Source organism: Macaca nemestrina, chromosome 1 (genome assembly GCF_043159975.1).
Source record: "Macaca nemestrina isolate mMacNem1 chromosome 1, mMacNem.hap1, whole genome shotgun sequence".
In the NCBI taxonomy this organism is placed as follows: domain Eukaryota; kingdom Metazoa; phylum Chordata; class Mammalia; order Primates; family Cercopithecidae; genus Macaca; species Macaca nemestrina.
The window spans coordinates 101345016-101465091 of NC_092125.1; the positions used below are offsets into that span (position 1 = coordinate 101345016).

The 120076-nt window shown below is 39.4% G+C and overlaps 5 protein-coding genes across 9 annotated transcripts; 2 read left to right on the forward strand and 3 right to left on the reverse strand.

Annotated features, from left to right (window-relative positions):
- Positions 1-29005: 29005 nt before the first annotated feature.
- LOC105498111 (T-cell surface glycoprotein CD1e, membrane-associated) lies at positions 29006-32662 on the reverse strand. Its single transcript, XM_011769970.3, has 6 exons — positions 32504-32662; positions 31885-32181; positions 30990-31259; positions 30454-30732; positions 29970-30063; positions 29006-29834 (listed from the first exon to the last, which is right to left on the reverse strand). The coding sequence occupies exons 1-6, from the start codon at positions 32559-32561 to the stop codon at positions 29669-29671; spliced, it is 1164 nt and encodes a 387-aa protein (XP_011768272.2). The 5' UTR covers positions 32562-32662; the 3' UTR covers positions 29006-29668.
- Positions 32663-32812: 150 nt separating this feature from the next.
- Positions 32813-44693, reverse strand: LOC139359622 (zinc finger protein ENSP00000375192-like). 3 transcript variants are annotated; one of them, XM_071083010.1, is made up of 3 exons: positions 43342-44693; positions 34609-34738; positions 32813-33140 (listed from the first exon to the last, which is right to left on the reverse strand). In XM_071083010.1, exons 1-3 carry the CDS (start codon positions 43381-43383, stop codon positions 32944-32946), a joined length of 369 nt encoding a protein of 122 aa, XP_070939111.1. In that variant the 5' UTR covers positions 43384-44693; the 3' UTR covers positions 32813-32943. The 3 variants fall into 3 exon arrangements, 2 of the variants coding, with proteins under 2 accessions (XP_070939111.1, XP_070939108.1); XM_071083007.1 differs by having other exon boundaries at positions 32813-33143; XR_011615784.1 differs by lacking the exon at positions 34609-34738 and having other exon boundaries at positions 33057-33143.
- A 231-nt stretch (positions 44694-44924) lies between these two features.
- On the forward strand, positions 44925-49835 carry LOC105498110 (CD1b molecule). The gene is made up of 6 exons (XM_011769969.3): positions 44925-45435; positions 45732-45998; positions 46545-46823; positions 47024-47302; positions 47662-47755; positions 48424-49835. Exons 1-6 carry the CDS (start codon positions 45375-45377, stop codon positions 48443-48445), a joined length of 1002 nt encoding a protein of 333 aa, XP_011768271.2. The 5' UTR covers positions 44925-45374; the 3' UTR covers positions 48446-49835.
- A 15365-nt stretch (positions 49836-65200) lies between these two features.
- Positions 65201-93881, forward strand: LOC105498109 (T-cell surface glycoprotein CD1a-like). Of its 2 annotated transcripts, XM_071082995.1 has the most exons (6): positions 65201-66150; positions 66492-66758; positions 67434-67712; positions 68227-68505; positions 68860-68950; positions 69120-69701. In XM_071082995.1, the coding sequence occupies exons 1-6, from the start codon at positions 66093-66095 to the stop codon at positions 69127-69129; spliced, it is 984 nt and encodes a 327-aa protein (XP_070939096.1). In that variant the 5' UTR covers positions 65201-66092; the 3' UTR covers positions 69130-69701. The 2 variants fall into 2 exon arrangements, with proteins under 2 accessions (XP_070939096.1, XP_070939097.1); XM_071082996.1 differs by lacking the exons at positions 68860-68950; positions 69120-69701 and adding an exon at positions 93793-93881 and having other exon boundaries at positions 65203-66150.
- Positions 91929-97202, reverse strand: LOC105498108 (CD1c molecule). 2 transcript variants are annotated; one of them, XM_011769961.3, is made up of 6 exons: positions 96555-97202; positions 95285-95551; positions 94340-94621; positions 93835-94113; positions 93407-93497; positions 91929-93254 (listed from the first exon to the last, which is right to left on the reverse strand). In XM_011769961.3, the coding sequence occupies exons 1-6, from the start codon at positions 96610-96612 to the stop codon at positions 93233-93235; spliced, it is 999 nt and encodes a 332-aa protein (XP_011768263.1). In that variant the 5' UTR covers positions 96613-97202; the 3' UTR covers positions 91929-93232. The 2 variants fall into 2 exon arrangements, with proteins under 2 accessions (XP_011768263.1, XP_011768264.1); XM_011769962.3 differs by having other exon boundaries at positions 95285-95548; positions 96555-97197.
- Between the last annotated feature and the right edge of the window lie 22874 nt (positions 97203-120076).

Genomic DNA, 120076 nt, shown 5'->3' on the forward strand with positions numbered 1-120076 from the left:
ATACTAGGTATGTTTTTAACTTTGTAAAATACTACCAAACTGTTTTCAAAACTGTTTCAAAAATGGCTGTACTGTTTTGCAATTTTATTAGTGATGTACAAAAGCTGCTTTTGTTCCACATCCTCTTCTACACTTGGTGCTTCAATAGACTGAATATTTGTCTCTTCCCAAAGTTTGTATTTTGAAATCCTAACCCTCAATGTGATGGTATTAGGAGGTGGGGTCTTTGAGAGGAAATTAGGTCATAAGAGTGGAGCCCTCATTAACAAGATTAGTGCCCTTATAAAAGGGACCACCAGAGCCTCTCTCAGTCTCTTTACACTAGGTGAGGATACTACAAGAAGATGGCAGTCTGTAGCACAAGAGAGGACTCTCACCAGAACCTGACTAGGCTGGTACTCGGACCTGGAAATTCCAGTCTCTAGAGCAGTGGGAAATAAATTTCTATATTTTATAAGCCACCAAGTATATGATTATTTGTTGTAGCAGCCTGAACTAAGACAGTACTTTCAGGGTTTGTTTTATTATTATTATTATTATTTTAAGCATTCTAGTGGTTGTGTAGCAATGTCTCATTGTGGTTTCAATTAGCATTTGACTAATGATGATGAGCATCTTTTCATGAACTTATAAGCCACTCATATATCTTCTTTGATTAAAAATGTATTCAAATATTTTGCTGTGTTTTTGTTATTGAATTGTTTTACCTGTTATCTATTTATAGGAGTTTTTTTTTTTTTAATACTTTAAGTTCTAGGGTACATGTGCATAACGTGCAGGTTTGTTACATATGTATACTTGTGCCATGTTGCTGTGCTGCACCCATCAACTCGTCAGCACCCATCAACTCGTCATTTACATCAGGTATAACTCCCAATGCAATCCCTCCCCCCTCCCCCCCCCCCATGATAGGCCCCAGTGTGTGATGTTCCCCTTCCCGAGTCCAAGTGATCTCATTGTTCAGTTCCCACCTATGAGTGAGAACATGCGGTGTTTGGTTTTCTGTTCTTGTGATAGTTTGCTGAGAATGATGGTTTCCAGCTGCATCCATGTCCCTACAAAGGACACAAACTCATCGTTTTTGATGGCTGCATAGTATTCCATGGTGTATATGTGCCACATTTTCTTAATCCAGTCTGTCACTGATGGACATCTGGGTTGATTCCAAGTCTTTGCTATTGTGAATAGTGCTGCAATAAACATACGTGTGCATGTGTCTTTATAGCAGCATGATTTATAATCCTTTGGGTATATACCCAGTAATGGGATGGCTGGGTCATATGGTACTTCTAGTTCTAGATCCTTGAGGAATTGCCATACTGTTTTCCATAATGGTTGAACTAGTTTACAATCCCACCAACAGTGTAAAAGTGTTCCTATTTCTCCACATCCTCTCCAGCACCTGTCATTTCCTGACTTTTTAATGATCGCCATTCTAACTGGTGTGAGATGATATCTCATTGTGGTTTTGATTTGCATTTCTCTGATGGCCAGTGATGATGACCTTACTCCTTATACGAAAATTAATTCAAGATGGATTAGAGACTTAAATGTTAGACCAAAAACCATAAAAACCCTAGAGGAAAACCTAGGTAGTACCATTCAGGACACAGGCATGGGCAAAGACTTCATGTCTAAAACACCAAAAGCAATGGCAACAAAAGCCAAAATTGACAAATGGGATCTAATTAAACTAAAGAGCTTCTGCACAACAAAAGAAACTACCATCAGAGTGAACAGGCAACCTACAGAATGGGAGAAAATTTTTGCAATCTACTCATCAGACAAAAGGCTAATATCCAGAACCTACAAAGAACTCAAACAAATTTACAAGAAAAAAACAAACAGCCCCATCAAAAAGTGGGCAAAGGATATGAACAGACATTTCTCAAAAGAAGACATTCATACAGCCAACAGACATATAGGAGTTTTTTAAAGAATATTCCTTGGCCACTAATCCTTTATGACACATATGTTTTACAAATATTTTCTCCCCATCCCTGCTTTGTATTTTCTGCTTCTCAATAGTGCTTTTTGATGATCAAATTTTAATGGCTCTTATTTTTTCATGTACTGTCTAAAAAATCTTTGCTTAACTCAAAGTCACTCAAATTTTTCTGTTTTCCTTTAGAAAGTTTATAATTTCATCTATTACCCTATGACTCATCTAAATTTTCTCTACTCTTCTATCATTTTGGAAAACATTGTGATGAATTAGTATTATTTCTTCTTATATATTTAGTAGAATTCAACAATAAAATCATCTGGACATATCGTTTCATTGTATTAGGTATTTCAACTATAAATGCAAGTTTTTCAAAGATATATAAGGTTATGGAGATTATCTATATTTTTGAGTGACTCTAGATTGTTTCTTTTAAGAAATTTCTTTAATCTAACTTGTTGAACTTACGAGCATAAAGTTGTTTTATCATTTTTATCATATTTATGAAATCTGCATGAATAGTACAATCTCCTCCCTTTCATTCCTGATATCAGTAACTTGTGTCTTCTCTTTTTTGCCTGGATAGAGATGTACCTGTATTAATGATTTTTCAAAAGAGCTATCTTTTGATTTAAATAATTTTTTTCTAATTCTTTACATCTTTAACTCATTTATTTCCCACATTGTTATTTTTTTCTTTCCACTTGTTTTGGATTTTACATGTTCTTCTTGTTTCCGGTTACTTAAGATACAAGCTTAGCTTATTAATTTTACACAGTGCTTTTTAAATTTTTAATTATTTAAACCTATAAATCATCCTCTGTGCACTGCATTAACTGCATCATTAACTGCATCTCACAAACTGAATACGTTGTATTTTCAATTTCTTCTAATTCAAAATAGTTTCCAGTTTTATTTTAATTTTCTTTGACTCAGTGGTTGTTTGCATTTCCAAACATATGGAGTTTTCCAGAAAATTTGCTATTTTTATGTTCTTGCTTAATTGCATTGTGGTGACAGAACATTCTTCATATGATTTCAGTCCTTTTAAATTTATTAAGATTTGTTTAATGACTCAGAATATAGACTTTCTTGGTGATGTTCCTTGTGCTATTGAAAAGATTATGCTTGCTGCTGTTGTTAGATCGAAGGTTTATGTCAAGTAGGTCAAGTTGGTTGGTAGTGTGGTTCAGGTCTCTAGATCTCAGAGATCTCCTTTCTGCAACCCCTCTACAATTTCTAACAAAACATTTGGCACCCAATCAGAAGCAACAACTGGATTGTTAGAGATTAGCCCAGTATCTTGACAGTAAAAGCATTGCATGGCTTTTTTACCACAGCATAAATACCACATGTTCATAGGGCCTATATTTCTACTCTTAGAAAAATGAAACATTTTTGTTTTTATTTGTTTGTAAGATAAAGATAATGTGCCAGGGGGCCTTATTTTATGAATAAGTAAGTAAATACCTACAGAGAGTTATACTATTTCCTAAAACAAGACCAAGGTGAGGACCAAATAAACAGTTTTCTTTTACTCCAAATAATCACCTTTTAAATGGAAAGTTGAGAATCCCCACCCCTAATTCCAAATTAAGCAGTCCTCAACAATGTTTTCAAAGAATACAACATATATAAGTCTACGTTTCTGGCATGATTCACTTGAAACATTTAATAATTTCAGGCAAATTTAGATAGATAGAGAAATTAAGAGAGAAAGTTGTTGTGTTTTCAGAATCAAGATGATAGGCAATTTCAATGAACTAAAAATTATTTTGGAATAAAGTTCCATGTAACTAAGAGATTAATCCAGACACAAAAACTTTATTTTCTGGGTGAGGGACACACTGATTGGGTGATGGTTATTTTAGAATTGTAAAGATAGCCACAATATTTTTTGTTTCTACATAAGTATAAGGTACATGTGAAATTTTGTTACATGTGTATAATGCGTAGTTATCAAGTCAGTGTATTTAGGGTGTTGGTCACTTGAATATAACACATTTTTATAGCATTTTTGTGACAAAAATATTAAGTATAAGCACTCTATCCTGCCATTAAACATTGAATTTGTTTCTTCTATCTTACTGTTATGTTTGCACCCTTTAGAACACCTCCCTTTATCCTGCTTCTTCCTCCAACTCACCCTTCTTGATCTATTTTATCAATCTTCCCCTCTCTATCTCAATGTGATGAAATTTTTTAGTTCCAAAATATGTGACAATATGTGATATTTGTCTTTTTGTGCCTGAATTATTTCACTTAAGATGATCTCTAGTTCCGTCTATCTTGCTGCAAATGACATAATATCATTCCTTTTCAGGGCCAAACAGTATTCCATTTTGTGTGTACATATCACATTTTCTTTATCCATTCATCCATTGATGGATGTTTAGGTTGATTCCATATCTTAGTTGTTGTGATTAATACTGCAATAAACATGCAAGTTCAGGTATCCCTTTGATATATTGGTTTCTATTCCTCTGGGTAGATACCCAGTAGTGGGATTTCTAGATCCAACAGTAATTCTATTTTAGTTTTTGAGAAATGTTCATATTGTCTTCATAGTGTACGTGCTAGTTTACATTCCCACCAGCAGTATATGAGAGTTCGTTTTTTTCCACATCTTTCCAGACATCTTTTTGTTTGTTTGTTTTACTTTTTAATAATAGCCATTCTGAATGGGAAAAGATTGTGTCCATTGCAGTTTTGATTTGCATTTATCTGGTGATTAGAGGTGTTGAGCATTTTTTTCAAATCATATTAGGCATTTTTATGTCTTCTTTTGAAAAATGTCTATTCATGTTCTTTGCCCACTTTTTCATGAGATTATTTGCTTTTGCCTGTTGAGTTGTTTGAGTTCCTTGTATATTTTGTTAAGTTGTTTGAGTTGCTTGTATATTCTGGATATTAGTCCCCTGCCAGATGAGTAGATTGCAAATATTTTCTCCTATTTAACAGACTGTCTCTACAATAATTTTGTTAATTATTTTTTTCTCTGCAGAAGCTCCTTAGTTTAACATAGTCCCATGTGTCTATTTTTATTTTTGTCACCTGTGCATTTAAAGTCTTAGTGATAAATTATTTGCCTAAACCAATGTACAGGAGGCTTTTCCGTATGTTTTTCCTAGTATTTTTATAGTTTTGAGGTCTTATGTTTAAAGTCTTTAATCCCCATCTTAAGTTTTTTAAATATGGTGAGAGTTGGTGATCCAGTTTTTTTTTCCCGCATGTGGCTATCCAATTTTCTCAGCACCATTTATTGAATAGGGTGTCTTTTCTCCATTGTAAGTTTTTGTCAGTTTTGTAGAAGATTAGTTGGCTATTAACATGTGCCTTTATTTCTGAGTTCTTTATTCTGCTCCATTGGTCTATGTGTCTATATTTTTACCAATTCCATGCTGTTTTTGACTATGATAGCCTTGTGATACATTTTGAAGTCACATGATGTGATGCCTCCAGTCAGGCTTGCTTCAGCAATTTAGGCTCTTTTTTGGATCCAGATGAATGTTAGGATTGTTTTCTCTGATTCTACAAAGAATGACATTTGTATTTTTAAAAAGATTTCATTGAATCTGTAGATTATTTGGGGTAATACGATTATTTTAAGGACATTAGTTCTGATACGTGAGCATAGGATTTTTTTTTATTATTATACTTTAAGTTCTAGGGTACATGTGCATAACGTGCAGGTTTGTTACATATGTATACATATGCCATGTTGGTGTGCTGCACCCATCAACTCGTCATTTACATCAGGTATAATTCCCAATGCAATCCCTCCCCCCTCTCCCCTCCCCATGATAGGCCCCGGTGTGTGATGTTCCCCTTCCCGAGTCCAAGTGATCTCATTGCTCAGTTCCCACCTATGAGTGAGAACATGCAGTGTTTGGTTTTCTGTTCTTGCGATAGTTTGCTGAGAATGAGGGTTTCCAGCTGCATCCATGTCCCTACAAAGGACACAAACTCATCCTTTTTTATGGCTGCATAGTATTCCATAGTGTATATGTGCCACATTTTGTTAATCCAGTCTGTCACTGATGGACATTTGGGTTGGTTCCAAGTCTTTGCCATTGTGAATAGTGCTGCAATAAACATACATGTGCATGTGTCTTTATAGCAGCATGATTTATAATCCTTTGGGTATATACCCAGTAATGGGATGGCTGGGTCATATGGTACTTCTAGTTCGAGATCCTTGAGGAATCGCCATACTGTTTTCCATAACGGTTGAACTAGTTTACAATTCCACCAACAGTGTAAAAGTGTTCCTATTTCTCCACATCCTCTCCAGCACCTGTTGTTTCCTGACTTTTTAATGATTGCCATTCTAACTGGTGTGAGATGGTATCTCATTGTGGTTTTGATTTGCATTTCTCAGACGGCCAGTGATGATGAGCATTTTTTCATGTGTCTGTTGGCTGTATGAATGTCTTCTTTTGAGAAATGTCTGCTCATATCCTTTGCCCACTTTTTGATGGGGTTGTTTGTTTTTTTCTTGTAAATTTGTTTGAGTTCTTTGTACGTTCTGGATATTAGCCCTTTGTCAGATAAGTAGATTGCAAAAATTTTCTCCTCTTCTGTGAGTTGCCTGTTCACTCTGATGGTAGTTTCTTTTGTTGTGCAGAAGCTCTTTAGTTTAATTAGATCCCATTTGTCAATTTTGGCTTTTGTTGGTGTTGCTTTTGGTGTTTTAGACATGAAGTCCTTGCTCATTCCTATGTCCTGAATGTTGTTACCTAGGTTTTCTTCTAGGGTTTTTATGGTATTAGGTCTAACATTTAAGTTTCTAATCCATCTTGAATTAATTTTTGTGTAAGGAGTAAGGAAAGGATTCAGTTTCAGCTTTCTACTTATGGCTAGCCAATTTTCCCAGCACCATTTATTAAATAGGGAATCCTTTCCCCATTTCTTGTTTTTGTCAGGTTTGTCAAAGATCAGATGGCTGTAGATGTGTGGTATTATTTCTGAGGACTCTGTTCTGTTCCATTGGTCTATATCTCTGTTTTGGTACCCATAGCATGCTGTTTTGGTTACTGTAGCCTTGTAGTATAGTTTGAAGTCAGGTAGTGTGATGCCTCCAGCTTTGTTCTTTTCACTTAGGATTGTCTTGGCAATGCAGGCTCTTTCTTGGTTCCATATGAACTTTAAAGCAGATTTTTCCAATTCTGTGAAGAAACTCATTGGTAGCTTGATGGGGATGGCATTGAATCTATAAATTACCTTGGGCAGTATGGCCATTTTCACAGTATTGATTCTTCCTATCCATGAGCATGGTATGTTCTTCCATTTGTTTGTGTCCTCTTTTATTTCACTGAGCAGTGGTTTGTAGTTCTCCTTGAAGAGGTCCTTTACATCCCTTGTAAGTTGGATTCCTAGACATTTTATTCTCTTTGAAGATATTGTGAATGGAAATTCATTCATGATTTGGCTCTCTGTTTGTCTGTTACTGGTGTGTAAGAATGCTTGTGATTTTTGCACATTGATTGTGTATCCTAAGACTTTGCTGAAGTTGCTTATCAGCTTAAGGAGATCTTGGACTGAGATGATGGGGTTTTCTAAATATACAATCATGTCATCTGCAAACAGGGACAATGTGACTTCTTCTTTTCCTGACTGAATACCCTTGATTTCTTTCTCTTGCCTGATTGCCCTAGCCAGAACTTCCAACACTATGTTGAATAGGAGTGTTTAGAGAGGGAGTCCCTGTCTTGTGCCAGTTTTCAAAGGGAATGCTTCCAGTTTTTGCCCATTCAGTATGATATTGGCTGTGTGTTTGTCATAAATAGCTCTTATTATTTTGAGATACGTTCCATCAATACCGAATTTATTGAACGTTTTTAACATGAAGGGCTGTTGAATTTTGTCAAAGACCTTTTCTGCATCTTTGCAGATAGTCATGTGGTTTTTGTCTTTGGGTTCTGTTCATATGCTGGATTACGTTTATTGATTTGTGTATGTTGAACCAGTCTTGCATCCCAGGGATGAAGCCCACTTGATCATGGTGGATAAGCTTTTTGATGTGCTGCTGAATCCGATTTGCCAGTATTTTATTGAGGATTTTTACGTCGATGTTCATCAGGGATATTGGTCTAAAATTCTCTTTTTTGTGCATGTCTCTGCCAGGCTTTACTATCAGGATGATACTGACCTCATAAAATGAGTTAGGCAGGATTCCCTCTTTTTCTATTGACTGGAATAGTTTCAGAAGGAATGGTACCAGCTCCTCTTTGTACCTCTGGTGGAATTCGACTGTGAATCCATCTGGTCCTGGACTTTTGTTGGCTGTAAGGCTATTAACTATTGCCTTAAGTTCAGAGCCTGTTATTGGCCTATTCAGGGATTCAATTTCTTCCTGGTTTAGTCTTGGGGGGGTGTATGTGTCCAGGAAATTTCCCATTTCTTCTAGATTTTCTAGTTTATTTGCGTAGAGGTGTTTATAGTATTCTCTGATAGTAGTTTGTATTTCTGTGGGGTCGGTGGTGATATCCCCTTTATCATTTTTTATTGCATCTATTTGATTCTTCTCTCTTTTCTTCTTTATTAGTCTTGCTAGTGGTCTATCAATTTTGTTGATCTTTTCAAAAAACCAACTCCTGGATTCATTGATTTTTTGGAGGGTGTTTTGTGTCTCTATCTCCTTCAGTTCTGCTCTGATCTTAGTTATTTCTTGCCTTCTGCTAGCTTTTGAATGTGTTTGCTCTTGCTTCTCTAGTTGTTTTAATTGTGATGTTAGAGTGTCAATTTTCGATCTTTCCAGCTTTCTCTTGTGGGCATTTAGAGCTATAAACTTCCCTCTACACACAGCTTTAAATGTGTCCCAGGGATTCTGGTATGTTGTATCTTTGTTCTCATTGGTTTCAAAGAACATCTTTATTTCTGCCTTCATTTCATTATGTACCCAGTGGTCATTTAGGAGCAGGTTATTCAGTTTCCATGTAGTTGAGCGGTTTTGATTGAGTTTCTTAGTCCTGAGTTCTAGTTTAATTGCACTGTGGTCTGAGAGAGTGTGTTATAATTTCTGTTCTTGTACATTTGCTGAGGAGTGCTTTACTTCTGATTATGTGGTCAATTTTGGAATAAGTGTGATGTGGTGCTGAGAAGAATGTATATTCTGTTGATTTGGGATGGAGACTTCTGTAGATGTCTATTAGGTCTGCTTGCTTCAGAGATGAGTTCAATTCCTGGATATCATTGTTAACTTTCTGTCTCGTTGATCTGTCTAATGTTGACAGTGGAGTGTTGAAGTCTCCCATTATTATTGTATGGGAGTCTAAGTCTCTTTGTAAGTCTCTAAGGACTTGCTTTATGAATCTGGGTGCTCCTGTATTGGGTGCATATATATTTAGAATAGTTAGCTCTTCCTGATGAATTGATCCCTTTACCATTATATAATGGCCTTCTTTGTTTCTTTTGATCTTTGATGGTTTAAAGTCTGTTTTATCAGAGACTAGGATTGCAACCCCTGCTTTTTTTTGTTCTCCATTTGCTCGGTAGATCTTCCTCCATCCCTTTATTTTGAGTCTATGTATGTCTCTGCATGTGAGATGGGTCTCCTGAATACAGCAGACTGATGGCTCTTGACTCTTTATCCAGTTTGCCAGTCTGTGTCTTTTAATTGGAGCATTTAGTCCATTTACATTTAAGGTTAAGATTGTTATGTGTGAACTTGATCCTGCCATTATGATATTAACTGGTTATTTTGCTCGTTAGTTGATGCAGTTTCTTCCTAGCCTCGATGGTCTTTACATTTTGGCATGTTTTTGCAATGGCTGGTACCGGTTGTTCCTTTCCATGTTTAGTGCTTCCTTCAGGGTCTCTTGTAGGGCAGGCCTGGTGGTGACAAAATCTCTAAGCATTTCCTTGTCTGTAAAGGATTTTATTTCTCCTTCACTTATGAAACTTAGTTTGGCTGGATATGAAATTCTGGGTTTAAAATTCTTTTCTTTAAGAATGTTGAATATTGGCCCCCACTCTTCTGGCTTGGAGAGTTTCTGCCAAGAGATCTACTGTTAGTCTGATGGGCTTCCCTTTGTGGGTAACCCGACCTTTCTCTCTGGCTGCCCTTAAGATTTTTTCCTTCATTTCAACTTTGGTGAATCTGGCAATTATGTGTCTTGGAGTTGCTCTTCTCGAGGAGTATCTTTGTGGCGTTCTCTGTATTTCCTGAATTGGAATGTTGGCCTGCCCTACTAGGTTGGGGAAGTTCTCCTGGATGATATCCTGAAGAGTGTTTTCCAACTTGGTTCCATTTTCCCCCTCCCTTTCAGGCACCCCAATCAGACGTAGATTTGGTCTTTTTACATAATCCCATACTTCTTGCAGGCTTTGTTCATTTCTTTTTCTTCTTTTTTCTTTTGGTTTCTCTTCTCGCTTCATTTCATTCATTTGATCCTCAATCGCAGATACTCTTTCTTCCAGTTGATTGAGTCGGTTACTGAAGCTTGTGCATTTGTCACGTACTTCTCGTGTCATGGTTTTCATCTCTTTGATTTCGTTTATGACCTTCTCTGCATTAATTACTCTAGCCATCAATTCTTCCACTTTTTTTTCAAGATTTTTAGTTTCTTTGCGCTGGGTACGTAATTCCTCCTTTAGCTCTGAGAAGTTTGATGGACTGAAGTCTTCTCTCATCTCGTCAAAGTCATTCTCCATCCAGCTTTGATCCGTTACTGGCGATAAGCTGCGTTCCTTTGCAGGGGGAGATGAGCTCTTATTTTTTGAATTTCCAGCTTTTCTGCCCTGCTTTTTCCCCATCTTTGTGGTTTTATCTGCCTCTAGTCTTTGATGATGGTGACGTACTGATGGGGTTTTGGTGTGGGTGTCCTTCCCGTTTGTTAGTTTTCCTTCTAACAGTCAGGACCCTCAGCTGTAGGTCTGTTGGAGATTGCTTGAGGTCCACTCCAGACGCTGTTTGCCTGGGTATCAGCAGCGGAGGCTGCAGAAGATAGAATACTGCTGAACAGTGAGTGTACCTGTCTGATTCTTGCTTTGGAGGTTTCCTCTCAGGGGTGTACTCCACCCTGTGAGGTGTGGGGTGTCAGACTGCCCCTAGTGGGGGATGTCTCCCAGTTAGGCTACTCAGGGGTCAGGGACCCACTTGAGCAGGCAGTCTGTCCGTTCTCAGATCTCAACCTTCGTGTTTGGAGATCCACTGCTCTCTTCAAAGCTGTCAGACAGAGTCGTTTGCGTCTGCAGAGGTTTCTGCTGCTTTGTTGTTGTTGTTGTTGTGTTGTTGTTGTTGTTTAGCCGTGCCCTGTCCCCAGAGGTGGAGCGAGCATAGGATGTTTTTCAATTTGTTTGTGTCATCTACAATTTCTTCCATTAGTGTTTTAGAGTTTTCTTTGCAGAGATCTTTCACCTTCTTGGCTGAATTTATTTGTAAGTATTTTATTGCTTTTCTAGCTATTGAAAATGGGTGGCTTTCTTGATTTCTTTCTTGGTTAAATCATTGTTGGTGCATAGAAATGCTACTAATTTCATATGTTGATTTTGTATCCTGCAATATTACTGAATGTATTTACCAAACCAATGAGTTTCTTGGTGGAGTCTTTAGGTTTTTCTAGATATAAGATCATATTAGCAGCAAAGAGAAACAATTTGACTTCCTGTTTTCCACTTTGAATACCTTTTATTTCTTTTACTTGCCCGATTTCTCTGGCTAGGACCTCTAGTACTATATTGAATAGGAGTTGTGAAAATGGGCATCATTGTCTTGTTCAAGTTCTTGAAATGTTTTCAACTTTTCTTCATTCAATATGATGTTACCTTGAGTTTGTCATATACGGCTTTTATTATTTTGGGGTAGTTCCTTCTATGCTTGGTTTGTGGAGAATTTCTATCATAAAAGAGTGTTGAATTTTATCATAGGATTTCTCTGTATCCCCTGGAATGATTGTATGGTTTTCAGTCTGTTGATATGTTGTATCATGTTTATTCATTTGTGTATGTTGAACTAACTTTGCATCCCTGATATAAATCCCACTTGATTGCAGTGGAATTTATTACCCACTTTTGATTACCTTTTTGATGTGCTACTGAGTTTTGTTTGCTAGTTTTGTTCTTGAGAATTTTTGTGCCTGTGTTTATTAGAGATATTGGTCTATAGTTTTCTTTTTTGTTGTATCCTTTTCTAGTTTTGGTATCAGGGAGATGCTAGCCCCTTTGAATGTCTAGGGAGAATTCCCTCCTCTTCAATTTTTTTGGAGTAATGACGGAAATTGATTTTCATTCTCTTTTTTTTTTTTTTTTTAACATTTGGTGCAATTCAGCTGAAAATCCATGCAATTCTGTTTTTCTTTACTGGAAGATCTTTTTTTTTTTTTTTTTTTTTTTTTTTTGAGACGGAGTCTCGCTCTGTCGCCCAGGCTGTAGTGTAGTGGCGGGATCTCTGCTCACTGCAAGCTCCGCCTCCCAAGTTTACGCCATTCTCCTGCCTCAGCCTCCCCAGTAGCTGGGACTACAGGCGTCCGCCACCTCACCCGGCTAGTTTTTTTGTATTTTTTTAGTAGAGACGAGGTTTCACCATGTTAGCCAGGATGGTCTCCATCTCCTGACCTCGTGATCTGCCCCTCTCAGCCTCCCAAAGTGCTGGGATTACAGGCTTGAGCCACCGCGCCCAGCCTGGAAGATCTTTTATTACTGATTCAATCTACTACTCATTATTGATCTACTCTGGTTTACTATTTCTTCCCGATTCAATCTCAGTAGCTGGTCTATTTCCAGGAATTCTCTATTTCCTCTAGGTTTTCCCATTTGTCAGCATATAGCTGTTCATAACAGTCTCTGATGATCTTTTGTATTTTTGTGATATTCATTTTAATGTCTCCCTTTTCATTTTTGATTTTGTTTCTTTGAATCTTCTCTCTTCTTTTCTTGGTTAGTCTATCTAGTGGTTTATCAATTTTGCTTATTTTTCAAAGAAGCAATTTTTCATTTCATTGGTCTTCTGTATTTTTGGGAGTCTCTATTTGGTTTTATTTTGCTGTAATTGCTATTATTTTTATTCTGTTAATTTAGGGTTTGACTAGATCTTTTTAGTTCTTTGTGTTGTCTTGCTTGATTAATTTCTAATATTTCTACTCTTTTGATTTAGACATTTCTTTTATTAAACTTCTCTCAACGCTACTTTTGCTGTCCCCCACAGGTTTTGGTATGTTCTGTTTCCATTTTCAACTGTTACAAGAAATTTTTTATTTCCATGTTAATTTATTCATTGACTCAGTGGTCATTCAGGAGCATGTTCTTTAATTTTCATGTATTTGTATATATTCCAAAGCTTCTCTTAGTATTGATTTCTGGTTTTATTCTGATATGGCATGAGAAGATGCTTGATATAATTTTGTTGAGACTTGTTTTGTGGCCTGATATATGGTCTACCATGGAGAATATTCCATGTGCTAATGAAAATAACTTGTATTCTGCAGCAGTCAGGTGACCTGTTCTGTAAACATCTCTTAGGTCCATTGGCCTAAAGTCCAATGCAAACCTAATGTTTCTTTGTTTATTTTCTCTCCAGATGATATGTTTAGTGCTGAGAGTCAGGTATTGAAGTTTTCACTATTATTGTATTGCGCTAAATCTCTCCCTTTTGATTTAGAAATATTGGCTTTATGGATCTGGGTGATCCAATGTTGGGTGTATATATTTTCAAAATTGTTATATCCTCTTGCTGGATTGATCCTTTATCATTATATTATTTGTCTTTTTACAGTGTTCTTGACTAAAAGTTTGTTTTATCGGATATAACAATACCTTCTACTAGTATTTGGTTTCCATTTGTGTGGATTATCTTTTTACATTCTTTTAATTTCTATCTTTATGTGTATTTACTGGTAAGGTGAGTTTTTTGTAAGCAACATATAATTGGATTATGAAATTTTGTCCATTTAGCCATTCTATATTTCATAAGTGGAGAATTTAATCTATTTAAATTCAAAGTTACCATTGATATGTGAGGCTTTATTCCTGTCATATTATATATTGTTTTCTGGTGGTTTGTATACTCTTTGTTCCTTTATTTTTTCCTTGTCATTGTGGTTTAGTGGATTTCTATACTAGTACCATTTGAGTCTTTTCCCTTCCTCTTTTGTATGATTGCTTTACCACTGAGTTTTAAACTTTTGTGTGTTTTTGTGATGGTAAATGCGCTCCTTTCACTTCCAGATTTAGTACTTTCTTGACTATTTTTGGGTTTTTCTTTGTCAACTTGTTATGGACTTTAATCCCTGGAGCATTACTTGCAGGACACGTCTAGTGTTAACAAATTTTCCTCAGTATTTGCTTTTGTAGGACAGAGTAGTTCTCCATTTATACAGAATAATTTTGCTTGGTATATTTTCCTGGCTGGTATATTTTCTTTTTCTTTTGCACTTTGAATATATTGTCCCATTCTCTTCTGACCTGTGAGATTTTCTGCTGATAAATCTACTGTTAACCTGACAGAGTTTCCTTTATCAGTGACTAGAGACTTCTGCTGTTTGGGGGATTTGCTCTTTATCATTTTCTTTAGATGGTCTGATTATAATGTGCCATGGAGAAGACCTTTTTTGTATTGCACCTGGCTGGGGATAATTAAACCCTTGTACCTGAATGTCTAAATCTCTTTATATACTTCAGAGATTTTCACCTATTATTTTATAAAAATGATAAATAGATTTTCTAACTTTACACCAGTTATAAATAATAATTTATAGTATTTATAAATAAAAAGTAGGTTTTCTAATTCTTTCTTTTTCTTTTCACCCTCAGTGATATGGTTTGGTAGTGTCCCCACCCAAATCTCATCTTGAATTGTAGCTCCCATAATCCTCATGTGTTGAGGGAGTGACCCAGTGAGAGGTAATTGAATAATGGGGGCAGATTTTTCCTGTGCTGTTTTCATGATAGTGAATAAGTCTCACAAGATCTGATAGTTTTATAAAGAGCAGTTCCCCCGCACATGCCCTCTTGCCTGCCACCATGTAAGACATGCCTTTGTTTCTCCTTTGCCTTCTGCCATATTTGTGAGGCCTCCCCAGCATGTGGAACTGTGAATCCATTAAACCTCTTTTTCTTTATAGATTACCCAGTTTCAGGCAAGTCTTTATTAGCAGAGTGAGAAGTGACTGATACACTTGAGGATAGTGATAAGCCATATATTTGGTCACTTTATGTACTCCAAAATGTAATAAAGGCTTTGCTCGTCTTTTTAACTCTTTTTCTTTATTTTTGTCTGACTGAATTGTTTCAAAGACTTGTCTTAAAGTTCTTAGATATTTTTCTGCTTCATCTAGTTTATTACTGAATATTTCATATGTATTTTGCATTTTCTTCAATGAATTTTTTAGTTCCAAAGTTTTTGTTTGGTACTTTTTAAAAATATCTATGTATTTGGCAAATTTCTCATCTATAAGCTAAATTATTTTTTGACTTCTCAGTATTATTTTTCAGATTTTCTTGTATCTCAGTGAGTCTCTTTAAAATTAATGTTTTAAATTATTTATCTGAGATTTCTGAGATGTTCTTATTAATACCTATTGCTTGAGTATTACTTTGAAGGTGTCGTATTTTCTTGCTTTTTCTTGTTTCTTGTGTCCTCACATTTATATCTGCACATCTGGAATAACAGTCGATTCCTCCTATTTTTTGAATTTACTTTCATAGGGATGACATTTTCCTGAAGACATATCTATCGATTGGTCTGGGCATTTTGGATTTTACTCTGAGTGTATGCAGTAATATAGTCTCTGTATATCTTTAGCTCTAAATAATGCTAGTGGTATCTGTGGTTTCCTATCAGGGTTAGGTTTTAGTTATTCGGGGAGGTTGTGGTGAAGTCATGCTGGGGACTAGGAAGCCAGGAGGGTCAGTCTTCAGGCTACAGTAGTAGCAGCAGTGGTCTGTGTATGTCTATCTTTGTGGTCCAGGGTGGTGTACCCTGGCACTTGTGTCAGCGGTTACCAGTGGGCTGATTCTTGAGCCCCTAAGTGGCTTGCTTGGGTGACTATAGTGGTAGCATTGAGCCAAGTAGGTGAGCAGGTTCTCAGGTTTCTGGGCAGCCAGCATGGTAAGGGCTATGGCAGTAGCAGTAGTGGAATGACTCTTTGGGTCCTAAGTAATGTGGGCTAGTGTTGGTGGTGTCTGTGGTATGGGGTAGTCCCCAACACCCCAAGACACACTGCTTTCAATCTCTCTTGCTCCCTGTAGCAGCAGCACTGCAGCACCATGAAGAGGGGGGAAATCCCAACCGTGGTGCCCACACTGCTAGTGGAGTCATAGCTATGACTCATTCCCCCAGACAAGTAGTCTACTGGCTCATTTGCTCCAGTCTCTGGTAGCAGAAAGAGAGCATGTGTGGAGGGGCAAAAGGGCTTCATTCTCTGTTTGTGAAGCCAAGCACAGAGGTCACTCTGCCAGTGACAGGGGATTTTGCTCTTCCCTTGCAACGCTGAGGACACAGTTTGTGCTGCTACTAAGGTCAGGGTCACTTCTCAAAGCTCCAGTCAGGGAGCTCTCAGGCTCTGAAAAGCATGTGCTATTCCAAGCTCCTGGCCCAACTCAGTGAAGCTGGCTATTCACTTTCTTCTCCTTCTGCACCTCAGATCTTTCCCATCAGTTCTCTGTTGGACTCCAGAATTCTCCTTTAGATGTTCTCTTTAGATTGTCAATTTATAATTTTTCTTCTTCTTTCCGAAGATGTCTCAAGTTAGCCATCTTGAACTAGAATCCTTCAATAGCCTCTTTCTTGGGGAAAAAAACTAAAATTTTCTCATATTCTTGACAAATGTAGAAATTTACAGTAATGCTGATTCCAGTAACCAGTTCTTTTCTGATGTCTGCTATTCCCTTAATTTCTATATGAAAATTTAAAAATATACTTCAGTTCTTTTTCTATTTTCCCATGACATACCTATTTTGAACAGCCCATTTATTAAATATTATCAGCTTTTCTGATGAAACTGTTTGTAGTTCTCTTTAAAATAGGGACCATCATCTTTCTCATAGGCAATACTTCAGCTGAAAAACTGGAAAATTACTTTTAATAATTACCAACCTTCTATTTGCCTCTTTATTTATTTAACCAGAGCAAAATCCCAATAATCTTTAACTTTCTGTTTCTTTTATTAATACTCTCAAACTTCTTATCTTGGGGCCCCATAAGACAAACTTTTTCCATGGTAGTGCTATTCCCATAAAGATGGTTCTGATGCAAAACATACTAAGGGCCCAAGTTCAGGCTCAGAACCTTTCCCTAATTTCATCACAGCGACTGCTGAGACCATTTTGTAACTCTTTATATTATTTGGTCATGTTTCAAGAATGAATTAATGTAGAGTTCATAGAGAATAATTCCTCTTGGTTTTAGTACAGGTTGGCATTTTGTTCCATAATGTATTATTTAACTTCTAGTTTAGGTTAAATTGTATAGCCATTATTATTTTTTACTTCAATCCTTTCTTAATTTGCACCTTGATTACTAATGAAATCCGTTTTCTGTCTGTTTTTCCTTTTTGTGGAGAATAGAATCTCACCATGTTGCCCAGTCAAGTCTGGAATGCCTAGGCTCAAGCTATCTTTCCAGCTCTACCTCACTAAGTGCTAGAATTATGGGCATGAGCCAAAACACCTGGCCCAGAAGTCTCTGTATTGACACCCTTAAAATCAACCTCTACATGGCAGACCCAGTTATGCTTCTAAAATGCAAACATTGTAGCTACTCTTTCAAACACTCTTCCATGTGTCAAAAAAAAAAGTAAAATGGTACCAAAATAGGAAATGAGTGAACTGTGTCATTAGTTTTTTGTTTATAGCTCCGGGGAGAAGAAATCCCTTGGCAATGGCATGTTCGAAATCAGAAATTGTTTTTTTCAGATCTCTGTTTAATACATTTTTACGCTCTCATGCTAGTTTTGAGGAGTGAAAATGTGTCATTTCAATTTTTGATACATTGTATCTCTATCATTTGCATCTTTTATTTTTTTCTTCTGCATTTATGTCTGCACATCTGGCATCTCAGATAATTTTGCTACAGACTCTCTGTGTAAATAAATTACTTGGCTATTATGTCTTTATGAACCTCTCAAATGAAACTATAATCACTATTATTTTGTAAGTGTTACTTTTTAAATTTGTCACTGCTCCAAATTTATAACATTTCTGAAACTTGTACTCCTTAAAAATTTGTTAATACTTTGCTGATTTCCTTGATAACATGTTAATAAACTTGGACACATTCTCAAGATCAATTTTTCTAAGAAGTTCTTAAGAATAGTTTATAAATACATGTTTTTTCCCCTCTTATTGAGATCACATCCAAATACTGTAGTACGACACACAAAGGCCTGTACATTCTACCCATATACTCTTTATACCTGGCCATGTCCCATTTCTCACATTCTATGTCTGTGCTTCTCAACCTACCTAAGGTGAAAGACCAATGTTTTCTCCCAGATTTATTGTAGACTTTGTAAAACACAATGAAACTTATTATTTTAAAAATGAAACAAAATAGGACATACAAGACCTTTCTTTGTTACTGTTAGATTAACAGATGTAAAATGACTTTGTCGAATTTCCATAAAAGTTTCTAAACATTTACTCTCAATTTCTATACTTATCTTTTCAACAATGAGTAACAAATGTTTCCTAGTCTGACTCTATTCCTTGGACCATACTTTGAACAGCATTACTTGGATATGAAGATTTAAGTTGCATAGTTAGTTCTGCTTTTCACATTTGGCTAATTTAAATATTAGAACATACCATTGACTTTACTTGGTGCTTGTTTATTACATGTATTTGTTTTGGGAAAGGCAGTCTTATGCAGTTGGTCTTTTGATCCACAATAGGCTGTAGAACAATGGTCACTGTTCCTTACCAAGAGACAAACAACCCACACAGCCTGTACTAGTCTTATCGTCTTATGTGGGATTATCTTTCCCTGTTGCAGACCCATTGAGGCTTGAGGGAGCATACCTCTTTCTTCCGCCATGTGAAAACATGGCAAAAGGCACAATCTTTGAAGGAAAAAACATACCCTTACCAGACACTAAACCTGCTGGTGGCTTGATGTTGGACTTTCCAGCCTTCAGAATTGTGAGCAATGAATGTCTGTTGTTTATAAACCACCTAGTCTAAGGTATTTTGTTACAGCAGATTGAACATACTGAGACAGAAATTGATACTGAGAAGTAGAGTGCTGCTGTAATAAACACATAAAATTGTGGAAGCAGCTTTGGAATTGAGTAGTAAGTAGAAACTGGAAGAGTTTGGATGTTAATGAAAGAAAACGCCTATATTGCTGTGAACAAAGTATTAAGTGTGATTTTTGTGAGGGCTCAGAAGAAGAGGAGAGCTGTAGACAAAGCCTCAGTCTTCTTAAAGATTACCTAATTGATTATGATCAGAAGAATATTGGCAGAAATATGGGCAGTAAAGGCTACTCTGATAAGATCTCAGACCAAAATTTGGAAAACATTATTGGAACCTGGAGAAAAAAAATCCCTGTTATAAAATGGCAAAGGACTTCACTAAATTCTATTCATGGCCTAGTGTTCTGTGGAAGGCAGAACTTACAAACAATGAAAAAAAAAAATTTGGTGGAAAAATCTCTAAGCAAAGTGTTGGGATGTAGTCGGGCTTGGTATGCTTACAGTAAAATGTGAAAAGAAAGGGATAAAAAGATAGAATGTATAATCAACAGAGAAGCAGACATTAAAGATTGGGAAAATTCTCAGCCTGGCTATGTTGTAAAAAATAGAAAAGATAGTTCAGGAGAGGACACCAAGGATGTGGTCAAGAAACCTTATAATAAGGAGACCAGTATGAATGGGCAGAAGCCTGGCGATATTAAGACAATGGAAGAATGATCCCAAAGGCATTTCTGAGATCTTCAGAGCTGCTCCAACCGTCACATGCCCAGAATTCCAGGACCTTGGGGGCAGAAAGATTTCAAATCTCTCTGCACTCCACAGCAGAGTTCTTTGGCAATCCAGCTATGGCTCAAGTGGGCCCAGACCACTCCACCAAAGTGCACAAGTGATAAATCTTGGCAGCATCCTATGTGCTAACTTTTCAGGTGCACATAATTCAAGGGCTGCGGGGACATAACTACATCCAGCTATATTTCAAGGGATGCTCCATAGGGTCTTAAATCCCCGGCTGAGAACTGCCTAGCTACCTGACCAGGAGAAGGTCAACTAAATGACTGAACTATTAAAGGATCGTCTGTGTGTGGACAAGAACTATGGCAGCATCTTGCTGCCTGTGAGGAAAAAAATATATGCTAATCATGTAACAAATGATCTTTTAAAACAAAATATAAATTAACTCTCCTGCTGATGACACTTGTGGCCAATAGGTAGCCTACTACCTATCAGGACTGAAAATGGATGTTCATCTTAGATATAAAAATTTGATAAGATCCAAGAGATGATCCCGGAAAATGCCAAGATTAAGGACACTGTATAATATGGTGGCTCTTGCTAATGGGCTCACATCATCCAAAAATAAGGACAAATTAACCAAAGACTAAGACCTGCCTGAATTTGACAGATTGACCACATCAAACCCATGGCCCCTAGCCACAAGTACTGATGGTGCCTTGCCACTATTGACACCTATTCAGGCTATGATATTGCTATTACAGCCCAAAATGTGGATGATAGAATCACCATAGCCCCCTTTGAAAAACACTGTGTCATGTTTATAGATAACATATGAGAATTTACTCTGACCACAAAATATCTTTCACTGCCCAAGCAAAACAACCGTGGATGCACTCTCATAAAATGCAATGGGCTTATGATGTGCACTCTTACTTGCAAGTCAATGGAACCATCAAACAATGAAACAGTAGACTGACTGTAACAACTAAAAATAGGACAACAAATAAGGCTTGCTAGTGGAGTGGTACCCACATCTGGCTAGGACAGCATGGACACTAAACACTGCACTCCATTGCAAGGGGAAGACGATACTGCAATGCATGTTGGGAAACACTGAGCTTGGTGTTTGATATGGCGGATGTCATGGTAGATCAGGCAACCATTTGACTAGACTGTTTATTAGTCTATTTTCACGCTGCTGATAAAGACATACTCGAGACTGGGTAATTTATAAAGAAAAAGAGGTTTAATGGACTCACAGTTCCACATGGCTGGGGAGGCCTCCTAATCATGGTGGAAGATGAAGGAAGAGCAAAAGGACTTCTTACGTCGTAGCAGGCAAGAGAGGACTTGTGCAGGGGAACTCCTCTTTATAAATCCATCAGATCTCGGGAGACTTATTCACTATCATAAGAACAGCATGGGAAAGACCCGCCCCCATGCTCCAATTACCTCCCACCAGGTCCCTCCCACAACATGTGGGGATTAGGAAAGTTACAATTCAAGATGAGATTTGGGTGGGGACACAGCCAAGCCATATCAGGCTTGGACTTCAAAATCTCAAACTCAGTATTCCCAGCCATTTTTTTTTCCTTTTCTTTCCCCTTACAGTGCAAGTCTTAGAGATGATTTGCAGTTCAGGTTGCCACTGTACCCTAAATACCACCTCTCTGACTGTAATCTGAAGGCAATACTTACTCCTGGGGTCCTCCTTTTTATGGGATTGTACTGGGGTGGGCGATGGAACCCAGGAGTGTCAGGGTGCTAAGATCACTCCAGAGGCACTGGGAAATCCAATTCTTCCATTCTCATGGGTGACTTTAACCAACATGTCAAGTTTGTGCAGGGTGTGACCTTCCTTTCTGGACTGGATATTCAAGTCCAAAAGATCTGGATCAAGTAATAAGGACAATGAGCGCCCACAGAGATAGTAGCCTCAGGACTGGAACAGATAGCCTGGGTTGTAATTCTTGGACATCTAGCACCCAACTAATAGACAGGAATGCCTCCAGCCACTGGAAGTACCAGAAGCAGGTAGTCAGTAGGGATACTAATCTCTCTCCCATTTGTTCCTTAATAATACCCAGTGTGTTATGGATATAATAATGTAGTTGGAGTGCCTGGATTGACAACACATTAGTGAAGCTCAGCCCAGCAGTAGCAGCAGGTGGAAATTTGAAGAGTTGGATCTGCCACACATGTGTTCAGAACGTTTTCTCTGAATTTCCTCAAATAGTCTATGTGTGGCCCATCACCAGCCTGATAGGATTTCCAATGGTCATCAGAGGTTCCAGTTGAAGAGTGACACCCTCAGTGCAGTTCAAATATGCAGGGCACCCAATATTCCATGCATGAAGCTTACCTCTTCCACAGACATAAAATCAGAGGTTAAAAAAAAATCAAAGGCAAATTAAACATCACAGATAGCATGGGAAGGTCCATACATTGGACAACTTTACCCTGCCACCTAACTCATGGCTAAATCAAACAAAGCTTTGTATAGTTGGACTACAGACTCTTGACACAACTGCTCCCTGACCAGCTTTACACATGCTCCCCTGGATTATATGTTCCTCTGTGGGGCATACTAGACTTCAGAGTGCCTGTCACCCTCACATGGGCATGCTTCTTGGGAATGTGAGGATCTCAGGTGCTTTTTCAAAATGACACTGAATTGGAAGGATCCACATTTCTGACACATCACAGGGTTGCCTGAGACACTCTGCCAGGTGGACAAACTGACAGCTGGCTCTATTCTACTGTCTGTGTCCTCAGATCCAACACAGGCATACAGATCCTGGAAAAACAATACACAATTTGCCATGGACTGTGGTGGAGTTAGTTAACACTACTGCCTGAGCCATCTAAGAAAAAAGGTCACTAAATTCACTAGCCAAGGGGGTGATGGATAACTGAATTGCCCTCAGTTATCTGCTGGCAGAACAGGGTGTTAGTTGTGTTATGGTCAACACAGCTTCCTATATGTATATTAATAGTTTAGGTAGGGTAGAAACCAACCTGAATAGCCACACTCAGTGAGATGCTTGTCAGCAATGTATCCACCCAGACTCATTTTTTACCTCTTTGTTTACCTTAATCCAAGTACTTGGGATTTCTGATGAGAACCGTTCTCCTGGTTTTGGTTCCCCTATCGACTCTGATAAAGTGCTCTTTCAAAATAAAAGAGGCTCTTTGAGCAAACTGCATCTGCACAAATTGTTCAGGGGCTCCATGGGACCCAACTACACCTCCAAATCAAGGTGGGTGATTTGATATATTTTATCTGCTGTTTCAGTGGCCAGACAAGAGTTGGGATAGGCTGTAGGGAAAGGCTGTCTTATGCATGTGGTCTTTCAACTCCACGACTGGGGCACATAAGAATGGGCCTTAGGCCTGGAACATTTTCTTACCAGGAGACAAAGAGCCACCATAGCTTTTGCCAAGCTTATTTTCTTGTGTGGGAAAATCTTTCCCTATTTCAAACTCAACGTGTGCTCCTCCATTTTGCTTCAGTGTGCGCATAAATGGCCCACTATTGTAGCACACTCCCAGCTTTCAGTATTTCAGGCTCCAAGAAGAAAAAGAAAATATCCTTCTACTGCAGCACAAGAGTGTACAGGCCAACTGCCCTGTGCGGGCTGCCAGGAGGGACCCATAGGCCAAGAGGGACTGACACACACTATTGAAAGTTATTTTGCTCTGTCTCTTTTCTATGTAAGTAAAGTGTTATCCTATCCAGGACCTGACTGTGTTGTGTTTTTCATGGAAACTCTGACATCAAGATGCATTGAGCAGAAGCGTTTGGGTTTCTATTCCTGATGGTTGGCATGATGATGATCTTTGCTACTCTCCATGTCGTTGGAGTCCCCCTCCAACAATGGTAACTGGTGCACAGTGTTCTGTTTAACAATGACTATTTATGATTAATTGTAGGACCCCTTTTTCACTTAATAATTATATAGATAATTATTGCTGATAAACAATCTCCCTGTATTGGTTTCAATACATACATTTTCGTGATTACTGTGCTTACTATTTCCTCTTTAGTCTTGCCTGCTTATGCAAACAAATATGCATATAAATAACCCATAATTAATAGAATGGTATATACTATATATATAAAAAACACTACCATTTATTAAAAATCAATAAAAAATAAACATACTATAACACTCAAACAAATTTGCTTGGAAACTCAATATTTTTATTTCATATTTTAGAATGGTTGTTGTTTACCTGAAGAATGTTGGTAATCTAAATTTTTTCTTGACACAAGAAATGGAACCAACTACCTCCCTTGGTGGAATTTCTCTTTTCTTTAAATGTATAATCAGGGCACTGGGGCACATACATATGATACGTAGTGGTAAGCAAGGCACTTACATTAAGAGTAACAGAAATTGAGAATATGTTTTAGGTATTTTAACAAATTGAGTTTCTGTTAATCCTTTGCAACCCATGTAATTTCATTTACTGCTATGACTTACCTAGCTAATTTGGCCAATCAACCAAAACTGAAGGGAAAGTTGCTAACAGATTCTTCACTGAACCCCAACAGTTGGGTGAGAGTCAGAATCTGATGTTATTGTACATAGAGGCTTTAAGAACACAACACAAGCCAAGCAACTTCTGGAACTGGGTATCAAATGAGTCAAAGAATGGAAGCATAGCCCATACCCCATGTCTCTGTATGGAGCATCCCTACATAAAGCCATCTGAGGACTGGGCAGAAGCTTCGGAGAAATAGGTGGTAGCTACCCTTGGAATAAAAATCATCTTTTTGCCATGGGTACCAGCAGTTATGAAGCTGTTCCAAGCAACCCTGAGAACAGCAGACAGTTGGCAAAGGAAAGCATGAACTGGAGAGGAATAAACAAAGCAGGTGTTATTTGATAACTGATGCTGAAAGACTGGGTTGTGAGCACAGGTGAGGCACACTTTTAGTGGGGATAAGTTTGTACTAGTGAAGATAAGCAGATTGGGATCACCATAATTTGAGTGTAGATATAATCATGTCCCATTTTGTAGTCACAGATGGCAAACCCAGGTGACACTTGTGTTTAAGAACTCATCTCCTTTTGCTAACCACTGTATTAAGGTAGAATTGACATGTAAAAAGCAGTTAATGTTTAATGTATATAATGCAATGAGTCTAGAGGTAAGTATACACCTATAATAATCACCACTATCAAACCATAAGTCTCTTCACACCCCCTTTATTAGTAATAGTAATGTTTTGTGTATGTTGTAACAACACTAAACACAAGTTCTCTCTTAGCAAATGTTAAGAATGCAATACAACATTATTAGTCATAGGCACTGTGCTGTACAGTAGATCTCCAGAACTTATTTATCTTACGTACTGAAACTTTGTGCCCATTGACCACAATCTCTCCATTGACCCCTCCCCTTAGGCCCTGACAACCACTATTCTACTCTCTGCTTCTCGGAACTCATCTCCTTTTACCTAACAACCATTATACATTTATTTAAAACCCTGCAATGGCTTTTAATCACTGTACAATAGCCTCTAAGGCCCCTTTGTGATCTGACTCCAACTCACTGGCCTCATTTCCTATGTTCCCTACCACTTACTCCAATTCATCTGCACTGGAATTCTCACAGGTTTTAGAAAACAGCCATTACAATGCCACTTTTCTTTGTAGTTCCTTTGACTGAAATGTTCTTACCCCAGATACTGCATGACTTGTTGTTTGTTCTTGCTTTAGTTCCCTTCTCAAGGGCCACATTCTCAGAGTGGCCCATTCTGTCCACAAATTTTGAAATAATAAATAATTTCTCTCTGATTCCTTTCCCCTGATTCAGTTATTAATCTTAATATGTCATCACCTTAATATAATATTTTTGTTTACTTATTATCTGTCTTTCCAGTCCCTCCACTACCAATGTAAATTCTGTGAGGACAGGGTAATTTATTTTTGTGTCTTTAATGCTTTTCATTACCATAATAGCATTTATCACATAACAAGCTTCCAATAGTTATTTAGTGAATGTTTAGTGTCATAGTTAAAGCAGGAATTTTGGAGCAAAATTGCCTACATACTTACTAATTATGTGACTTTTGTCTCCTCATATATAAAATGGGAATAATATTATATGCTCAGGATTGATAAGAAGATTACATGAGTTAATATTTATAAAGTATGGAGAAAAGTGCCTGGCCTACAGCAGGCCCCATTCAAATAACTTTTATTATTCAATCAGCTTTAACCGTAAAACAGATACTTCTCTTATTTGCTATAATAAGAGCTCATGCTCAATATGTGATCATTATTGCATTATTGATAATGGGATTAGTAATTTGCATTACATTTTTGGCAGTGGGGTTCACACATGGGTCAGGATCAAGGAAGAGGGAATGGAACATAAGACAACTTATAAAGAAAGCTTTGATAACTTGCTATTCAGGAAGAATAATGAAGCAAGCAGAAGAAAGTTTGGTCTTGAGAAACTAGTAAGATAATGGAACCAGTTACATAAGGAAGTGAGAAAGAGAAAATGGTTAATGAGGAAAGATTATGAATTAATTCTAATTCCTTAAGAGTAAAGTCGAAGTTTTAAAACTCTATAGGTACCTTCTATGCGTAACCTGAAAAAGAAGTCATGTGCCTTTAATGATACCTCCTCCTCCTCTGAACACTAGCTCCAGAGCAGGTGCTGCATAAACATCTTTCTTCATTTGCAGGTGGTACACTTGGAGGCCTGGACCCCTGTTTCAGTTTATGTTGTTCCACTTATCAAGTCTTCCATATCCTCAGCGTACCTCATTCATTAGATAGAAGACAGCAGACAGGTTAGGTCATGGTTTATCCAGGGCATGTGGATACTGCACTGTTCCGGGCTTTGGCCCCAGCATATTCTGATTCCACCAGTCCCACCGCATCCTCCCTCAAACAATAAATGCTATTTGTAGAGAAATTTAGCAACCATCAAGAATACCCCCTCCATCTCTTTTTCCAAAACTACCTACTCTCATTCCTACTGTATTTGTGTTCACAACAGAATGCAGAAAGCTCCAGATGTGTACTGTCAGCAAAGCAGATTACCTTCTTTGTTCTATAGTTGGTGGGAATGGAAATTGGTATCCTTAGCTTCTGAAAAAAAACTACCCTGGTCTTCTAGAGTAAGTCTCACGTCCCAGAGTTTCAGCCAGAATGAAGCGGTTAATAGTACTAGGTAACATCTCTGTCTCGGAGCAATTTAGCAACATGTTTTGCTCTTAAGTACTCCATCATCCAGGAGTTATAATGAAATTATCTAGCCCAAAGGTTTACCACACTACATGGAAGACCCACAGCTTCTTTGACACTATTATGGACTGATATTTAAACTCCCTCAAGTCCGATTGAGCTGATACTTCTTATAACAAAATTATTTGTTCTCAGGCTCTCTTTTTGACCCTTCTATGTCAATTTATGGGGAAGGAGGATGTATATGTGCAGGCAGCCCAGATCTATGGTCTCCAGGAGGTATAACTAGTGCCTCACCCAAATATATGCCCACTTCTCAGCTAAAGGGCCTTGTGAAAAATTGACTTTGAATGCATTAAGGTACTTTGTTCAAGAACCTGGAGCTTCTTAAAAATCACTGTAGACAACAGTCATCTGTCCCTAAGCGGTTCCACGGGGATCACCAAAATACAACAGAAGAAAAAAAACAAAGTGGCACTTGAGATTAACTGGGGTTGCTACTCATAGTACAGAGAATTCTGATCTGGGGTCTCCTCCCTTCTTACTAAGCTTTATCTGTATCTTAGATTGTTGGCGGACTTATAAAGGTAATGACTTGAAGGAAAGAGAGAACTTGGCTCTTGCCTTCAAAGAGTGACCATTTTACCATCTTTGCACAGTATCTATGATTCACCTGGTTTTTTTAGTGACACCAGCACTTTGGAAACATATCAGTACCTGAAAATCTATGGCCTATCAGATAGACACTGGTAAAATCTCTTCTGGCAAGTCAAAGTTTAATCCCGTTTTTTCACTCAACGAAACTTTTTAAAATCACCCACTATATGTCAGGCTATAATCTAGGCACTGAGATACAAATGTGATCAAGATGGATAAAATCTAGGATATTATAGTGCTCACATTTCAGAAAAAGACCATGAAGACATAAAAAGGTAATTTCAACTAAATTAAGTATTCAAAATAAATTTGACTAGTATATGACTGAGATGGAGTGTGCTGCTTAGGCTAATCAGAGTATGACACTTGAACTGAAAGTGTCACAGAAGCATAATATACAGTGGGGAAAATATTGGACAGGGGACCAGAGAAGGTAGCATGAGGCAGATCAGGAGTTCGAGAATTACTATAACTCTCCGCTGTAGAGTTACACCACGTGATGCAACCCTGACCTTTCATCATTTGTTGCTCCAAACAACCCTTTAAAATTCTACCTTCCTCTCTGGACTCTAGTGGCCTGACTGTAGATAGACTGATTGGATGTGCCATATGGAAGGTGATGGACTCTCAACAGTGAAGTCTGGCCTCGATACCTTGTTCATGAGTAAGAGTGCAGTCTGGATGTGTGATCATGGGACCCTTGCTGATTACTTGAAAATGGCCACCATGAAGTTTATAACTTCCACTAAGAAATCTGCACACATTGTTCAATTATTCTATCTAAGGGAGGGCTTGACTGGACATGTATATAAACACTGCATCTCTACCAAATTCCTGTTCTCCAGTAGGCTCAACCAAATGTATCTCAATTGAAGTAAATTATATAAATGTAAGAATCCATATAAAAACTAAAGAAAAACAAACTGTAAATAATAATAAGCCAGACTAATATACAAAAACAAACATGTAGCTTAACTAGCATCCAATCACTCTTTTGCTTCATTACCTTAGCTCTGGCTCAAACCCTATGTCCTCTTTCTAATTGCTCAAAATATGAATTTCTCCCATGAATATGCACATCCACAAAGACACACATAGATAAACACAGCTCAGGGAAGTAGGAATGCTTCTTTGAAAGGAGATAGCCCTTATGTTATTATTTTCCTAAATATCCCTGAAGATTCATTAACATCCCAATCACTCACATTGAGGCACTCATCTGCCTCCTTCAGCTCTGGTGAGAGACAAAGGGAGATCGGAAGAGTTTTAGTAAGAGCACAGTCAAATGATGCAGAGATATCAGAGAGGGAATGGAGTAAAACAACATCACTTGAGCTGACAACAAATTTATTCCGTCTGCATTTATTGAGGAATATTACATTCAAACTGAATCAGCTATATAATTTGTGGTGTCAGTGAAAAATGAAAATACAATATCTCTTGTTTGAAAATGACTAAGGATTCCAAGATGACAACAGCAGAGCATTGAATCTAGCATGGGTTCCTGCAGAGCATACGATTCCATGTGTCTGCACAGATCACATGCTTATGAAACTGGTCCTGAATTCAGATAAGATTTTTGGTCGTGAACACAGACACAAATACCTACATCCTACTTTCAAGCAACTGAGATTAAAAAAAAAAAAAAGCAAAAACCTAATCAACTACTGTTCAGAGTAGGAAGAAATGAATGTGCTTGTGAAGATCAGTTCAATTTGGGGAGTACAGAAGAGCTCTTAATTGGGTGATCATGGGAATCCATGAAAAAGAAGTATCTGGATTATAGTTTGAAAAATCAACAATGGTGGATATGTAGCCAAAGAAGGGAAAAAAAAAAATCTCTGGAAGTTGAGGAAAAAAGTATGCCTAAAGGGATCAGTATCTTTGCTAGTACAAACTGTTTAAATTAAAGCATGCTTCCCTTATGGGACCTGGATGGTGTTTCAGAAGATACAGACAAGGACTTTATGTAGAAGGTAAAGCAAATGTCACGAGAGTTGGTTTAGGCGTGTCTTCCACTTCAAGAATCTGTTTTTGATCCACGATACTTGTGCCAAGCAGAATTGATGTCTTGAATTATTGGTGTCCTGGGTGTTGGCTCCCATGGGAAACGCAGGGCTGGGTGCACGGGGAGAAAGAGCGTTCTTATTTGAACTGTGGGAAAAGAGGAGGATATTAATCTCAAAGAAAGGAAATAAAGGGGAAAAGCAGAGAGAAAAAAAGAAGATAGAGGAAAAAAAGAATGAGTTGATTACAGGTTGAAGAAACAAAGAACAAGAAAAGGCTCACCTCTGCTTTTTTAACCGTGAGTGAACTACAACCAATATGACCAGGTTAACTATCACAGTTAAACAGATCAGGATGAGAAAGATGGAATATCCACCTGGTTGGGGATAGAATAAGAATATCATCCCTAAAATACTCTATTCCACCAAGCTGAGATTTCCCATTTTGCAAGGGTGGTATCTTCCTAGAGTTTTATCTGTGTTTTCCAGAGCCCCTCATTTCAATTCCTCCTGATCCTTTGTCTGTGATCTCCTCCCAGCACTCTCCCACTAAATCACTAGTTCCTCCTCCTTTTTTTGTTAGTATGTCTAATTCCCTACTTCCATTTTCTTAAAATTTAACTACTGTCATACTCTATCCTTTATTTTCATTGTCCCAGTTTTACCCTTCTTGTGCCTAGCGTTCCTACCCATTTCCTCAGCCCCCACCCTCAAAAGCCCCAGGGCTATTTTCATTATTTCCCAGCAGAGCCTCAGCTCTTTCTCACCCCAATGGATGATTAGATCATGGCCCTCTATACTGCTGTGTTTCACCCGACAGGACAGGCCAGCTGCCTCCCCAGTTGCCACATCCAGGGTTGCTCGGAGATACCATGTCTCGTCAGCATTAGGCAGGATGTCCCCTCGCTGAGTGCCCCGCTGCTCCTGTTCACCCCGCATCCACATCACCCACACAGGCTTTGGGTAGAATCCTGAGACATGGCACACAAGCTGCAGACGGCCAGGGCCAGGACTGGGGCCACGGGACAGCCAGGCTTCTGGCTTCACTAGACAGAAGAAGATAAGAAAAAAATGGAATTTTGAGGGGCACCCCAGGCCAGAGCTCAGGCACTTATGTGCCTAAGTAGTAATACTAAGAGTGATTTAATAATCACTTCTTTCTCTTTTCTAAGAAACAGTCCTAAACCCACACATCTCATTCTCTAGTCTCTCACATTGTCTTTCAAAATGATGATGAGAGGCAAATTCAAATAGGAGAGTTACAGTACTAGGAACAAGAGGGGAGAGAGAGAGTTGGGCTCACCTTTTCGTTTCAGTTCTGACTCCCCTGCTTCCATGAGCCCCGCAAGAAATCGAGGACAGGTGTGACCAAGAAGGCTTTGCAGTATTTCCTTAATATCTAGGTAGCGACTGAGCACTTTACAGACATTCTGGGCCCGGATCCCTGCTCCTGGAGATGGCTCCCAGGAAATTCCTTGGAAACTCAGGAAATCTGATCCTTGATATGCCATATTTAAGAAGATTTGTGGGGCATTCATTCTACAGCCAGCTAATATCTGGATCTCGAAGGGGTCTGAGAGTAGACAGGGACGAGAGATCAATATGGAAAGAATGACAAGGAAGAAAAACAAACAATTTAGAGAGTAAAGAGATTCAAGGGAAGAAAAATTTGCTGGGAAATCATATGGAGACTAGAGTTTAGTGGCAAAGGGGAAGAAAATTTGTGGGAAGAAAATGTGAAGATAATAAAGATTCTTTGAAATAACTAATGGGAAAGTGGTAGATGGGAAGGCTATCAGGAAGATAGGAGATTGGTCACCAATAATTCACGTGAAAGTGGTTAGGTACAGGCCAGTCCAGGTCAACACTCAGGCAAAAGATAAAGAAGGGTAGAAAGCGGGGTGAGAAAGGCTGAGTCTGAGGGCAGGAATGAGGGGCAGAAGATCCAGAGGAGACAGTCATTCCAAAGAGCCAGACACGAAGGTATATTCATGTTGAGATACGTACACACAGGCCCTTTTGTGTATATAGTGGAGTGAGGGTGGTGAGGAAGGGTGAAGCAGAGGAGGGAGTGGGAGCCAGAGAGTGGGGAACAAAGTTAGTAAGGTTAAATGATGGTCAGAGTCTTTATACCATCTCCACTTTGGAAAATAGTTGATGTTCCCAGGCAAATTATCAGCTTAGAGCGACGAACTTACATTCAAGCTGAAATTGACCAGCAGAAGCTTGCACTATCCGGACAAAACCATTGAAGTATAACTGGAACAGTGACTGTAAGTTTTTCAGCTCCTGCTTGCTGAAGTTTCCATGGGACCAGGGCTTCAGAAAGCGGATGGTGCCCGTGACAGTGTCCCAGCCATGAGTCTGAAGGTCACCCAGCCATCCTGAGCCCTCACTGTGTGCCCAGCTGTGGTTGGCAAAGGAGGAAATTTGGAGCATGCGGAAGGACAGGGGGTCCTCTGCTGCTGGACGGTAGGATTGTAGAGCCTGGGGAGCTGAGAGAGAGGGAAATGACAAGTAGAGAGAATGTAAAGGAATGGGAAAAGTGATGCCAAAGGAAAAAAAGGAACTTGGAGACGAGAGATAGTTAGGCAATTTGCACGTATGCTTTTCCTCTGGGGCCAGCTTCCTTTCCCCAAAATCAGAGACAAAAACTGAGACTGAGGGCAAGAATTCTCTGCCTGGAACTAGCCTGAAAGTCATACTCCAAGGGCATCCTAGAGGAGTACTGCTCCCTTCCCCCAGGACCTCCCCAGAACTTCTTCTCCGTCCTCTGGTGCCCTACCATAGGTAACTTTCCACCTGCACTCTTCTTACCTGCTGTATTTTCCCCAGGACAGCAGAGTCCCTCGAAGAGGAGGAACAGGAGCAGCATTGAAGCTCTGTTAAAGCAAAGATTCCTTGGCAGGACACCTGCCCTCAGAATTCAGATATCAGTACCCCTCTCCACGCCCTCTTGTACTCTCATCTGACTTCCCTTACTGCACAGACAGAAAAACCTCTCCCTCTGCAGACTTCCCTGTCAGAGAAGCCCCACTGCCTCCCTTTGCCACAGCCTCCCACGGGGTTCTTCATTTCCCCTCTGTCTCTCCCACTGTCTGGCTCCAAATTTTCTCCCTGCTCTTGTCTACATCCTCCCAACCTCCCTAATTGCACTAACTGCTGGAAAACGGGTCCTGGCTTAAAGCAAATCTGTGGTCTGGCTTGAAAATTGAGCAGCTTTTCACCTTGGAGAAATCAAATCCATACTTGGGTTGTCAATAATCTAATCTGTGGGAAGTAATGGTAGTCACTTGGTGGTGCCTATCCACCAGTCTCCCACTTCTACCTTTCTGAGATCCTCTCCTCTGCCTGTGTCTCTTCACTCTGCTCTTGATCATGATCAGAAGACACTCGGCATCCTGGATGTAGCTGCATAATCCGCATGCAACCCTCCATAATCCAACTCTCCGTGCTGCTGAAAAAGGAGCAGCAATGGCAATGCAGATTATCAGATAATCTAAAGAAAGCTCCCTTTGCTCAGTTTCCCCAGTCAAGCCAACCGTCACTGTTAAAGTGGTCCATGAGTGGGCTTGACCTGGAAGTGGTGAGCTAAAGGGCAGGTAGATTTCACCCATGTTTTACAAGTGGGTCTGGAAGAAATACACAGGGGACTTGGATCCCCGTCCCTACCCAGATGAAGAGAGCATGTCTGGAAGTCTGTGGGCCAGTTTCGCCCTGGGTATGAAGAAAGACTGAGAACAAGCATGAAGCTTCTCATTAGTTCATGGCCTGAGAGCATTGGCGTTCCCTTGCTTGCGTTTGCTTAGAAAGCAGTGTTGGTGGACACAGGGAAGTAGCCTTAGAGGACTGAAGTGTTCACTGGAGAATTAATTACTGTATTGAGTCTTTATTTTTGTTTCTTGTTCATTGGTGTTTGTTGTGACACCCTGAAGGCAATTGAAATAACATTCCTTTGTTTGGTTTTTATACATTTGTTCAACTGACATTTGTTCAGAGCCCTATGACCAAAAACAATTCCCAGACCCTAAGATATCAGAGATAGAAGTCTTTGGGAAAAAAAATAAAACAAAACTCAGCCACAAACCTCTACTTTTCTTATAGCGTGAATTTGCAGAACGGTGGTCAGAATTATTGAAAAAGGTCCAAACCTAGTTTCATCTTATTATCATTTCTAAATTCTGAGGTTAAAAAAAGATAAAAAGTTTCCTTGTTTCTTGAGTAGAATGTCTACATTTATTTTCAATACTCTTTCTTTTCTACAAATACATTCAAAGCTATGAGTTGCTACGTAAATCTATCTATAAATCGCTATGTAAATCCAAAATTGGTTTCATAATAAAATTATCAACAGTAAACAAACATAAATATTCATGAGAATATATGCTAACCTATGAAAACCATAACACATAGTAAAAAGATTGGAATGACCTATGCCAGACATCAATACTACAAATAATTGTATTCATTGGAATTTTTGTTTTGTTTTGTTTTGTTTTTTCCTGAGACGGAGTCTTGCTGTCTTGCTTGTTGCCCAGGCTGCAGTGCAGTGGCATAATCTCAGCTCATTGCAACCTCCGACTCGCTGGTTCAAACTATTCTCCTGCCTCAGCCTCCCTAGCAGCTGGGATTACAGGCAAGCGTCACCGTGCCCAGCTAATTTTTCTATTTTTAATAGACACAGGGTTTCATCATGTTGACCAAGATGGTCTTGATCTCCTGACCTCATTATCTGTCTGCCTCGGCCTCCCAAAGTGCTGGGACCGTGCCTGGTCCATTAGAATTTTTAAATCAGGCCAGGCACGGTGACTTATGCCTATAATCCCAGCACTTTGGAAGGCCGAGACAGGTGAATTTGAGACCAGCCTGACCAACATGGCGAAACCCTGTCCCTACTAAAAATACAAAAATTAGCTGGGTACCTTGGTGTGTGCCTATAATTCCAGCTACTGGAGAGGCTGAAGCAGGAGAATTGCTTGAGCCTGGGAGGTGGAGGTTGCAGGGAGCTGAGATTGTGACATTGTACTCCAGCCTGGGCAAGAGAGGGAGACTCTGTTTCAAAAAAAAAAAAGAGAGAGAGAGAATTTTTGTATCGTTTGCAAAGTAAAATAAAGCTAAGCATAATTGGAGAATAAAGCAATTTTGTTATTGCACAGAACAATTGCACTATTGTGCAAGTAAAGATAACCACACCCTAGTTTTTAATTTTGAGGTTACAGAACTCACAGATAACTGCAAATTAGTAAGCAAAGTAGAAATAATGTCTGATAGCAGCCCAATAATCATTAACAAAATATTTAATGAGATTCCTTCTAAATTAAAATTATCCAGAAGTTAAATTCCAAAGAAAAATTTTTGTAACATTATATGGTACAATTATTTCCTTCCTGCTTTACAAAATTCCATCAGTGAGTAGGCCAGGTGCCGTGTCTCATGCCTGTAATCCCAGCATTTTGAGAGGCTGAGGCAGGCAGATCAGGAGATCAGGAGATCGAGACCATCCTGGCTAACAGGGTGAAATCCTGTCTCTACTAAAAACACAAAAAATTAGCTGGGCATGGTGGCAAGTGCCTGTAGTCTCAGCTGTTCGGGAACCTGAGGCAAGAGAATCACTTGAACCTGGGAGGCAGAGGTTGCAGGGAGCCAAGATTGCACCACTGCACTCCAGCCTGGGCAACAGAGCAAGACTCCATCTCAAAAAAAAAAGAAAAAAGAAAAAAAATTCCATCAGTGCCTAACCACATTTTTTACTAAAAATACTTACTGTCTGTGGCCAGAGATCTCTTTTAAAAAGAAATTCCCCCTCCTATGTTTTTCTGAGGCTGCCCCACAGTCACATTTGCAGATCCCCTTTTGCCAAAACCAGAAAATTCTCTCAAAACATATTACAAGATGTGACTTGGGACAAATTAATCTTTCTATGTAAGAAATTTATGGGAGATAAACCATTAAAATTGATTTAAAATAAAATTTTTGAGTACATTTGTAGAAATGTAAGAAAATGCTACATCTACTAATTTTTTTTCAAAGAATTTAAATAAGAGTTTTATTCTTTTGGCTTATTTTCAGGAAAGATTGCAATTTCTACATACTTATTTTCTTGTTTGTGTATACTTACATTTCTTTAACATTTATTCAAATATATTTTTCAGCTTTAGTGAGGTACAACCAACAAATAAAAATTGAGTGTAAAAAAAGTATTTATTGCCACTGAGCTGTACATTTTAAAATGGTAAAGATGATAAATTATATATTTATATTCTACCTTTTTTAAAATTGAGTATACTTAAGGTGCACAACATGATATTATATGTATGTACTGTGAAGTAATCACCACAATTTATTAGCATATCCATCACTTCGCATAGTTTTATATATATATATATATATATATATATTTTTTTTTTTTTTTTTTTTTTTTTTTTTTTTTTTGAGACGGAGTCTCGCTCTGTCGCCCAGGCTGGAGTGCAGTGGCAGGATCTTGGCTCACTGTAAGCTCCACCTCCCGGGTTCACGCCATTCTCCTGCCTCAGCCTCCCGAGTGGCTGGGACCACAGGCCCCGCCACCACACCTGGCTAATTTTTTGTATTTTTAGTGGAGAGGGGTTTCACCGTGTTAGCCAGAATGGTCTCAATCTCCTGACCTCGTGATCCGCCTGCCTTGGCCTCCCAAAGTGCCGGGATTACAGACGTGAGCCACCACGCCCAGTCGTTTGCAAGTATTTTCTCCCCTTCTGTAGGTTGCCTCTTCACTCTATTGTCTCCTTTGCTGCACAGAAGTTTTTTAGTTTGACACAATCCCGTTTGTCTATTTTTGCTTTTATTGCCTGTGCTTTTGGTGTCATATCCAAAAAAAAAATCCCATAATAGAGGGCATATATGAAAATCCCACAGCTAACATCATGATCAATCTTTTCTCTAAGATCCAGGACAAGGCATGAATGTCCACTCTCCCTACTTCTATTCAACACAGTGTTAGAAGCCCTAGACAGAGCAAGTAGATAAGAAAAGGAAATAAAAGGCATCAAAATCAGAAAGTAAAAGGTAAAATTATCTTTTGCAGCAATAATCTACAAAATCGATGTGATATATAAAATCTACATGATGATGTACACAGAAGACCCTTAAGACTCAACAAAAAAATGATTAGAACTAAAAAATTCAGTAAAAGATGTAGAACACAAAAATCAACACACAAATATCAATGGTGTTTCTATACACAATAAACTATCATGAAAGGAAATTAAGAAAACAATCTCATTTATAGTAGCATAAAAAGAATAAAATACTTAGGAATAAACTTAATCAAAGACTCATGCACTGAAAATTACAAAATACTAATGAAAAATATTAAAGTAGACACAGAAAAATGACAAAGAAAAAGTGGACAAAGCACCAGTAATTGAAGGGGATGTTACCCAAACATGGGAATGGACTTGTAGAGGGACCCATATATTGACCCCCATCTCCGCTTCCCAGAGCACTGTTGCAAACACACTGAAAAACAAAAGAAGTGTACAGCTGACTAAGAGACTATTTTTCAGCTCTACTGTTAAGCACCATCTACTTGACTGCAGCCTGAAGTACACCACCAAACAAAAATGCATTTCACCAACACTCATTGCCTGTGAAACCCACTGCAGGAAACTATCTGCAAACTAGGAACCTGTACAGAGCCTTGGCCCTCTGAAATAACTCATTATCTCTCTCTCTATATATATATATATAATATACACACACACACACATACACACACACACGTATATATACATATATATGTGTATATGTGTGTGTGTGTATATAGTGTTAGTGTGACCTATATATATAGTTAGTGTGATATACATATATATAATTAAAAACTTCATCCAAATGGCAACAAATTCAAAAAGAAAAAGAAGTGTCCGCTCCTTCACATGGGAAGGAATCAACACAGTAACTCCAGCAATTCAAAAAGTCCGAGGTGATTTGTTACCTTGGAAAGATGACACTAACTCCCTAGCATGAACCTAACCAGACTGAAACGTATGAAATGACAGATATAGGGTTCAGAATCTGGATGCTAACGAAGCTCAACAGGATCCAATAAAGTTTAAATCCAGCATTTACGAGGAACTTAAACAAATTTACAAGAAAAAAAGTCCCATCAAAAAGTGGGCAAAGGACATGAACAGACACTTCTCCAAAGAAAACATACATGCAGCCAACAATCATATGAGAGAATGCTTAACATCACTGATCATTAGAGACGTGCAAATCAAAACCACAACAAGATACCATCTCACATCAGTCAGAATGGCTATTATTAAAAAGTCCAAAAATAACAGATGCTGGTGAAGTAGTGGAGAAAAAGGAATGCCTTTACACTGTTGGTGGGAGTATAAATTAGTTCAGCCATTGTGGAAGATGGTGTGGCAATTCCTCAAAGAACTAAAAACAGAAATACCACTCAACCCAACAATCCCATTACTGAGTATATACCCAAGGGAATATAAATTGTTCTATTATAAAGACACATGTGGGTGAATGTTTATTGCAGCATTTTCACAATAGCAAAGACATGGAGTCAACCTCAATGTCCATCAATGATAGACTGGATAAAGAAAATGTGGTACATATACACCATGGAATACTATGCAGCCACAAAAGGAATGAGATAATGTCCTTTATAGGACATGGATGGAGCTAAATAAAGGCCATTATCCTTAGCAAACTACACAGGAACAGAAATCAAAATACCACATGTTCTCATAAGTGGGAGCTAAATGATGAGAATCCGTGGACACATAGAGGGGAACAACACACAGTGGGGCCTATGGGAGGTTGCAGGGTAGGAGGAGGGAGAGGATCAGGAAAAACAACTGGTGGGTACTAGGCTGAGTACCTGGGTGATTAAATAATCTGTACAACAAACCTTCATGACAGAAGTTTATCTATGTAACAAGCAAGTACCCCTAAACTTAAGATAAAAGTGAAAAAAAAAAAGAGAGAGAGAGACATGATCCAAATAAGCATAAGCAGAAATGGAAAAGGTGACATTACAACTGATCCCACAGAAATACAAAAGATCCCCAGAAACTACTATAAAAACCTCTATGCACACAAATTATAAAATCTAGAGGAAATGGGTAAATTCCTGCAAACACATAATCTCTCAAGATAGAACCAGGAAGAAATTGAAACCCTAAACAGAGTAATAACAAGTTCCATAACTGAATCAGCAATAAAAACTTACCAACCAAAAAAGTCCCTGGACCATCAACAAAGTAGGCATCAAAGGAACATACTTCAAAATAATAAAAGCCATATACAACAAACCCATAGCCAACATCCAAAAGCATTCCTCTTAAGAGCTGGAACAAGGATGCCTACTCTCACTACTCTTATTCAACATAGTACTGGAAGACCAAGCCAAAGCAGTCAGTCAAGAGAACAAAATGAAAGGCATCCAAATACCTAAATGGGAAGTCAAATTTTCTCTCTTCACTGATGATATAGTTTTATTTGTAGAAAACTCTAAAGATTCCACCAAAAGGCTCCTGGAGTGGATAAACAATTTCAATAAAACTTCAGATACAAAGTCAACGTACAAAAACTAGTAGTATTACTATACACTGGTAACATTCAAGCTGAGAGCCAAATAGAGAATGCAATCCCATTTGCAGTATCCACCAAAAAAAGTAAAATATCTATGAATACATTTAACGAAAGGGGCAAAAGATCTCTCCAAAGAGAACTACAAAACACTGCTGAAAGAAATCATACAGGACACAAACAAATGGAAAAACATTCCATGCTCATGGATTTGAAGAATCAATATTATTAAAGTGTTCATACTGCCCAAAGCAATCTACAGATTTGATGTTATTTGTATCAAATCACCAACATCATTTTTCACAGACTTAGAAAAAAACTATCCCAAAATTCACATGGAACCAAAAATAAGCCCAGATAGCCAAAGCAATCCTAAGGGAAAAGAACAAAGCCAGAGGAATCACACTACCTGACTTCAAACTTTACCACTAGGCTACAATAACCAAAACAGCATGGTACTGATACAAAAATTAGCAGAGAGACCAATGGAACATAATAGAGAAATCAAAAATAAAACAGCATACTTACAACCAACTGTTCTTCAACAAAGTGAACAAAAATGAGTAATTGATAAAGAACTCAATATCCAATAAATGGTGCTGGGAAAACAGCTAACCATATTGCAGAAGAATAAAACTGCACTTCTGCCTTTCACCATTTACAAAAATTAACTCAAGGTGGATTAACAATTAAAATGTAAGACCCTGGCCAGGCACAGTGGCTGACACCTGTAACCCCAGCAATTTGGGAGGCTGAGGCGGGTGGATCATTTGAGTTCAGGAGTTCAAGACCAGGCTGGCCAACATGGTGAAACCCTGTCTCTACAAAATAACTCAAAAATTAGCCAGGCGTGGTGGCGGGCACCTGTAGTCCCAGCTACTCAAAAGGCTGCGGCAGGAGCATAGCTTGAACCCGCGAGGTGGAGTTTGCAATGAACCGCGATCGCACCACTGCACTCCAGCCTGAATGACAGAGCAAGACTCCATTTCAAAAAAAAAAAAAAAAAACAAAATTAAATGAATAAACAATAAAATAAGCACCTATATAAACAGATCTCCATAATAATAATAACAAAAAATTTTAACAAATTTAAAAGAGAATATTCTTAATCTGGTAAGAAAAGTTTACACAAAACACTCCCAGCAAATATGACTCTTGTTAACCTTTTAAAAAATCTTATCTCGGCTGGGCGCGGTGGCTCACGCCTATAATCCCAGCACTTTGGGAGGCCGACACGGGTGGATCACCTGAGGTCAGGAGTTTGAGACCAGCCTAGCCAACATAGTGAAATCCCGCCTCTACTAAAAATACAAAAAATTAGCCACACATGGTAGCAGGTGCCTGTAATCTCAGCTACTAGGGAGGTTGAGGCAGGAGACTTGCTTGAACCCGGGAGGTGGAGGTCGCAGTGAGCCGAGATCACGCCATTGCACTCCAGCCTGAGTGACAGAGCAAGACTCTGTCTAAAAAAAAAAAAAAAAAAAAAAAGTAGCTATCAAAAATTCTATTTCTCATTTTACTGGAGGTAATAGGCCAGTGAAAATGGGTAAAAAATATAATCAAATGTATAACAATTGAAAGAAAACTAATGAAACTTTCGTATCTAGAGATATCATTAGAAAATCCAAAAGGATCTATAGATAAAACATTAAGCTTAATAAGTTAATTTAACATGGATACTGGTAGCAAGGTCAAAATATTTTTTTTATTTGTAACATACAGTAGACCTCTCCTTATTCATGGTTTTGTTTTCCACAGTTTTAGTTAGCCATGGTCAATGGCAGTCTGAAAATATTAAATGCGCAATTCCAGAAATAAACTGTCTATAAGTTTTCAATTGTGCACCGTCCTAAGTAGTATGATGAAATTTCATGCCAGCCTACTTCATCCGGACGAGGATGCAGATCACCCCTTAATCCAGCGTATCTACACTGTATGTGCTACCCAACCATTAGTCACTTAGTAGCTGGCTCAGTTATCAGATCAGCTGTCCTGGTCTCGCAGTGCTTGTGTTCAAGTAACCCTTATTTTACTTAGTAACACACCAAGCACAGAAGTAGTGATGCCTGTAATTCAAATATGCCAAAGAGAAGCCATAAAGTGCTTCCTTTAAATTAAAAGGTGTAAGTTTTTGACTTAGTAAGGAAAGAAGAAAAAAAAATGCTGATGTTGCTATGATCTACAATAAAAAGGAATTATCTTCCCATAAAATTGTGATGGGAAAAAAGTAATTGTACAAATTCTACCGTCACACTTCAAATTGCAAAGGTTATGATCAGAGTGTGTGGTAAGTGCTTAGTTAAGATCTTAAAAAGCCATCAAATTTGTGGGTGGAGGACATGAGCAGAAAGGGGCTCCAATTGGCAGCAATCAGGTTCAACACTATTTGTGGTTTTGGGCATCCACCCAGGGTCATCTGCTACTTTGTGTTCATTGACCTACATCTCCTCATTTCCTCCCACCACCACCTGCTTCCTGCCCCTGGTAATCAGTGTTTTATTCTCTATTTCTGTGTACTCAACTCTTTTAAGATTCCACATATAAGTGAGATTATGCAATCAATATCTGAGAAAACCTGTGTCCTGAGGAGCTTATTGGAAGTGTGCATTGTCTTTAGGCCCATCGGAGAATATGGGTCAGAAGCATCAATTAAAGTTTTGTTTTAGAAGTGTGCATATGTTGATTTTTTAATTTGAAACCAACACTGGAACTAGGGATAATCTTTCCCTGGAAGACAGGTTTCATATGTCAAGTAACAATGGTACTAATGCAGAGTGGAAATACAAACTATGCCATAGCACTGAACGAGCACAGTCACAGCATAGTATGGAAATGTGAGACTCTGCTATGTGGACACTGTGGACACTGCCATGTCCGTTTCTGTACTTTTGAAAGAGAAAGGAAATATGAAATACTGGATATGATATGTGGGAAAGAATGTAACTTGAAAACCTGGTTAATTTCTAGACCTTTCAAACAATCTCAATTGCTCCACTTTTCATGGAAAAGACAGTGTATAAAGTAAATTTTTCCCTCAAATATGACATTTGAAGAATTCCAAAATTTTCATTTTGTCTGGCGATTTTCTTAACTAATTTTAAATTTACAGTCATCTTCTTGCAAATGTTGCCAGAAACAAAACGGAATCACTAAGGTAAAAAAAAAAAAAAAAACCTGGCAGAGCTAGGGAAGACTATGCAGAGAGGATTCTCACACTTGTTTTTTTTTTTTTTTTTTTTTTGAGACGGAGTCTCGCTCTGTCGCCCAGGCTAGAGTGCAGTGGCCGGATCTCGGCTCACTGCAAGCTCCGCCTCCCGGGTTCCCGCCATTCTCCTGCCTCAGCCTCCGGAGTAGCTGGGACTACAGGCGCCGCCACCACGCCCGGCTAATTTTTTTTTTGTATTTTTTAGTAGAGACGGGGTTTCACCGTGTTAGCCAGGATAGTCTCGAGCTCCTGACCTCGTGATCCGCCCGTCTCGGCCTCCCAAAGTGCTGGGATTACAGGCTTGAGCCACCGCACCCGGCATCACACTTGTATACCTAATAAGAACAAATACCATGAAAGACTTCGCAAAAACCACAACCTTGAAAAGGCCATCACAACCTTACACGAAAAATGCCTCAAAGACACCTGCCTTGCCAGCAACTGTCTGTTTAACCTCTGACTGGTGTCACCCTTGTTACTGATATTTGTAAGCAAGGATAATTATTTCAAAACAAATATGTAATCTCTTCATTTTTTTTCTTTAAAAATTTTGCCTTCCTTTACCTCCCTGAATATGCTCATAGTTTACTATGGCATATATATTTCCATTGCAATGCTCTATTCCCAAATAAATATATTTTTCTTTTAGAGAGCCCCTTTTTCTGTTTGTTATTTAGGTAGACATTCTGCACGTATTTGGCAAAAACTTACACGCTGTTGAAACTGAAACCAAGGCCTCTTCCTCTATCTTCCTTCTCTCAGGCACAACTCAATTTCTAACGTGGTCTTTGGCAACACTAATATTCCTTTCTGGTAACATAATTTTGACTGGATTACTGTTCTCATGTTTTAGGCTTACCTTGTTTAAAAATTTGATGAGTAGCCAAGTGTGGTAGCTCATGCGTGTAATCCCAGCACTTTGGGAGGCTGAGGTGGGTGGATCACGAGATCAGGAGATCGAGACCATCCTGGCCAACATGATGAAAACACGTCTCTACTAAAAATACAAAAATTAGCCAGGCATGGTGGCAGGCACCGCAGTCCCAGCTACTCAGGAGGCTGAGGCAGGAGAATCACTTGAACCTAGGAGGCAGAGGCTGCAGTGAGCCGAGATCACGCCACTGCACTCCAGCCTGGGCAACAGAGCAAGACTCTGTCTCAAAAAAAAAAAAAAAAAAAAAAAGTTGGATGTGTGTGGGGTTAGTGTTGTGATAGTCTCTTGTGCCCTACCAACTCTTTTGGATTTTTTTTTAAATCAGGAACATTTCAGATTTAGTTTGTATCAATTCAACTTTGGGAGTCTTGGAAGAACTCTCTCATTTTAATGGAAAATAGCTCAGGTTGTCTACCAGCTTTTCCTGAACTCTGTTTTGGGGGTTCTACCCAAAATAAAAAGCTTATAAACACAAAAACAATAATGTTCATGTCTGTGATGGCCAATGTTAAGTCTCTGCTGTTGTCTATGGCTGTTATCCAAAAAGTAGATTCAATTCTGTCATGTATTGGAGTCTGGGAATATTGTTAAGGGATACATACATTGAAATTTGGAGAGCTGCTCTGTATTTATCAATTAGGCAGTGATAATCTTGGATGAAGGCTAGTCTTATTGATGTTGTGAACCAGTTGTTCCCAGGAATAGAGAACACTACACTATTCACTTTGCATTTTCTTATCCACGTAATAGAATTAGTTAGTGGTAACCCTCTACACTTGGAATTGTTTGCCGCTACATTTCTGCATGACACATAGATCTATGCAAATACGTGACTTTTTCCCAAATGGAGAAAATCCAAAAATTCTTAAAATTTTTCATGGGCATACAAGAAGATAGGAGGTGACATTTTAAAACAAGTATCTCTGAACTTTCTTTATAAAAAAATAGCGGCCTCTTTGCTCTATTATTAATACCTCATGTGGTGTTATGAAGGCCCAAATGTAGACAGCAGTTATGAGATATTACAAGAGAAGAAGATAGCTCTGCTGCTTATAGAACCTTATCCAAAAAGTTATCTTTGACTTAGACTGGAGGTGCACATAGCATAGCTCCTAGAGTTCTGTTTATCTCATAAATATTTGTTATTCAAAACTCCATAGGCCAAGAGCTCCTGAAGAGAAGGTCATATGCTAGTAGCAATTGTCATTTTTCCCCTCAAATTTTGCTATAGTATAATTTTGTTTGAATTATAAACTTCAGTCTTTATTATATTTGATTCTGGCATTTTGGCTTGTAGTGCTATAGTACCGGCAATGTTTTAAATGCTTTACCTTTATGTAAGTGAATATCGGCACACACACATACACACACACACACACAGACATAGACACACACACACGCACAGCCAGTTTAGAATGTGGAGTAAGGAACACCAGACAAAGAGGGCAATATAAGAAAGAGAAGACATTGAAAACATTGGGAAGGGGCAGTAACAGGGTGCCAGAGAAGATAAGGCAGCTAGGAGGGGGAAAGACTAAGTGAGGTGGATAAACCAAAAGCATCCTTCTAGGTTAAAGCGGACTAAAAGCTTAGCAATTGTTTAATATCATCATCCTATCCTATAGACGTGGGAATAAAGACTTAGGAAGGTGAAATGAAAATGCAAAATCATACGGGGGCTTTCCCAAGGAGGTATGAAGGAAGTTGAGGACAGGGAGAGCAGCTGGAAGTCAGGGGGTAAGACAAAGTCTAAAAGTCAGGGCTTGAGGGAAATAAGAGGTGAGGTAAGAGGCTCAGGGCTGTGGGAGGCACATTTTTCTCTGAAAAGCAATTTGGATGAGGAAGAGATTTGTCAGTTGAAAAGAGAAGAAGTCACTGCAGGGTACTGAGGAAAAGGTTTGCTGAAATTGGAGATCAAATACCAGCTCTGCCAGTAAGAAGTTGCATCTCCCGGTGAAATGCTGCTGCTGCCATTTCAACTGTTAGCTGTTCTCTTTCCCGGTGGTGACAGTGAACGAGGTGAGAGTCACTCTGGAAGCTCCCAACACTGATGCAGGGTTTGGATTTTAAAAAGCATGCAGCGCTTTCCTAGGTGCAATTGGACACTAAGGGTCTGGGTCTTTCTGTCTCCAGCCCTCTTCAACCATTCTGGTGTTTGGGACTACAGCGTGAAGCCCTAAGGCAGTCAAATGTGTCAGACTTTCTGTGTTCTTTAGACTGTAGGTTCTTGTTTCCTAAATCATTTTCATTCCCATTCTTCTTAATTGTCTACTGCTCTCTTTATCGTCACCATCTTGCTTTTCCACTCTTCACAGCCTTCCAGGGGCCGACCTCCTTTCATGTCATCCAGACCTCATCCTTTACCAACAGTACCTGGGCACAAACTCAAGGCTCAGGCTGGTTGGATGATTTGCAGATTCACGGCTGGGATAGTGACTCAGGCACTGCCATACTCCTGAAGCCTTGGTCTAAAGGTAACTTTAGTGATAAGGAGTTTGCCGAGTTAGAGGAGATATTCCGAGTCTACATCTTTGGATTCGCTCAAGAAGTACAAGACTTTGCCGGTGATTTCCAGATACAATGTGAGTCCAGTCCACTGAACTGGGAAGATTCTCAAGGGCTCTCTTTTCTCTCTTTTTTGCAAGGCGTTGCTCTCTCTGATTCTTCTCCCTTCCTTTCTATTTTACTCAACTGCGTGCACACGCTTTTCTAGAGTAGTCTCTCACTCCAGCTTCACACCTTCACACCTCATATTTTAGATTCTTGCTGCCTCTGCACTCTTCTCTTACCCTCAGACTACGGCTGCTGGTTTGTCTTGTGTGAAACTTCTCCTCAAGGGCCCTTACTTCTCCTACCCCATGCCTGAGTGATCTAACGTGTGGCTTTCTCCCTTAATCCATCTTTTCAATCATCTCTTCCCTGCACCCTCCTTCTGCTGAGAACCTCCAGCTCACTCTTGTTTCTGAAAATGTCTAAATGTTATCATTAGTTTTTAGCTCATCATCATTTTACACCCAAGAACTTTATGCCCACCAAAATCTAAAATCCTAGGTTCTTTTCTCATGCCTTTTTTTCTTATTTGTGTTTAATAACCACAAATATTTGCTCTCTGTTTTCCTTCTACATAGACCCCTTTGAGATCCAGGGAATAGCAGGCTGTGAGCTACATTCTGGAGGTGCCATAGTAAGCTTCCTGAGGGGAGCTCTAAGAGGACTGGATTTCCTAAGTGTCAAGAATGCTTCATGTGTGCCTTCCCCAGAAGGTGGCAGCAAGGCAGAGAAGGTCTGTGCACTAATCATGCAATATCAAGGTATCATGGAAACTGTGAGAATTCTCCTCTATGAAACCTGCCCCCGATATCTCTTGGGCGTCCTCAATGCAGGAAAAGCAGATCTGCAAAGACAAGGTTAGTCCTGCTGTTATTTCACTTCCCACTACCTCCTGTAAGATCAAGAGTAGGAAGATACCCAAGGATAGGAGCTTAATTAACAAGTTATTTGGTTCCCAAAGTGAATGGGGTCACTGTCCAAGCTTGTAGGTTTCTGAGTTCATAACCTCTGAACTTGAGTTATAACATGACACTTTTTCTTCCCCTTCCTGCCTTAGTGAAGCCTGAGGCCTGGCTGTCCAGTGGCCCCAGTCCTGGACCTGGCCGTCTGCAGCTTGTGTGCCATGTCTCAGGATTCTACCCAAAGCCTGTGTGGGTGATGTGGATGCGGGATGAGCAGGAGCAGCGGGGCACTCAGCTAGGGGACATCCTGCCCAATGCTAACTGGACATGGTATCTCCGAGCAACCCTGGATGTGGCAGCTGGGGAGGCAGCTGGCCTATCCTGTCGAGTGAAGCACAGCAGTTTAGAGGGCCAGGACATCGTCCTCTACTGGAGTAAGAAATAGCAGGGCCCCAGGCTGGAAATGCCAGGAAGTGATCTTCAGGCATAGAGGGAGGCACTGGGAAAGGATAGAGCTTGAGAAATGAAAGAGGCAGAGAGAAATTGATTGATTGATTTCCAGGACCCCAATCCCAACGGGAGTAAAAATAGATAATCCAAGTTATCAAAAAGGTAGGAATTAAGGACCTGTAAACTGGGTAGAGGAGATCAAAGGATAGATAGATGGTGGGCAGGAATATGAGAGAGGAAGTTGGAGATGACCATACATTGGAAGTAGGTGGGCAAAGGAAGGCCAAGGAATTCTGTGTATAGGATCTGAAGTGACATCCTTTTGTCCTCTCTCATTTGCCAGGAAACCCCACCTCCACTGGCTCGATTGTTTTGGCAATAATGGTGCCTTCCTTCCTCCTCTTGCTATGCCTTGCATTGTGGTATATGAGGCGCCGGTGAGTTGTGGGTGTCGTGTGTGTGTGTGTGTGTGTGTTTTTAATATGTCTCTTCTGTTCACCCTTCCACTCTTTTTTACCATTTTATTTATTTAAAAATTGTTTATCCTCAATCCTTTCACCATATCCTTTCCCCAAACTCCCATCCCTTTTATGTGGACTTAAAAAAAAAATTATGTTAAAACACACATAAGATTTACCATCTGTACCATTTTTCAGTGTACAGTTCAGTGGTGTTAAGTGTATTCACATTGTTGCACAAGCCATCTTCAAAACTCTCCTGTCTTGCAAGACTGAAACTCTATTCCTAGCATACTGCAAGGTCCCATTTCCCCTCTTCTCCAGGCCCTGGTTAGGACAGTTCTACTTTCTGTCTCTATGAATTCAACTACTCTAGGTAATATAAGTGGAATTATAAAGTATTTGTCTTTTTGTGACTTATTTCATTTAGCATAATATCCTCGTTGTAGCATGTGACAGGGTTTCCTTCCTTTTTTGAAACTGAGCAATATTCCAGCATATGTGTATAACACATTTTGTTCATCCATTCATCTATCTATGGACACTTGGGTTGCTTTCACTTTTAACTTTCATGAATAATATTACTATGAACATGGGTGTACAAATATCTCTTATGTGGAGCTCTTTTGTTCTTCTGTTTTTAACAGGTCATATCAGAATATCCCATGAGCCCTCATCATGTCTGCTCCCCCATTCGCAATAAGTGCCAAGAAGCCCAAGTTATCCACCCAAAAGTCAACCTTACCATATTTCAAATGATTATCAAATTTGATGAAATCAGAGTTTTCATGTATTTTAAAATAAACATCAGCAAAAAAGTACTTAAAACTGTAAATTTATTATGAGACTGTATATGATTCACCCAGATTTTACACAAGTTAAAATGTTAGAAAGAATGTGTCTCAGAATAAATGAAATACAATACATATGACTTAATGGTGACTCCCTTTGGCTTCCTATTTTAAAACTTTTCTTTTTCTGCTTCTGGTTAAATATCATCTGTCAAAGTGAAGCAAATATAATTACACCAGGATCACCGTATTTGCAGAGATGCCAAGCCTTTTTGATGCAATTTCTTCTCTGTCTCTGCCTGGATGACTTTCTAGCCCTGAAGGCTCAGCTGAGATGTTTCTTCCTCAGGAAGCCTTTTCTAGTGCTGTAATAAAAGGAACTATGCAGAGATCCACTTTACACTGTACCCACAGCGTTGGAGTTATTTTTGTTTTTCCTCGCCTTCTATTTGTAAGTTCCTTGAGGACAGTGTTCCCTATTTGTAGAACTCTGGAAAGATCTCTCAGCTGCAAATTCATTTTCTCGGTAAAAACAATCTGAGTTGCTGTAACTGCCAAGTTAAGTGTTTTCTTTCAGAGTCATCTACTTTCTTTCTTTTTTTCTCTTTATTTGATATTGTAGATCCTCCTCTTCTTACTAAAATTGTTTCCACTTAGCCAAAAAATATTATGCTTTCTTTATTTCTGTTCCAAACTCCTTTGGAGAAAACTGCCTTTGGCTTACTACAGCTATAGTCTAGCTTTACAGGGTCATAGTGAGAGATGAAGCCAGCTAGACTTCCTGGGTTGAGTGGGGACTTGGAGAACTTTCCCGTAGCTAGCAAGAGGTTTGTAAAATGCACCAATCAGCACTCTGTAAAATGGGCCAATCAGCGCTCTGTAAAATGGACCAATCAGCAAGATTCTAAAAGTAACCAATTGCAGGGAGGATTGAGAAAAGGGCATTCTGATAGGACAGAAGGACATAGGCGGGGACAAATAAGGAAATAAAAGTTGGCCACCCCAGCCAGCAGGACAACCCACTTTGGTCCCCTTCCAGGCTGTGGAAGCCTTGTTCTTTTGCTCTTCACAATAAATCTTGCTACTGCTCACTCTCTGGGTCTCTGCCATCTTTTAAGAGCTGTAACACTCATCACAAAGGTCGGAAGGTCCCTGGCTCCATTCTTAAAGTCAGGGAGACCACGAACCCACCAGAAGGAACCAACTCCAGACACAACAGAAATGGTATTCTACTCATTTTTCCAGTGAGAATGAGTGAGAGAGGCAAGGTGAGTGAGGAGTAATGGTTTAGATAGACTACAATATATTCAAGGAAAAAAGAGCACTGTTTCTTCCCACAGAGTCTTTGATATCTGTGTTGTATCAATTTAGTTGTACCTTTGATTTGCATTTACCTTTATTCATTTTTTGTTTATTCCATAGTTTTCTAAAACAACCCATTTTAAAACATCTAAATTCATTTTTATTAAAACAATGAAGACCAGGGGCAATTTGAGTATGTATTTTCTGTAGAACTTAGAAAGATAGGTCAGGGCAAACCGAAGTTTTGGAGAAGCCCGGAATACTAGAAGCAATTTTCCCACCTAGAAATTTTAGGACAATGTGGCATTTGGAACTTGAGAAGTGTAGGAAATGGGTGAAAACACAGCTGTCTCCTCTACTAAGACAGCTGGTTGCTTCTCCAGAATGCATTCAACTTGACCCCATCTTGTAGCATAGCCATGCTTTTGTTGTATGCTTGACTGCACCTTAAGTACAGTCTTGGGCCCTAGTTAGTCTGTGGTTCTTGGAATATAAACTATGAACTATCTGCAGCAATAGCACTTGGCACCTTGTTAGAAAAAGCAATATTTAGCCTTCCTACCTCCCTGACCTGCTGAATCAGAAAATCTGAGAATGAGAGCCAGTGATCTGTTTTAAAGACTTGCAGTGATTCTGATGCACACTCAAGTTTAAGAACCCTTGGTCTAATCATTTCTCTTACTGTTGACTATTGACTATTTTAGCCACTATTGACCACTATTCCACTATTGACATTTTGGCCCATTTAATTCTTTGCTGTGGAAGGCTCTTCGGTGCACTGTAGGATGTTTAGCAGCATCTGCTCACTGGATGCCAATAGTATCTCGTCAGCTGTGACAACCAAACATATCTTCAGACGTTGCCAAATATCTCCTAGGCGGCAAAATTGACACCAGATGAGAACCAAGATCTAAGATAATACTCAGAATGGTATGCCCCTGCTTAACCAGAATAATTGGTTCATAGTTTATATGTGACCCGATTGGCCAAATACAACTGAAGCCTTGGGTTAATGTTTGTTGGTTGAGGAAAGAGGAATTCTGTCTGGATGGTGTAATGTGTGCAAAGCCTAAAATTGCTGTAAAATTTTATTCCATAGAAAAACCTGGCCTAGAATTGAAGCTCACAAACAAAAAAGATAAAGGAGCAAATGAGATAACAGGGCCAAAGCCCAGATCAGACTATATCTGGAAACTAAACTACCTCTGGACAATTTAGTATATGAACCTAGTAAGTCTCATTTTTTCCTTTTAAGCCAATAGAGATTGAATTTTCAGTTGGGTTGAAAATGCTGACATTACTGTGATCTCTGATGTCTTAAACCAGCTTTTTCATATTTTTCTTATTTTTTCTCTGTTTTCTTTACTCTTATTTTTTTTCTTTCCAAATTACCAGCCCTCAACAGTGGTTTGTTTTTGTTGTTGTTTTGTGTGTGGGGTGGGGGGATTGTTGTTGTTTTGTTTTGTTTGGACGTGAGATTTTCCTCTAAGGGTCCTTACCTTGGTAAATCTTAATTTACTCGTGATTTTAACTATGACCTCTGAATGAACGACTTTCGGAAGTAGATCTTCCGCCTCAAATTATAAGGCCTTCTTGACTGTTTTTATTTATTAGAGAGTGTGTGCGTGTGTATGTGTTTGTGATATTTTGGCCAAAATATTAAAATACAGTCATTACCCCTTATCGACAGCAGACGCGTTCCAATACCCCCAGTGATGCCTAAAGCCTGCAGATAGTGCCAAACCTAATTGCCATCAGTTGGAACACATTTCTGTTTATGTTTTCCACCCGCAAATTTAATGCCTTAATTATCTTAACTAAGCACTTATCATGCATGCACTCTGTCATAGCTTTTGCAGTGTGAGGTGTAACAGCAAAATTAGCACAAATTTCTTTTTTCTTCTTCACAATTTCATGGATAGAAAATTCATTCTTACTGAAGATTTTAGCAACCTCAGCATACAATTTTTTTCTTTGCTTATTTTTCACCTTTTCACTAAAGGGAAGCACTTGACAGCTTCTCTTTCACATATCAAAATTGCTAGCATCACTGCTTCTGTACTTTGGAGCCATTAATAAGTAAAATAAGAGTTACTTGAACTGTGCTTGTAGTAACTCTACAAGCACTGTGATACTACAGCAGTCAATCTGATAACCAAACCAGCTACTAAGTGACTTAAAACCATGAGGTAAAGAATGACTTCTTTTCAACTTTTTAATTAATAATTTTATAGGAGCCAAGCGTGATGGCTCACGCCTATAATCCCAGCACTTTAGGAGGCTGAGGCAAGTGGATCACCTGAGGTCAGGAGTTTGAGACTAGCCTGACCAACATGGTGAAACCCTGTCTCTACTAAAAATACAAAAATTAGCTGGGCATGGTGGTGAGTGGCTGTAGTCCCGGCTACTTGGGAGGCTGAGGCAGGAGAATCACTTGAACCCAGGTGGAGGTTGCAGTGAGCCGAGATTGTGCCACCGCACTCCAGCCTAGGTGACAGAGCAAGACCCTGCCTCCAAAAATAATAATAATAACAATAATAGTAATAATAATAATAATAATTTTATAAATGCAAAGATAAAGCAGTATAAAAATCACCCTTTGCTCATTAGACAGTTTTGAAAAAATTATCAACTTGTGATTAAAATAAATTTCAGATATTGTATCATTTCCTCCTTAACTATTTCAACATGTCTTTCTGTAACCATAGACTTTTTTAACATATAGCCAAAATTACATTATGACATCCCCAAATAAAAGATTTCTTAATATCATTAAATATATAGTTGGTCAGCAAATTTTTTCCAACTGTCTCATGAATTGTTTTTTACAGTTTATTCTTTAAATTGGAATAAAAATAAGATTCATGCATCAAAATTAGTTGATATGTTTCATAAATCTTTTTTAATCTGTAGGTTTCCTCTCTCATTTTTATCCTAGAATTTTTTTTTAAGAAATTTCATCATTCTTGTAAAATCATCCACAGTCTGGATTTTGCTGATGACATAGCTATAATGTCATTTAACATGCTCCTTTGTTCTCTTTATTTACTATATATAAATAGATTTGTGATGTGATCAGATTCAGGTTTTATTATACTATGTATATCTCATAAGAGGCATATAATGCTTGATGGTCTTCATTCATTACTAGATTAATAGGTCTCAACTCTTACACGTTTTACACATGTAGAAGTTATTGAGGGTGCCACAATAGTGTGAGTGTACTTAATAACACAGAATTGTACACTTAAAAATGGCAAAGATGGTAAATCTTATGTATGTGTATTTTACCACAATAAAAAAAGATTGAGATCACCAGAAAAACTTTTCTTTGTGTGATGGAGAGTGTGTGTGTGTGTGTGTATATAAAATGTATGTCCAGACAGATAGCTAGATATATCTTAGAAGTAAAAACTAATAAACTAATAATTAAAATATGTATAAACTTCTCTACAATTAAACATGGATTACATATCAACAAAAATTATATCTTTACTTTTAAAAGTTTTTCAAAAATGTAGTGAGAAGCGTGGTTTTACAGCTGCATCTATTTATTTATTTAGTATTTTGGCAATTCTCTTTAATGTCTGGCTTAATAAGAAAACAGCTACATTTTCATATCTGCTTTGGCATCCAATCTGATGCAATATCATATTCCATGTAGTTTCTGGAGAACAACATGCAATCATGAGAAGAACAGAATTAAAAATTTAACCTGTTAGTATTGTTAAGATTTATTGTGAACTATGAACCCACAGAAAAGGAGTCAGGGACCTCAAGGTGCCGTGGGTCACATCTTGTGAACGAATGGCCTAGGGGTGAAAGAAAAATATGTTAAACATTCTTCACTTATTAGTTAGAATATTCCTAAAGAGACACTACCCTCAATAACTATCTTATTACCTTGAGGGAATCAAAGAATAAATTATTTATTCTTTCTATTTATTTGCCAGTTCTCAAGAGGATGAATGCTTTATATGGCATTCTCCACAAGCGATCAATATTTTTTTGCATAATTGTATACTCATGAATTTCAGCGTATTTAAAATGCTTGGATCTCTCTTAGTAGTTGTTTTATTGAAGCTCAAATTGTCCTATCTGTGACAATGAGACTCTTTTCAAGTCAGTTCTTCCTGAACTCCATCAATACACCTCTGTCATCAAGACTCTATTGCTTTCTGATGTGGCAAAGTTGCTCAAGGTTCTTGCCGAAATTTCTTGCCCTCCACTGGAAATTAGGAAGGATCTCTGGTCCTTGTTAGTGGAAAACATGTGATATGGAAATTACTGGGTTAATCCTGGTGTCTAGGCCTTCTAAGGGGGAAAACCTAAAAAAAAAAATTAGACTGGGAGTTTTTTTAAGGATAAATATCATCACAAGCTCAGATTTATACTTTCACTTCAAATTCAAAACTACATGTTTAACTCATCAGTCTCACTTATACTTCTCTTTTCTCCCACACGGAAAATCTTGGTTTCCAATGAATCAATTTAATTATGTATTCACCTAATCCCTCTATATACGTTACAGTCAGAATAGAAATACAAACACTATGTCAGAAAGATGGTGGAATAGGTGGTAACCCACTCATATCCCCCCACTCCAAGAATTGTCTACTCATCCACAGACAAAAGTCTCTCTGAGGAAGCCTCAGGAAACAGGAAGGAATCTGTGAAAATTCAATGGAACCTAAGCCCTAGGTAGGCAGCTTTAGGTTTGCAGACCAGCACCTGGATAGCAGATCCACCAATGCTACTCCAGGTTTCAAACTTGGAACATCCCCATTAACCAAAGGCTTGGCTACATCCCAATTTTGTCTTGAGTCTTGAACCAAATACATCTGCCAATGTGTCTAGGAGGAATCACGTACACTAGTGCCTTGGCAGAAAAGCTCTTCTGCCCATTACATTTTTGGCAGTGAATCTGAAACTTACCCTGTAATTTGGCTCCAGACCCACTCAGCTGTGATCTTAGTTTGTTACTGTTCACACAAGGATACCTAGAGAAAGACTTACCCTTATCTCATAGCCAGGAAATTACCCATTTTTCTGAACCTCCTTGATGGGAACACCAACCTTTGTCCCAAAATAGATACTGAAGGGACCCAGTCTCAGCTCCAGCTCCTCTCACTGCAGTTGGGAAATTCTCTTGCACATACATGTGACAACTGGAGATTGTGTGCCCACCTGAGCTACCAGGGAGAGTTGCCAGCATCCATCCCACAATGGATCCTGAGGATGCACAGTCTTAGCTCCAGCTCCTCCCATTGTAGTCAGGGAATTCCTCTGCCCATGCAGCAAACTGCTGGGAAGTGCACGCATCTGGAAATGATGTAAGACTGAGGTAAGTCTGTCAGCCACCCTCCCACAGCAGATCCTGAGCAGGGACAGTCTCAGAACTATCACCTTTTAATTCAATTGGGGAATTGTCCTAAATGTGCAGGGATCTACCAGGAAATGTGCACCTATCTGAGCCAATGAGACAGGCTTCTGGACTTAGGTCCCTGGTCAGCTTCCTCACATAGCTTGGGTACCCTCCTTGCGTCTTCCTCATGTCCTTCTACATAAGGGCTCCATGCCAACCTGACAGCCCTCATGAGACAGTGAACCTGGGCTTAGCTTCCTTCTACTGCTGAAATGGCTGCTGCAGTCATGGACTCTGACATTAGGTTTGCTTAAATTCTGGACAGTCCCAGTGAAGAAAAACAGGCACAAACAAAGCCAGACTGTGAAGACTAAAATAAATACCTCTATTCAAAGCAAATATATCAATGTACATCCACAAGCATCAAGAACAACCAGGGAATTATGACCTCACCAAGCAGACATAACAAGATGCCAGTGACAAACCCTAAAGTGATGGAGAAGTATTATCTCCCAAGGAATTCAGAATAGCTTGTTAAGGAGGCTTAGTGAATTTCAGTAAAACACAGAGAAAAACAATTCAGAAATTTATCAGAGAAGTTTAACAGGGAGTAAAATAATGAAAAATCTAACAAATCCTAGAGCTAAAAGATGCAATACAGAGCATTAACAGCAGAATTAATCAAGCAGAAGAAAAAAAATCAGTGAAATAAAAGATAGACTATTTGAAATATTGCCAAAGGAGAACAAAGAATAAAAGAAAAAAAGAAACAAGTGAAGTTCATGGAGTCTATGGGATGGTATTGAAAGAGCAAGTACTTGGGTCATTGGAGTTCAAGAGGGTGCAGAAAAAGACAAAGAGATAGAAGGCTTATTCACAGAAATCATAATAGAAAATTTTACAATCCTGGAAAAAGATGTAAATGCTGTAGAGGAAGATCAAACGCCATCAATCAGATTAAACACAAATGGAACTACCTCAAGACATACCCTTTGACTCTCAGAAACAGAGCATTCTAAAAACAGTAATAGAAAAGAAGCAAATAACATGTAAGGGAATGTTGATATGCCTGGCAACAGACTTTTCAGCAGAAACCTTGCAGGCCAAAAAGTGTAGGGCAATGTATTCAGAATGCTGAAAGAAAAAGATTGCCAACCAAGAATAAAGTAACTGGCAAATATATCCTTCATAAATGAAGGAGAGATAAAGACTTTTCCAGACAAACAAAAGCCAACGAAATGCAACACCACCTGATCTGTCTTACAAGAAATAACAAAGGAAGTTCTTCAACTTGAAAGAAACAAATGCTAATGTGTGACAAGAAAATATCAAAAGGTATAGAACTCACGGATAAAAGTAAGTATATAGGCCAGGCATTGTGGCTCATGGCTGTAATCCCAGCACTTCAGAAAGCTGAGGCAGGTGGATTGACTAAACTCAGGGATTTGAGACCAGCCTGGGCAACATGGCAAAACCCCATCTTACGGAAAAAAAAAAAAAAAAAAATAGTCAGCCATGGTGGCTTGTGCCTGTAGTCCTAGCTATTCAACAAGCTGAAATAGGATAATTCCTTGAGCCTAGGAGACAGAGGTTGCAGCGAGCCAAGACTCAGTCATTGCACTCCAGCCTGAGTGACAGAGTAAGACCCTGCCTTTAAATAAATAAGTAAATATAGGGATACAGATAAATTTGGGATATCTAATATTGTAATTATGGTATGTAAACCACTTATAACTTTAGTATGAAGACTAAAATGCAAAGCTCTTAAAATGATAACTAAAATAATTTACTAAAAGATAAACCATATAAAAGATGTAAATTGGTACATGAAAAATCAAAATACATGAGAAGAAAGGAGTTAGAGTGTACAATATTATTGTTTCCTTTCTTGTTTTTTTTTTTATTTTTAGGTATTTTATTTAATTTTATTTTATTTTATTTTGTATTATTATACTTTAAGTTCTAGGGTACATGTGCATAACCTGCAGGTCTGTTTCATATGTATACTTGTGCCATGTCGGTGTGCTCCACCCATCAACTCATCAGCACCCATCAACTCGTCATTTACATCAGGTATAACTCCCAATACAATCCCTCCCCCCTTCCCCCTCCCCGTGATAGGCTTCGATGTGTGATGTTCCCCTTCCTGAGCCCAAGTGATCTCATTGTTCAGTTCCCACCTATGAGTGAGAATATGCGGTGTTTGGTTTTCTGTTCTTGTGATAGTTTGTTGAGAATGATGGTTTCCAGCTGCATCCATGTCCCTACAAAGGACACAAACTCATCCTTTTTTACGGCTGCATATATTCCATGGTGTATATGTGCCACATTTTCTTAATCTAGTCTGTCACTGATGGACATTTGGGTTGATTCCAAGTCTTTGCTATTGTGAATAGTGCCACAATAAACTTACGTGTGCATGTGTCTTTATGGCAGCATGATTTACAATCCTTTGGGTATATACCCAGTAATGGGATGGCTGGGTCATATGGTACTTCTAGTTCGAGATCCTTGAGGAATCGCCATACTGTTTTCCATAATGGTTGAACTAGTTTACAATCCCACCAACCAACAGTGTAAAAGTGTTCCTATTTCTCCACATCCTCTCCAGCACTTGCTGTTTCCTGACTTTTTAATGATTACCATTCTAACTGGTGTGAGATGGTATCTCATTGTGGTTTTGATTTGCATTTCTCTGATGGCCAGTGATGATGAGCATTTTTCATGTGTCTGTTGGCTGTATGAATGTCTTCTTTTGAGAAATGTCTGTTCATATCCTTTGCCCACTTTTTGATGGGGTTGCTTGTTTTTTTCTTGTAAATTTGTTTGAGTTCTTTGAGGATTCTGGATATTAGCCCTTTGTCAGATAAGTAGATAGCAAGATTGCAAAAATTTTCTCCTATTCTGTAAGTTGCCTGTTCACTCTGAGGGTAGTTTCTTTTGCTGTGCAGAAGCTCTTTAGTTTAATTAGATCCCATTTGTCAATTTTGGCTTTTGTTGCTGTTGCTTTTGGTGTTTTAGACATGAAGTCTTTGCCCAGGCCTATGTCCTGAATGGTATTACCTAGGTTTTCTTCTAGGGTTTTTATGGTATTAGGTCTAACATTTAAGTCTCTAATCCATCTTGAATTAATTTTCGTGTAAGGAGTAAGGAAAGGATCCAGTTTCAGCTTTCTACTTATGGCTAGCCAATTTTCCCAGCACCATTTATTAAATAGGGAATCCTTTCCCCATTTCTTGTTTCTCTCAGGTTTGTCAAAGATCAGATGGCTGTAGATGTGTGGTATTATTTCTGAGGACTCTGTTCTGTTCCATTGGTCTATATGTCTGTTTTGGTACCAGTACCATGCTGTTTTGGTTACTGTAGCCTTGTAGTATACTTTGAAGTCAGGTAGCATGATGACTCCAGCTTTGTTCTTTTGACTTAGGATTGTCTTGGAGATGCGGGCTCTTTTTTGGTTCCATATGAACTTTAAAGCAGTTTTTTCCAATTCTGTGAAGAAACTCATTGGTAGCTTGATGGGGATGGCATTGAATCTGTAAAGTACCTTGGGCAGTATGGCCATTTTCACAATATTGATTCTTCCTATCCATGAGCATGGAATGTTCTTCCATTTGTTTGTGTCCTCTTTGATTTCACTGAGCAGTGGTTTGTAGTTCTCCTTGAAGAGGTCCTTTATATCCCTTGTAAGTCAGATTCGTAGGTATTTTATTCTCTTTGAAGCAATTGTGAATGGAAGTTCATTCATGATTTGACTGTCTATTTGTCTGTTACTGGTGTATAAGAATGCTTGTGATTTTTGCACATTAATTTTGTATCCTGAGACTTTGCTGAAGTTTCTTATCAGCTTAAGGAGATTTTGGGCTGACATGATGGGGTTTTCTAAATAAACAATCATGTCATCTGCAAACAGGGACAATTTGACTTCTTTTCCTAACTGAATACCTTTTATTTCTTTTTCTTGCCTGATTGCCCTAGCCAGAACTTCCAACACTATGTTGAATAGGAGTGGTGAGAGAGGGCATCCCTGTCTTGTGCCAGTTTTCAAAGAGAATGCTTCCAGTTTTTGCCCATTCAGTATGATATTGGCTGTGGGTCTGTCATCAGTAGCTCTTTTTATTTTGAGATATGTTCCATCAATACCGAATTTATTGAGAGTTTTTAACATGAAGGGCTGTTGAATTTTTTCAAGGCCTTTTCTGTATCTATTGAGATAATCATGTGGTTTTTGTGTTTGGTTCTGTTTATATGCTGGATTATGTTTATTGATTTGCATATGTTGAACCAGCCTTGCAACTCAGGGATGAAGCCCACTTGATCATGGTGGATAAGCTTGTTGATGTGCTGCTGGATTTGGTTTGCCAGTATTGAGGATTTTTGCATCAATGTTCATCAGGGATATTGGTCTAAAATTCTCTTTTTTTGTTATATCTCTGTCAGGCTTTGGTATCAGGATGATATTGGCCTCGTAAAATGAGTTTGGGAGGAGTCCCTCTTTTTCTATTGATTGGAATAGTTTCAGAAGAAATGGTACCAACTCCTCCTTGTAACTCTGGTAGAATTCGGCTGTGAATCTCTCTGGTCCTGGACTTTTTTTGGTTGGTAGGCTATTAATTATTGCCTCAATTCAGAGACTGCTATTGGTCTAATCAGGGATTCAACTTCTTCCTGGTTTAGTCTTGGGAGAGTGTAAGTGTCCAGGAAATTATCCATTTCTTCAGGTTTTCTAGTTTTTTTGCATAGAGGTGTTTATCGTATTCTCTGATGGTAGTTTGTATTTCTGTGGGGATGGTGGTGATATCCCCTCTATCAATTTTTATTGCATCTACTTGATTCTTCTCTGTTTTCTTCTTTATTAGTCTTGCTAGTGATCTATCAATTTTGTTGATCTTTTCAAAAGACCAGCTCCTGGATTCATTGATTTTTTTGGAGGTATTTTTGTGTCTCTATCTCCTTCAGTTCTGCTCTGATCTTAGTTACTTTTTGCCTTTTGCTAGTTTTTGAATGTGTTTGCTCTTGCTTCTCTAGTTCTTTTACTTGTGATGTTAGAGTGTCAATTTTAGATCTTTCCAGCCTTCGCTTGTGGGAATTTAGTGCTATAAATTTCCCTCTACACACTGCTTTAAACGTGTCCCAGAGATTCTGGTATGTTGTACCTTTGTTCTCATTGGTTTCATAGAACATCTTTATTTCTGCCTTCAGTTCGTTATGTACCCAGTAGTCATTCAGGAGCAGGTTGTTCAGTTTCCATGTAGTTGAGTGGTTTTGATTGAGTTTCTTAGTCCTGAGTTCTAGTTTGATTGCACTGTGGTCTGCGAAACAGTTTGTTATAATTTCTGTTCTTTTACGTTATGTGAGGAGTGCTTTACTTCTAACTATGTGGTCAATTTTGGAATAAGTGTGGTGTGGTGCTGAGAAGAATGTATATTCTGTTGATTTGGGATGGAGAGTTCTGTAGATGTCTATTAGGTCCGCTTGGTGCAGAGTTGAGTTCAATTCCTGGATATCCTTGTTGACTTTCTGCCTCATTGATCTATCTAATGTTGACAGTGGGGTGTTAAAGTCTCCCATTATTATTGTATGGGAGTCTATGTCTCTTTGTAAGTCTCTAAGGACTTGCTTTATGAATCTGGGTGCTCCTGTATTGGGTGCATATATATTTAGGATAGTTACCTCTTTTTGATGAATTGATCGCTTTACCACTATGCAGTGGCCTTCTTTGTCTCTTTTGATCTTTGATGGTTTAAAGTCTGTTTTATCAGAGACTAGGATTGCAACCCCTGCTTTTTTTTTGTTTTCCATTTGCTTCGTAGATCTTTCTCCATCCCTTTATTTTGTGACTATGTGTGTCTCTGCATGTGAGATCAGTCTCCTGAATACAGCAAACTGGTGGTCTTGACCCTTTATCCAATTTGCCAGTCTGTGTCTTTTAGTTGGACTATTTAGTCCATTTACATTTAAGGTTAATATTGTTATGTGTGAACTTGATCCTGTCATTATGATATTAGGTGGTAATTTTGCTCGCTAGTTGATGCAGTTTCTTCCTAGCATCAATGGACTTTACATTTTGACATGTTTTTGCAATGGCTGGTACCTGTTGTTCCTTTCCATGTTTAGTACTTCCTTCAGGATCTCTTGTAGGGCAGGCCTGGTGGTGACAAAATCTCTAAGCATTTGTTTCTCTGTAAAGGATTTTATTTCTCCTTCACTTATGAAACTTAGTTTGGCTGGATATGAAATTCTGGGTTTAAAATTCTTTTCTTTAAGAATGTTGAATATTGTCCCCCACTCTCTTCTGGCTTGTAGAGTTTCTGCCTAGAGATCCACTGTTAGTCTGATGGCCTTTCCTTTGTGGGTAACCCGACCTTTCTCTCTGGCTGCCCTTAAGATTTTTTCCTTCATTTCAACTTTGGTGAATCTGACAATTACATATCTTGGAGTTGCTCTTCTCGAGGAGTATCTTTGTGGCGTTCTCTGTATTTCCTGAATTTGAATGTTGGCCTGCCTTACTAGGTTGGGGAAGTTCTCCTGGATGATATCCTGCAGAGGGTTTTCCAAGTTGGTTTCATTTTCCCCATCAGTTTCAGGCACCCCAATCAGACGTAGATTTGGTCTTTCCGCATAATCCCATATTTCTTGGAGGCTTTGTTCATTTCTTTTTACTCTTTTTCTCTACACCTCTTTTCTCACTTCATTTCATTCATTTGATCTTCAATCACTGATACTCTGTCTTCCAGATGATCGAGTGGGTTACTGAAGCTTGTGCATTTGTCATGTAGTTGTCGTGTTATGGTTTTCATCTCTATCAGTTCTTTTAAGGACTGCTCTACTTTGGTTATTCTAGTTAGTCATTTGTCAAGTCTTTTTTCAAGGTTTTTAGTTTCTTTGCGCTGGTTACATAGTTCCTCCTTTAGCTCTGAGAAGTTTGATCGACTGAAGCCTTCTTCTCTCGACTCATCAGAGTCATTCTCCGTCCAGCTTTTTTCTGTTGCTGGCGATGAGCTGCGTTCCTTTGGAGTGGGAGATACGCTCTGATTTTTTCAATTTCCAGCTTTTCTGCACTGCTTTTTCCCTATCTTTGTGGTTTTATTTGCCTTTGGTCCTTGTTGATGGTGATGTACTGATGAGGTTTTGTTGTGGGTGTCCTTTCTGTTTGTTAGTTTTCCTTCCAACAGTCAAGACCCTCAGCTGTAGGTCTGTTGGAGTTTGCTTGAGGTCCACTCCAGACCCTGTTTGCCTGGGTATCAGCAGCAGAGGCTGCAGAAGATAGAATATTGCTGAACAGCGAGTGTTGCTGTCTGATTCTTGCTCTGGAAGCTTCGTCTCAGGGGTGTACCCCACTGTGTGAGGTGTGAGGTGTTGGTCTGCACCTAGTGGGGGATGTCTCCCAATTAGGCTACTCAGGGTTCAGGGACTTACTTGAGCAGGCAGTCTGTCCATTCTCAGATCTTAACCTCCATACTGGGAGATCCACGGCTCTCTTCAAATCTTCCGTATGGGGGCATTTAACTCTGCCGAGGTTTCTGCTGCTTTTTGTTTAGCTATGACCTGTCTGAGAGGAGGAGTCTACAGAGACAGGCCGGCCTCCTTGAGCTGTGGTGGGCTCCACCCAATTCGAGCTTCCTGGTGGCTTTGTTTACCTACTTAAGCCTCAGCAATGGCGGGCGCCCCTCCCCCATCCTCGCTGCTGCCTTGCAGTTAGATCTCAGACTGCTGTGCTAGCAATGAGGGAGGCTCCCTGTGTGTGGGACCCTCTGGGCCAGGTGTGGGATATAATCTCCTGGTGTGCCATTTGCTAAGACCCTTGGTAAAGCGCAGTATTAGGGTGGGAGTTACCCGATGTTCCAGGTGTTGTGTGTCTCAATTTCCTTTGGCTAGGAAAAGGAATTCCCTTCTCCCTTGCACCTCCCAGGCAAGGCAATACCTCGCCCTGCTTCAGCTCTCGCTGGTAGGGCTGCACCTGCTGACCAGCACCACCTGTCCGACATGACCCAGTGAGATGAACCTGGTACCTCATTTGAAAATGCAGAAATCACCCATCTTCTGTGCCACTCATGCTGGGAGCTGGAGACTGGAGCTGTTCCTATTTGGCCATCTTGGGCCAAATCTTGCTCTGTTGCCCAGGCTGGAGTGCAGTGGCATGATCTCAGCTCACTGCAACCTCCACCTCCTGGATTCAAGTAGCTGAGACTACAGGTGTGCACCACCACACCTGGCTAATTTTTTGTATTATTAGTACAGACGGGGTTTCACCATGTTGACCAGGTTGGTCTCAAACTCCTGAACTTGTGATCTGCCTGCCTTGGCCTCCCAAAGTGCTGGGATTACAGGTGTGGCCCATCACTACTGGCCAGGCTTTTGTTTTTTTTTTCTTTCTTGCAATAGAGGAGACACATCTAGTTGGGACTTACTACCTTTCCCATGCAGTAGCTGTTCTCATTCCTCAGGCCCGCATCATGAGAGAGGATTTATGTGGTCTACATCTCTGATCCTAATCTTTCAGAAGACCCTAGTGAGGTTTACAAAAAAGGGCTTAGAGACTGATGTGAAATTCCCTGTTTCTATGACTCCCAGAGCTTCTATATACTCATGCTAGCCTTTACTAATTTGTTTACAATTTTAGCTGAATTTTTCTTCTTATTGGCTTGTACAGTGTCTGGCATCTGTCCCAAGTAAACAAGGGTTTGCATTCCTTCTGTCCTTGGAGGAGTCTGTCTGTCTTTATGTTTTGGGTTAACTGGTTGCCCTGATATTTCAGTTCTTTGATAAATTCAAGTTGTGATTTTGATGGTCCAGCTTCAAAAAATTGTAAATATGAAAATGAAGCTCTTTACAGCTTTTTGCATGCTAATCTTAACTTTAAAAAATTATCTGTAATCCCAGCACTTTGGGAGGCCGAGGCAGGTGGATCACCTGAGTTCAGGAGTTCAAGACCAAGATGGTGAGACCCCATCTCTATTAATAATATCAAAGTTAGCCAGGCATGGTGGCACACATCTGTAATCCCAGCTTCTTGGGAGGCTGAGGCAGGACAATTGCTTGAACCTGGGAGGCAGACATTGCAGTGAGCTGAGATCACGCCACTGCACTCCAGCCTGGGTGACAGAGTGAGACTCTGTCTCAAAACAAAACAAAACAAAAAACAAACAAACAAACAAAAATTATTTGCAGGCCATGCCTGGTGGCTCGTACCAATAATCCCAGCACTTTCGGAGGCTGACACAGGAGGATTGCTTGAGGAGTTTGAAGTTATAGTGAGCTATGATCATTCCACTGCACTCCAGCCTGAATAACAGAGTGAAACCCTATCTCGAGAAAAAAAAATTTTTCCCCTAAATTAGCTTCAGATAATTTTTTTGAAAACCAAACAATATAGTAAATAGCCCAAACACATTTATATGGATGATACCTACAAAGCACAAACATATATTTAGAACTCCTTGAACAATAACAAGCAGCATAAAAGAATGTAAATCTGTCCAGCAAAGACTCATTTATGAAAAAACAACCCTGAAACATCCAAGTAGGACGAATAAAAAGGGATCCTGGGATACAGACTTTGGAATATTCCATTAACTTCACTGCTCTCAAGTGCTGGGATTACATGACTAGTTTCTTATAAGTAATAGGAAATTTATAGCAGGATCCTTTATGTAAACCTCATGGCAGTAACTTGTACTTCTATCCTTAATAAAAGTGTATGAGATTCTCATCTCACTATGTAGGGTTACAAGTAACATTTATGATCTCTTTAAAAAGTTTCATGTTGAATATCTCCTCCATAATTAAAAAATGGATGTATTGGCTGAATTCATTCATTCATTTGACAAATATTCACTAAGCACCTACCACTTGCGAGGTACTGTGTTAGGTGGGGATACAGTGTGATAACGACATGGAACTAATATCCAAGTCAACCATTGAAGTCAAAATTCTGGGCTGGCAAACTTTAGTTAGGAGTCCCCATTTTAGAAAATATTATTTCAAGCAGGCCTCCTTTTTATCCAGAGAGTGTATACAGTATAATAAAACTCAGCACACCAAGATTTACAGTTCTTGTGTTTTTCTCCCTAAGTAGAGTAAAATCTCCTTCAATAAAGTGATTGTGTTGTCAACCACTGCATATTCTTGAGTACCAAGATGCTTGACTCCAGGCAGGTGCTGAGAGAGTCTGTTGGGTGAGTGAATGTATATCAATGAAAATCAAACAGAGGAAATTTTCTTTATATATTTTAGTAGTAGTGTTTTTTTTTTCTTTTTTTGTGATGGTTACTGGCTCTTCTCTAAGAATAATGGAGAAAAGGTGTTAGTTTATACTGTCACACAGGGCAGTCATAGGAGACTCTGACAAAGCAAATCAATCAATGTTAAATCAGAAATGAGAATGTAGTAAGGGGGTGAAGAGACGGGAAGAAAATACATGGGAAAATATTGAAAAGGACAGAGTGATCAAAAACAGCAGGGACATGGGAACATTGGGTGGCACTCTGGGAGCCATTTAGTTTTATGCTCTTATTGTATGATTGAGGAAAAAAAGATCCTTAGTGGTTAAGTGGCTTTTCAATACCACGACAGACTTGTTCCATAGCAGTTGAATTAGGCGAAGGTGAGTAAGTTGGAAGTTGGTGACAAGGAGAGAAGTTCGAAACTAGAGAGGAGAGTCAGAACCAGAGGGAAATGAGAGACTAAATAGGCGTCTCAGGGTTTTTGGAGTGAATTTTCTTTGTTGCAGTCATGGGAGGTTTGTCTGTTGGTTGCAGAAAGAAGTCAGAATAGAGATATCGTGGGGGTAGGTTTGTTTGGAACAGAAATCAAAGACCATTTTTTCTGAGAGAAGGAAATAACAACTGCAAATGACATGCTGTTTTTGCCACTTCCATTGCTAGCTGTTCTCCCAGGTGGTGGCAATGCAGACGGTAAGAACTCTGACAACTGCCCAGTTGGGTGGATGAAAGTCTGTGTGTGTGTGTTTGTGTGTGTGCACATGTGTGTATGTGTGTGTATATGTGTGTGCTTTCCCTAGCATATACCTGGAAAGTGAGAGTGCCAGGCTGGTTCCATTCTGACTGTCCATGACTCCAAGTCCCCGAGCTCTGAAGAAGGTGGTTGATAAGTCATGGGGCTCTGTGGCAAGCAAACGTCTGCAAAGACCATGATGGATCCCCTTTTCTCCAGATTCTGAGTTCCCCAACTCTGGCCTCTCTCCATTCTCTTTCTCAATTTCTTTCTCCCCATTCTATTTGTTCTTTTGCCACAGGGCTCAAGGAGCCTGTCTCCTTCCATGTCATCCAGATCGCATCCTTTTCTAACCATTCCTGGAAACGAAATCTGATCTCAGGTTGTCTGGGTGATTTGCAGACCCACACCTTGGACAGAAATTCCAGCACCATCATTTTCCTGTGGCCCTGGTCCAGGGGAAACTTCGGCAACGAGGAGTGGAAGGAACTGGAAATGTTATTTCACATACGCTGCGATCGGTTCCTCGAGGAAATGCATAGATACTCCCGTGAAATACAGATTGAGTGTGAGTTCAGTTTCCTCCATGGGGAGTAGGGAGGTGGGAGACAGGGGATGTCTCAATGTTTCTTATTCCTGTAGGAAACAGCCTGACTCTCTTCTGTATCTTATTCTATTCTTTCCATCATAAAACTGCAATTGCATACTTTTGGGCAAGGGCTCTTATCCAGACTCTAACTGTTCAAAAACCTCTGCTACTTATGAACTCCTCTATTATTGACTGCAGGGTTATGCATTATTACCTTTTCTTACAAGTATCCTATGGCCACCCTTTTTCCTGCCCTACAACCAGATACCTTCAGCTTTCTCACTTTCTCATTCGTTCTCTTCAACAGTCTCTCTATATATACTCAATTGTAACCCATTGCATTCCATTCAACTTAAGTTGTTGTAATCTCAGTTCTCTTACACCAAGTCCTTCCTCACCCACAGCATTCACATCACTTTCTTTGACCAATCTGCCCTCTTCCATACGTTACTAATCTTTTCCTCCACCGACAGCTTCCACCAATTTCTCTTTCTCTGAATCCCTGACCAAACCAAATTTTATTCCATTATGTCAAACCCTGCAAACTTCCCCCTTCTGCTTCTGCAATCTTTGGTTCTACTCCTACAATCTTTTCTTCTACTCATTTCATTTTATCTTTTTTTTCTCCCTCTTTCCCGTATTTCATAACCCCAGATCCTTTTGAGATACAGTGGACAGTAGGCTGTGAACTGCACTCTGGAAAGTTCTCAGGAAGCTTCCATAGGTTGGCTTATCAAGGATCAGATTTAGTGAGCTTCCAGAACAACTCATGGTTGCCATCTCCGGTGGCTGGGAATATGGCCAAGCATCTCTGCAAAGTGCTCAATCAGAATCAGCATGAAAATGACATAATACACAGTCTCCTCGGTGACACCTGTCCACGTCTCATCTTGGGTCTTCTTGATGCCGGAAAGGCACATCTCCAGAGGCAAGGTCAGTCCTGCACCCTCCCTCCAAGAACTTTTGATTTCAAAATCATACCCTTCCACCACCCCCTTCCAATTTGGAATAAGGAAGAGCCACCCAGAAGTGGGAAAGGCTGGGTGCAGTGGCTCACATCTCTAATCCCAGTGCTTTGGGAAGCTGAGGCTGGAGGACTGCTTAAGGGCAGGAGTCCCAGACCAGCCTGAGCAACATAGTGAGACCCCTGTCTCTAAAAAATAAAAATAAGTTAGCCAGTCATGGTAGCACACACCTGTAGTCCCAGTTACTTAAGAGGCTGAGGCAGGAGGATTGCTTGAGCCCAAGAGTTTGAGGTTACAGTGTGCTATGATTATAATTATGCCACTGCACTGCAGCATAGTGACAGAGTGAGACCCTGTCTCAAAAAAAAAAAAAAAAGAAAAGAAAAGAGAAATGGGAACGATGTGTCTATCTAAACTTCTAAACTACTGTGGAGATATGAAACTCCAAGTCTGTATTTGAATATCTTTTCTGTCCTTTGCAGTGAAGCCCGAGGCCTGGCTGTCCCGTGGCCTCAGTCCTGGCCCTGGCCATCTGCAGCTTGTGTGCCATGTCTCAGGATTCTACCCAAAACCTGTGTGGGTGATGTGGATGCAGGGTGAGCAGGAGCAGCAGGGCACTCAGCGAGGGGACATCCTGCCCAATGCTGACGGGACATGGTATCTCCGAGCAACCCTGGAGGTGGCCGCTGGGGAGGCAGCTGACCTGTCCTGTCGGGTGAAGCACAGCAGTCTAGAGGGCCAGGATATCATCCTCTACTGGGGTGAGAAAGAGCTGGGGCCCAGGCTGGAAAGGCCAAGTGGTGGTCTTCAGACATAGAGGGAGGGCAAGCTGAAAATTTTAGGATTTTAGGGATTATAGCCCCAACATGAATAAAACTAGGTAAGCTAAGAAATGGAAGTATTGAAAATGAGGGCACTGTAGATGCAGGAGGATGCTGAGGATAAGATGAAGAATCCATCTCTGAGCAGGGATGAGAGAAAAACAAAAAAAGAAAAGAGATTGGTAAGCTGGATACTCAAATGAAAAAAAGAAGCCAAGGGAATGCAGTGAAACAGGGAGTGGTGAGGTAAAATGGGTGGATTATAACATCCTTGGTGTCTCCCCAAATTCACAGAACATCACAGTTCCATGGGCTTGATCATCTTGGCGGTGATAGTGCCTTTGCTTCTTCTGATAGGTCTTGCGCTTTGGTTCAGAAAACACTGGTGAGTTCTTGGCCTGTGTCTTTCCTACTCTTATTTCCTACCCCACTTGTCTTCCCATGGTTTTTGTTTCTCTCTCCTCAGTTCTTCTCTCCCCAGTCCCCTTCCCTATTACTCCTCAACTCTTAGCTCCACTTTATTCAGAGTGACTTCTATCTCTGTTTTCATCCAGTTTCCGTTAAGACACACCATGATCCTCCTTGTCACCCTTCTCCTTTTGGGGTGAGAGACCAGCAGTTCAACAGCTCAGGATACACCTGAACACATCATGGTGATGACGTCCTCTCAACTCTCCTTGTAAAACTTTTGTCAGTTTTGCTTGTTTCTGATTAAAGATCATTTGTCAATATAAGCTCAATTTAGTTTTGCAGGATTTGTTGTTCTGACCTGGGTTCTGGGACTTTAAAATTCAAATTTTATCTCCAAATGCAATGGGATCCTAGCAATATTCACATGTTCAACTATTAATGGATCATCAGGCTTGTTATAGATGTCCCTTATTCCCGAGGGCCTTCCCTGACTCACAGGTGGGAAACGGACTCTTCCTGGTCTGAACTCCCACCACATTTCAGCCGTACTTTGCTAACTGTACTCCTCACTTCCTCTCCTTCGTTGCAGCTATTTAGGTCCCCCTTTTCCTTCTAATTTTTCTACTCCTTCAGTGCAAAGTATGTGTGTTTTTAATATATGCATACCTGGTGAAGGATCTTGCTTTCATGAAACATGTTCTCAATAAAACTCTGTGTTGAATTTATGCCAAATTTGTAGTCTTTTCTTATTCTTTTCCTTCCTGGTGCTTTTGAAGTACTTGAGACATTTGATACTCTTCTGGTTAAAGGCCTTCTTGGTTGGAGGAAATTTTACACATTCCTAGTTCTATAGTTTGTTCTCTGAGCTCCAGAGGAGAAACACAATTTTGTCTCTTACTACTCCTATCATTCAACTATAGAGAGTTATTCGAGTTAAATTAGTGTTGCAGGTATGCAAGGCAGGATGTATATCTTTACTATTCAGTGGCTCAGGGACAACCAGCAGAGTTCTCACATTGGAGCTTGTTAGAAAGGTAGAATTTGGGCCTCACCTTAGATTTACTGAATTATAATTTGTATTTTGGAAAATCAGCAGGATACTCACAAGTCCACTAAAATTTGTGAGGCACTGATGCTAGTGATGCCTGAGATGTAGTACAAGTGTGTCACTGAAGAGAAAATGATCAAAAAAGGGAACAAGAGTGTTGCTCCTCAAGATTGAAGTGAGATCAAGGCAAGTAATATCGTACTGCACATTCTTGTTATTCATGACAGTTATATTCTCTGCAGTTGCTGGAAACACTGGATTCGTGAGCACTTAGCCGTTGTTCCCAGGGAAATACAGGTGTTAGGTTCTTGTGAGCTTTTTCACAACATTTTTGTTAGCTGATGAATACATAAGCTTGTTTTATGTGTGTTTCTGTTTAAAGACATCTTATTTTATATATGTATATATTTATAATTAATTCATTGTATGCAGTATTTCCATATAATAAACACTATCTAAGAAGTGTTTAGTGTATTCCTGACCTTGGTTAACATGATCATAAATTTCTTTGGTTTTCAGCCTCACAACACTGCTGTCCACTATACTTTAAAAAAATGGTTGTCATTTCATAAATCCACAAATGTAGCTATTTTCCCATATGTTCAGCATAGCATTATAAATGTTACTTTCCCAAGCAACTTCACCTACAGATGGGTGAATTTCCTCCCCCTTTTCCTGCATGTACTCCACTGTTGATTTATTAACATTGAATTCATTGTCAACAGCCATGTAACTATAACAAAGCTTATGTAACACACACATTTTTCTCTGTAAGGCATGTCACAGCCTTCTTATGCTTAGGAAAATGAGACAACACTTAAGCATTACACTTGGGAGCCATTTAAGATTGTGAAATCACCAACCAAAAACACAAAAATGTGAAAAAGTTGGCACTATATAGACTACAAAAAGGACGCTTGTTTACTGTGTGAGAGCTGGAACGTGACGACAGAGCACCACCTTTTTCTACCTTAGAAACAAGTTCTTTGAGGGACTCAAATTTTGTACCTCTCTGCACATATTCATGAATGATTGTGAAAGTGCTATGAATATATATCTAGGGGCTACACATAAAATTTGGCAAGTAGACAAATTAGCAAAAGTAACATTTTTGGATAATGAGGATTGACTATTGATACCAGATGGTAGTATTTGTCAAGATATCCATAGCAAGACTTCAATTACTTTAGGGTTTTCACCTGTGCCTTAAGGCAGCAGGGCTTTCTGCCCTTTCCCCGGCAGGTAAGGGCTCTTTTATTTATTTATTTTTTTAATTATACTTTCAGTTCTAGGGTACATGTGCACAACATGCAGGTTTGTTACATATGTATACATGTACCATGTTGGTGTGCTGCACCCATTAACTCGTCATTTACATTAGGTATATCTCCTAATGCTATCCCTCCCCACTACCCTGTCCCACAATAGGACCCGGTGTGTGATGTTCCTCTTCCTGTGTCCAAGTGATCTCATTTTTCGATTCCCACCTATGAGTGACAACATACGGTATTTGCTTTTCTGTTCTTGCGATAGTTTGCTGAGAATGATGGTTTCCAGCTGCATTCATGTCCCTACAAAGGACACAAACTCATCCTTTTTTATGGCTGCATAGTATTCCATGGTGTATATGTGTCACATTTTCTTAATCCAATCTGTCACTGATGGATATTTGGGTTGATTCCAAGTCTTTGCTATTGTGAATAGTGCCGCAATAAACATACACATGCATGTGTCTTTATAGCAGCATGACTTATAATCCTTTGGGTATATACTCAGTAATGGGATGGCTGGGTCAAATGGTATTTCTAGTTCTAGATCCTTGAGGAATCGCCACACTGTTTTCCACAATGGTTGAATGAGTTTACAGTCCCACTCACAATGTAAAAGTGTTCCAATTTCTCCACATCCTCTCCAGCACCTGTTGTTTCCTGATTTTTTAATGATTACCATTCTAACTGGTGTGAGATGGTATCTCATTGTGGTTTTGATTTGCATTTCTCTGACAGCGAGTGATGAGCATTTTTTCATGTGTCTGTTGGCTGTATGAATGTCTTCTTTTGAGAAATGTCTGTTCATATCCTTTGCCCACGTTTTAATGGGGTTGTTTGCTTTTTTCTTGTAAATTTGTTTGAGTTCTTTATAGGTTCTGGATATTAGCCCTTTGTCAGATGAGTAGATTTCAAAAATTTTCTCCCATTCTGTAGGTTGCCTGTTCACTCTGATGGAAGTTTCTTTTGCTGTGCAGAAGCTCTTTAGTTTAATTAGATCCCATTTGTCAATTTTGGCATTTGTTGCCATTGCTTTTGGTGTTTTAGACATGAAGTCCTTGCCCAGGCCTATGTTCTGAATGGTATTACCTAGGTTTTCTTCTATGGTTTTTATGGTTTTTGGTCTAACATTTAAGTCTCTAATCCAACTTGAATTAATTTTCGTATAAGGAGTAAGGAAAGGATCCAGTTTCAGCTTTCTACTTATGGCTAGCCAATTTTCCCAGCACTATTTACTAAATAGTGAATCCTTTCCCCATTTCTTGTTTTTGTCAGGTTTGTCAAAGATCAGATGGCTGTAGATGTGTGGTATTATTTCTGAGGACTCTGTTCTGTTCCATTGGTCTATATCTCTGTTTTGGTACCAGTAGCATGCTGTTTTGATTACTGTAGCCTTGTAGTATAGTTTGAAGTCAGGTAGCGTGATGCCTCCAGCTTTGTTCTTTTGGCTTAGGGTTGTCTTGGTCTTTTTTGGTTCCGTATGAACTTTAAATCAGTTTTTTCCAATTCTGTGAAGAAAGTCATTGGTAGCGTAATGGGGATGGCATTGAATCTATAAATTACCTTGGGCAGTATGGCCATTTTCACAATATTCATTCTTCCTATCCATGACCATGGTATGTTTTTCCATTTGTTTGTGTCCTCTTTTATTTCACTGAGCAGTGGTTTGTAGTTCTCCTTGAAGAGGTCCTTTACATCTCTTGTAAGTTGGATTCCTAGGTATTTCATTCTCCTTGAAGCTATTGTGAATGAGGGTTCATTCATGATTTGGCTCTCTGTTTGTCTGTTACTGGTGTATAAGAATGCTTGTGATTTTTGCACATTAATTTTGTATGCTGAGACTTTGCTGAAGTTGCTTATCAGCTTAAGGAGATTTTGGGCTGAGATGATGGGGTTTTCTAAATATACAATCATGTCATCTGCAAACAGGGACAATTTGACTTCTTCTTTTCCTAACTGAATACCCTTGATTTCTTTCTCTTTCCTGATTTTCCTAGCCGGAACTTCCAACACTATGTTGAATAGGAGTGGTGAGAGAGGGCATCCCTGTCTTGTGCCAGTTTTCAAAGGGAATGCTTCCAGTTTTGGCCCATTCAGTATGATATTGGCTGTGGGTTTGTCATAAATAGCTCTTATTATTTTGAGATATGTTCCATCAGTACCGAATTTATTGATAGTTTTTAGCATGAAGCGCTGTTGAATTTTGTCAAAGGCCTTTTCTGCATCTATTAAGATAATCATGTGATTTTTGTCTTTGGTTCTGTTTATATGCTGGATTATGTTTATTGATTTGCGTATGTTGAACCAGTCTCACATCCCAGGGATGAAGCCCACTTGAACATGGAGGATAAGCTTTTCGATGTGCTGCTGGATTGAGTTTGCCAGTATTTTGTTGAGGATTTTTTCATCGATGTTCATCAGGGATATTGGTCTAAAATTCTCTTTTTTTGTTGTGTCTCTGCCAGGCTTTGGTATCAGGATGATGTTGGCCTCGTAAAATGAGTTAGGGATTATTCCCTCTTTTTCTATTGATTGGAATAGTTTCAGAAGGAATGGTACCAGCTACTCCTTGTAGGAGGAGTTCTACCAAATTCTCCTCTGGTAGAATTCGGCTGTGAATCCATCTGGTCCTGGACTCTTTTTGGTTGGCAGGCTATTAATTATTGCCTCAATGAAGGCAAATAAGCCTTCTTGAAGGCTTTGTTCATATCTTTTTCCTCTTTTTTCTTTAGACTTCTCTTCTCGCTTCATTTCATTCATTTGATCCTCAATCGCTGATACTCTTTCTTCCAGTTGATCGAGTCGGTTATTGAAGCTTGTGCATTTGTCATGTATTTCTCGTGTCTTGGTTTTTATCTCTGTCAGATTGTTTATGGCCTTCTCTGCATTGATTATTCTAGCTATCCATTCTTCCATTCTTTTTTCAAGATTTTTAGTTTCTTTGCGCTGGGTACATAATTCCTCCTTTAGCTCTGAGAGGTTTGATGGACTGAAGCTGCCTTCTCTCAACTTGTCAAAGTCATTCTCCGTCCAGCTTTTGATCCATTGCTGGCGATGAGCTGCATTCCTTTGGAGGGGGAGATGCGCTCTTATTTTTTGAATTTCCAGCTTTTCTGCCCTGCTTTTTCCCCATCTTTGTGGTTTTATCTGCCTCTGATCTTTGATGATGGTGATGTACTGATCGGGTTTTGGTGTGGGTGTCCTTCCTCTTTGTTAGTTTTCCTTCTAACAGTCAGGACCCTCAGCTGTAGGTCTGTTGGAGATTGCTTGAGGTCCGCTCCAGATGCTGTTTGCCTGGGTATCAGCAGCAGAGGCTGCCGAAGATAGAATATTGCTGAACAGCGAGTGTACCTGTCTGATTCTTGCTTTGGAAGCTTCGTCTCAGGGGTGTACCCCACCGTGTGAGGTGTGTGGTGTCGGTCTGCCCCTAGTGGGGGATGTCTCCCAGTTAGGCTACTTAGGGGTCAAGGACCCACTTGAGCCAGCAGTCTGTCCATTCTCAGATCTCAACCTCCGTGTTGGGAGATCCACTGCTCTCTTCAAAGCTGTCAGACAGGGTTGTTTGTGTCTGCAGAGGTTTCTGCTGCTTTTTTTGTTTGTTTGTTTAGCTATGCCCTGTCCCCAGAGGTGGAGTCTACAGAGACAGGCAGGCCTCCTTGAGCTGTGGTGGGCTCCAACCAGTTCGAGCTTCTCAGCGGCTTTGTTTACCTACTTAAGCCTCAGCAATGGTGGGCGCCCATCCCCCAGCCCCACTGCTGCCTTGCAATTAGATCACAGACTGCTGTGCTAGCAATGAGGGATGCTCCCTGTGCGTGGGACCCTCCCGACCAGGTGTGGAATATAATCTCCTGGTGTGCCGTTTGCTAAGACCCTTGGTAAAGCACAGTATTGGGGTGGGAGTTACCCAATTTTCTAGGAGTTGTGTGTCTCAATTCCCCTGTTTAGGAAAAGGGATTCCCTTCCCCCTTGTGCTTCCCAGGTGAGGCCATGCCTCACCCTGCTTCAGCTCTGGCTGGTCAGGCTGCAGCAGCTGACCAGCACCAATTGTCCGGCACTCCCTAGTGAGATGAACCCAGTACCTCAGTTGAAAATGCAGAAATCACCCATCTTCTGTGTCACTCGGGCTGGGAGCTGGAGACTGGAGCTGTTCTTATTTGGCCATCTTCTGTTTCCTTTCTTTTCTGATCAAAGTTAAGTTCTTATTAGCTTAAAATAACTTGTTACACATGGACACGTAGTGGGGAGCAACACACACTGGGGCCTGAGTGTGGTGGATGAGAGGAGGGAGAAGATCAGGAAGAATAGCTAATGGATGCTGGGGTTAATACCTGGGTGATGGAATGATCTGTGCAGTAAACCACCATGGCACACGTTTTCCTATGCAATAAGCCTATACATCCTGGACATGTACCCCTGGACTTAAAATAAAAGTAGGAAACTTTAAAATAAAATAAAACAACTCGGTATAAACAAAATATGTATTTCAAAGCCGTTTGATAACCACAAAGTAAAACCTATGATACATATACTAAAGATAAAAAGCAGGGAATCAAAACATAATACTGGAGAATGTCACTTACCCACAAAAGGATATAGCAAGAGTGGTAGAAAAGAAGGAAGGGCCAGGCACGGTGGCTCAAGCCTGTAATCCCAGCACTTTGGGAGGCCGAGATGGGCGGATCACAAGGTCAGGAGATCGAGACCATCCTGGCTAACCCGTTGAAACCCCGTCTCTACTAAAAAATACAAAAAAAACTAGCCAGGCGAGGTGGCGGGTGCCTGTAGTCCCAGCTACTCAGGAGGCTGAGGCAGGAGAATGGCGTAAACCCGGGAGGCCGAGCTTGCAGTGAGCTGAGATCCGGCCACTGCACTCCAGCCTGGGCGACAGAGCGAGACTCCGTCTCCAAAACAAAAAAAAAAGGATCTACAAAATAACTAGGAAAGAAGTAATAAAATGTCAGTAGTACGTCCTTACCTATTGGTAGTTACCTTGAATGTAAATGGATTAAATTTTCCTATTAAACAACATACAGTAGCCAAATTGATTTTTTAAAAGACTCAACTATATGCTCCCTATAAGAGCCTCACTTCACCCAGAAGAACACAAATAGACTGAAAGTGAAGGGATAAAAAAAGATATTCCATGCAAATGGAAGGCAAAATGGAGCAGAAGTAGCTGTACTCATATCAGACATAATAGGCTTTAAGCCAAATAAAAAACTGTAAAAAGAGACAACTATGCTAATTTCATACTGATACAGGGGTCAATACAGAAAGAGAATATAACAATTATAAATATATATGTACCCAACAATTGGACATACAAATATATAAAGCAAATGCTAATAGGCCTACAGAGAGAGATAGAGTAAAATACAATAATGGTGTAAGACTTGAACGTCCTATCTTCAGTGATAAACAGATCATCCAGACAGAATATCAATAAAAATAAGAGTTAAACTGAACTCCTGACTGAATGAATCTAATAGATGTTTAAAGAACATTCTATCCAGCAGTTGCAGAATACACATTCTTCTCCACAGTACATGGAACATTCTCCAGGATATATCTTATGTTAAGCCACAGTAAAAGTCTTAACAAATTCAAAAATTAAAAATCAAAAAATGTTTTTCCAACAATAGTGGTATAGAACTAGAAATCAATAGGAGCAGGAACTTTGGAAACTGTACAAACACATCGAAATTAGACAACATACACCTGAACAACCAGTGGTTCAGTGAAAAAAAGATTCAAAAAGAAAATTTTAATATTTCGTGAGAAAAATGGAAATGGGAACACAACACACAAAAACCTATGGAATATAACAAAAGCATTTCTAAGAGGGAAGCATAGAGCAATAAAGGCTTACATTTAAAAAGTAGAAAGATTTCAGATAACCTCATGTTGCACCTTAAGGAACTAGAAAAACAACATCAAGCCAAAACTAGTAGAAGAGAAGCAACGATAAATGTATAAACAGAAATAAATGAAATAGAGCCTTAAAAAACAACACGAAAGAATAACAAAAGAAGAGTTGACTTTTTCAAAAGATAAAAAACTTGGCCAGGCACAGTGGCTCACAACTGTAATCCCAGCACTTTGGGAGGCCAAGGAGGGTGGATCACTTATTAGGGTTCGAGACCAGCCTGACCAATATGGTGAAACCCCATCTCTTCTAAAAATACAAAAATTAGCTGAGTGTGGTGGCAGGGACCTGTAATCCCACCTACTAGGGAGGCTGAATCAGGAGAATCACTTGAGCCTGGGAGGTAGAGGTTGCAGTGAGCCAAGATTGTGCCACTGCACTCCATCCTGGGCAACGGAGCTAGACTCTGTCTCAAAAATCAAAAACAAAAACAAACACAAAACCTGACAAACTTTTAACTAGACAAATTAAGAAAAAAGAGAGGAATCAAAAAAATGAAATCAGAGATGTAAAAGGAGACATTACAAATAATACAATATAAATACAAAGGATCATAAGAGACCATTATGAACAACTACATGAAAGCAAATTGTAAAACTTAGAAGAAATAGATAAATGCCTGGACTCATACAACCACAAGATTGAATCATGAAGAAACAGAAAATTCGAACAGGCCAATAATGAGTAACAAGATTGAAACAATAGTTTAAAGTCTCCCATTAAAGAAAGCACAGGAGCTGACGACCTTGATGCTGAATTCTACCAAATATTTTACAGATAACTAATGCCTATTCTTCTCAAACTATCCCCCAAAAAGTGGATAAGGGTAAATTTGTCCAGACTTATTATTTGAGACTAACATTCATTAACCTGACGTAAAAACTAGATGATACACCAAAAACAAAAAAGAAAACTACAGGACAGAAGTGGTGGCTCATGCCTGTAATCCTAGCACTTTGGGAGGCCAAGGAGGGTGGATCACTTAAGCCCAGGAGTTCAAGACCAGCCTGTCAACCTGATGAAACCTTGTCTCTAAAAAAAGTACAAATATTAATGAAACATGATGGTGGGCGCCTGTAGTCCTAGCTACTCAGGAGGCTGAGGTTGGAGGATCACCCAAGCCCAGGGGGTTGAGGCTGTGGTGAGATGTGATTGTGCAACTGCACTCCAGCCTGGGGGACAGAGTGAAACCCTTTCTCAAAAAAATAAAATAAAATAAGAAAAACTACAGGCGAGGGGGGGCGGAGCAAGATGGCCAAATAGGAACAGCTCCAGTCTCCAACTCCCAGCGCGAGCGACACAGAAGACTGGTGATTTCTGCATTTTCAACTGAGGTACTGGGTTCATCTCACTGGGGAGTGCCGGACTATCAGTGCTGGTCAGCTGCTGCAGCCCGACCAGCGAGAGCTGAAGCAGGGGGAGGCATTGCCTCACCTGGGAAGCGCAAGGGGGAAGGGAATCCCTTTTCCTAGCCAGGGGAACTGAGACACACAACACCTGGAAAATCGGGTAACTCCCACCCCAATACTGCGCTTTAAGCAAACAGGCACACCAGGAGATCATATCCCACACCTGGCTGGGAGGGTCCCACACCCACGGAGCCTCCCTCATTGCTAGCACAGCAGTCTGTGATCTACCGGCAATGCAGCAGCGAGGCTGGGGGAGGGGCGCCCGCCATTGCTGAGGCTTAAGTAGGTAAACAAAGCTGCTGGGAAGCTCGAACTGGGTGGAGCTCACAGCAGCTCAAGGAAACCTGCCTGCCTCTGTAGACTCCACCTCTGGGGACAGGGCAATAACAAACACAGCCGAAACCTCTGCAGACACAAACGACTCTGTCTGACAGCTTTGAAGAGAGCAGTGGATCTCCCAACACGGAGGTTGAGATCTGAGAAGGGACAGACTCCCTGCTCAAGTGGGTCCCTGACCCCTGAGTAGCCTAACTGGGAGACATCCCCCAATAGGGGCAGTCTGACACCCCACACCTCACAGGGTGGTATTATTCTAGCGTGTGGTCTACCAATTTTATTTATTCCTTCAAATAACCAATTTTTTGTTTTGTTTATCTTCTATATAGTTTTTGTGTCTCAGTTTTATTTAGTTCAGCTCTGAATTTGGTTATTTCTTATCTTCTACTAGCTTTGGGGTTTTTTTTTTTCCTTATTTTGCTAGTTCCTTTAGATGTGAGATTACGTTACTGATTTGAGATCTTTCTAACTTTTTGATGTGGGCATTTAGTGCTATAAACTTTCCTCTTAACTTCTTAACTCTGTTTTAGTTTTGTATCAGAGATTCTGGCATGCAGTAACTTTGTTTTCATTTGTTAGAACAATTTCTTGATTTCTGACTTCATTGTTTATCCAAAAGTCTTTCAGGACCAGAAATTGTTTAATTGCTATTTAATAGTAGTTTTTGAGAGCTCTTCTTGATCTTGATTTCTATTTTTGTTGTGCTGTGATGCAAGATTGTGGTTGGTATGATTTTGGTTTTTTTAATGTGTTGAAAATTGCGACATCCCCCAAGATGGCTTAATAGGAACAGCTCCAGTCTGCAGCTCCCAGCGTGACTGACGCAGAAGATGGGTGAATTCTGCATATATGGGACTATGTGAAAAAACCAAATCTATGTTTGATTTGTGTACCTGAAAGTGATGGGGAGAATGGAACCAAGTGGGAAAACACTCTTCAGGATATCATCCAGGAGAACTTATCCAACCTAGCACGGCAGGCCAATATTCAAATTCAAGAAATACAGAGAACACCACAAAGATACTACTCAAGTAGAGCAACCCCAAAACACATAATTATCAGATTCACCAAAGTTGAAATTAAGGTAAATATGTTAAGGGCAGCCAGAGAGAAAGGTCGGGTTACCCACAAAGGGAAGCCCATCAGACTAACAGCAGATCTCTCGGCAGAAACTCTACAAGCCAGAAGGGAGTGGGGGCCAATATTCAACATTCTTAAAGAAAATAATTTTAAACCCAGAATTTCATATCCAGCCAAACTAAGTTTCATAAGTGAAGGAGAAATAAAATCCTTTACAGATAAGCAAATGCTTAGAGATTTTGTCACCACCAGGCCTGCCTTACAAAAGACCCTGAGGAAGCACTAAACATGGAAAGGAACAACCGGTACCAGCCATTGCAAAAACATGCCAAAATGTAAAGACCATTGAGGCTAGGAAGAAACTGCATCAACTAATGAGCAAAATAACCAGTTAATATCATAATGGCAGGATCAAGTTCACACATAACAATATTAACCTTAAATGTAAATGGACTAAATGCTCCAATTAAAAGACACAGACTGGCAAACTGGATAAAGAGTCAAGACCCATCAGTCTGCTGTATTCAGGAGACCCATCTCACATGCAGAGACATACATAGGCTCAAAATAAAGGGATGGAGGAAGATCTACCAAGCAAATGGAGAACAAAAAAAAGCAGGGGTTGCAATCCTAGTCTCTGATAAAACAGACTTTAAACCATCAAAGATCAAAAGAGACAAAAAAGTCCAATTACATAATGGTAAAGGGATCAATTCAACAGGAGGAGCTAACTATCCTAAATATATATATGCACCCAATACAGGAGCACCCAGCTTCATAAAGCAAGTCCTTAGAGACTTACAAAGAGACTTAGACTCCCATACAATAATAATGGGAGACTTCCACACCCCACTGTCAACATTAGACAGATCAACGAGATAGAAAGTTAACAAGAATATCCAGGAATTGAACTCATCTCTGAAGTAAGCAGACCTAATAGACATCTACAGAACTCTCCACCCCAAATCAACAGAATATACATTCTTCTCAGCGCCACATCACACTTATTCCAAAATTGACCACATAATTGCAAGTAAAGCACTCCTCAGCAAATGTACAAGAACAGAAATTATAACAAACTGTCTCTCAGACCACAGTGCAATCAAACTAGAACTCAGGACTAAGAAACTCAATCAAAACCACTCAACAACATGGAAACTGAATAACCTGCTCCTTAATGACTACTGGGTATGCAACGAAATGAAGGCAGAAATAAAGATGTTCTTTGAAACCAATGAGAACAAAGATACAACATACCAGAATCGCTGGGACACATTTAAAGCAGTGTGTAGAGGGAAATTTATAGCACTAAATGCCCACAAGAGAAAGCTGGAAAGATCTAAAATTGACACTCTAACATCACAAGTAAAAGAACTAGAGAAGCAAGAGCAAACACATTCAAAAGCTAGCAGAAGGCAAGAAATAACTAAGATCAGAGCAGAACTGAAGGAGATAGAGACACAAAAACCCTCCAAAAAACCAATGAATCCAGGAGTTGGTTTTTTGAAAAGATCAACAAAATTGATAGACTGCTAGCAAGACTAATAAAGAAGAAAAGAGACAAGAATTAAGTAGATGCAATAAAAAATGATAAAGGGGATATCACCACTGACCCCACAGAAATACAAACTACCATCAGAGAATACTATAAACACCTCTATGCAAATAAACTAGAAAATCTAGAAGAAATGGATAATTTCCTGGACACTTCCACTCTCCCAAGACTAAACCAGGAAGAAGCTGAATCCCTGAATAGACCAATAGCAGCCTCTAAAATTGAGGCAATAATTAATAGTCTACCAACCAAAAAAAGTCCAGGACCAGATGGATTCACAGCTGAATTCTACCAGAGGTACAAGGAGGAGCTGGTACCATTCCTTCTGAAATTATTCCAATCAATAGAAAAAGCAGGAATCCTCCCTAACTCATTTTATGAGGCCAACATCATCCTGACACCAAACCCTGGCAGAGACACAACAAAAAAAGAGAATTTTAGACCAATATCGCTGATGAACATGGATGCAAAAATCCTCAATAAAATACTGGCAAACCGGATTCAGCAGCACATCAAAAAGCTTATTCACCATGATCAAGTGGGCTTCATCCTTGGGATGCAAGGCTGGTTCAACATATGCAAATCAATAAACGTAATCCAGCATATAAACAGAACCAAAGACAAAAACCACGTGATTATCTCAATAGATGCAGAAAAGGCCTTTGACAAAATTCAACAGCCCTTCATGCTAAAAACGCTCAATAAATTCGGTATTGATGGAACGTACCTCAAAATAATAAGAGCTATTTATGACAAACCCACAGCCAATATCATACTGAATGGGCAAAAACTGGAAAAATTCCCTTTGAAAACTGGCACAAGACAGGGATGCCCTCTCTCACCACTCCTATTCAACCTAGTGTTGGAAGTTCTGGCTAGGGCAATCAGGCAAGAGAAAGAAATCAAGGGTATTCAGTCAGGAAAAGAAGTAGTCAAATTGTCCCTGTTTGCAGATGACATGATTGTATATTTAGAAAACCCCATTGTCTCACCCCAAAATCTCCTTAAGCTGATAAGAAACTTCAGCAAAATCTCAGCATACAAAATTAATGTGCAAAAATCACAAGCATTCTTATACACCAGTAACAGACAAACAGAGAGCCAAATCAGGAATGAACTTCCATTCACAATTGCTTCAAAGAGAATCAAATACCTAGGAATCCAACTTACAAGGGATGTAAAGGACCTCTTCAAGGAGAACTACAAACCACTGCTCAGTGAAATAAAAGAGGACACAAACAAATGGAAGAACATACCATGCTCATGGATAGGAAGAATAATATCATGAAAATGGCCAGGGTAATTTAAAGATTCAATGCCATCACCATCAAGCTACCAATGAGTTTCTTCACAGAATTGGAAAAAACTGCTTTAAAGTTCATATGGAACCAAAAAAGAGCCCACATCTCCAAGACAATCCTAAGTCAAAAGAACAAAGCTGGAGGCATCACGCTACCTGACTTCAAACTATACTACAAGGCTACAGTAACCAAAACAGCATGGTACTGGTACCAAAACAGAGGTATAGACCAATGGAACAGAACAGAGTCCTCAGAAATAATACCACACATCTACAGCCATCTGATCTTTGACAAACCTGAGAGAAACAAGAAATGGGGAAAGGATTCCCTATTTAATAAATGGTGCTGGGAAAATTGGCTAGCCATAAGTAGAAAGCTGAAACTGGATCCTCTCCTTACTCCTTAGATGAAAATTAATTCGAGATGGATTAGAGACTTAAATGTTAGACCTAATACCATAAAAACCCTAGAAGAAAACCTAGGTAATACCATTCAGGACATAGGCATGGGCAAGGACTTCATGTCTAAAACACCAAAAGCAATGGCAACAAATGCCAAAATTGACAAATGGGATCTAATTAAACTAAAGAGCTTCTGCACAGCAAGAGAAACTTCCATTAGAGTGAACAGGCAGCCTACAGAATGGGAGAACATTTTTGCAATCTACTCATCTGACAAAAGGCTAATATCCAGAACCTACAAAGAACTCAAACAAATTTACAAGAAAAAAACAAACAACCCCATCAACAAGTGGGCAAAGGATATGAACAGACATTTCTCAAAAGAAGACATTTATACAGCCAACAGACACATGAAAAAATGCTCATCATCACTGGCCATCAGAGAAATGCAAATCAAAACCACAATGAGATACCATCTCACACCAGTTAGAACGGCGATCATTAAAAAGTCAGGAAACAACAGGTGCTGGAGAGGATGTGGAGAAATACGAACACTTTTACACTGTTGGTGGGATTGTAAACTAGTTCAACCATTATGGAAAACAGTATGGCGATTCCTCAAGGATCTAGAACTAGAAGTACCATATGACCCAGCCATCCCATTATTAGGTATATACTCAAAGGATTATGAATCATGCTGCTATAGAGACACATGCACATGTATGTTTATTGTGGCACTATTCACAATAGCAAAGACTTGGAATCAACCCAAATGTCCATCAGTGACAGACTGGATTAAGAAAACGTGGCACGTATACACCATGGAATATATGCAGCCATAAAAAAGGATGAGTTTGTGTCCTTTGTAGGGACATGGATGCAGCTGGAAACCATCATTCTCAGCAAACTACCACAAGAACAGAAAACCAAACACTGCATGTTCTCACTCATAGGTGGGAACTGAACAATGAGATCACTTGGACTCGGGAAGGGGAACATCATACACCGGGGCCTATCATGGGGAGGGGGGAGGGGGGAGAGATTGCATTGGGAGTTAAACCTGATGTAAATGACGAGTTGATGGGTGCTGACGAGTTGATGGGTGCAGCACCCCAACATGGCACAAGTGTACATATGTAACAAACCTGCACGTTATGCACATGTACCCTAGAACTTAAAGTATAATAAAAAAATTTAAAAAAAAGAAATTCAATCAAAGCCACACAACTACATAGAAACTGAACAACCTGCTCCTGAATGACTACTGGGTAAATAATAAAATGAAGGCAGAAATAAAGATATTCTTTGAAACCAACGAGAACAAAGAAACAATGTACCAGAATCTTCAGGACACATTTAAAGCAGTGTGTAGAGGGAAATGTATAGCACGGAATGCTCACGAGATAAAGCAGGAAAGATCTAAAATCGACACCCTAACCTCACAACTAAAAGAACTAGAGAAGCAAGAGCAAACACATTCAAAACCCAGCAGAACGCAAGAAATAACTGAAATCAGAGCAGACCTGAATGAGATAGAGACACACACACACAAAAAGACCTTCAAAAAATCAATGAATCCAGGAGTTGGTTTTTTGAAAAGATCATCAAAATTCATAGACTGCTAGCAAGACTAATAAAGAAGAAAAGAGAGAAGAATCAAATAGATGCAATAAAAAATAATAAAGGGGATATCACCACCAATCCCACAAAAATACAAACTACCATCAGAGATTATTATAAACATCTCTACACAAAGGAACTAGAAAATCTAGAAGAAATGGATAAATTTCTGGACACATACACCCTCCCAAGACTAAACCAGGAAGAAGTTGAATCTCTGAATAGACCAATAAGAGGTTCTGAAATTGAGGCAATAATTAATAGTCTACCAACCAAAAACAGTCCAGGACCAGACGGATTCACAGCAGAATTCTAACCAGAGGTACAAAGAGGAACTGGTACCATTCCTTCTGAAACAATTTCAATCAAGAGAAAAAGAGGGAATCCTCCCTAACTCATTTTTTAAGGCCAGCATAATCCTGATAAAAGCCTGGCAGAGACACACACACAAAGAAAGAGAATTTTAGACCAATGTCCCTGATGAACATTGATGCAAAAATCTTCAGTAAAATACTGGCAAACCAAATCTAGCAGCACAGCAAAAATCTTATCCACCATGATCAAGTCGGCTTCATCCCTGAGATGTAAGGCTGGTTCAACATATGCAAATTAATAAACGTAATCCATCACAAAAACAAAACTAACAAAAAAAAAAAAAACATGATTATCTCAATAGATGCAGAAAAGGCCTTCGACAAAATTCAACAGCCCTTCATGCTAAAAACTCCCAATACACTGCGTATTGATGGAACGTATCTCAAAATACTAAGAGCTATTTATGACAAACACACAGCCAATATAATACTTAATGGGCAAAACTGGAAGCATTCTCTTTGAAAGCCGGCACAAGACAAGGATGCGCTTTTTCACCACTCCTATTCAACATAGAGCTGGAAGTTCTGGCCAGGGAAATCAGGCAAGAGAAAGAAATAAAGGGTATTCAATTAGGAAAAGAGGAAGTCAAATTGTCCCTGTTTACAGATGATGTGACTGTATATTTAGAGAACCCCATCATCTCAGCCCAAAATCTCCTTAAGCTGATAAGCAACTTCAGCAAAGTCTCAGGATACAAAATCAATGTACAAAAACACAAGCATTCCTATACACCAGTAACAGATAAACAGTCAAATTATGAGTGAACTCACATTCACAATTGCTACAAAGAGAATAAAAGAAATCCACTTTATGAGGGATGTGAAGGACATCTTCGAGGAGAACTACAAACCACTGCTCAATGAAGTAAAAGAGGACACAAACAAATGGAAGAACATTCCATGCACATGGATAGGAAGAATCAATATCGTGAAAATGGCCATACTGCCCAAGGTAATTTACTGATTCAATGCCATCCCCATTAAGCTACCAATGACTTTCTTCACAGAATTGGAAAAAACTACTTTAAAGTTCATATGGAACCAAAAAAGAGCCCGCATAGCCAAGACAATCCTAAGCATAAAGAACAAAGCTGGAGGCATCATGCTACCTGACTTCAAACTATACTATGAAACTACAGTAACCAGAAGAGCATGGTACTGGTACCTAAACAGATTTATAGATCAGTGGAAAAGAACAGAGTCCTCAGAAATAATACCACACATCTACAGCCATCTGATCTTTGACAAACCTGACAAAAACAAGAAATAGGGAAAGGACTCCCTATTTAATAAATGGTGCTGGGAAAATTGGCTAGCTATATGTGGAAAGCTGAAACTGGATCCTTTCCTTACTCCTTATACAAAAATTAATTCAAGATGGATTAAAGACTTAAATGTTAGACCTATAACCATAAAAACCGTAGAAGAAAACCTAGGCAATACCATTCAGGACATAGGCATGGGCAAGGACTTCATGTCTGAAACACCAAAAGCAATGGCAACAAAAGCCAAAATTGACAAATGGGATCTAATTAAGCTAAAGAGCTTTTGCATGGCAAAAGAAACTACCACCAGAGTGAACAGGCAACCTACAGAATGGGAGGAGATTTTTGTAATCTACCCATCTGACAAAGGGCTAATATCCAGAATGTATACAGAACTCAAACAAATTTACAAGAAAAAAAAAAAACATCAAAAAGTGGGAAAACGATATGAACAGACACTTCTCAAAAGAAGACATCTATGCAGCCAATAGACACATGAAAAAATGCTCATAATCACTGGTCATCAGAGAAATGCAAATCAAAATCACAATGAGATACTATCTCACACCAGTTAGAATGGTGATCATTGAAAAGTCAGGAAAAAACAAATGCTGGAGAGGATGTGAAGAAATAGGAACACTTTTACACTGTTGGTTGGAGTGTAAATTAGTTCAACCATTGTGGAAGACAGTGTGGCAATTCCTTAAGGATCTAAAACTAGAAATACCATTTGACCCAGTGATCCCATTATTGGGTATATACCCAAAGGATTATAAATCATGCTACTATAAATACACATGCACACATATGTTTATTGTGGCACTATTCACAATAGCAAAGATTGGAACTAACCCAAATGTCCATCAATGATAGACTGGATTAAGAAAATGTGGCATCTATACACCATGAAATACTATGCAGTCATAAAAAAAGGATGAGTTCATGCCTTTGCAAGGACATGGATGAATCTTGAAACCATCATTCTGAGCAAACTATCACAAGGACAGAAAACCAAACACTGCATGTTCTTACTCATAGGTGGGAATTGAACAATGAGAACACTTGGACACAGGGCAGGGAACGTCACCCACCAGGGCCTCTCAGGGGCTGGAGGGCTGGGTGAGGGATAGCATTAGGAGAAATACCTAATGTCAATGATGAGTTGATGGGCACAGCAAACCAACGTGGTACATGTATACCTATGGAACAAACCTGCACATTGTGCACATGTACCCTAGAACTTAAAGTATAATTTTAAAAAATTATGGCTCAGCATGTGGCCAATCTTATAGTATGCAACATATGCAGAAGGGAAGAATGTATATTCTTTTGGTTTTGGGTGGAGTGTTCTGTCAATGTTTATTAGGTCCTTTTGGTCAAGTGTCAAGTTTAAGTTCCAAATACCTTTATCAGTGTTCTGCCTTGATGATCTATCTAATGCTGTCAGCTGGGTGTTGAAGTCTACCACCATTATTCTATGATAACCAAAGCTTCTTTGTAGGTCTCTAAGTACTTGTCTTATGAACCTGTGTGCTCCTGTGTTGGGTGCATATACATTGAGGATAGCTAAGTCTTATTAAATTCAACCCTCTATCATTAAATAGTTTTTCTTTGTCCTTTTTGATAGTTGTTGGTTTAAAGTTTATTTTGTCTGAAATAAAAATAGCAACCCCTGCTCTTTTTTCTTTCCTGTATGCTTGACAGATTTTTCACCATCCCTTTAGTTTTGGCCTATGGGTGTCCTTGCATGTGAGATGGGTCTCTTGAAGACAACAGGTAGATCTTGTTTCTTTTATCTTTTCTTTTCTTTTTTTCTTTTTTTATTTCTTTTCTTTTTTTTCTTTTTTGAGATGGAGTCTCCTTCTGTCATCCAGGCTGGAGTGCGGTGGGGCGATCTCGGCTCACTGCAAGCTCCACCTGCCGGGTTCACGCCATTCTCCTGCCTCAGCCTCCCGAGTAGCTGGGACTACAGGCCCCCGCCACTACGCCCGGCTAGGTTTTTTTGTTTGTTTGTTTTGTTTTGTTTTGTTTTTTGTATTTTTAGTAGAGGCGGGGTTTCACCATGTTAGCCAGGATGGTCTGGATCTCCAGACCTCGTGATCCGCCCGTCTCGGCCTCCCAAAGTGCTGAGATTACAGGCCTGAGCCACCGCGCTCGGCCTATTTTTTTTTTTTTTTTTTTGAGACAGGATCTTGCTCTGTCACTTAGGCTGAAGTGTAATGGGATGATCACAACTTACTGCAGCCTCCACTTCCCCAGGCTCAGGTGATCCTCCTACCTCAGCCTCCTAAGTAGCTGGGACTACAGGCATGTGCCACCATTCTTAGCTAATTTTCTTGTATTTGTGTGTGTGTGTGTGTAGAGATAGGGTTTTGCCATGTTGCCTAGGTTGGTCTCAAACTCACAGGATCAAGCAATCTGCCTGCCTTAGCCTCAAAGTGTTAGGGTTACAGGCATGAGGCCAGGTCTTGTTTCTTTATCCAACTTGCCACTCTGTGCCTTGTAAGTGGGGTGTTTAGCTCATTTACCTTCAAGGTAAATATTGATAAGTGAGAAGTTGATTTTGTCATCGTTGTTAGCTGGTTGCTGTGTAGACTTGATTGTGCAGTTCCTTTATAGTGTCACTGGTCTGTTTACTTAAGTGCATTTATGTGGTGACTGGTAAGGGTCTTTTTATTTCCATATTTAGCACTCCCTTAATGATTTCTTGTAAGGCAGGTCTGGTGGTAATAAATTTCCTTAGCATTTGCTTGGCTGAAAAGAATTTTATTTCTCTTTCACATAGAAATCTTATTTGGGCTGGATATTAAATTTTGGGTCAGAATTTCTTTTCTTTAAGGATGCTGAATATAGGCCTTCAATGTCTTCTGGCTTCTAAGGTTTCTGCTGAAAGATATGCTGTTAGCTTGATTGGGGTCCCTTTGTAGGTGACCTACTCCTCCTCTCTGGTTGCCTTTAGTATTTTTTTCTTTCACATTGACCTTGGATAATCTGATTATTATGTGTAATTGGGGATGGTTGTCTAGTATAGTATCTCTAAGGAGTTCTCCGAATTTCTTGAATTTGAATGTTGACCTCTATAGTGAAGTTGAGAAAATTGTCATGGACAATATCCTCAAATATGTTTTCAATTGTTTGCACATACTCTCTCTCTCTCTGTCTTTCAGGGACATCAGTGAGTATATGTTTGGTCTCTTTACATAATGTCATATTTCTCTGAAATTTTGTTTATCCTTCTGTATTACTTTTTCTTTATTTGTGTGACTGAGTTAATTAGAAGAACTGGTCTTTAAGCTCTGAGATTCTTCCTTCAGTGTGGTCTATTCTGCCTTTAGTACTTCCAATTGTATTATAAAATTATTTTGTGAAATTTTAGCTCCATCAAATCAGTTTAGTTCTTTCTTAAAGTGGCTATTTTGTCTTTCAGTTATTGTATTATTTTACCAGATTCCTTAAATTCTTTAGATTCCATTTCAACTTTCTCCTGAATCTCATGATTTTCATTGCCATCCAGATTCTAAAATCTATGTTTATTATCTCAGCCATTTCAGTCTGGTTAGGAATGATTGTTGGGGAGCTAGTGTGTTCATTTGGAAGTAAGAAGACACTCTGACTTTTAGAGCTGTCTGAGTTCTTCCACTGGTTCTTTCTCATCTATGTGGGCTGATGTTCCTTTAACCTTTACAGTTGCTGTCCTTTTAATGGGGCTTTAAGCTTTTATATTCTTTGATGCACTTGAGGGTTTGACTATGGTATAAGTTTGGTTCAGTGAGCTAGCTTCATTTCTTGACAATTTCAGGGGACCATGGCTCAGCTCAGCACTCCTGGGCTATGTGCTCTAAGCCTGAGGGCCTGGGACCAGGCCCAGAACCTTGTTCTTTGGCCCCTTGAGACTGAGCACCTGCTTCACTGGAGGGTCCAAGGTGTACCCAGTCCACTAGCAACAACACTCCTATGGCGGAACGGGGCAGGGGGGTCCCAGCAAAAGTATTTCATAAGAGCAGTGGCAGTGGGGATCTGTTCTCACATGCATGTACTGGCAGCAGTGGGGCAGTGGCATGTTGGGGTCCACACTCACGCACATGCTGGCGGTGGTGAGGCAGCAGGGTGGCAAGGTCCATGCACATGTACACCAGGGATGACAGTGTGGCAGGGTACATGCATGCATGTGGGCTAGTGGGGACAGGGCAGCAGTGATGAGATCTCCATGTATGTGTGCACAAAAGTGGTAGCAAGGCAGTGATGTCTATGTGTGCATGGCAGCAAAGCAGTTGCGGGTGCTGAAAGCAGGTGCATGCTGATGAGAGGCCAGTGGCAGAAGCTCTCTGGTGGTCTGGCAGGGTCAGCCAGTGAAAGACCTATAGCAGTGGTCTCTGAGAACTGCCTCAGTTGAGCATCTGAGGCTGTGCTGCAAGCAGGTACAGACAGGCAGGGATACTGGGAGAGGCCAGCAGACATGGGAGTTTTGGGGGACTTAGATCAGTCTAGCCCCATTCAAATAGCATGGTAGCCCCGTTCTGTCCAGGTCTGATAGTCAACAAAAGGGTCAAAGCCACCTAGAGGAATATGGCAAGCCTTGGGGAATGGACATCCCTAACCATGCTCCACTGTAGCTGTTCTCACACCAAACTCTCTGGGTTCCACAGAAGCTGGAGTCCTGTCCCTGCCAACTCTGCAAGTAGCTCTCCCTGCCAACTCAAATGTCTGTGTGGGTCGTGGGGGTCTCCTGCAGTTAGGAATCCAGAGGTTCATGGTTAGAGTGGACCACTTCATGCCTATTTAACTAACCCCTTCCCTAGAAGCCACTGAGGACCAGGAACAAGTCCTAGTGTTTGGCAACCCTGTATAGGGTTCTCAGCTTCTTCCCCTCTTCAGCCCAGGGTCTGCATTCTCCCTCTATCCACTCTCAATGCCTTCTTTCCAATGATCTTCTCAGAGTATACTGTTCTTCTTGATGATCTTGTCTCTTGGTGGGAGAAGCTCTTCCTGGCTGCATCTAGTCATCCGTCTTGTCTCTTCTCTCAAAACTAAGTTTAATTTTATATACTTTTGGCTTTATATCCCAGTTTCCTGGGTGTCCTAGCATCCTCTCTATTGATCTCTCAGTACCTGTAGGTCACAAGGTGACTAAGGGTGCAGCAGAGTCACCTAGGGTCTCCTGGAGCCAAGGAAATGAGCAATGGAAGCAGGACCCAAGCTGGGTGAGTGGGCACAAGGAGACAAAGGCCCTGCCAGATCTGGGAAGGCACCTCCTCCTCCAAAAATATCCATACGTGGAATTCTATGCAGCAATAGAAAGAATGGTTACTAATACACTGAGCAGCATGGATTACTTACAACCATATGCTAAATTGAAGAAAAAAAGCCAATACCAAGTAGGTATGTTTATTTCTATCTTAATAAAATCATAGAAAATACAAGTTTAAGCTTAAGTGACATAAAGTGTATCAGTAGTTGCAAGAATGCCAGGTTGGTGGTATGCTTGACTACAAACAGGTATGAGGGGTTATGACATTTAATATCTTAATTGTGATTTTGTTTACATGGGCTTATGTAATTATCAAAATAAATGGAACTGTATACTTAAAGACTCAAATTTTACTATAAATTATACATCAATAAAATATATTTAAAATTGTTGAAAGAAATAAAAAAATGAAAACAATAAAAAAGAAACATGGACAGATTGAGGAAGCAAACATTGCAACTTCAGGAGAGTGGACACAATCTCATTTGTTTTACCTGCCGCCAGTTTAGAAGCTGTATGTGCCTGTCTCAACTCAGTACCCAAAAAATATTAGTTGAATTAGTGAATGAAACGTAAAGAGACTAAAGTTTAGCCAAGGCTATCTCCGATAGCACAGTGCTTTAGGAAATTTGTCTTGCATATACAGCACAACAGTTGCCTTGATCCCACTCCAACCCTGAGGACCAAGTCTCTTGTTCCTCTTTCTTAAGTATTCTGTGACGTAACTGCAAACCACTAATCATCACACATAACTTGCACTCTCTGTCTTTCTATTTGCATTTGTAATTCTCTGTGTTTAGAAAATAAGTGTATCCAGGCACAAGGCTGCACTTTTCCTTAAATGTTTAAGGAGAAAATGAGGGAGCTAAAGGAGAGTGGAACTTATCTGCTAGGTGTGAAGCATTTAAACAAAAAGAGAAGCATAAGTATTTCAAACGCTACAACAGCATTGGGAAGGAATATAATGAGAAAAATTGCCAAGATGACAGTTAATCCAACTTAGATGTGGTGTTTTGTTTTGTGTTTCACTGAAAACATCATATGCAGGAAAGGCACATTTATCATGATCCTTGCCCTCCAAAAAGCTTAAAAATGTGAAGTGAAAGACCCAAGTAGCTGCAACACAGGGTAGGAAGTATTGTATGCACATAGCAGTTGAGGGGCTCTCTTGGTTCATTATGGGTCAAGGAAGATCGCTGGAGGAAATGACCTTAGAAATGGGCTTTGAAGGTTGAGTGCTATTTTAAAAAGTGGACATTCCAAGAAAACCATTCTAAATTATAATTTGATTTATATTAAAAAAATGTTTATCAGGCAGAAAGAGAAACCATTTAAATGGAGAGTCGACAGGATGGCATCACTATGTTGTACTAGGCTCCTGGGTTGCTGGGTTCTTATTACAACGGTGGAGTCGGGGGAAGAGTCTCACAGGATGTCTTGATATGAGCTGTGAAGGAACAGGAATGGGAGAAACCCTGAATAAGTTGGAGGTGGTGACTGAGGATAAGGTGGAGTAGTCAACAGAGAAAAGCTAAGAGAGTTAAAAATAGAATGTGAAATAAGAAACTGGGAGGAGAGGAGGAAATACAAAAAACTCACCAGTGCTTCTTAAACCGTAACACAAGGACTATTAGAATCACCAAGGACACCAGCACTATCAAGGCAATCCAATTCATGGAAAAGTGGTGTCCTGCACATATTGGAAAGATACATGGATGCCATTTTAAACTCACTGTTGATTCTACTCCATCTATTGATTTCCTTACTTAACATGTGCATTGGATGAGTTGCATCAGTTTTCCTATTTCAGTCACTCTATTCCCAAACTTACTCAAGGAAGGATTCCTCATTTCCCCTTAAATCTCTAGTATCCATATATCCCTCAGGTCTTACTCCACTGTTCTTTAAATTACTCTCTACATTTCTTCCTACAATCCCTCATCTAGGTCTGCCATCCTCAAAATTTCCTCTCCCTTACCCTCTAGGCTCAAGAATCACCTACCTACACTTCCAACCTCCAATCTTACCCCAGTAGAGGATGATGTCCTGGCCTCCTAGACTGCTGTGTCTCACTCGACAAGACAGGCCAGCAGTCTCCTCAGATGCCACCTCCAAGATCACCTGAAGATACCATGTCCCATCAGCATTAGGAAGAACATCACCGTGTTTAGTGCCCAGTTGCTCCTGTTCATTCCGCATCCATGTCACCCAAACAGGCTTTGGGTAGAAGCCGGAGGCATGACAAACCAGCAACAGACGGCCAGACCCAAGGCTGCGGCGACTGGACAGCCAGGCCTCTGGCCTCACTGCAGACAGCAGAAAAAGTATTCTGATGAAGAAACTTACAGCTTACATCCACATGCACACATTCACATGAATATGCACAGTTATCTTTTTCTTGCCTCTAAGAAATGATTACCCAGCAACCCCTCTGCTTCTTGTCCTCTTTCTTGTCCTGAGTTTGAAGGGTGGGAGCAGAAGGGGCAAGACGTGAATAGAAAAATCTTAGAGGAAGGGGCTGAAACTACTGACCTTGCCTGTGCAGATACATCTTCCCTGCATCCAGGAGACCCAACAGAAATCGGGGGCAAGTGCTTCTTATGAGATTATACACTGTTTCTGTGACGCCTTCATACTGATGATTGAGTAGATGACAGACACCTGGAGCCAAACTCCCGCCATCTGGAGATGGCACCCATGTTGTATTTTGGAAACTCAGTAAATCTAATCCGTTGAAAGCTACCCGAAAGAAGCCTTCTGGGCTCTTTCCAGAATGCAGTTCACAGCCTGCTTTCACCTGTACTTCAAAGGGATCTGGAGGAAGGGAAAAATGAGAAAAAGACTTCAAACAAAAAAGTGAAAACAACAGTATAAAAACCTGCAAAAAAGCTTTATGTGGATGTGAGAGTAAACCAAAGACATATTTAATTAGAAACAAGAGAGAAAAATTGCTGGGGATAGGGAAGGGGGACAATAAGAGATAAATGCCGTGAATTAACACGAAAAAGTGGCTGAGGAAGATGTAGAAAAATGATAGGTGAGCCACATAATATAGGATAGAGGGTGAAGTGGGAGCCTGTGTGAGGGAGGTGAGAGGATAGCATTCCATGATGCATGAAATTGGTCATAATGGTCGTTGAACTGTGGACATAGATCTTTGAAGAAATTGAATGGGGGAATAGATTTTATTTTAAAAGTCAAGCACAGAGTGGGACAGCTGTGTGCCTCTGGATTGTAGGATACAGAGGGAGACCACAGGGGGAAGATAACAAAGCACAAGAAAAAAAAAATTCCAAAAATAGCAAGAGCCTAGGAAATTTGAGGGAGTCAACATCAGAAATATCCTTTAAAAGGTTCATGTATGCAGAATTTTATGGTAGGATGGGATAATGGGAAATGGCCCAGAAATTAGTGGAGAATATTTCCCATAAATAGAACATTCTAAAGAACTCCCATAATTTAGTTGATTGAACTTACATTTTGAGTAATCTTGACTGGCATGGTCTTGAATCTCCCGAGTTAATCCAAAGAAGTAGACACGAAATAACAACTCTAGGTCTGACAACTCTTCGTTGCTGAAGTTGCTCTTGGACCAGGTGTGCAGGAAAATTATTCTGCCTGATTCACTCTCCCAGCCATGAGTCTGCAACTCATCCAGCCATCCTGAACCCTGACTTTGTGCCCAGGATTGGTTGGCAAATGATAAGATCTGGATAGTATAGAATGAGACGTGTTCCTGGGCTGCTTTTGGTGGAAGGAGGGCAAGTAGTGTAAGGAAAACAAAAAAAAGAGAGAGGCAAGGAAAATGGATACGAAATGCAAGGTAAACCAGTTACCACAGAGAAACGTTAATGACTACTGTAGCTATAACATTTTCCTTACACAGAGCCCCATGCTCTGCCATCATCCTCTGAAAGAGTAAACTAGACCTGGAGACAGGTATGCTCAGATGGCAAGCATTCTGACATCTTCATTGATCCATGTTGGGAAAGCCCACCACACTCTACCCAGATACATGTAACCTTGCAGCTGACAGAGATGTTCATACTACCTGCATTGTCACCACCTGGGAGAACAGCTAGCAGCGGAAACTGCAGAAACACCATGTCCTTTGCAGATGTTTCTTTCTCTCAGAAAAGTTGTTGCTGTTCTTAGCAAACTTATCCTCTGTATCTGTATTCTGACTTCCTTCTACCAACAGACAATCTTCCCCACCAGCCACTGATAGCAACTAAGAAGATCTGCTTCGCTCAACCTTCGGCCTCCTACTCAATCTCTCATTTCCCCACCTGCTCTGAACTAAAGTTATTCTCTTCTCTCAGGATTTTAGCTGCTCTCCCACTAAGCTCCAACATATCTACTTCCCTTCGTCAACTGCCTTAGACAAAGTGATGTGTGGCATTGAAGGCTTGCTTCATCCCTCTAGACTTTGCTTGTTACTTGTAGCATAAAAAGGAGAAACCACATCATTTTCCTGGGCCCTGCTTGTTTTAACAGAAAATGGAGAGGAAATGGAAAGTGAACCAGTTACCACAGAAAAATGTTAATGACTACTTTAGCACTACTATAACATTTTCCTTACACAGAGCCCATGCTCTGCCACCATCCTCCAAAAGAGTAAACTGGACCTGGAGACAGGTACGCTCAGATGGCAAGCATTCTGGCATCTCCACTGATCCATCTTGGGAAAGCCCACCACACTCTACCCAGATACATGTAACCTTGTGGCTAACGGTGATGTTCTTACCGTCTGCATTGTCACCACCACTGAGAACAGCTAGCAACAGAAACTGCAGAAACAGCATGTCATTTGCAGATGTTTCTTTCTCTCAGAAAAGTTGCTTGCTGATCTCTGTTCTTAGCAAACTTATCCTTCTGTATCTATATTCTGACTTCCTTATACCAACAATCTTCCCCATCAGCCACTGATAGCAACTAAGAAGATCTGCTTCCCTCAACCTTGGGCCTCCTACTCAATCTCTCATTTCCCCACCTGCCCTGATCTAAAGTTACTCTCTTCTCTCAGGATTCCAGCTGCTCTGCCACTAGGCTAAGCTCCAACATATCTACTTCCCTTCCTCAACTGCCTTAGACAAAGTGGTGTGCGGCATTGAAAAGTCACTTCGTCCTTCTGGATTTTTGCATGTCATTTGTAAGATAAAAAGGAGAAACCACATCATTTTTTCTGGTTCCTGCTTGTTTTAATAGATCACAATTCTTCCAGTTTCTCCACTTAAATTTGCCTCCACTCTCCATAGTGTCCCCTCTTCTCATCACTCCACTCTTTCTTTCCCCCTTTTGAATGTCCTCAAAGTTTTCTCTTTCCAGTTTCACCCCTTTCATCCATCTTTCTTATTTCCTCATTCTCACTGATTCTTTTATAAATTGGATACTTTGTTTTTTACATCTTCCTGGATTTCCCTGCACAATTGTATAAGCTACAGTTTACTCTACATTATCCTTAGAGATTAAATTGCAGCCATTCAGAATGAATAAAACCATAACAAATATAAAGAAGCCCTTCTACTGCATTTAATCTGTATAGTCATTCACTAAAAAATTACACAGTACATGGTTGGTACCAGTGTCTTACTAGGCATGTAAACACACAGAGATTAACAATGTAATCTCTTCTATCAAAGAGTTTTAAACTGCAGAAGATGTTTAAACAAAAAATTAAAATGCATTGTGATTTTAATTTCAATGTATAGAATCCCAATACAAATCTACTTAGAACTATATTCTCTAGAGAAGCATTTTGACTGGCTAACCCCCTGGGAAGTCCATAATTTGAAGTCCTGGAAGAACAGCATGCATTTCAGCTAAGGACTGAAAATTCTGTACAGTGTGGAATTGTATAGGATTGTGATAGTCAGAACACGCAGCTTTTCAGGAGAACTCATACATGAGGAGACCATAAAAATCCAAATTTAAGTTGTTTTGAGATCTGTTCAAAATACATTGCATAAAAAGGGCAGCATTTGTCAATGTTTGATTTAAGTAGTTTATATGAAGTATTCAGTGACTTATCAGTGACCCTAGCTGGTTAATATATGTAAATACATGAACATAAAGTCTTTTTGAGATCCAAGAAATACATTTATTATTATAGTGTTTCTTAAATCGTATTAATTATTCACTGAATGCATTGGAGCAGTCACTTCAAATCTGGGCATGAATTTGTGCTGGGCACAGTGACTCATGCCTATAATCCCAGCACTTTGGGAGGCCAAGGTGGGAAGATCACTTGAGCCCAGGAGTTTGAGACTAGCATGGGCAACAAAGTTAGCCAAATGTGGCGGCACATGCCTATAGTCCCAGCTACATGGGAGGCAGAGGCAGGAGGATCTTTTGAGCCCTGAAAGTCAAGAAAGAAAAATCCCATTTGTAACATTGTTTCTGTTTTAAATTTATTTTTATTCTACATATTTACTGTGTACAACATGGTACTTTGATATATACACTATTTCTTACTTAGGTTTGTCAGTGTTAACAGTGAGGCTGGAAGTCATTCTCAATGAGCTCTTCCTCTGATGGCCACAGATATGTGGCAATTTCTATGAGCTACAATATCTGAGAGCAATACCCAGTTCAAGCCCTACCCAAATCATTCATAAACACCAGGTGTTATCTTTGTCCATCTTGTGCTGTTAATGGCAAATGCTTGGTTTGTGGTTTTAGAAAACAATAGCAGATACCACACTATGTGTTTATTCACATTTTTTTACATGGTCCTACAGGAAAGAGGCAACCCTCGTATTTTCCTAATAGTTGGGTTAAGGTCTTGGACTGACTTCTGGGCAATGGAATGTGTGGTGCTGGAAGCATTAGCCAGCTCCAGTCCTGACCACTGAAAATATCACATCTGATCATCTTACCCTGCAGTACCAGCTTGGCGGTCAAATTTCTAAATGGCAAGACTATGAGACGGAGAAAAGCAGCCTGATCTACATGCAGTTTAACTACATTAGAAATAAATTTCGTGTGTTGAGTCTCCAATTTCTAAAGTTTATTTATAACTACAACATAACCTAGCTATACTGGATAATATTATAAAACCCAGTAAGTATCATCCTTTTTGCCCTCTTGAATTCAGAAGCAAACAAGTTGAAAATAACATGAGATAGATGGATCTAATGGTCAATCTTGACTTCTGATAGTGCCATTAGATAATTTGCTTTAAGTGTGTAATCCAAGTGATCTAGCTCATACTGGACCCTAAATGGAGTGGCCTCCTCATTGTTGTGGACTGAAAGTTTGTGCACCCTCCCAAGGGAAAAAAAAATCACATGTTGAAGCCCTAACTCTCAGTGTGTCTTTATAAGAAAAGACACTGGCGTGCCCTTCCACTTTCCTTCTCTCTCTCTCTCTCTCTCTGTGTGTGTGTGTGTGTGTGTGTGTGTGTGTGTGTGTGTGTGTGTGTGTGTATGTGTGCACCCACCATGGAAAAGACATATGAGCTCATAGTGAGAAGGCATTTGTCTGTATAAACCAGGAAGAGAGCCTTCACTAGAAACTGATGGAGATCTTCCAGATGGAGATTTTGAGCTTCCAGCTTCTAGAGATGTGAGAAGATAACTTTCTGGTGTTTAAACCACCCAGCTTATTGCCTTGGGTTAGGGCAGCCCAAGAAGACTAATACACTCACTTAGTTCAGGCAATGCTGATAAACCCTAAGCTCCCCACCTGAGCAGCTATTCCCGTGAGAGCTAGGGCCTGGAGGAGGAGAGCGAGACTGAGCCTCTGGGGAGCAACTTGCCCACAGAGGTAAAGGGCAGGAGGAGGTGCTGATGTTTACTTGCCCAGTTTTCCTCCTGAATTGATCAGTGAGATAAATCAGTCTGTTTTCAGAGGAAATGTTAGGGGGTGAGGAAAAAAAACAAAAAGTATTTAGGGGAAATTCCCCCTCAGGGTACCTAGAAGAGTGAGTAACACCCTCACCCCTTCATGGCAATACCCATTCAAATAGACACCTAGAAATGTGAGTTCTCCAGAAACTTCCCTCTCCTTTGCTTCGCACAGTCCCCATGTCATTTCTCTCCCTCCATCTGGTTTTTCCTCTCTGACCTGACTGTTATGTAGTCCTGCTTTCATCATGTGGGACAGAGATCACAGCCACAGTCCCTGCCTGTCTGTCACAGTCCATATCCCTCCATGTCCATGCAGCGCTCTGCCCCAGAGCTGCCACGGGAAATGTGATCCTGAGAACGTCTACCAGCCTAAAATATTCCAATTGCTTTCATGAAACATAATCCAGACTCCTAGGCATGACAATTTTATACACAAGTGTTTATGTGCATCAATCCCTAAAAAGGAAGGGTGGAGGTAGTGTAAGAAGGGAAACTGGCAGACTCTTCATACTGGTGAATACTTGTAAATATACATGCAAGAATCTGAAATTGATATAAAATGCAATGGGGAGAGGAGTAAGTGGTTATTAAGCTCTCTGAACATACAAAACCCTAAAAGAATAACCTGAAGTGGGTGGGACGCCCTATGATTAGAACCCCACTTGAGCAGAGGGGCTGGGCTGGGCTCTCCCGAGGGAGCCCTGTGCTCTTCTTGTCCTTCCCCAACTTCCCTTTTCTTGTCCTTTCGCTTAGACCACAGATGTTGTTGTGTTTGCCTTTGCCTGGGCTCTTCCTGCCTGTCACTTCCCTAAGGCCACTCTAGTGGGTGACTTTTGCACCCCAAGAGAGAGAGACAGAGAGAGAGAGAGGTTTCCTCAGAACTCTGGTGTCATGTTCCCACCCCACACAGTTCTGTCATCCCCTTCCTCTCCAGCAGAAACCTTGCCCTCTGCCTACTTCCCCATTACAGAAACCCTGCAAGCCTCCCACAACCACGTGACTCTTACAAGTTCTTTCATTTCCTCCTCAACTCTTATTGAAGTGATTCACTCCTTCATTCTGGGCTCCAAGCATAGTTCCTGTGGCTAGCCTAAATCCTCCACCCTCTCCCCACTACAACAGCAAAAAAAAGGTCCTAGTCTGAGAGCTATGAAAACTCCTAGATGGACCACTTACTAGAAGCACTAATCCCCCACTGTAAAATGACAGAATTGGAAGAACTTAATATTTTCTAATTCCATTTCAACTTTAATATTCTTTGACTTGTCCTGTGCTTCTGTTCATTTCTGTTTACATAGAATTTTCTTTCTCTTCTGGGCTTCTTTGCCCTAATGTCTAACTTTTCTATGATCTCATATTGCTTTCTACTTATCCTTTGTTTGAATACCCTGGGTATCCTCTCTATCTTATCACCAATTCTACCTAAACTCCCTACCCATTCATTCTAAGCACCACCCTGGCTAAATTTTGAAGCCTAAAGTATTGCCTTTCACTTGGTCCTTAGGTTTCTGTGTGTGTGGTGGCTCATGCCTGTAATCCCAGCACTTTCAGAGGCTGAGGCAGGTGGATCATGAGGTCAGGAGTTTGAGACTAGCCTGACCAACATGGTGAAACCCCGTCTCTACTAAAAATACAAAAATTAGCCAGGTGTGGTGGTGTGTGACTGTAATCCCAGCTACTCAGGAGGCTGAGGCAGGAGAATCGCTTGAACCTGAGAGGTGGAGGGTGCAGTGAGCCGAGATTGCACCACTGCACTCCAGCCAAAAAAAAAAAACAAGAAACAAACTGCAAAACACATAGATATACTGGGTAAGCTATAATTTTAAAAATTACATATACATGCGTGCATTGAACTCACAAGATAAGAAAGTCTGCAAAAAATTAAAAATTAAAAACTAAATAAAGAAATAGAAGCTAATGCTTGAGCTTCCCAAGACATTGACAAGAGTGGGTTCCTGAGGGCTTTGCCCACAGTATCCACATAGGTCACGAGATCATGTTGAGAGCACCAAATAAAAGTGCAAGAAATCTTCTACTGTATCCTCAATAAAATTGGTAGGGGAAAAAAAGGCCAACTGAACCAAAAGACAAGAAGGAACCTTGAGGTGACCTTAGGCTCTGGCTAGATTTTTGTTGTTATTGTTGTTCTTACAAAAATTTTTAATCACAGATTTGCTCTCACAGGAGTTTAGAGATTAAAAGTATTCTATTTGTCTTAAAATGTCTGATCGAAGAAATTAACAATACAAAATAGTTCCAAGCTTGTAGTAATACTATATCACTCAGAAGCAAACACAAAACTTATTTCTAGTAGTATATCATTTCAAAGCAAACACAAAAATATTCAACACAATCAACACAGTCTTCTTCATTTTTCTGATATAGGCAGTCTTTGTTTTGCCCTGTTTCAAAATGCGCAAATTTCAGTCAGCAAGGTTTTACTTAAATAACACAAATTCCCCAACAACAAATTTGAAATGTGTGCCACAAATTTCAGTCGCCACAGTATATTTACTCTTAGTAACTGCACGAAGCATAAACTACCACTAGGACTTCAGTACATGAGTTGCCGTAGAAGTAACAAATCCACATCATAATCAGTGACCAATTGTTTTACATATGTCAAAGTTTGTCAGTTTGACTATTATTCTGTTCTGTGCAAAAACAGCAAAGCGTGTAGGCGTGTAGTCCTGTAGTTTCATTGTGTCTCAGTAATAAACCCATACGACATCTGACATGAGTGAATAATAGAAAGAGGAAATTAGACAACAGAGATGAATGTGTAAGGAAGAAAAGGGACAAAGCTAGAAGTGAGATTTGAATTAAATATAAAAGAAGCTGTAGAAGAAATAGCTGACCATGGGAATGCTGAGAATGCTACTGTTTGAGAGACTATAGAGGTGAAGCTAGAGGAACCGAGAGAAGGCAAACTTAACCTGTGCGGAAAGTGATTGTTGTGAAAAGAATGAAGGTGTTTTAAAAGAAGTGACACTGGCAGAAAACTTCCCATGAAAGGAACTCTCAGAGATATTCCCCAAAAGGGAAAGTGCTAAGTATAAAATATTGGAAGCTGATCCAAACATTAAAAGGAGTTTGAAAATTCACCAAGGAATAAAAAGATACTCTATATCTTTAAGTTACAGAAGATGAAGGCAAACATTGTTCAAAACATTCTTGGTAAGTTAATACAAGGGAAAAAAACACTTTAATTCTGAATGTTTTAAGTTTTAAAGTATAGTGTGCTAAGTAAATTATAGTTGTACTGTTTTTCACTTCCCTATATATTTATAACCAATAGTAAGTGGGCTTTGAATATTTTGACAAAGATGTTTCAGTGTACCAGGATGATCGTAATTCTCTTCCTTGATTATTGAGATCCTTTCACATGGTTTCAGCTTGCATGATCAATTTTTACAGTCCTGCATTAATATGCAAAGTAAAGACTGACTTTATATTACAGAATTTGGAGTCAAAGTGTTTAAAAACTGCAGGTTTGTTAAGTATCGATGATATCTTCTTATGAATACTATCAGTTAATTTTTTCATTTAAAAATGTCATAATCCTTTGAAGTTTGCAAGGAATTATTGGGATTTTAATATCATTCTGCTTATGGTGTTAATTTTACTTAAATATCATGCCAAACTGGTACTAAACACATCAATTTCAAAGTATTTTTGGAAGTACTTATACTTTTGGCTTGTTTTCTAGAATCCATCATTTCATTAATACCTTCAAAGTTTCTAAAGAAGTATTGCAGACTACCACTAATTGAATCCCTAGAAATACAATGGTGTCAGCTCAACTTCCTCATCATATAATCAACCATGGTTATAATTTTATATTTATTTCTATTAGCAAAGCAATCCAATGTTTTGTCAAGACTGAAAGATAATACTACTCTTGTATGATCTTTTTAAACTATTTAGAGATAAACTTTTACTATATCTTTTAGTACAAAAGTTTTAAAAACACTGTGAATGAACCTATCTAGATTCTTCCTCTCTGGGAAGGGCATCTCCAAAAGAAAGGCAGCAGCCCAAGTCAGGGGCTTATAGATAAAAGTCCTATCTCCCTGGGACAGAGTACCTGGGGGAAGCGGAAGCTGTGGGCACAACTTGGGGAGACTTAAACATTCCTTCCTGCTGGCCCTGGAGAGAGCACCAGATCTCCCAGCACAGTGCTCAAGCTCTTCTAAGGGGTAGTCTGCCTTCTCAAGTGGTTCCCTGAGCCCTGTGCCTCCTGACTGTGAGACACCTCCCAGCAGGTGTCGACAGACACTTCATACAGGAGAGCTCCTGCTGGCATCTGGCAGGTGCCCCTCTGGGACAAATCTTCCAGAAGAAGGAACAGGCAGCAATATTTGCTGTTCTGCAGCCTCCGCTGGTGATACGCAGGCAAACAGGGTCTGGAATGGACCTCCAGCAAACTCCAGCAGACCTGCAGCAGAGGGGCCAGACTATTAGGAGGAAAACTAACAAACAGAAAGGAAAAAGCATCAACATCAACAAAAAGGATGTCCACACAAAAACCTCATCCAAAGGTCACCAACATGAAAGACCAAAGGTAGATAAATCCAGGAAGATGAGGAAAAACCAGAGCAAAAAGGCTGAAAATTCCGAAAACCAGTATGCCTCTTCTCCTCCAAAGGAACACAGCTCATCTCCAGCAAGGAAACAAAACTGGATGGAGAATGAGTTTAACAATTTGACAAAAGTAGGCTTCAGAAGGTGGTAATAACAAACTCCTCCAAGCTAAAGAAGCATATTCTAACCCAAAGCAAGGAAGCTAAGAGCCTTGAAAAAAGGTTACAGGAATTGCTAACTAAAATAAGCAGTTTAGAGAAGAACATAAATGGCATGATGGAGCTGAAAAACACGGCACGAGAACTTCATGAAGCACACACAAGTATCAATAGCCAAATTGATCAAGTGGAAAAAAGGATATCAGAGATTGAAGATCAACTTAATGAAATAAAGCATGAAGACAAGATTAGAGAAAAAAGAATGAAAAGGAATGAACAGAGCCTCCAAGAAATATTGGTCTATGCGAAAAGACCAAACCTACATTTGATTGGTGTATTTGAAAGTGACGGGGAAAATGAAACCAAGTTTGAAAACACTCTTCGGGATATTATCCAGGAGAACTTCCCCAACCTGACAAGATTGGCCAACATTCAAATTTGGGAAATACAGCAAACACCACAAAGATGGTGATCATTAAAAAGTCAGGAAACAACAGATGCTGGAGAGGATGTGGAGAAATAGGAATGCTTTTACACCGTTGATGGTAAATTAGTTGATGGTAAGTTAGTGTAAATTAGTTCAACCATTGTGGAAGACAGTGTGGCAATTCCTCAAGGATCTAAAACTAGAAATACCATTTGGCCCAGTGATCCCATTATTGGATTTATACCCAAAGGATTATAAATCATTCTACTATAAAGACACACATGCACCTGTATGTTTATTGTGGCACTATTCACAATAGCAAACACTTGGAACCAACCCAAATGCCCATCAATGATAGACTGGATCAAGAAAATGTGGCACATGTACACCATGGAATATTATGCAGCCATAAAAAAGGATGAGTTCATGTCCTTTGCAGGGACACGGATGAAGCTGGAAACTATCATTCTCAGCAAATTAACACAGGAACAGAAAACCAAACACACATGTTCTCACTCATAAATGGGAGTTGAACAAAAAGAACACATAGACACAGGGCAGAGAACATCACACACTGGGGCCTGTCAGGGGATGAGGGATTAAGGGACAGATAGCATTAGGAGAAATACCTAATGTAGATGATGAGTTGGTGGGTGCAGCAAACCACCATGGCATGTGTATATCTATGTAACAAACTTGTACGTTCTGCACATGTATTCCAGAACTTAAAATATAATTTAAAAAAGAGAAAAAAGAAAGCACTTAATGTTTGCAGCAGGCTAATAAAGACCATATGAAAGTCTTGGGGCTTTTTTCTGAATTTTTCTTCCCTTTTAACATACTACAAACGTGTCATTTGTTTAGGAGAGGAAAAAAAAAAGACTGTTATTAGATCAAAGAATATAGAATGACATTGAATTTTTTCACATATTTTTAGATGTTGCCAATTATATTTACCATGCATGGTGGCATTGTCATATCCTGAATCTTCAAATTATTTTGTTTATATTTAACTTTTGTAACTTGCCTATTAATGTCGCATATAATTTTTCTAGTAATTCCATACACTGAGAAATTTGTTCAACACACCAAAAGTGTTTTATATGGAATTATAAGCACTTGGAAATACACAAATTAATAATAATAATCTGCTTCACCTAACTTATATTTGAGGATATGTCATCAAACCTTAGTGGATAATATATAGAATTTCTTACCTTATTTAAATTTATTTGATTCATCATATCTACCATAATCCTAATTGTTTGGTTTTGTATTTTATACCCTAAGTAATATGCTATATTATTTGGTGGTAATGTTAGTCTTCTATACAAATGTTCCACCATAATGTTATAATTTCCTGTGATATTTGCAAGTGAAGACAATAGTAATACATTTTCTTAGATGATGCTCTGAATTTCTAACTTTGTCCTGCCAAAAACTGAATCACTCATATCATATGTCATTCACATATGTCAATATTTTCATATAGTTCATTTACTTTAAAAATGTAGAAATAATTTGGGACACAGGATGATGTTATCTTGCTCTATATTTATTTAAGGGGATTGGATCTAAATTGCCTTATTAATTTCAGAGATTAAGATAATTTGGAACTGTGTTGTAATCCCTGCACAGGTTATTCTCCTTCTGTTTTATACTTACTCCTAGAATTAGCCCCTTAAGTTCCCAATTTAAAATGTGAGCTTCAATTATATATTTGAAGATTTACAAGTCTGTTAAAAGCTTAGCTTCTCAGTCTCATTGGCGCCTCTCATGGAATCAGTAGATGCCTCAGGGGAGAAAAGCAACCCCAAATACAGGGTTCATCACTATGAGCTTGTCTCTTCTCCTGGATATTGACCCAGTAATTCATCTCCCCTTTGTTGGTTATTTGATGCCTTGAGGCAGATTTTATTTCATATTTTTATTGTTTTTTTCTAGACATCCTCGATAAGAGAGTTGGTCTAAATTACGTAGTATAACATTTCTAGAAACAGAAGTCCTTCTGTTTCCCCATCATTCTGAGCAAACTATCACAAGAACAGAAAACCAAGCAATGCATGTTCTCACTCATAGGTAGGAACTGAACAATGAGAACAGCTGGACACGGGGAGGGGAACATCACACACTGGGGCCTGTCATGGGGTGGAGGGATCGGGGAAGGATAGCATTAGGAGAAATACCTAATGTAAATGATGAGTTAATGGGTGCAGCACACCAACACGGCATGTGTATACATACGTAACAAACCTGCATGTTGTGCACATGTACCCTAGAACTTAAAGTATAATTTTTAAAAAAAGGAGTCTTTCTGTTTCCTTTTTAGTTGTTTATTAATAGAATTTACCATCCTTATATTTGTGAAGCCACAATTTGTGTCTCAAAAATCTAAGCAATAACAGGTATAGGCAAATTGAGCCTATGTAGTGTGGGATGATTCCTGGGCCTCTGTACAAGCCACATAAAGTCAAGGTGAGTTCTTTCATGGGACTCCTTCTTGACCCTGAAACCAGTTTAAAATAATATTGGAGATAAACCAAATTTGAGGTATCTCATCTAGACTGCAGACCTTTCAGTCTGGACTGAAAATTAAGGCAAAAGTTGGCACTAATTATTTTGCTGCCTGGTGTTTTAGAAGAACCAATGTCAGCTGAGCACGGTGGCTCACACCTGTAACCCCAGCACTTTGGGAGGCTGAGGTGGGCAGATCACGAGGTCAGGAGATCGAGACCATCGTGGTCAACGAGGTGAAACCCTGTCTCTACAAAATACAAAAAATTAGCCAGGCATGATGGTGTGTGCCCGTAGTCCCAGCTACTCGGGAGGCTGAGGCAGGGGAATCGCTTGAACCCAGGAGGCAGAGATTGCAGTGAGCCGAGGTCACACCACTGCACTCCAGCTTGGGCGACAGAGCGAGACTTCGTTTAAAAAAAAAAAAAAAAAAAGAGGAAGAATAAGAGGAAAAAGAACTGATGTCTAAGAGGTCTCTGGTTCCATTAATAGAATTTTTGCCTTAGTCATCATGCCGAGGTAGCCTAGTTAATGTTACTGCTTGTAGAATCCCATGCATATTTCCTAAGATTTGTTTTGGCCTTGGCCTTTGTTTACAATATTGACACCGTTTATGAGGCCTGGGCATTTATTTAAGGTCCAGCAAGTAAATCCCTACTTCCATAAGGACATACCCTTGCTCTAGTGGGTGCTGTAGTCAGCCAGCAATACACCCTCTTCAGGACAAATTTGCTTATTCCTCAGCTTCAAGGAGTGTTGGCTGCTGACCACTCACAGATGAGTCCCTCTAAAAATTGCTTTATGTAGAAGGGAGCCACTTTGTTAGAAGGGAGCCACTTTGCCTAAGGGGGCATTCTTTCCCTAGGGAAAGCTCACATCAAATATGGAAGTACAAAGGTATGAGCCCGTTACTTCATTTTAGAAAACCTCTGAAGGTCCACCTTAGCTCCAGAACTCTCTATGAGGTTGTTAGATCCTCTGTTACAACTGCATCACGGTTCCGTGTCTCTCTGCTCAGTCCTGCTTCCGTCTCTCTTTTGGTAGTTCTGTTTCATAGAACTCTCGCCAGTAAGCATTCTGCAGGCCAAGGCCCATCTGAGTGTTTCCTCAGCAACTGACCTGAGACATTTATCTACATAGAGCCACTAAACACTCATCTTAAGCAAACCCATCTTAAACAGCCACAACTTACCACAATAAAAACCTCAAATGGCCCCTAGAAACAAAGTCCTACAACTGCCTATGCAGACCACAGCAGTAAGGAGGCAGTCGCACAGCATATAAAAGTCAGTCATGTTCAACCACATAGGCCACTGCATACCAACAAGGTCAAAGACTCATGGCCACAGCTTGTTTTCTAAAACCAAAGGCCACTTACATTGGCTCCACCAAAAGATTCTTCCCAAATAATTTTATTCTCCATTTCCATAATACTTTATTCCCTATAGTCGTCTTCTAACAAAGGTCCTAGTAGATTTGTTTACGCTCTCTTGAATTGAACTTTTTCTATTAAACTGTAGATATTAACCTTTCATCATACTCAAAATTAGAAAAATGTGTGCTAAAAATTTATACCAACTTTTATTATAACTTTCTTTTCAATAATAAGCATCATTTTATTTGCTGATGTTGTTACAGAAACCAATTACATTAGCCACAAAAAAGTGTTTTCCAGAGTTGAAGAGCAAGGCAATTACTCTCCAAAATGTTAAGTAAAACAGTGTACAACATCAGTATTAAAATGTTAAATTTTACATTGTCTTTACCACTTTGATTTTCTGAACAATTTTGTTGAACAAAATAAGATAAAAGACTACATGTTTATTTTATCTTCAGGAATGTAAAGGTCTAATTATTCAAACAGTTTTTATGATAAAACTAAATTCTGAAGGTGTCTACCAAGTTGGCATTTTTTCTCTCTTCCTCTCTTTAAATCAGAAGTCTAACAAGGATTAGAAAAGACAAAACTCTATTCAGTGTTTCTGACAAAGTAGAAAGGGTGAAAACATAAAAAATAGTTACTCCTTGGCTTTTGTTTTCAGCTATAGTTCTTTACTAGATTCAATATAGATGACGTTTCTTCCTCTACTTGGGATTTACCTCAGTGAAATGGGTTATGAAATATTTCACTCTATCATTTTCCCAGAAGTTCTCTCTGATTTCTAGTAAGTTTATTTTCATATAAATTTTGGAATGACTAGTTGCATTTTTCTCCCTTGCTTTAGAAAATATAAAGACAAAAGTGAAAGTGAATGTAAATACAAATAACTTGGGTGCTATTATCAAAATTTGATTTTGCCTTAATAAAAATTAAGTAATCCACATAGGTCATCACAATGAGAAAAATAAAGAGCCTCAAATAAGCATTTCATAGACCAATGCCATTGATGATTAATTGATTCTCAACTGACATCCTGAATCAGTTAAGTTTGGTTGTGAGTGACAGAAAACTCAAACTGACAGTATCTTTTAAAAGATGTAGCCAGGCACAGTAGTTCATGCCTTTAATCCCAGCACTTTGGGAGGCCAAGGTGGGTGGATCACTTGAGCTCAGGAGTTCGAGACCAGCCTGGCCAATATGGGGAAACCCCATCGCCACTAAAAATACAAAAATTAGCTGGGCATGGTGGCACGTGCTATAGTCCCAGCTACTCAGGAGGCTGAGGCAGGAGACTTGCTTGAACCCAGGAGGCAGAGGTTGCAGTGAGCCAAAATCACGCCATTGCACTCTAGCCTGGGCGAGAGTGCAAGCTTCCGTCTCAACAAGATGAAATAATGCAACCACATTTCTCTCTCTCTCTCTCTCTCTTATAAAAAGACAGGAGAAGGCAATGCAAGGTTGATGTGACATTCCATGGTGTCAGGAACTCAGTTCCCAGTTTCCTTTTTTGTTGTGGGAGAGTTTTTATTTTTTTGTTTTGTTTGGATCTTTACCCACAGTTAGTCCTCATTCCAGTGGTCATCCCATACTCTGAGGTGACTGCCAGAGGTCTTTCCATCAAATTCACCTTTCATCCAGCCAATAAAAGGAAGGGAAGAAATGAGCACATCCACTTCCCATGATTTCAGAGCTGCTTTCTGCAGAAGTTATACATCACATTTGTCAGGTTGTAATCACATGACCACAATCAGCTCAAAGGGTGCCAAGAAACATAGCTTTTATTCTGCCCAGCTAATTCAGCAGGTTTCAGTTATTCTAGAGGAAGTGACAAACATATCCTGGGAGACAACCAGTGTTCTCTGCCATATAACCCATTTGGCAAGCCATTTATTTATTTAGCTATGTAGGTGTATAGTTAGTAACAAGTTTTACTTGAATGGGCAATCTGGAAATAGCTCAACAACCCATGGCTGCTTTTCTTACTTCATAGCCGTATTATTCTTTTTTCTCACTTTATACCCATATTAAGATTCATGTCTGTTTCAAATGGTTTCCTGTATAAAGCCATATCTGGCATTCTCTTATGAAGTAGAGTTGGTTGTGCATTGGGATGAAGGGGGTTGTAGTTATGTCAACTAGTGCCTTTGTATTTGGGAAAAAAATTATATCACAGGAAGAATCTTGATGCTCTCTATGGGTGCTATCAGCCTTCTGAGAGCAAGCCTAAGATTCAAGCAGAAGGCCTTGAGTAGATTTGCAGAAGCCACAAGAAATTTCCAATTCCAATTCCACTTGTAAGTCGACCTATTGTTAAAGCTACTGTTCTGTATTTAACAGATGATAGAACATAGTTTTACATCTGGTATATGTTAGAATACATAATTTAAAAGTTGCTGCTGCTTCAAAAATAATTTAAATCGGTTCAATATAAACAGCATCTTTGAGAGATGTGGAGTCTATTCGTTTCTACAGATAACAAAATCTACCCTTGGGTTTGCTAGAACATCAGAAAACTGCATGTCTGGACTAGATCCTGTTATTCTGTATAGAATTACTTTTCCCAGTCTGTGTCATAGGCTGACATAATGATCTTACTTTAAGAGACTTAATCACAAAAAGACCTATGGACTTTGTAAAATTTATTGAAAGAACTTTCTTGAGACCATTGTTCACTGCGTTAAGCAGTTTCTCCTCTGATGGACAAATCTCCTTGTGGCCTCAGGACCAGGAATAGCTGTAATTCTCCTAAACAACCCATTGTCTATCTTCTGTCTTCTAGGCACTGCGAGTAACTGATCCTGTCTTAACCATCATGGTCCTCTAACAATGTGTGACTCACATCTAACCAGAGTATAGGGTATCATGGCACTTTTTAAAAATTTACTCCATTCTTGGCTTCATCTTTTTTATCGTGCTATGTATTTCCCTGGATTCTATTCATGTATTGTTATCAATATATTTTGAATATTTTAGAGCCAAAAAGTTATTGTGAATTTAAGGATAGGTCTCTGAGCTGCTGCATGATTTAGGGGGAGCCATAAGACAAAATTTTTAATAACAAGCATGCAGAAATGGCATTTTAATCTCTACTGTCATCTAGTGGTAGAATACAAAACTTTGTTTGTTGTCCAATAGTTCTTGGGATGCAGGTGGTTTTTGGTTACATGGATAACTTATTTACTGGTGATTTCTGAGATTTTAGGACACCTGTCACCCAGCAGTGTACACATTATCCAATATGTAGTCTTTTATCCCTCACCCCCTCCCAACCTTCTCCCTGACAAGTATCCAAAGTCCATTATATCACTTTTATGCCTTTGTGTCCTCATAGCTTAGCTCCCACTTATAAGTGAGACATATGATATTTGATTTTTCATTCTTGAATCACTTCACTTAGACAAATGGCTTCTAGCTCCACCCAAGTTGCTGCAAAAGACATTATTTTGTTCTGTTTTGTGGCTGAGTAGTATTCCATGGTAAATATATACCACACTTTCTTTATCCACTCATTGGTCAATGGGCACTTAGGTTGGTTCCATATCTTTGCAATTGCGAATTGTGCTGCTATAAACATGCATGTGCATGTGTCTTTTTCATGTAATGACCTCATTTCCTTTGGGTAGATACCCAGTAGTGGGATTGCTGGATCGAATGGTAGTTCTACTTTGAGTTCTTTCAGGAATCTCCATACTGTTTTCCATAGTGGTTGTACTAATTTACATCCCCAACCACAGTAGATAAGTGTTCCCTTTTTACCACATCCGTGCCAACATCTTTTGGTTTTTTACTTTTTAATTATGGCCATCCTTGCAGGAGTAAGGTGGTATCTCGTTGTGGTTTTAATTTTCATTTCCCTGATGATTAGTGATGTTCAGCTTTTTTTTTTATGTTTGTTGGCTGTTTGTGTATCTTCTTTTGATAATTGTCTATTCATGTTCTTTGCCCACTTTCTGGTGGAATTATTTGTCATTTTCTTGCTGATTTATTTGAGTTCCATGTAGATTCTGGATACTAGTTCTTTGTCAGATGCATAGTCTATGAATATTTTCTCCCATTCACTGGGTTGTCTGTTTACTCCACTGATTATTTCTTTTGCTGTGCAGAAGGTTTTCAGTTTAATTAGGTTCCATATATTTATTTTTGTTGTTGCATTTGCTTTTGGGGCTTTAAGTCATGAATTATATGCCTAAGCCAATGTGCAGAAGAGTTTTTCTGATGTTATCTTATGGATTTTTCATGGTTTGGGGTATTATATTTAAGTCCTTGATCCACCTTCAGTTGATCTTTGTGTAAGGTGAGAGATGGGAATCCAGTTCCATTCTTCTGCATGTGGCTTGTCAGTTATCCAAGCACCTTTTCTTCAATAGGGTGTCATTTCCCCTACTTTATGTTTCTGTATGCTTTGTCAAAGATCAGTTGGTTGTTGAATATATGGCTTTATTTCTGGGTTTTCTATGCTGTTCCATTGGTCTACGTGTCTATTTCTATGCCAGTACCATGCTGTTTTGGTAACTATAGCCTTGTAGTGTAATTTAAAGTTGAGTGATGTGATGCCTCCAGATTTGTTCTTTTGCATAGTGTTGTTTTGGCTATGTGGGCTCTTTCTTGGATCCATATGGATTTTAGGATTCTTTTTTCTAGTTCCCTGAAAAATTATGAAGATATTTTTATGGGAATTGCATTGAATCTGTAGACTGCTTTGGGCAGCATGGTCATTTTCACAATATTAATTCCACCCATCCTGAGTATGGGATGTGTTACCATTTGTTTGTGTCATCTATGATTTCTTTCAGCAGTGTTTTGTAGTTTTACTTGTAGAGATCCTTCAAGATCCTTTATTAAGCATATTCCTATTTTATTTTATTTTTTGCAGCTGTTGTGAAAGGGACTTTTTTTATTTGATTCTTGGCTTGGTCACTGTTGGTGTGTAGCAGTGCTACTGATTTGTGTACATTGGTTTTGTATCCTGAGACTTTACTGAATTTGTTTGTCAGATCTAGGAGCTTTTTGGATGCATCTTTAGGTTTTTCTAAGTATGTGATCAACTCATGGGTGAACAGTCACAGTTTGATCTCTTTTCCAATTTGGATGTCCTTTATTTGTTTTTCTTGTCTTACTACTCTGGCTAGGACTTTGAGTATGATATTGAATAGAAGTGGTGAAAGTGGGCGTCCTTGTCTTGGTCCAGTTATCAAGGGGAATGCTTTCAACTTTTCCCCATTCAGTGTGATGTTGGCAGTAGGTTTGTCATATATGGCTCTTATTACTTTGAGGTAAGTCCTTTCTATGCCTATTTTATGGAGGGTTTTGTCATAAAGGAATGCTGGATTTTATCAAATACTTTTTCTGCATCTATTGAAATGATCGTATGGTATTTGTTTTTAATTCTGTTTATGTGATGTATCATATTTTTCGACTTGCATATGTTAAACAATCCCTGCATCCTTGGTACAAAACCCAGTTGATCATGATGTATTTACTTTTTGATATGCTGTTGGATTCAGACAGCTAGTATTTTGTTGAGAGTTTCTGCACCTGCATTCATTAGGGATACTGGTCTGCGGTTTTCATTTTTTTATTATTGTCTTTTCCTGGTTTTGATATTAGGGTGAAAAACCCTGACATTTTCAACCCAAGTTTTAATGTTGCAGATATTTTGATTCTGTACTTAGACACAGAAGTATTTTACACAATATCATGCATTTTTATGATTTTTCACTGCAAAGTTACCCATGGTGCAACCCTTTTATCCCAATTCAGTCTCTTCATTCTATGCATCATAATTTTCCAATTTTTGATTTGTTGTATTGTGTTCTGTCTTCTCTGGAATCTTAAGTGTAGATTGTTGAGTTCATCCTCTTGATTCATGGCTCATGGATATCATTTGGTCTGAGCAGGCCTCCTCTGTAAATTATTTTATTTACTTATTATCCCCTACTATCCCCACTTCCTTCCCTTCCCCACATTTTAATGTATTAATGTGTCATCCTTCTTGCCTATGTGTTCTTATAACACATGATGTTGGGGTCTCAGCAGCTCAGGCGGGAGGAGCCGCAGTGGCTAGGCAGCATAGCTTAACCAAGGCTCTCATGCCCAGCGGCCCACAGGCACCTGGCATGCACCCTCCACACCACCAGGATGAAGGAGCCACAAACGAAGAGCCAAAGAGGAGATCAGTGCCGTTGTTAGCTAAACCTCCTCCAAAAGTGGAAATGAAGCCAGAAAAGGCAGCAGGAGGTCAGGCATGGTGGCTCAGGTCTGTAATCCCAGCACTTTGGGAGGTCGAGTTAGGCAGATCACCTGATATCAGGAGTTCAAGACCAGCCTGGTCAACATGGTGAAACCCATCCCTACTAAAAATACAAAAATTAGCCGGGTGTGGTGGTGGGCACCTGTAATCCCAGCTACTCCAGAGGCTAAGGCAGAAGAATCACTTGAACCCAGGAGGCGGAAGTTGCAGTGAGTCGAGATGGCACCACTGCACTCCAGCCTGGGTAACAGAGCGAGACTCAGTCTAAAAAAAAAAAAAGAAAAGAAAGAAAAAGCAACACGAAAGGACAAATCTTCAGAAAAAAAAAATGCAAACAAAAAGGGAAAGAGGAGCAAAGGGAAAACAGGCCAACTTGTGTAATCAAGAAACTAAAGATTTACTTCAGAAAATGGAAAAACAAAAACCAAGGAGAGTCCAGCCACTGAAGCCACAGAGAAAGAAGCCACATCTGATTAGTATTACATTCCATGTCTTATGGGTCATCCCTGTCTCCCTTCTTGTACAACCTAGAGGAATATTTTTATCAACTATTTTGTAAACACAAGTTTTTCAGTAGCTCTAGAAATATTTTTAAGAAGGAGCGAATCCCATCTCACCCCATTTCTTAAATGTAAGTGCTTTTTTGTAAAGGTGAAATCATTCTCTGGTTGTTTATTTTTTGGTACAACCAGAAAACAGTATGGGATACCGAATTATGGGAGGTTTTGTCTTGGGTGTCAGCTTAATGTTCCATGGATGGGGGGTTAGCTTTTATTTTTTAATACAAAGCATACTAAATGGCAATATGGAGTCACAGCCTTGCCTTTAATGTCTTGAACATTTTGAATTACTTCTAGTCCCATGTTTTTTGTCATTAGAATTGTTTCCTAAAGGAAACCACTCCTGGATCATATCTTTCCCTGTCAGAATTGTGTGCACTCTGTAACATCTTTGGTCGTGGTAGTCCTGTTTTTCTAATAACTTTGTTACCGTGCTGTGAAATATTAAAAATTTGAGTATATAGTATATATGCTATTCAATTGTGAATTGGTGGGATGTCTATAACAGCTTATCAACATGTGAAGATACTGGTACTTGATAGCCTCTTAAGGAAAATTTGCCTCCAAATTTTAAGCTGGAAAGTCACTGGAATAACTTTAAAAAATAATTATAATACATGGCTTTTTAGATTCTCAGTACATATGTTAAGAATTGAAATATCTGTGTGCTGACCCTCAACACAACCAATAAAATCTCAATTACAAAAGAAAAAAAGTGATACTATTTAATGTGTACAACTCTAAATGCAACACGGGTATTGTACTGTATGCTTTCTGTATTGATGCATTGCATTCAGTACTTTCTTGACAACCTTCGCAACAGTCTAGTCTGTTGTTTCTGCATATGTATACACAATCAACAAACATCTCCAAATTCACATATGGGTGTATATCTCATATAGGTTATATGTACCCATTTTATTGTTAAAATTCCAAATAGTTTTCTCAATTGTCTACACGTTAATTTTTCTCAGTGTGTACTTTGTAAAAGAGAAATTCTTAATTTTACAAAATAAAACTCAACTATTTTTTTTTTTTTTGAGACAGAGTCTCACTTCTGTCACCCAGGCTGGAGTGCAGTGGCAACCTCTGTCTCATGGGTTCAAGCTATTCTCCTGCCTCAGCCTCCTGAGTAGCTGGGATTACTGTAATCCCTCTTCCAGCTAATTTTTGTATTTTTAGTAGAGACAGGGTTTTGCCATGTTGCCCAGGCTGGTCTGCAACTCCTGACCTCAGGTGATCTGCCTGCCTTGGCCTCCCAAAGTGCTGGTATTACAGGCATGAGCCACCACACCCAGCCCCAATCCAAATTTTAAATGGCCGGTGTCCTCTACCAATTTTTGGAAGCTTGACAAAGATAGCTCAGGAATTTTAGATAAATAGAGCAAATGATAAATCTCTGGAAATGCATAGGAAACAAAATGACTATTCATAGAACCAAATACAAGCCTTACATTAGAAACTAAAAAACATCAATTGTATATATATATATACACACATATATATATGTAAAACCCAAAGGAGAACAAACAGGAAATAAATGAAAATTAAAAGCAAAACCAACAGGAAAATAACCCCCAAATTTTCTCCTACTCAGTTTACCTTGGAGTCTACAGTGTTATCCCAAGCCTAAAAAAAATGACAGATATTCTGTTTCTGATATACTAATTAATGTCTTTAAGTCCACCAGTACCACTCTGTTTTGTGAAATTAAGAAATTCACTTTAAGCATGTGACCAATAAGTACCTTAGTGCTAGTACTTTCTATGTAGACTAGCAAATACAGTGTGAAACAAAGCAATGCAAGCACTTATGTAAAATTTGACTCCATGTTAAATCTGGCTCCATGCTTAACTATATTTAAAACAGAATTATCAAGCTGCCAATGTATTTCCTTTTAATAATTCTTATTGTACCTTCATCAAGACTAAGAGCTTTAACTATGAACAATGTTAATTTGCCAAATGTCTCTAATTTTCTATCAGTTTTTAAAGGATGTTTACTATGTAAATTTTTCAACTTTGCATTTTCTCTGTATGTACATGAAGATAAACACACAGAGAAACAGAAAGAAAACAACATATGTCTTCAAAAAGCCATCTGTGTCATGCTTGGACTTTCTGTTTTGTCCTAAATTTTTTTTTATTCATTTTATTTTTAGGAAAAAAAAAATTCCGTCAGATTGTTTTCTCGCCGGGGACACACATACGCTGTTGGTGGGAGTGTAAATTAATTCAACCATTGTGGGAAGAAGTATGGTGATTCCTCCAACAGCTAAAAACAGAAATACCCATTCAACCCACTAATCCATTACTAGGTAGATACCCAGAGAAATATAAATCATTCTACCGTAAAGACACATGCACACAAATGTTCATTGAAGCACTATTCAAAATAGCAGACATGGATTCAACCTAAATGCCCATCAATAACAGATTAGATAAAGAAAATATAGTACATATACATCATAGAATATTATGCAGCCATAAAAAAGAATGAGATCATATCTTTTGTGGGGACATGGATGGAGCTAGAGGCCATTATCTTTTGCAAACCGATGCAGGAACAGAAAACCAAATACCACATATTCTCACTTGTAAGTGGGAGCTAAATGATGACAATCCATGAACACAAGGAAGAAAACAACACACACTGGGGCCTCCTTGAGGATGGAGGATGAGAGGAGAGAGAGGAGCAGATTGGGTACTAAGCATAGTACCTGGGTGGTGCATAATCTGTACAACAAACTTCCACAACGTGAGTTTACTATATCACAAACCTGCTTGTGTAACCCAAACCTAAAATAAAAGTTAAAAAAAAAGATTCTTGCACAAAATTATCCTCCTTTCGTTTTAACCTTTCTTGCTAAAAATACATCTTTATATCCTTAACTTTCTTCACATCTTTCTCCCTACTTACTGGTTCCTTTCTACCTTAGTTCATAAATAAGATTTTCAAGTCCATAATTGGAATAAAACTTTAGAAAACGCTTGAATTAGACAAAATTATTCTATTTCTCAATAAGAAAACATCTTCTTTGGCAGGCTTTATGTACTAAATTATATAGTACCCTTAAATTTTCGTGAAAACTAAGAAGCAAGAAATCTTTAGCTGTCCATCAAATATTTCCATTTTATAGATGAAAATCAAATATTTGCATTTTATAGATGAAGACACTCCACAATTTATAAAAGCATGTTTCTCCATATCATAACCCTTTCTTTTTTGATTATTATTATTGTTACACTTTAAGTTCTAGGGTACATGTGCATAACGTGCAGGTTTGTTACATATGTATACTTGTGCCATGTTGCTGTGCTGCACCCATCAACTCGTCAGCACCCATCAACTCGTCATTTACATCAGGTATAACTCCCAATGCATTTCCTCCCTCCTCCCCCCTCCTCCCTCCCCATGATAGGCCCCAGTGTGTGATGTTCCCCTTCCCGAGTCCAAGTGATCTCATTGTTCAGTTCCCACCTATGAGTGAGAACATGTGGTGTTTGGTTTTCTGTTCTTGCGATAGTTTGCTGAGAATGATGGTTTCTGGCTGCATCCATGTCCCTACAAAGGACACAAACTCATCCTTTTTGATGGCTGCATAGTATTCCATGGTGTATATGTGCCACATTTTCTTAATCCAATCTGTCACTGATGGACATTTGGGTTGATTCCAAGTCTTTGCTATTGTGAATAGTGCCGCAATAAACATACGAGTGCATGTGTCTTTATAGCAGCATGATTTATAATCCTTTGGGTATATACCCAGTAATGGGATGGCTGGGTCATATGGTACTTCTAGTTCTAGATCCTTGAGGAATCGCCATACTGTTTTCCATAATGGTTGAACTAGTTTACAATCCCACCAACAGTGTAAAAGTGTTCCTATTTCTCCACATCCTCTCCAGCACCTGTTGTTTCCTGACTTTTTAATGATTGTCATTCTAACTGGTGCAAGATGGTATCTCATTGTGGTTTTGATTTGTATTTCTCTGATGGCCAGTGATGATGAGCATTTCTTCATGTGTCTGTTGGCTGTATGAATGTCTTCTTTTTCTTTTTTTTTTTTTTAATTATACTTTGAGTTCTAGGGTACATGTGCATAACGTGCAGGTTTGTTACATAAGTATACTTGTGCCATGTTGGTGTGCTGCAACCATCAACTCGTCAGCACCCATCAACTCGTCATTTACATCAGGTATAACTCCCAATGCAATCCCTCCCCCCTCCCCATGATACGCCCCAGTGTGTGATGTTCCCCTTCCCGAGTCCAAGTGATCTCATTGTTCAGTTCCCACCTATGAGTGAGAACATGTGGTGTTTGGTTTTCTGTTCTTGTGATAGTTTGCTAAGAATGATGGTTTCCAGCTGCATCCATGTCCCTACAAAGGACACAAACTCATCCTTTTTGATGGCTGCATAGTATTCCATGGTGTATATGTGCCACATTTTCTTAATCCAGTCTGTGACTGATGGACATTTGGGTTGATTCCAAGTCTCTGCTATTGTGAATAGTGCCGCAATAAACATACGTGTGCATGTGTC

What these genes read in the sequence shown, in the direction of transcription:
- LOC139359622 (XM_071083007.1), bottom strand. Translation starts at nt 43,383, where the DNA reads ATGAGCTACCACACTTGGCTACTCATCAAATTTTTAAACAAG. An exon ending in TCATCAAATTTTTAAACAAG is followed by an intron (nt 34,739 to 43,341) that starts GTAAGCCTAAAA and finishes TTTTTGAAACAG; the next exon opens with AGTCTCCCTCTCTTGCCCAG. An exon ending in AATTATAGGCACACACCAAG is followed by an intron (nt 33,144 to 34,608) that starts GTACCCAGCTAA and finishes CTCCTTTTTCAG; the next exon opens with CAGCACGGAGAGTTGGATTA.
- LOC105498111 (XM_011769970.3), bottom strand. Translation starts at nt 32,561, where the DNA reads ATGCTGCTCCTGTTCCTCCTCTTCGAGGGACTCTGCTGTCCTGGGGAA. An exon ending in TGATCTAATCATCCATTGGG is followed by an intron (nt 30,064 to 30,453) that starts GTGAGAAAGAGC and finishes ATCCCCAACCAG; the next exon opens with GTGGATATTCCATCTTTCTC. An exon ending in TCACGGTTAAAAAAGCAGAG is followed by an intron (nt 29,835 to 29,969) that starts GTGAGCCTTTTC and finishes CTTTTCCCACAG; the next exon opens with TTCAAATAAGAACGCTCTTT.
- LOC105498110 (XM_011769969.3), top strand. Translation starts at nt 45,375, where the DNA reads ATGCTGCTGCTGCCATTTCAACTGTTAGCTGTTCTCTTTCCCGGTGGT. An exon ending in AGCAGATCTGCAAAGACAAG is followed by an intron (nt 46,824 to 47,023) that starts GTTAGTCCTGCT and finishes TTCCTGCCTTAG; the next exon opens with TGAAGCCTGAGGCCTGGCTG. An exon ending in GGACATCGTCCTCTACTGGA is followed by an intron (nt 47,303 to 47,661) that starts GTAAGAAATAGC and finishes CTCATTTGCCAG; the next exon opens with GAAACCCCACCTCCACTGGC.
- LOC105498108 (XM_011769961.3), bottom strand. Translation starts at nt 96,612, where the DNA reads ATGCTGTTTCTGCAGTTTCTGTTGCTAGCTGTTCTCAGTGGTGGTGAC. An exon ending in TGGTGGTGACAATGCAGACG is followed by an intron (nt 95,552 to 96,554) that starts GTAAGAACATCA and finishes TTCCACCAAAAG; the next exon opens with CAGCCCAGGAACACGTCTCA. An exon ending in GGACATCATCCTCTACTGGG is followed by an intron (nt 93,498 to 93,834) that starts GTAAGATTGGAG and finishes CAATATGTGCAG; the next exon opens with GACACCACTTTTCCATGAAT.
- LOC105498109 (XM_071082995.1), top strand. Translation starts at nt 66,093, where the DNA reads ATGCTGTTTTTGCCACTTCCATTGCTAGCTGTTCTCCCAGGTGGTGGC. An exon ending in AGGTGGTGGCAATGCAGACG is followed by an intron (nt 66,151 to 66,491) that starts GTAAGAACTCTG and finishes CTTTTGCCACAG; the next exon opens with GGCTCAAGGAGCCTGTCTCC. An exon ending in GGCACATCTCCAGAGGCAAG is followed by an intron (nt 67,713 to 68,226) that starts GTCAGTCCTGCA and finishes TGTCCTTTGCAG; the next exon opens with TGAAGCCCGAGGCCTGGCTG.